Raw genomic sequence first — 144,179 nt, forward strand, 5'->3', positions numbered from 1 at the left:
CCCATAAATAGAACAATACTGACACACACACAAGCTGCTATCTTTGAGGACATCCAAAGATGCCACACACTCTTGTGACTCTCTAATGTCTTGAGTAGGCACATAGCAGCCAATCAAGATATGAAGACTGGGTCTCTAACAATAACGTTACAGTGTTATGGGAACAATGCCTTGAATTGATTATGTCTGGTTGCCAAGTGCAAGACAGAAATAAAGTTATTAGCATCTGAGTACAATTACTAAGCTTTTATGGTGTAATTTAATTTTGAAGCCTAATATGGAGAGACCACTATACAGTATATACCAATTTATTGTCAAGGTCCTTTCTAGAGTTTTTCATAAATCAATCAATGTTACAGTAATATGAAATAAAATAAACTTCTGTCACCAACATGGTAGAGAATGATGTTTACCAATAATAACAACAATAACAATAAGCAGCATCTACCTACTCACCCATCCATCTGTCCATCTTCTAACCACTTTGCAGAGACATACAGAGCAGTTTGAATTTAGAATTTTTACAGTACACGAATGAAACATGCTTATTTTCATGTTTTTCAGCCTTCATATTGTTATAGATAGTGAATGACCCAGTAGCCTACTCCAAGCTATTTTCCCTGCCAACTCCACACCTGGCAAAGACATTAGGACATTATTTAAATCCTCATTAAATATTTGGGCAGATTCTCCCTCCCTGTATAAATACAGTGAGGAACTGATAGGCAGATATTTTAAGCACCTTAGTGCTGTCTCCCAGTTTCCTCCTTAGAGCCACGTTCAGTGGGCCAAATATATATATATATATATATATATATATAACCATATATATGGAGGTATATATATAACCATTGTTTTTACTCACCCATGCATTGCTCAGCACAGTGTGTCAGAACACTCATTTAAGTCAGAACACTAATTTGAGTCAGAACACTCATTTAAGTCAGAACACTCATTTTGCTGTCTCCCGAATCACAGTTAATGCATCAACAGCATAAGTCAGTTACATAAATGCAACATATGTGATTCATAAGATGGGAACTTGTCATCATGATAGACCAAGTATCTGACATATGACAGATGCTTCTGTTGATCATTTACACTGGGAAAAAAAATGTCTTTAGTACTAAAATGGGATTCAGTGTCAGTCCAAGCAATTTGATTATTAAAATATTGTAATGTCCTGATTTATCTCATCAGTTTCTCCTAATAGTGGATATAAAGTGTTTTATATAATGCCTTCTGGCCATAATTAAGCTATTATTACCAGATATGTAGGAGAACAAAACAAATGACTGGTCTTAGGAGACATTTAAGTAGCCATTCAAGAAATGCCTCAAGACCCAACTGAATTTCTCCACTAACCTGATGCCTTTCATGGTTCCTGAGCTCCTAGGCAAACATGTGCTTAGTCGACTCTTTGACAGCATGTATGATTGCAATGTGCGATTTGCCTGACTTGTGTGTCACTTTGGACAAAAGTGTCTGATAAATGTGAAAAATGTAAATGTTAGTGAGTTGTAGCTTTTTGAACATTAAAATAAGAAACGAAAGTAGTAACATAAATACACAACATAAGCAACACCCCTGTCTGTATTTTATCATATTTTGTATTTTTATGACTACACTGAAACACAACAATATGCGAAAGCTCAGTTCTAAACACAAATGCAAAAACCAGACTAGGTGTATTTAAAAAGTCTGTATTCCTAAAAATAATTTGCAATGATGGCATTCCCTCCCAGAGTAAGCAATAGAGTCATTCTTAGCTGCTGGTGGAAGCCTGATAGTCATGTGGCAGTATACTCAGATGTAGGAAGTACAATGGTGCCATTATTCCTGCAAGCTGCTCGGTGTTCACCGCAGTTGCTTCCTAAGGTCAGCTTACAATATTAAAGATTTATTGCACAGTACTGCTAAAGGTCATTAAATACAGTGTTAACCCAGAAATTCCTTGACTTTTGTATTCATCCTTCTAACAGCCCCATCTCATTCCTCCCTTGATGAAGTTGTTTTCTTGGGACAAATTTATCTTATGTTGACTTGTGTAAAACTGAGGTGAGAGGCAGGCAGGCAATCTAGAGGGAATGTATGCTGATTTTATGCTGATATATACTGATTTTTAAACAAAGTCATTCTATTCAACAGGGCTCTGGCTAGTCAGAGCTGGGGAAAATACTGGGTAACATGCTGAGGTACGAGCTGGGGTATATACTGGGGAACACGCTGGGGTACGAGCTGCGGTACACACATTGGGGGATATGCTGGGGTACACACTGGGGTACACCATGGGGTACATGCTGGGGTACACGCAGGGGTATGAGCTGGAGTACACACTGGGATATGAGCTGGGGTACATGCTGGGGTACACACTGGGTTATACGCAGGGGTACACATTGGGATATACGCTGGGGTATGCGCTGGGGTACACCCTGGAGTATATGCTGGGGTACACCCTGGGGTACACGCGGCGGTATAAGCTGGAGTACACACAAGAGTACATGTTGGGGTATGAGCTGGGGTACACACTGGAGTACATGTTAGGGTACACGCTGGGGTACACCCTGGGGTACATGCTGGGGTACACACGGCGGTATAAGCTGGAGTACACACAGGAGTACATGCTGGGGTATGAGCTGGGGTACATGCTGGGGTACACGCAGCGGTATATGTAATTTTGGATCATTTTAAAGTATCTTTGTTGTACTAAATGTGGCATTGCCATCATTTAATCAGTTTACTTTCTATTTCAAGTTTTTTTTATAAGAGCTCCCATGAAAAACTGACCGTAATTTAATATATTACCTCCAGATTGTTCTTCACTGATTGTTCACAAAATTCATAACCAACTTAATGCCAGTCAAATTACTTCATAAATCAGTAAATTGAATATTATAAAACGCGTATTTTTGTGTCAAGACATCAAGCATGACTTAGAACTTAAATTTGCAATAACATATAACTATATTTTAAAAGGGCAAATATGTTGTAATGATCCCTTACATGGCCAGACACAGTACTAATTGTACTAATTGCACAAAGTAAAAACAGAATATTTTTCTTAAGTACTACATCTACAATGGTTACAATGTCTCATTGTTTTGAGTGGTTATGTCACAATCGAACACAAGGAATGAGTGACAATCCATATACTGCTTTGTTGGAGTAAACAGGACTTAATTACAGGACAGAACTCACAAAGGACCAAGAGGGGTCAATACAGGAGGCAGGGAGGTTAAGGCAGGAGGAAGAAATGGAGGTCTAAGCCCTGGGAAAGCTAAGGAAAACTACAAAACTGAATACAGACATAGACCATGGGGATCATTACTGAACAATCACAATGACCACCTGGGGAACTTGATATGGGCAGGCACTTATGTACAAGTATATATACACAGGGATATGACGAGGGTAAACAGGTGTAGGTCATTGACAATACACCAAACACTAGGAATCACATGGAACAGAAAACAGGTGATGGTAGATGAGGGGGAAGCTAACAGGATGGCAAGCAGAGACCTCTGCTGGGCAAACACGAACATGACAGCATGAACGGGAGAGACGGATCATGACAAGTTATAGGAAAATATCATGCTAATTTCTTCCAATCTTTGACTAAAACAAATCAGACACTTAGGATGTCTTAATTTTGTCTTTTTTCCAATGTATACTTTTGTTAATATTCTTGCACAATGGTCAACTTCAAACACAAGGCTTCACTACAAATGTATTCAGCTATTATACAGCCTAATGAACTCCTCCATATCTAAAGTACTCTGCCTCATTTTTTAATTCAAATTTTTTCTCTCATCAATCTGCACAAGGCCATTTCAAATCCATGTGGCACCCTTGGTAAGCATCACTGTAAATAGCAAAAACTTTCCATGAATCTGCTTTGTTCATGACAGAGAAAAAAATCCATATAGGCTATGGTTTTTAAATACCATGCCCACGGTAATTACTGCATCATCAAAATGTCCATTATAATTTATCAGTGTTGACTGCTGAGCTAGACAGACTTCATCTACAAGACCTAGGTTTACAAGGGTGCCTAAGAGTGCATAGTACCCTTAAATCAGGGGTCTCTATCTCTGGTTCCGGAGAGCTACCGTCCAGTAGGTTTTCTATCATACCTGGCTTCTGATCAGCCACACCTGCTCTCAGGTAAATACCAGGAACAGGTGTGGCTCATCAGAAGCCGGGTAGGATAGAAAACCTACTGGGTAGTAGCTCTCCAGGAGTGGAGTTGGAGACCCCTGCCTTAAATTAATAGTGTACACCCTCAGGTGGAAGTAAACTACACTGACTATACTGTCAAAAAAAAAAGGTACAGCCATGGTACAGTTTTGTTTCCCATGGTACAAACAACATTGATATATCCTCAATGGTACAGAAATGTTCCTCAGAGTCCATTTCTGGACCTTAAAAGGTCCATTTACCTGCAACTAGGGTACAACTGACAGACCCTTAAGGGTACAGCCCCAGTGACAGATAATTGTACCCTCAAAGGTACAAATTGGCTTTTTTCCTGACAGCATGTCAGATGCACCCTGAATGATTTTATTCTGGGCCCAGCACTGCTACCTACCTGTTGAACTTACTTGATATGCATGCAATTCTGGGAACTATTAAAGTAATAGGTATTAGGAAAACTGTACAGTATTCTGAACTAATCGCAGGCAACAAGATCGGGGTCTACCCCAGATGGGATGTCAGCCCATTATAGAGGCTATAGACCCGCACAATCATACAATTCTTTGCATTTTAAAGACACCAATTTTCCCAGGGGTTTCCAAAGTGGAAACCATACCCACAATCGGTCTATTGTGATAAATCTAGGGGGACCACCCCCTGCATCAGCGAAATGGGGGCCATGAGTCTTTAGTACTCTTATTTTGGTGGTTGTCGGCTGAAAAGTTTGGGAACCCATGAATTAGTTTTAACAGCATGGTTTTGGTATAGGAATGAAAACCACAACACATGGGAAAACTAGGATTAGAAACCCCAGGCGGGAGAAGGGAGGGAGACACAAGGCTAACCACTAAGCCAGTCAAATCAAGATATCAGACTATGCCCCCTTGCTGCTTGTAAGCAATTGTATCGTCATTAAACATAATTTAACCTTGCTGTCATGTTAGGGTCGGCACCGACCCGTTTGTAGGTTTAAAATGCATAAAAGCACCACATCGATTTTTGTACTGCATCAAGACTTTTTGACTTTGTCAGGAACCTCTATTTATACAAAACAATAATAATAAAAAATCACTAAATTATAAATGCTCTGGTCAAGATTATAACAGCTTATAACAGACTTTGTCAGGAACCTCTATTAATCAAAATAAAATAAAATAAAGTAATTTTTCACTAGGCAAGGCATGCCCAGACATGTAAGGCAAGATAAGACCAATTCAGTTTATTTATATAATTTTCTTGAGGTTTATTTTACCATTATTTTTTTAATGAAAATGAGAGGTACTGTATGCTGTCAAAAGAAAGGTCCAGAAAGCCACACCAAAAATATTAAAACCAATGTTTTCATGGTTAAGGAAGCCTAACAAGGTAACCAAGAGGTAAGAAACAAATTGGATAATAAATAATTGTTTTGAGGGTATTTTATGGCTGATTTAAGACACGGGTCGGCACCGACCTATTTAACATAAGAGATAGGAACAGAAAACTAACACAGGACAAAGGATAAACATTATGAATATAAACATTTTGTATTTTAAAGAAATGACTAAAAGTAACTGCAATTTCAGGTTAAACAGCAAGAATTTGTTACATAAATGCTTTACCAGAAGTACATCAGCAGTAGGAGTATTCTCAGAATTATGAAAAACATGCAGATGAACAGAAGGAGAACACAAGGCCAATTCAGTTTCAGTGTCATTTTGAGTATTAGTGCTACTTCATCACAGCCAGAGCCCAAACCATTACATTAAGTATAGATAATGGTGCCACGGTAGAACTGGTTTGCATCTTATATTTATGCACCATTTCTGAGGTATTATCTGACTCTCTAGCAAGTTGCTTTTGAATAAAAATGTGGGTTTCTGTATCATTAGAGATGATTCTTGCAATTTAATGGCAGCTATGCAAATATCATAAAAGAAATGAAAGGGATAAGATGGACACAGGGCATCTAAATATTCCATATCACAATACTGTGGAATTCTCGAATCTGATTGATTAATTTTTTATAACCACGCATGCAGTGCTGGCCAGACAAATCACAGTAGTAAATCAATGCAGAATTATAATCTTTAATTTTAAGTAACGTTACGTAATAAAATCAATAAAAGCAAAGAAATTGCTACAAGTCACTCAGACAACAGCAGTGCTTCAGGCTGAGGAACAAAAGCTGTAGTTGGTGATTAAATACCAAAATGATTTACTGATGTAATGCAGGACTGCCAGCTCTCAGACATCTGGCGTGACACTCACGCTTTCAGACTCTAACACCCACGCAAGAAATGTTACGGCAAATATATATTATTCCATTATGGACCTAAAATTAGCCACATGAAAAGCACCGGGGCCATTTGCAAACCCTACATATTATTTATAAGGTAATAAAACTCTCACATACATGTAAATGCGTGTGCATGTGTGTGCAGAATTGAAAATCTCGCTCCAGCTGACAACCCTGTGCAATGCACTTGTGTCCAGTCATACTTTACAGTTCTGTGTAACCTGCCTAATCTAGATAGTACGCAAATCGGGTTTAATAATGACACAGCTGACTAGCAGGAGGTACATAAAGCTAAATTAATGGAGCAAGGGTTGAATTATATATTATTATATACAATATATATAAATTATAGTTCTTTGTCTTCGCAGCCATTCATTTAAGAAGCGAACGATGCACTTCTTGGATTCCATTTACCTGCTTATACCATGGTTACTACACACTTGGATTACTCCTCTCACTCCTTTATATATAAATATTCATATATTTATGTCCTCAGCTGAAACACTTCTCCACATCTGCTTCTATTCTGCACTAGAAATGAACACAATTTAGTGTCTGTCACGATCAGTGCCGGACGGAACGGAGATCGTGTGGGCAGGCGTGCAGGGAGCAGGCAGTAATCGGGGTAAACTGGGGTTTATTACGGAACGGGGAGCAGGAGACACTAAACCATACAAGATCCACAATGATCACAACAAACTACAATGACGCACAGGGGAAACGAGTCAGACCAGGACTTAAATACACAGGACTGATTGAAAGTAAACGGACACAGCTGGGTACGATCAGGGAAGCACACGTGGGTAAGCAGGGGTCGTGGCACACATGAGGAACGGACGAGCCGGGCATGACAGTGTCATTTCTTGATCTAACTATGAATGGTTAGGGTGCAGACCACCAACAGACCACCAACAGCACACCTTTAAAAGTTGTTGGGGTGGGAGGTCTGCTGTTACATAACAGAATGTCTACACTGTGCTTCTGCACTTTCTGGAGCTTATACCTACTTTACAGAAACATATATATATATATATATATATATATATATATATATATATACACACACACACACACACATACGCATGCACACACACACACACACACACACACACACGCACACACACACACACACACACACACTCACCGGGCACTTTATTAGGTACACCTTGCTAGTACTGGGTTGGATGCCCTTTTGCCTTCAGAACTGCCTTAATCCTTCGTGGCATAGATTCAAAAAAGTACTGGAAACAATCCTCAGAGATATTGGTCCATATTGCATCACGCAGTTGCTGCAGATTTGTCGGCTGCACATCTATGATGCGAATCTCCCATTCCACCACATCCCAAAGGTGCTCTATTGGATTGAGAACTGGTGACTGTGAAGGCCATTTTAGTACAGTGAACTCATTGCCATGTTCAAGAAACCAGACTGTGATGATTCGAGCTGTATGACATGGTGCATTATCCTGCTGGAAATAGCCATCAGAAGATGGGTACACTGTGGTCATAAAGGGATGGACATGGTCAGCAACAATACTCAGGTAGGCTGTGGCGTTGCAACGATGATCAATTAGTACCAAGGGGCCCAAAGTGTGCCAAGAAAATGTCCCCCACACCATTACACCACCACCACCAGCCTGAACCATTGATACTGTACAAGGCAGGATGGATCCATGCTTTCATGTTGTTGACGCCAAATTCTGCCCCTACCATCCGAATGTCACAGCAGAAATCAAGACTCATCAGACCAGGCAACATTTTTCCAATCTTCTATTGTCCAATTTCGGTGAACCTGTGAGAATTGTAGCCTCAGTTTCCTGTTTTTTGCTGACAGGAGTGGCACCCGGTGTGGTCTTCTGCTGCTGTAGCCCATCTACCTCAAGGTTCGACGTGTTGTGCGTTCGGAGATGCTCTTCTGCATACCTGGGTTGTAACGAGTGGTTATTTGAGTTACTGTTGCCTTTCTATCAGCTCGAACCACTCTGGACATTCTCCTCTGACCTCTGGCATCAACAAGGCATTTTTGCCCACAGAACTGCCGCTCACTGGATGTTTTCCCTTTTTCGGACCATTCTCTGTAAACCCTAGAGATGGTTGTGCGTGACAATCCCAGAAGATCAGCAGTTTCTGCAATACTCAGACCAGCCCGTCTGGCACCAACAACCATGCCACGTTCAAAGTCACTTAAATCACCTTTCTTCCCCATTCTGAAGCTCGGTTTGAACTGCAGCGGTTCATCTTGACCATGTCAACATGCCTAAATGCATTGAGTTGCCACCATGTGATTGGCTGATCAGTAGTTTGCGTCAACGAGCAGTTGGACCGGTGTGCCTAATAAAGTGGCCGGTGAGTGTATATATATATATATATATATATATAGATGTATCAGCCACAGAGACCACAGGACATATTCTTTTGTTTAACCCAATTCTCAATTTATGGGTGTGCATCTGTGAATAGCAAACTGCAGCCTGATTCTTTCCCGTTTGAAGGAGTTCATCCTTTTTTTATGGCACTTCAGTCCTGCTTGTGGGAGCCCTAGCAGTGCACTTCACACCTGCACTTAATGTTTCCCATTCCTTTTGAAGATCACTTGATATTATCGTATGATTCATGAGAAACTGCTGCAAAAGTTTACAGTCATCTCTGGCATTAGAAAGTCGCTTCCACCCATTTCCTGGCTGGTTTTCTGGTCGTTCCCAGTGTCTCTTGTGTTCTACTCTTTGAAATTTTGAGCCTGGGAAGCAACCTGCTGCTGAGCATAGCATTCTGCCAGCAGAACCACGATTAAACCAGGACTTAAAAATGCAGGTTTCTTTAAAAATATAGAATGGTTTCTTAATTTATTCCACGGCTATATATCTAACAAATATCCTGGAGCAGAACCATATTATGGAACACACAATTTGTTATTAATAATGACAGGGCACACGATACTGCTTTGAAAACTTTAAATAAAGAATAAAATTCACACTTCAAAAACCAAAAAATAAGAATTTCAAATACTACAGTATGAATTGGTACAGTGTAACACTGTAATTACAATATATAGTATATGTCTTATATGCCATATCTTTACACCTTTTTAATTCTTTACCATTTCTTCATATGTTAATGTTAAGAGTTTGAAAATAATGTAATGCACAAAGTTTCTGACATTAGTCCGTTTTACTCAAAAATGAATCATGGAAGCATTATGCTCTCATTACATATTAGGACATCATCTTCACCTTTATTCACACACAATTCAAGCCTTGCTTATGTGATAAATATGCAAAAACTTCCAGCAGGACATCCAGTAAAATGATAGCTTCTGTTGGTTTGCAATGACAGCTCAGTTTGCATATAATAAGATGTAAAATAAAATCAATAAAACCATGACTCCTTTCCACAGTGAGAATGTTAAACACTTGCTCAGACATCTTCTTGTGTACAATGGTACTTACTTACTTCAGTGTCCCAACAAGAGTAGCCACTATATTTAAAAAGCATTCAAAACTAAGGTTCAATAAATGCGAAATAGGTCTGACAATAAGACTGCTTTTGGGCTCATTTGCATCTGCCGATCCAGAATAATTTCTCTTTTGTTTATCGTACCCCGCCATTAAACACAGGTCAAGATGCCGTTTCCTGTAAGAATTTCTTCTATTGAGTATATCACCATTCCCTGGTTTTGGCAATGCAGAACTAATATTTGCAATGATAGCAGAGCCAGGGACTACAGCTGAACTGCATGGACAATCTGACAGGGATGTTGTGGCATGTTATGCGTCAAGTTTTTCAGGTATGTCTGGAGTGAACAATGTTTCAAAAGTGAACAGACTCCAACATCATGCTTGTCTTAGCTTGATGCATTACTGAGCTACTGTCAGCATAGCTGTTTACCTGTCCATGTGACGAGGTTACGAGAATTTAAACAACGTATGTCTCATCCCATTCTTAAAGAGCCCATTCAGAATTATATAAATGCGATCTGCCATTCATTCATAGTTTTGTCCATATTCTGGAACTTTTAAACTGCTATATAATTAAAGAAATGTCTGCAGAACATTCCAAAGATCCTGGTTGAAAACCTACTCTCTGCAACGATATCTAAAATTCATAAGAACGATATATTGTGTTAGACTCCTTTTCTTCCTTTGAGCTCATGTTAAATCTGATCTACACGCTGGAGAATGTCACATGCAGACAGCTTTCAGCTGTTCAGGAGAGTGTGACCAGCACAGTGTGACAGAACATTAATTGGCTTCATGGGCACCTCATGTTACCATGATAATAACCTTAAATAATAGGCACAAATTGTGAATATCTGAAAATACCAGGACTCCTATAATCTCTCTGCTTCCCAGACAAAATCACATCCTCTGTTAAACAGATTCTCCCTAGCTTCACATTTAAAAATAGCTTTATTTCACATACATTTTATATCTATTTTGGGTGGGTTGTTAGGTACTTTGTCTGCAGTTTCTGGGTGAAACAACCCAATTTTCCCTTAAACAAAACATGTTCATTGAATCACCATTAAATGTGTCCTAAAACCTGCATTACAGTTTGGCAAAAACCTCGAACAGAGTAGCCCTTTCTGTGGTTGCTGGGAAATAGTGTGAATGTCCACCCACACCTTACATTATTGATTACCTGTGGGTTATTATCAAAATAAAAATACATTAAGTGTAAAACAGTGGATACTTCATATCCTTCCACTAAAGTAGCAATACAACAGTGGCGGGATCCCACTTTACTTCACTTTACTCCAGGTAGGACAGTCACTGACCTGCATGAATCATTTACATCTGACACAGTTCCCTATTTCCACAACTGGAGCAGGGCATATCTAGATTTCATTTTAATGACCACATATCCAAATGAAGTGCTTGCTGTAAAAAAATGATATAGAACCCATACTTTCATTTTTAAATAGCTGGCTACTAATTAACCAGCGAGTCTTCTAACAGCAATAGAATTGAAACCTCCATTTTAAACAGGTTATCAAGTTCTCCAGCGCATCCTTAAAATGCCCCCCCCCCCCCCCCCCCCCCAATTTCTCTAAACTCAAATAAAACATGGCAGGAACCAGCGTACATTCAGTACAGGAGAATCACAAGCTCAAAAATCAAAGAAACTGTCACATGTTTGGTCTTTATCCAAGTGCAAATATGGGTCACCAAGGAAATGCCTGCTAATCTGATGTCATTACAGTTTACTGTATAAAAAAAAAGAAAACCTTCAGAAAAATTGCCCATGACCTTTTATCAGACATCTGATCTGTGGCTTCTAGCATTTTCTTTGTATATCAGCACTTTGATGCAAGAACATGTATGTATGTGTGGATGGGTGTGCATGTGTGTGTGTGGATTATGTTTATATTATGTTGTGGGGACCAAATGTTCCCCACAATGTAATAAAAACCTGCTATTTTGACATTGTGAGGAACATTTTTCAGGTCCCCACAAAGATATGTGAATTCAGTCAAAAAACTAGTCTCGTATTTAGTTTGGTTACTTATGGTTAAGGTTAGGGGCTGGGAAGGGGTTAAGGTTATCTTGTGAAATGAATGGAGAGTCCCCACAAAGATATAATTACAAACCTGTGTGTGTGTGTATATTTATGTATGGATAGACCAATCTATTCCAGATCCACTCAACAGAGGGAAATACTACAACGGTGCTTTGAATGTTGTGCTTGTTCCCTACTGAGATGTTTATAAGAACTGGGCCATGTGTTAATAATGAGCAATGCGCCCAATTTAGCTTTGAATCTAAGAAAATGTTTTGGCCAGAAAGCAGATGCCTCATTCTCTTTTTTAAATGTAGATTTTCATCTTTTGGATTCATCATGCAACAAGTTATGATACACAATGATGTACAAGGCTCTAGAGAGGACCAAGGCAGGCTACTCCAGGTAGATGTCTTCTGTTGGGCACGTGTATTCCACAAACTCCTTGTAGAACTGCTGGAAAGCTCTCCTGCTCAGGGACAAAAAGTGGGACCAGTAATGAAACTGATTTGATGACAATGAAACTAGTATCACTGAGTAAGTACATGTCCAGCTACGATGGCTGAATTTGTTATATTTTAAACACCATTGAGGTCAATGACTCCACAAGTGATGCACATACAAATCAAGATTAATTTATTTCTTTAAGTAAATAACAAACACAATTTAGCATCAAAATATATGCAAATAAATTCTAGTACAGCAAAAAAGAGAGAAGCCGTACTCACCCCACGGATCCTGCCAGAGGCTTAGTGGAGTGCTCAGACACAAACACATGACAGGCAAACCTTTGATCTGCTGGGTGCTTTGTGATGAAGCCGAAATACCTGGAAGTAACACAGGTTTTATCTTTCACTCCCTGCAAAATTCTAAACCACACCCAGTGTCACACAATGCCCCCATGAAAAAACCGTGCTGTTAAAGGGCTGCGCCAGGGAAGATTTGAAAGAATCATGTGTGAATACATTTTTCATATGGGTATGTAACATGACTATTAAGTATAAAATGTTTAAGATTCTTTGAAATTGAAATATTGACTCACTTATTGTTCTTTGGGTGATATCCACAGAAGGAGATGTTCTTAAGCTGAAAGAAGTGACTGCATGTATTCTCCTGCGAAAACACAAAAAATATGGGTCTTGCACACCCAATACAAGGCAGTGTCACGTACAATACATAACTCCACAGATGTTTATCACACTGCAAACAACTTCAAGTTCATTATTTGCTTTCCCAAAGAGAATTTACGTATGTGTGTACAATTTACGTATGTGTGTACATTTCCAAAATAGCTCTCCATTTCATTTTACAGATATTGTGTTTTTTTTCTCACAGTACTCCAATGCTTCTGTAAATTCCACATACACTCATACATTTTTATAACAACCTAAAAACATGGTTTCAACCTGGACTCTGTGACCCCTCTGCACTGAAAAAATATGTAGAGGGAGATGCTGCTCAGTTTCCCCCACCCCCACCCTTATTGTGATATGGTCAGAACAAAAAACACTCTGTGATCAGCACAATGTCTGCCTCTGGTGCTTAGTGCTTAGTTACTGAAGTGGTCACACATTAGTGGTGGGGGCCCAAATCTCTGATTATTTTCACAAGGGGGTCCCTGGTTTCAAAGTGTCTGAAACAAGCCTGCACACAACCACTGACGGAACCTGCCAAGGAAATCTGGAATATAGTGGCGGGTAGTGCTGGCATAACCAGCAGGTACACAGGCCTGTCTCCATGACATAACGTTCTCAGATGCACCACACAACACTCATTCTTCTCTGAAGATGTCTACAGCACACCATTCAGGGTCTGTGACAGGGCAAACTCACCTCACAAACAAGATAAAAGCTCTAAGCTGTTCAGAACATACAGATTGCCACTCGGTGAACATTACGCAACTGAATTATTACATTACAGGCTATATTGTATTTCACTGTCCACATGGGGGCAGTATCCACCTTCCTTGATGTGTCGAGCTTAATATAAGCAACCATATGAGCTGGTCATGCGATTTTAGTCAATTTTGAAGTGAAGCTAATTCAAAGAGTAAGAACTGATCTGTTGCATTAGAATATACTATATCTTAAATCAATTTATATTTAACTATATATTGTCAAGTGCAACACTTTGAGTAAAAATCGGCAGTATAAAAAATTACATGAAACTATTACAGCGTGGTGACATACTCTGTAGTCATTCTGCACCACGATTTTCACTCCTTTTAAGTTGATCTCCAGTATGCAGGATGAGGGTGGATTGAACTGCACTGTCATTCTTCTGTTGGTGGCAATCTGGAACAGATGGCAAGCACGTTAGTCTTAAAAGACCCACACACCTCACATTAATACCAAGAAGTGTGCAGTAAGCCCTCACATCCCCCTAGCTCTCCTGCTCCCCCCGTTTTTCTCCTATGATCCCACAGTACCTTCTGCATTGCAGCACAGAGGATGTCATTCCCTTTGTGGTATGGCACCTGGACGGAGCCCAGAAACTTCACCCTGAACTTGTCCACCCAGTCACTGCTTTGCTCTGTAGGACAAACAGCCGCAGATTAGAAAGCTCAGCTGTGGCAAAATGTTACACATTATTATCGGCATGTATACTAATATTCACAGCAGGTATCCCTGAAAACCTACACAATGGAACTCAAAGTAAATTCGTATTTTTAAATAGAATTTCCCCATAAAGAAAACATTACTTGGCAATGATGACCAGTTGTCATGGCAGCCTCACCTTTCAGGCTCTCAGGTTCCTTGGCAACCTCGATGGCATAGTAGGCCGGGAAGATGCCGCGGGTCCCAGTGCGCATGTTGTAGCCCTCATACCAGTAATCCTCCGCCTGCACTTCCACAAGCAGCGGGTCGTCAACTTCCAGCTCCAGCTCATCACCATGGCGTGGGACGAACCTGAGGCCCACAGTGAGCGGGTCGGGGGGGTCAGGCAGGGGTGGGAAGGTCAGGTCCTCATAGACACCAACCATCATTCCGAAGGAGGATGCTCCGCTGGAGCTGAGCTGGGATTGAACCATTAGCACACAAAGCAGATCTTGTGTATAATCTGCCTGCTGAGTTTTTGGCTTTTAATTGTGTAATTATTAATGGGGTTCTATTAGAAAACAAGTAGAAAACAAAAATGGCTGCCATAATCCTTATGCTATTTGCACTAAATCATATCTGCCATCGTTTTTTTGCCAGGGTCCCCATACATTTTGTTTTCCAAAATTCCATATTTTTCCAGACTGTTTCGGGTGGTTGTCAGGGCTAGGTGGTGGTCTCCCCCACTCCCCTGAAGATGCCACCCTGGCCAATTGCCCATCTTACACTCGCCAAGATCTTCCGCTGACTGTGACTAGATGTTAATGTTTCTGCCTGCTATGTGGTAAGAACTCACTCAAGTTCCAGATGTCGAACTTTACACATCCTCTGCATTTTGCATTCTGTTAACATTTGGAATCCTTAGCCAACCAGTTACAATATTTGGTTAAACAAAAAGGATGAGAACTTGCATTTCCACACAGTAAGCATTGTAAATTACAAAGTAGCTTACATCAGTCTTTCTTGCTGGAAACTATTCAAGCGTGCAGCCCATAGACCGACCCCTAGTGCTTTGCTTGGGATGCTGCCCTTAGATGTGAACTCAGTGCACATTCTGGCACAAACAACCAGCTCACATCAGTGATTTCATCAAAGACATTAAAAAGCACATTCATATGATTTGTTTAGTATACATGTTGTAATAGTCTGGAAATGTTTCTGAAATACTTTATTTCCTTTTTCTATAATAATCCAGACTTGGAAAACACACAAAAAAAATATCTAAATCAATACTTCTCCATACTGTGTAGGAACCCTGTAGTCTTCTTGTGACAGAGTGCACAGGGACATGGCCTGAACACGTTGGCCAAATCAGCCTTGGTGAGCTAAATACTGTCTACTCAATAAAGTTTCAATCATTAAACTTTTGCATTTTAAAAACAATATGGAGTTCTGAACTGGAATTGATGTGTTGACGTTTTATAATGTAATGCCAAGATCCTTTGATTATCACCGTAACTTATGACTGACAACTTAGTCCTGTTTTTACCTCATCCATTGTTCACGGCACAAAAGCGGAGTGTGCAGCTCTGTTCTTACAGCCTGCAGTGAGGAATCTTACTCCCTCACCTGAGCCTCACCCACTGCTGCCATCGCAGATAGAGATTTATTGGCTCCACTTCCTGGAAATGCGAAGGCCAAGAGCCAGTGAAGCATATTAGATTGGGCTCAAGCTAAATCTCTTGTGTTTTTTTTTCCATGTTTGACAGAAAGTACTTATGGGAAAGGAAATACAAGCCTATTACGAAGCAGTTTTTGCTGGATTTTGGCATCGGAGAGCACAGTGTATGATACTTGATATGTGTTGCGCTGAACAAAGTGCTGACGAGACCCGTCGATATTCCCCCGATTCCCCCCGATCTGGGGTCTTTGGAATGGACTCACCTGAATACTGCCCTATGACTCTGGTCCCTCTCCTCCCCATTGATGAAACAAGAGAACAGCCCAAAGGACTCTGCACCTGGGGGAAGGGTGTATAGAGACTGTGTGCACATTACAGACACATCATCGTCACAGGCAAAACCAAGACAGAGCAGTGACAGTATCACATCCTCGGTCCACATCTGCCTTCACAGTCAAAGAAACTGCATTTCTAAAATCCATGCGAAACTATTCTGCAACAAAATCAGGACCTACACTGAGGAAGTGAGAGCACCGACCAGTTTGAAGCATCACAGGCTGGTTTAAAATAGTGAGTTAAATAATGAACGTGATCAAATAATGAAATAATTTGCAAATATATTTTAAAAGCATTCTACTCTGAATTATTAACATTAGGAACCTGGCACAGTTTGAAAAGTGTATTTTTATGCATTTCTTTATAATAAATGGTTTGCCTTCTTCGTGCTGTGTACTCCCCCCCCCCCCCCCCACACACACACACAAAAAGAAGAAAACATGCACGCATCCATGTCAGAGTAATTCACACATAATTAAAGCCCATCTCTGCACCCCCTAGGCAGGACATGTGCCGCAGTGGAGGGGGTGAAAAAGCATGTTAAGCAGCACAGGCTCTGGGAAGGTGGGGGCTTTCCAAGGTGACTCAGGCTCACAGGGAGATTTACGCACACACCCCGTGTTGTGGTAACCTGCTCATCATCCTCCTGGAGTTCCCTCCCCCTCCCACCAGCAAAGCTCCTAATTTAAAACCTCGTGCAGACATTTGTCACTCCAAGTGTTGGAAATCTGCTGCAGCTAGATGCCTTATCAGGCATTTAAGGTATAGATCTTGAGAATAGCTGGGGGTTAGGGCCTTACTCTGCTGGTCCCAAACCTATGACCTTCTGGACATGGACATAGAACCTTCACCCACTGGGGTATACTCCACTGTGATACATGATATGTAATATCTAGCGCATCTTTAACATGATATTTAATACTTAATCTTCCCATAATAAAACTATATGCAAACAAAGGTATCAGGGTGTGTGGCTCAGTGGTTTACGACTCTGATCGGAAGGTAACTGGCTCAAATCCTTGCTGGCAGAGTGATTTTACTATTGGGCCCTTGAACAAGGCCCTTAAATCCAGTTGATCAATGAACATAAACCATTATCCCAGCATTGGCATTTAATGCTCGTCTGCATTGAACTATGTATCTTAACATAGAGGTGAAAAAATTAAATGGGCATCCTCTCCAACTGCTAGCAAGTTCAAAACAAAGTGCTTGAAGTCCAGCACACACAGGGAGGGCCACTCTCTAACTTTGTCTTTTGTACATGCTGCCCATGATCAATATTTAATACAGGAACTATGAATTAACTAGAAAGTGGGATTATTAGCATGATATTAGCATTACTCCGCCCATCTAATCCATACTCTTCCCACAATCACCATCCTGCACAATTTCTAGAAGTACTGGATGGATCAACTGGAAATGTGAAAGCCAGCAAATGTATATTTACTCAAATGTTCTGAGTCCTTGTTGGGACATGTAATTCTTCAAACTACACCTATTCATTTATTGCACATTCCACTTAGATGTCACTTTGCAGAATCTTTCCCCACCAATTGGGGGTTACTTGTATTTCTTTGTCTTAGACATTCATATTATTCATATTTTTTATATGTCTAAATTTTCCATTTTCCATGACATAACTATATGAACTGTGACAGACACACTAATGAAAAGGCCATGGACAGTTATATTTGGGCATGATGTACCAAACTGTGCACCAAATTTAGTTTGAGATTCCCCTGAAGTGTTAAAATCAAACTCATATAATCCATAAAATGTGTACGATTTACTTTTTTGTGCTCTTAATTTGCTATTTCAAGCTCTTGAATTAATGTTCAAACTAATTAAATTTAATATTTTAGTTATTTGTTTTCTTGTCTAAGGAAAACGTGACCACAAAGCCAGAAGCTGGAGGGAAGTGAGCGAATACCACAGATATTATGGACAACCAATTTTATGGCAGAAATTAGGCTTATGGTTATCTAATTCTGAATACTGTGCATGGTAATAGCCAACATATGCATAGATCTCTGAGTGTGTATCTTTACAGTAATGCATGTCATATATATATTATGTGGTACCTTGGGCGGAGCTTAATTCTCCACTTCTGACGTCATAAGAGGAAGTAGCGTATCCTTGATTCTGATTGGTCGAGAGTTTATGCCCATATATGGTATTAATACATGCTTATGCCACGTTTTGCCGACAGGGGGCGATATGGTTTTGGGAGATTGCCGTTATGTCCGTATATGGTATCAATACATGCTTATGCCACGTGTTGCCGATAGGGGGGTTTGGGAAGCTTTAATAGAATAAAAATACATTACATGTATTTTATCAATGTGCTTTTTAATTACGTTTTTAAGGAATAATAAAACATAGAGCAGGATAATGGCAAGCTAGCGCATACACGTTCAGCGGGGGCGTCCGTCCGGCCCTGTGTTGTTAGTAAGCACCGCGGCGTATTTTAAACGAAAGCACCCAAATGTTTTAAAAGAAGAAAGCACCAAGTGTGTTAAAGAAGAAAACCCTTAGGGTTATTTTAAAAGAAAAAGCAGGGGTGAATTTAAACAAACATGCCCGAAAGAAGCAGCAGAAGAGCAAATGTAAACAAGCGAAACCAACAAACATACACCCCGCCGTTTTAAAAGAAGAGTACACTCATTACATTTAACCAACACGAAAGACTTTAGTTATATTTACCAGGTTGAAGAAAGCATGCAAGCGGCAAACTTTTAGAAGAAATAAGACGAAACGATCCCGGAGCACTGCCACATGCGACTACTCTGTTTGAACAACGCGGGGCGGAATGGCCGATCGCTAGTCCGGCGCTTGGCGCATGCGCACCCACGCCGCCTCCCCTTTCAAAATGGCGGCGCCGGCGGAGCGCCTGTTTTAGCAAATTAAACCCCCTATAACCGTAATGTTTTTAAGTAATGAAGCACTTTTCTGTCAATGTGAATAATAAAGTAAAGCGCTCTGAGCATTTTCGATAGCAATAATCAGGAAATAACGCGGTTAATTCTTGTTTAAACGAATGCATGCTCTCACTCTTGTGTGGCGCACGCGCGTAGATCCACACAGCATTTCCTTTATTGAGCCAGCTCGTTGCGTGAAGCAGCTGTCAAATGGCTACCAGCGGAAGTTGTTGTCGTGATGCGAACCGTTGGCCTGGAGTGTGAGAAGCATGCCGCCATTCGGGCAGAATGCACACTAATTCTATATTTCATATGCTTATTTGTAAATAGTGTAAAATAATCTATTTCTAATTTAAATAAAAGTCGATCTCTAACACAACACCCCCCGGATTGCTTAGCTACATTTAGCTAAATTTATCTACGTATGGTTAATCAAAAGGTATAAACAGAACTTGAAAAGATGTATGACAACACATGCTGATCTTTTATTTCAAATAAGCCTCTTTAACCTCATCGTTTTTAAGCAATGAAACTCTTTTCGGCTAATGTGTTATTTAAAATAAAACATCTTAAGCATTTCGACAACAAGAATCAAGGAATAACGCTGGCGATCCTTGTTAAAATAACTCTCCATGTCGCGCTTGTGCGTGCAGCCACGACACCCACACACCACTGTCTTTTATTGAAAACAGCTGAGGCAAGTCGCTTTCGGAACTGTAAAGTGTGTATACAATAAGTAAACGTGTGTAAAAGAAGTATAAAATGTGTTATAAAGCACATAGCCAACATTAATTAATAAAGAATTTAAGCATAATACCCCAGACGTACCACGGCCTATAGCCGGTAGAAAGAGAGCTATCCTACGGCCTACAAGATAAAAGCATATGGCACCAAATTGGAATCAGTAGTCTTTAAAAGAATAAAATACATTATATGAATTTATCAATGCGACATTTTAAATACGTATTAAGGCATAATAATTTTAAGGGGTCACCGGACGCGTCGAGCTTTTCTAGCTAGAGAGGAAAGAGAGTCGGGCAGTTTTGAATGGTAAAAGCAGTAGTTGTGTATTGTTAACGGTTTATTTTTTAACAAAATGTACTATTTTATAACGGTAAAAACACAACAATCCTGTTTTTAGGGGAGATTCATGCGCATTGCATGTCTAGACATGTCGATCAGCTAATGGCCGCGGCAGTGAGCGATAAGCCTATGAGAAGGAAGCGTCAATTGACAAATTGACAAATTGTTGCAGAGTGCGTGTAACATCTCGTTTAACCGCTGGTCCTGAGTGTGACAAGCAGACAGACAGCATTCACGCACCGGCAGAAAGCACATTACGTCTATTTGTTAATCTGTTTTATTCGTAAATAGTATAAAATAATATATGTCTAATTGAAATAAAAGTCGATGTCTAACACCACAGCTCTGGGACTCTAGCATAGCCCCGGGCGCCCCGCTGAGGGCCTGTGGGGCTGGATGAAGTATCTAACTTCAATGGCTTAATCAGTAGGGTAAAGTGCCGTAACTTAAACGGGGGTATGACAAATTATTATAAAGTTTAAGCCAATAAGATTTAATTAATAAAATAATTTAGTTGTATTTTGTTAGTTTTATTTTCAATAAAACACACCCAGCGCATTATTAATTTAACAGATGCAGGAACTTGTGAGCGGTATTTAGCTACGTACTTCAAAAACATTTTAAAAACTTTGTTAGACTAATACCTTAGTTATTTTAATAATTTAAGGGATAAAAACATTTGTCGTGTTTGTCAATGTGTTATTGTAAGTAAATGCGTTATTTTCCAACGCCAAAAGCCCTGTCATGTTTTAAGTGAGAAATGATATGGACCAGCAACTCTCTCTGGGGGGAGCAACCCCGGTTAGGTACTATTAAGCAGCATTTAGTGACATGCATCAAAACACATTTGTAAAAACTTTGAAAGAATAAAGTCTTAGTTATTTTAATAAATACGTTTTTCAGTAAATGTTTATTCACGCGCATGCACACAAACACACACACACCCCGGAGGTCGGGGGGCTATAGAGTTTAACTTTAGGTTGCTGATCGCAATGTGTGACCAAACCCCAAAGCACCCTAACTTAGTCGTTTACTAACTTATCGTGAAAAACAGACAGAAATAGACTTGTAAATTCTAAAGAAAAGACATTAACTGTATTTGTTAATGTTTAAAGGTATACAAACTACAGTTGTATCGGACACGCACACAAAAACACTAAAAGAGTTTTGCTCAGTCAAAAAAAACACCAAACATATATTGTTCACGCTTTTTATTAAAATGTATAAGGATTGGTTTGTTATAGGGAAATTTTAAATTAATATGAGTGGGATATAAGTCATTTAGGCAACAAGATTTGAGGAAGAACCTAAATAGTGGCTGGAAATTAACAAACAAGGCAGGCAGAAGTGTGCTTTCCTTATCTCACAAGTCATGGAAGGGTGGGGTGGGGGGACACATAAGTGGGGGGTAGGAACTGTGGAATCAGGCAAGAGTGTAAGAATTTAGGATATAGTCTTGTTATTTTAAAGAAGGTGTACATGATTATTTAATTACTTTTAATAGGAACCAGTAAGATGCATTTAGCACCATGTTGCAAATACACATTAAAAACTTTAAAGAATAAGGTCATAGTTATTTTAATAAAGACATCCTACAAGGTACCCCACGGCCCTAACTTATATAATCTACAAGCTTGATCCGAGATGCTTGCTGAAGTACAATGCTAAGTTGACATCGGTAACGGAGCTGCAGCCTGTTTGATAGTTAATGAAACATAGTTCAAATTCAACAGTGTCAGCAGTCATCCACGATGCAGGGAGACTACAGATTGACTATAACGACCCCGTTTATCAGCTGGCATTATTTAAATTTTTTTTGACAGAATAAAGCCTTAGTTATTTTAATAAATATGTTTTTCAGCAAATGTATACTCATGCGCATGCACACAAACACACACACACACCGGAGGTCGGGGGGCTTTAGAGTTTAACTTTAGGTTGCTGATCGCAATGTGTGACCAAACCCCAAAGCACCCTAACTTAGTCGTTTACTAACTTATCGCGAAAAACAGACAGAAATAGACTTGTAAATTCTAAAGAAAAGACATTAACTGTTTTTGTTAATGTTTAAAGGTATACAAACTACAGTTGTATCGGACACGCACACAAAAACACTAAAAGAGTTTGCTCAGTCAAAAAAAAAAAAAAACACCAAACATATATTGTTCACGTTTTTTTATTAAAATGTATGAGGATTGTTTTGTTATAGCGAAATTTTAAATTAATATGAGTGTGATATAAGTCATTTAGGCAACAAGATTTGAGGAAGAACCTAAATAGTGGCTGGAAATTACCAACAAGGCAGGCAGAAGTGTGCTTTCCTTATCTCACAAGTCATGGAAGGGTGGGGTGGGGGGACACATAAGTGGGGGGGTAGGAACTGTGGAATCAGGCAAGAGTGTAAGAATTTAGGATATAGTCTTGTTATTTTAAAGAAGGTGTACATGATTATTTTAATTGCATTTAATAGGAACCAGTAAGCTGCATTTAGCACCATGCTGCAAATACACATTAAAAACTTTAAAGAATAAGGTCTTAGTTATTTTAATAAAGACACCCTACAAGGTGCCCACGACCCTAGCTTATATAATCTACAAGCTTGATCTGAGATGCTTGCTGGAGTACAATGCTAAGTTGACAACGGTAACGGTGCTGCAGCCTGTTTGATAGTTAATGAAACACAGTTCAAATTCAACAGTGTCAGTAGTCATCCACTATGCAGGGAGACTACAGATTGACTATAACGACCCGTTTATCTGTTGTCATTATTTAATTTATTTATTTATTTTTATTTTTTTGACAGAATAAAGCCTTAGTTATTTTAATAAATATGTTTTTTTCAGTAAATGTGTATTCATGCTCATGTGCACAAACACACACACACCGATGGTCAGGGGCTTTAGAGTTTAACTTTAGGTCTGTGAAAGTATAGGACCGCGATGTGTATACAGGCCCCAAAACATATTAACTTAGTCGTTCATGAGTCTTATTGTGAAAAACCATGCAAAATAGACATGCAAATTTTAAAGAAAAGACATTAACTGCTTTTGCTAATGTTTAAATGTATAAAAACTTTAGATGTATTTGTTAAACAGTCAAACAAAAATGTGTTATTTTAAAGTAGTATAAAATATAACCTTAACTTTGGACGCAAGATGAACAACCTACAAACACAGACAGACAGACACACACAAACACACAGCAAAGCCCCAAGCATGCGCACAAGCACACAACCAAAGGTGGGCTTTTAGAGTTTGCTCAATCAAAAAAACATCAGACCCATATAGTTTACGTTTTTTATTAAAATGTGTAAGGATCGCTCTGTTAGAGCGCAATTTTAAATTAGTATGATTGTGATATAAGTCATTTAGGCAACAAGATTTGAGGAAGAACCTAAGTAGCGGCTAGAAATGATCGACCAGGCAGACAGAAGTCTGCTTTTCTTATCTCGCAAGTCATGGAAGTGTAGGGGGGTGTAGGAACTGTGGAATCAGGCATAATTATTTTAATAAAGACATCCTACAAGGTATACCACGGCCCAAGCTTATAGCGTCTACTATCATGATTTGAGAGGCTAGATGGAGTACCATGTTAAGTTGACAATGGTAACTGAGATGCAGCCTGCATGCAGGGAGACTAGAGAGTGACTATAGTACCCCATTTAACCGTTGGGTCCTTATTTTTTAAGAATTTTGACAGAATAAAGCCTTAGTTATTTTAATAAATACGTTTTTTCCAGTACATGGTTGTTCATACTCATCTGCACAAACACACACACACACATCGGTGGTCAGGGGCTTTAGAGTTTAACTTTAGGTCAGTGAAAGTATAGGATCGTTATGTGTATTCAGACCCCAAAACATATTAACTTAGTCGTTCATGAGTCTTATTGTGAAAAACCGACAATATAGACTTGTAAATTTTAAAGAAAAGACATTAACAGCTTTTGTTAATGTTGAAATGTATAAAAACTTTAGCTGCTTTTCTTAAATGGCCAGAAAAATTGGCTCAACACTATTAGTTTATATGAGGATGGGGTGTTCGCAACAGTCACAATCCTCGCAGGCAAGCATAACATGCCAAAGAAACATCTCTTTCATTTATTTCAAAGCAGACACTTTGTGCAAAAGTTGTTTCCTCATTGCCCAAACGGCCACCAGAATTGGATGGCCCTTAAAGACCTTTCATAAGACTTGGAGGCCCTGTCCTGAGGTTTATCAAAGACCAGGTTCTTACACTATAGGAGACTGATGCTGTTTAAGTACTCGATGGGATGACCCCTGCAATGAAATTTGTAACATTTCAAGGTGTATATTTTAAAAGAATGAAGTGCCTGGCCAGTAAGAGAGGCATGGTATCGGATGGTGGAATGTCGATCGGGTTTGTTAGAGGGTTAGAGGAGATAGAACTATGTTTTGGCTCTGCTCTCTCGATTATCTGAGTTCTGGACAGACATATTCAAAGCCATTGAGCGGGACATCAACATAGTTCTGCCTCCTCTAATCCTCTAACAAACCCGATCGACATTCCACCATCCGATACCATGCCTCTCTTACTGGCCAGGCACTTCATTCTTTTAAAATATACACCTTGAAATGTTACAAATTTCATTGCAGGGGTCATCCCATCGAGTACTTAAACAGCATCAGTCTCCTATAGTGTAAGAACCTGGTCTTTGATAAACCTCAGGACAGGGCCTCCAAGTCTTATGAAAGGTCTTTAAGGGCCATCCAATTCTGGTGGCCGTTTGGGCAATGAGGAAACAACTTTTGCACAAAGTGTCTGCTTTGAAATAAATGAAAGAGATGTTTCTTTGGCATGTTATGCTTGCCTGCGAGGATTGTGACTGTTGCGAACACCCCATCCTCATATAAACTAATAGTGTTGAGCCAATTTTTCTGGCCATTTAAGAAAAGCAGCTAAAGTTTTTATACATTTCAACATTAACAAAAGCTGTTAATGTCTTTTCTTTAAAATTTACAAGTCTATATTGTCGGTTTTTCACAATAAGACTCATGAACGACTAAGTTAATATGTTTTGGGGTCTGAATACACATAACGATCCTATACTTTCACTGACCTAAAGTTAAACTCTAAAGCCCCTGACCACCGATGTGTGTGTGTGTGTTTGTGCAGATGAGTATGAACAACCATGTACTGGAAAAAACGTATTTATTAAAATAACTAAGGCTTTATTCTGTCAAAATTCTTAAAAAATAAGGACCCAACGGTTAAATGGGGTACTATAGTCACTCTCTAGTCTCCCTGCATGCAGGCTGCATCTCAGTTACCATTGTCAACTTAACATGGTACTCCATCTAGCCTCTCAAATCATGATAGTAGACGCTATAAGCTTGGGCCGTGGTATACCTTGTAGGATGTCTTTATTAAAATAATTATGCCTGATTCCACAGTTCCTACACCCCCCTACACTTCCATGACTTGCGAGATAAGAAAAGCAGACTTCTGTCTGCCTGGTCGATCATTTCTAGCCGCTACTTAGGTTCTTCCTCAAATCTTGTTGCCTAAATGACTTATATCACAATCATACTAATTTAAAATTGCGCTCTAACAGAGCGATCCTTACACATTTTAATAAAAAACGTAAACTATATGGGTCTGATGTTTTTTTGATTGAGCAAACTCTAAAAGCCCACCTTTGGTTGTGTGCTTGTGCGCATGCTTGGGGCTTTGCTGTGTGTTTGTGTGTGTCTGTCTGTCTGTGTTTGTAGGTTGTTCATCTTGCGTCCAAAGTTAAGGTTATATTTTATACTACTTTAAAATAACACATTTTTGTTTGACTGTTTAACAAATACATCTAAAGTTTTTATACATTTAAACATTAGCAAAAGCAGTTAATGTCTTTTCTTTAAAATTTGCATGTCTATTTTGCATGGTTTTTCACAATAAGACTCATGAACGACTAAGTTAATATGTTTTGGGGCCTGTATACACATCGCGGTCCTATACTTTCACAGACCTAAAGTTAAACTCTAAAGCCCCTGACCATCGGTGTGTGTGTGTTTGTGCACATGAGCATGAATACACATTTACTGAAAAAAACATATTTATTAAAATAACTAAGGCTTTATTCTGTCAAAAAAATAAAAATAAATAAATAAATTAAATAATGACAACAGATAAACGGGTCGTTATAGTCAATCTGTAGTCTCCCTGCATAGTGGATGACTACTGACACTGTTGAATTTGAACTGTGTTTCATTAACTATCAAACAGGCTGCAGCACCGTTACCGTTGTCAACTTAGCATTGTACTCCAGCAAGCATCTCAGATCAAGCTTGTAGATTATATAAGCTAGGGTCGTGGGCACCTTGTAGGGTGTCTTTATTAAAATAACTAAGACCTTATTCTTTAAAGTTTTTAATGTGTATTTGCAGCATGGTGCTAAATGCAGCTTACTGGTTCCTATTAAATGCAATTAAAATAATCATGTACACCTTCTTTAAAATAACAAGACTATATCCTAAATTCTTACACTCTTGCCTGATTCCACAGTTCCTACCCCCCCACTTATGTGTCCCCCCACCCCACCCTTCCATGACTTGTGAGATAAGGAAAGCACACTTCTGCCTGCCTTGTTGGTAATTTCCAGCCACTATTTAGGTTCTTCCTCAAATCTTGTTGCCTAAATGACTTATATCACACTCATATTAATTTAAAATTTCGCTATAACAAAACAATCCTCATACATTTTAATAAAAAAACGTGAACAATATATGTTTGGTGTTTTTTTTTTTTTTGACTGAGCAAACTCTTTTAGTGTTTTTGTGTGCGTGTCCGATACAACTGTAGTTTGTATACCTTTAAACATTAACAAAAACAGTTAATGTCTTTTCTTTAGAATTTACAAGTCTATTTCTGTCTGTTTTTCGCGATAAGTTAGTAAACGACTAAGTTAGGGTGCTTTGGGGTTTGGTCACACATTGCGATCAGCAACCTAAAGTTAAACTCTAAAGCCCCCCGACCTCCGGTGTGTGTGTGTGTTTGTGTGCATGCGCATGAGTATACATTTGCTGAAAAACATATTTATTAAAATAACTAAGGCTTTATTCTGTCAAAAAAAATTTAAATAATGCCAGCTGATAAACGGGGTCGTTATAGTCAATCTGTAGTCTCCCTGCATCGTGGATGACTGCTGACACTGTTGAATTTGAACTATGTTTCATTAACTATCAAACAGGCTGCAGCTCCGTTACCGATGTCAACTTAGCATTGTACTTCAGCAAGCATCTCGGATCAAGCTTGTAGATTATATAAGTTAGGGCCGTGGGGTACCTTGTAGGATGTCTTTATTAAAATAACTATGACCTTATTCTTTAAAGTTTTTAATGTGTATTTGCAACATGGTGCTAAATGCATCTTACTGGTTCCTATTAAAAGTAATTAAATAATCATGTACACCTTCTTTAAAATAACAAGACTATATCCTAAATTCTTACACTCTTGCCTGATTCCACAGTTCCTACCCCCCACTTATGTGTCCCCCCACCCCACCCTTCCATGACTTGTGAGATAAGGAAAGCACACTTCTGCCTGCCTTGTTTGTTAATTTCCAGCCACTATTTAGGTTCTTCCTCAAATCTTGTTGCCTAAATGACTTATATCCCACTCATATTAATTTAAAATTTCCCTATAACAAACCAATCCTTATACATTTTAATAAAAAGCGTGAACAATATATGTTTGGTGTTTTTTTTGACTGAGCAAAACTCTTTTAGTGTTTTTGTGTGCGTGTCCGATACAACTGTAGTTTGTATACCTTTAAACATTAACAAATACAGTTAATGTCTTTTCTTTAGAATTTACAAGTCTATTTCTGTCTGTTTTTCACGATAAGTTAGTAAACGACTAAGTTAGGGTGCTTTGGGGTTTGGTCACACATTGCGATCAGCAACCTAAAGTTAAACTCTATAGCCCCCCGACCTCCGGGGTGTGTGTGTGTTTGTGTGCATGCGCGTGAATAAACATTTACTGAAAAACGTATTTATTAAAATAACTAAGACTTTATTCTTTCAAAGTTTTTACAAATGTGTTTTGATGCATGTCACTAAATGCTGCTTAATAGTACCTAACCGGGGTTGCTCCCCCCAGAGAGAGTTGCTGGTCCATATCATTTCTCACTTAAAACATGACAGGGCTTTTGGCGTTGGAAAATAACGCATTTACTTACAATAACACATTGACAAACACGACAAATGTTTTTATCCCTTAAATTATTAAAATAACTAAGGTATTAGTCTAACAAAGTTTTTAAAATGTTTTTGAAGTACGTAGCTAAATACCGCTCACAAGTTCCTGCATCTATTAAATTAATAATGCGCTGGGTGTGTTTTATTGAAAATAAAACTAACAAAATACAACTAAATTATTTTATTAATTAAATCTTATTGGCTTAAACTTTATAATAATTTGTCATACCCCCGTTTAAGTTACGGCACTTTACCCTACTGATTAAGCCATTGAAGTTAGATACTTCATCCAGCCCCACAGGCCCTCAGCGGGGCGCCCGGGGCTATGCTAGAGTCCCAGAGCTGTGGTGTTAGACATCGACTTTTATTTCAATTAGACATATATTATTTTATACTATTTACGAATAAAACAGATTAACAAATAGACGTAATGTGCTTTCTGCCGGTGCGTGAATGCTGTCTGTCTGCTTGTCACACTCAGGACCAGCGGTTAAACGAGATGTTACACGCACTCTGCAACAATTTGTCAATTTGTCAATTGACGCTTCCTTCTCATAGGCTTATCGCTCACTGCCGCGGCCATTAGCTGATCGACATGTCTAGACATGCAATGCGCATGAATCTCCCCTAAAAACAGGATTGTTGTGTTTTTACCGTTATAAAATAGTACATTTTGTTAAAAAATAAACCGTTAACAATACACAACTACTGCTTTTACCATTCAAAACTGCCCGACTCTCTTTCCTCTCTAGCTAGAAAAGCTCGACGCGTCCGGTGACCCCTTAAAATTATTATGCCTTAATACGTATTTAAAATGTCGCATTGATAAATTCATATAATGTATTTTATTCTTTTAAAGACTACTGATTCCAATTTGGTGCCATATGCTTTTATCTTGTAGGCCGTAGGATAGCTCTCTTTCTACCGGCTATAGGCCGTGGTACGTCTGGGGTATTATGCTTAAATTCTTTATTAATTAATGTTGGCTATGTGCTTTATAACACATTTTATACTTCTTTTACACACGTTTACTTATTGTATACACACTTTACAGTTCCGAAAGCGACTTGCCTCAGCTGTTTTCAATAAAAGACAGTGGTGTGTGGGTGTCGTGGCTGCACGCACAAGCGCGACATGGAGAGTTATTTTAACAAGGATCGCCAGCGTTATTCCTTGATTCTTGTTGTCGAAATGCTTAAGATGTTTTATTTTAAATAACACATTAGCCGAAAAGAGTTTCATTGCTTAAAAACGATGAGGTTAAAGAGGCTTATTTGAAATAAAAGATCAGCATGTGTTGTCATACATCTTTTCAAGTTCTGTTTATACCTTTTGATTAACCATACGTAGATAAATTTAGCTAAATGTAGCTAAGCAATCCGGGGGGTGTTGTGTTAGAGATCGACTTTTATTTAAATTAGAAATAGATTATTTTACACTATTTACAAATAAGCATATGAAATATAGAATTAGTGTGCATTCTGCCCGAATGGCGGCATGCTTCTCACACTCCAGGCCAACGGTTCGCATCACGACAACAACTTCCGCTGGTAGCCATTTGACAGCTGCTTCACGCAACGAGCTGGCTCAATAAAGGAAATGCTGTGTGGATCTACGCGCGTGCGCCACACAAGAGTGAGAGCATGCATTCGTTTAAACAAGAATTAACCGCGTTATTTCCTGATTATTGCTATCGAAAATGCTCAGAGCGCTTTACTTTATTATTCACATTGACAGAAAAGTGCTTCATTACTTAAAAACATTACGGTTATAGGGGGTTTAATTTGCTAAAACAGGCGCTCCGCCGGCGCCGCCATTTTGAAAGGGGAGGCGGCGTGGGTGCGCATGCGCCAAGCGCCGGACTAGCGATCGGCCATTCCGCCCCGCGTTGTTCAAACAGAGTAGTCGCATGTGGCAGTGCTCCGGGATCGTTTCGTCTTATTTCTTCTAAAAGTTTGCCGCTTGCATGCTTTCTTCAACCTGGTAAATATAACTAAAGTCTTTCGTGTTGGTTAAATGTAATGAGTGTACTCTTCTTTTAAAACGGCGGGGTGTATGTTTGTTGGTTTCGCTTGTTTACATTTGCTCTTCTGCTGCTTCTTTCGGGCATGTTTGTTTAAATTCACCCCTGCTTTTTCTTTTAAAATAACCCTAAGGGTTTTCTTCTTTAACACACTTGGTGCTTTCTTCTTTTAAAACATTTGGGTGCTTTCGTTTAAAATACGCCGCGGTGCTTACTAACAACACAGGGCCGGACGGACGCCCCCGCTGAACGTGTATGCGCTAGCTTGCCATTATCCTGCTCTATGTTTTATTATTCCTTAAAAACGTAATTAAAAAGCACATTGATAAAATACATGTAATGTATTTTTATTCTATTAAAGCTTCCCAAACCCCCCTATCGGCAACACGTGGCATAAGCATGTATTGATACCATATACGGACATAACGGCAATCTCCCAAAACCATATCGCCCCCTGTCGGCAAAACGTGGCATAAGCATGTATTAATACCATATATGGGCATAAACTCTCGACCAATCAGAATCAAGGATACGCTACTTCCTCTTATGACGTCAGAAGTGGAGAATTAAGCTCCGCCCAAGGTACCACATAATATATATATCATGTCTTCCATTCCAAACTCATTCTCCTGTACACTTTTGTCCTGGACAAAAACTTCACTTTGTACTCATTTGGTTACCATACATATTTACGTATCAGGTAGTATTTATCAGGAATTTACCTTGTATTTTAATGAGTACATTAAACAGCTTTACATTACGGGTTTCCTGTACATTACATTGCAAACCACACAACAAAAGCCAGAATATCATCATAGCAGGAAAGCACATCTGTAGTCTCCTGTACTGTCACCTTCATCATGTTCCTAAACATCAGATCCTAATGACTCAAGAATTTAATTACAATAATCTGCCACTTCAGAATCTCGTTGTTTTTGCTCACTGTGTGTCTGGGTAACTGGAAACATACTGTACACCTTCAGCGATCATACAATCAATCCTCACTAAACCCGCCCTTTTACGATATAAGAGAAATACCGGGGGCCACAAAAGAACAATACAAACTGCATCCCATATTTGTTCAAAATGTTTTTTCTTTTCAATGAAGGGCCGACCGTGCAATATACAGCATGGCTTAGCTTCAACATAGCTGGCTCTAATACTGAGATCCGACTGAAGGGCCAGGCATGTTAAATTAGCGCTGCACCTCAGCTCTGCAGGGTGGTAGGTCTCCAGAGGCAGGGGAGGGCAGGCCTGCTTTAAACCATCAGACTGTGAGAGAATGCTGGTTCCCTAGCTCAGTACTGTAGAGACCAGGACAAAGGGGCTTCTGTATTAGTGTAAACAAGAAATCTAAACACCCTATTGGATACTGTTCAGGGAACTGTCTACATCCCATTTCTGATGAAAATCTTTAACATTTTTAATTTATTTGGTTTGTTTGGCTGCTAAAAACACTGAACAGTCAAATTTTATGTAAATAAAAGGTACCATATGCAAATGAGAATCTTGTTTGAAATCTTTGTGTCCCCAATTAATTTAATAAACTAATAATATGATCTTATTAATATGAACACTAAAGTGGACTTTACTTTCAAAATGCAAAATAAAGTTGTCACTGATTAAAAAAAACCCCCCAAAACTTATTAAGTGCTGTAGCAATACGGCACCACAGATGGGAACCACTGACACTACAGTATCTATCAGTGAGGTCTGTGTACTAACAGCCCTATTATTTTTCATGATTAGTTTCTAGCAGAAATGTTTGACACCTAGCAGCCCCAAATCCTCCAGTCTCCAGCCTCATCTCTGGAACCAAGAGGAGCTATGAGGTTGGGAGCTGGGCCATTTTGGGGCACCTAATTATGCCTAGTATTTATGGAAAAGGAGTAGTTCCACATATCTGAGCTGTGGAGGCCCTTCATATAAATCCTGTTCTATTGTGGGAATACTATGGGAAAATTGCTATAAATATAAATACTAAACTACAAATACTATGAATACTATATATTATGGGAATATTACTATAAAGATTTGTCCATTTAGTGTTAAACCATCCATCCATCCATCCATCCATCCATCCTGTAGAACATCTGTTCCAGTGCAGAGTAAAATGACTATTCTGTTATGTTGTTTTTGGCATAATCTGCATCAAACAGTAAAATACTAAATTAATTCCATAACACAAACCATTTCCTTCTTTAAATAAGTACAAATAACTCTTGTGAGACACATAAAAGCTGAATTTAAGTAATCAAACAGATTGCACCTTTTGTCACATCACTCCTTTCTTGATCATCCTTTAGTCAGGGCTGGAGTGGGATTAAAAACCGGCCCTGGACTTTGGGGTCCCCTACAGTACATTCTGCTGAGACAGGGGGGCACACACTCATTGGCCCACCAGGAAAATGCCCGGTATGGCAGGTGGCCACTCCAGCCCTGCCCATATCCCCGTTGATGGTCAGACTTACTGGAAGAGCGCGATCGCCCGTTCATGAAGACATTGAGGAACTTGCGGGAGAACGGCAGGTCAGCCTCAGGAGTGGAATCCTCAGACAAGCAAGTGGCGTCTCGCCGCAGGCTGCTCGTCTCCTCTTCCTCGTACTCCTCACCGACGGCCGACTCATAGGGCGAGGAGACACAGTTGTCGTAGACAGTGGCCGAGTCGCTGTCGTCACTGTAGCTCTGGTAGCACTGCCTTAGGCTGACCAGCTCCAGCTGCGCATGCTCATCCACCACCAGCGTGTACTTCACCGAGTCGTAAGAGAGCCCACTGGCCTCCGAGCTGATGGAAGTCCGTGCTGCACCTGCCTCGGCCCCTAGAAAGGTGTCATCCTGAGCCTCACTGGCCCTCCTGGGCCCCGGCCGCCGTGCGGAAACGTCCAGGGCAGCTACGGTGGAGGTGGCCAGCTGGTTTACTTCATCCTCCTCACTAATTGAGGGGTTGGTTCGGTCAGGGAGGGGCTGGTAGGGTGGGGGGCCTTCGGCATCTGAGCTGACAGACATGCGGTTACTCTCACTGGGCTGAGACAGGAAGGGCCTGTCCTGCTCAATGGGGTCAGAGTTCTTCTGCACTGGGGTTAGGTAGATCTCCTCAGTGGGCTCCAGGCACACATCCGTGTGGTAGCGGATACGCTCGCGGTGAGCCTCCCCCACCCCACTGACCTTGCCGCCTTGCACGGGGGGCTGCGGGGGGGGCCTGTCTGGTACCTTGGAATAGGTGCCCCCACTGCTCTGGGTGGACAAGCTCCTCTGGCATGGGCCGTCCGTGGAGGTGCCTTTGTCTTTGGTGTGGCCGCTGCTGTGCTGAACCTTCTCCTTCTCGCTCAGGCATATATGGTCATGTGGGGGTGTCAGATCTCCTGTGAAACACAAATGCAGCATCAGTAACAGCTATGGCCTGGAAGTGAGGGAAGGGTTTGGAAGAATAATATCCATCACATGCAGCACTGAGGATTGCAGCCTAACAGGTATAATAAACATGGTGTTTATCCATCCATCCATCCATTTATCCATCTACTTCTACAGTCCAGTGGTCCAGTGAGTCTTACTAATACTAATTGTTTTACTAATACGTAATACTCCATGATTTCCTTAGTATTTTTAGAGGATAGCTTCAGCAATTACAGAGAGAAAACAAAATTACAAAAGCCTTACAGTGTCTGAGAATTTACTGAATCATCAGCAAAACACACCCATAAAGGTATTTCTTTGCTTTCATGTTATTTATTATATATACACTAGCATTAATACCTCTTTATATATAAACTGAACATAAAAAAAACACTATATACCTTGCAGAATTTAACAGCACTAATCTTTTTAAATCTGTTACCTGGTTTCTGCTACACATCCTGTTTTGGTCTGGCTTATATTAATTGCAACAACAAAAACCCATTTTAGCAGTGACAGCTAACTCTAACCTCAGACGTGGGATAAAGAATAGGAATACCTGGTTCAACACGTCATAATTACCGGCAATGCTCACTTTCACAAGACGTGGGCAAATTATATTCTCCACAAACTCACCACCTGACACTCAGCTACCCAGGCTAGCTGCCTGGGTTTTCACAGAGCTAAGAGTCAGTACTGACACAGCAGTTTTTCCTCCTCATGAGCATTCCTCCCAAGCAACATCAGCTCAAGGATTTTCATACAAACAGTGCTGGCTTTTCCACTGAGTATATGAGTTATGCAAATGTGTCCCATCCTGTCAGAGTCAGAATGGGGAGAGGAGCTCCAATTCCTACGCAAACACAGGCTAGCGCACAGAGAACTCCCAAACCAAAGATGGTGTGAGTATCCCACACTCACCTGTCTTGAGTGGGGATGATGAGTGTGAGACCTTCTCTTGCCAGCTATACTTCTTCCCAAGCGAGTTGTTGTTCAGCGTGTCCTGGGATTCGATTATGGGGGAAAGAGATGGTGAGTGAGCAGAATGAGAACACACACACACACACACACACACACACACACACACACACACACACACAAAAGGGGGGCCTTTTACAGACTTACGCAACCAGGTCCCTTTGTGTCCTGTGCAGACATGCAAATTTAAAGGGGACTGACGATTTTCCCCTCTGTCAAAGCTTTTAACCCCAATCACACACACATTAATTTGTCTTTTCATAGTTATGCTCAGCCTTATAACTTGAGGAAACATATTCCTTCCAGTTTTCATTTTCATTGCAACATTTGCGTGACTAAAAAGTTAATTTGAATACGTTAAAATAAAATTCTGATATCTCAGACATCATGATTTCTGAATCCATTTCTTTTACAGATATAACACCTGCCTATGAATGAAAAATAACTTCACTGGATTCTGTCATGATTTGCGGGACAAAGGACTCAAGGAATGGTGTTCTAGTGAAACAAAGGGGGTTTATTGAATTAAATGACCAAAATCTGGAAACAAACGGGACCGATAGGGAACCAAAACAAGTGGAAACAAGGAAGGACACAGAAAACAAGAAGGTTTGACATTAATAACCAGACTGGGGCTGACAAGACAAACAGGTACTTAAATACAGAGACTAACAAGGGGTAACAAGCAGTGACTCATCAGGGCCACATTAGGGAGGAGACAAAAGGGTCAGGCAGGCAGGATGTGACAGATTTTATGATTATTCTAATCTCTTGAGAATAAATGTCAATCTGCCAGCTTTTTATTTGCCGGATGGTTTTCTTAACTAGGTTCAATTTTCTTTAAGTAGAAATACCACAAAACTATTCTAAGAGATACATTTGGAGATAAGATAACACTGGCTGCCAAATTTCCACCCCACCCCATATCTATCTCTTTTTGCGTATCTCAAACAGACAAATAGAGAAGCACGGCAGCACACAGACAAATATAGTAGAATGGGTTTCCAAGAAGAGTAATATTGCTTGTACAAGCTGGCAGCTGTGTACAAACAGCAGAGGTGTTTGTTTTGGGTCCACATATAAGCTTAGCCCTTCTCCAATCGCTGACGCACCTCCGTGATGTAGCAGGCAGAGAAGGTGGGCTGTTGCCATAGTAATGTCACTGACAATGCTGTGGTGGAATTGATGAAGAAGGGAAAGGCGTGGGAATGACGAAGGCCCACAAAGACTGCTTTTTGGGAAGTGATGTCATTGGGTGAGTCATGGGAATGCACGACCACTTTTGACTGTCTGGAAGATCATGCGCTTGGTACCCTGTTTGGTTATGCCAATGGCTGATTGACTGTGAGAGATCTAAAGAAAAAGTGATGTGATTTCTATTATATTTTTAATTATAGATATCATAAATCATTAACCTAGGTCTATGTAGGTCTAGGTCTTATCAGCTATAAAAGTATAATACATACTGAAAGGAAACAATGACAGAATGTGATTATTTACACAAGAAAAACACGATGGCAGCCATTTTGAAGAACTAGGAAAAACAAGGTTTCTCAATGATCCTAACGAGATATCCGTAGACAGCTGTATTTTTATGCGAATATAAAAAGAATACAGCATCATTCTATTTAATAATGTACATGAAATAATTTTGCGACTACAAAGACTAGGGGCAAGCCTACAGTCAGGGTTGCACACAGGCTTGGCAGGCAGCCAATCCCACTAATACTTTGTCCACCATGAAGACAAACAAGGACCCTTGTATGTGGATGAAAACTGAGCGTCAAATTTAATGTATCCTTAACCAGCATCAATTAAAAATAATAATTTTATGGAAAGTATTGAGATATGCAATTATGCAGACTTTCATAAGCATGCAATTATGCAAAATGCCGTAGCACCTGCAGTACTATCTACAGTATGTGCAGTCCCTGACACCAATGTGCCATTCATCACAAGGTCAACAGTGATCCCCATAGCAGGGTGTAAATACAGACAGAGCCTGGCAGAGCCCAGCTCCGCCTCCTTATGTCCAGATCACACCCAAGCCTCATTCAACCCTCATCTTTTTTCTTAATGTGCCAAAACGTAGTAAAAGATCCAAAGTGAATGGTTTAATAAAACATTAAAAATAATGTTTTATTCTCTCAGCTTGAATGTTCTTTTTCATTAGCAGCTCTAACCACACATTCATTTCTCGAGTGGATGAGATTCTCTGACATGAAGCCTACATTTCTGTCACGTGCTTTTGAATTTTATCTTGTTTCACTTACTACAGCCAAAACTTCACCTACTAGCTAGATAAGACGTATGTGAGAAGCAGTGCGTGAATAACTTAAAATTTTCCTGTTCATAGGAACGATATGAATAGATAAGCAAGAATATTATTTGTAGTGATAAGCCATTTTGGTGAATTTTTCATTTACATATTATGTTTAAAAAAATTCAAGTAATATTTAACCATGTGATATGTACAATACCAGTGCCAAATAAGAATAACTTTTTGAGCAGATTTTTTTGCTGATTTTGTTGCTTTCAACTGGTAACACAGCATGCACTTTTCACTTTATCAGCTTTCACTTTCAACATCATTATATTAGAAACCAACTTATTCTAGATGACAAGAATCAGAGTGGGCCAAGAATATTTCATAAAAGTCGTTTCTTGGCCCCATAGGAAATGAGCTGGCTTGGACGTCCCTAGTCAGCTCTCAATTATTCATTACATTAATACATGTGGCTGGGCTGGCACTGCCCCAGTTATAACCTCTGAACTGAAGACTACATAGAAGTCATGGATCTGTGCTGGACGTCTATCTGCAGAAATGAGTCACAGTGTCTCAGAAAGGGGCTGTGGCTGAACACAGGGAGGAAACCAGGCAAAAGACAAGAAATAAATATCATGGTGGCAACTAACTAAAGTAATGGGGGTGGGGGATCACGGGGCATAGTGCCCTCATGCAGGAGATATTCCCGTACAGTTCCTACGCTAACGGGGCTCCCTTTTGCTTTCATTCCTCTTTACTACTTCTAATCCCATCTCCATTCCCATCCCCAAGCAAAACACTCATTCCTGCCTCCCATCTCATTGCCATCTGGTTCTGTTTGACAACCTCCCTTTGGTAATAATAGTCACATAAGAACAGACATTTTGAAAGAACCATTTGCTGACAAAACCTCGGTAACAAAAAATGAGAATTAAAACACTTGTTATTTGATCTCATCTGCTTCAGTAATCAATAAGGCTGAAACAGAATTCAAGCATGTTCCGTGGGATATTGTGATATTATAAAATATCAACATAAATTTTAAACTGTGTAGCTAGACAACATACAGATACATTATAACAGTGTTTATGACTAGTTTCTACTTCAGGGCTGCAAGAAAAAATCACAGAGCACTGGTGCTTGTATCAGAATATTAAAGGATAATTACTGCCCAAATAATGTGCTGTATGAGTGCCCATAGGACAAAGCTTTAAGATTTTCACACGAATGTTGCTCCATTTACTATTATAACACTCTTAAGGACAAGAAAAGCCCCATTAATCAGGAATTCAGAGAAGTATGCAAGCCTAACTGGAAAATTAATTTAACGATTTGACTTTCTTGGGCTTGACAGCTCTGTCTATTCACTTTCACTTGCTAGTGGATCTACAGATCTTCCCACATGAAAGCTCTTTGCCCTCAAACAATCCTTTTGCATTAAACTCGCATACAAAAATAGCTCTGCACACACGCACAGACTCTGACAGCGACCGAAGAGATGACAGCATGGGAGATATGTAGCTCTGGACACCTTGTTCTCGCTTAACAGAACCAAAAGCCCAACCTGCTCCAGCCCAAACCACAGCTGTGCCCCCTGTCCGCTGTTTATTGTCACAGCCAAGAAGCATCATACACGACTGCAAATCTGTGGCTGTATTCATTCTCCCGTCACTCAGGGAGCTCATTGAGATTCGAGCTGAAGTGATGCTATTGTCAGAAAGGAGAGGTCCCAGGGTGGCAAGGCAAAGGCAGGTCACACAGATACATTATTCCCCACTGAGGCCATCAGACCCCCTTTTTGTCGTAAAACACAAAATAATCTCCTCCTATAAAAGGATGACATTCTCTGCAATGATGTTTCATACACAGCCCCACAGAATGTTAAACACATACATTGAGATATAAAGGAGCATTTCATTAACATCCGTCTATCTAGGCACTCCGTAAATGGTCCGCAATGCTGCTTGACAGTATACCCATCAAGCTGCCCAACCCACCTACAATCTAAATTTAATCTCATCCCTTAAAAAAAGAACAGATTTCGGATAAATAAGAAGCAATGGCGGATGTCACGGTACCTGTGTCCGAGGCACCTGTGGAAAAAGGTTAAGGGTGGTGGGTCTCTTGGGCCGATAAGTATCCATGGTAACGGGAGCTATTTCTTTTGCTGTGGGCTCCGTGGTGGGTAGTGCAGCTTCTTCGCCCTGAATCTCACCCACAGCATCGATCAGGTCCAAGTGAAGCATCTCCGCCTGCAGCTTGCTGGCCACGTTCCCATCGGCCTTCCCTGCGCCGCTATTGGACTCCCGTGTCATGTGACCCTGGTAAGATTGGATAGTGGTATTTCAGTCAGAGGACTAGCTGCAGTACCAACGATAGGGAGGAGGTGGGGAGGTGGGGGGCTGGCAGGCCAGCCAATTATAGCCGAGCTTCAGAACAGGCTGTAACCCTTTAAGTGCTGGTATTTCCTGCTGTGCTCAGCGTGGGTAGAGTATGACTATGCACGACATCATGGGAGAAAAAGAAAAACGCGATTAGACCTAAATTGTACTGTTATTTGCACACTACTGCCTGTTCCTTGTATCCAGATATTTGCAACAGTAACGTAATTTCCATAATATTAACTACTGTGGGGTGGGAATGAGTGATTGTTTATATTAACATTAGATCTTTTTAAACAGAGAATAACTAAATAAAATAGGAATGTTCTCTGAAACATATGAGAATAGGATGTAAAGACTTTAAAGGTCATAAAATTTCTCTTCACGCAAAGAAAATATCCCACATCTACTGTAGCTATATCCATTGCATGTAAACTTAAATGCAAACGAAATTAAAATCCAAGCATAATGCATGCAAACCTTCAAAACGTTATACAGGCGCTGCACCAAAATATTGATGCACTACTTATTAATAAGTACATTAAAAGGATCAACCTGGTTTAAAGCTGGGTAACCTTTTTAAAACCAGCATCACCCAGCAAACTCCTGGCACAGCCTGCTTCATGTAGATGTAGACAACTTTGCAGAAAGAATCAACCTGCGGGTTGAGTTTTCAGATACTCGAACTCCCCTAACACTCCCATTCATGTTGATGTGGCCTGTGCAAATGCAAAGGATAGTCTGGTTATGTTGAACATCCATGCTTTTTAAAATGAAGATTACTAAGGCGCAGTCCACAAATAAAATGAGCAGCTACACTCTATATTGTTCTGTAGTCTGTGTGTACGTGGCAGTTTGTGTGCAGTGACACAAAATAAAATGATAATTGACTGGCTTGTTTCAAGCCATAACACTTCATTATTTGTCACTTCCTCCACAGCTCAGTCCAGGTACTGGTACAGGAATACAAATGAGCAAATGAGTAACTAAGTGAGCTGATGTTTACTGGGGAGGTGATATAAACAATACCAATGCCGATTAATGACAAAGAATCTAATCAGGAACTTCACAAAGCCTGGTGACCTTTCCAGGCAACACTGAACCTCGGCATCTGAAGGTCTGACCGCTCACTTACTGTGCCTTGCTCTCCGTGACATCCAACAGCAACAAAAAAGGAGTTATCTGCAAGCAGGCCGATTAGTGCATCTGATTAGTGCAGATTAAGCAGGCTAAATGCATTTTCAGTCAGCATGCTAAATTCTAATCCTATAAAACCACTACATGTAAGAATGAACACAACTAATCATAAATTCACAACTAAACAAAATTTTTATTCACCCCTTTATTTATTACTTATAGTACCTTATGAATAAATTATGCTTGACAACTTGACCCTTAAGTACTCTTACCCTCTTAAATACTGTGTACCATTAAGTGTAAAGTTTTGGAGATAAAGTTTATTAATCTCCAGTGGAAAATATTGATAATTAATGAGGGGAAATGAATGCAAAAATGAAACAAATCTTGGAATCTTAAAGTAACTGAATCAGAAATATACAGTACAATTTATATATTACAAGCGCTAAATTAATGTCTTGGACAAAACCTAATAAGCAAGCTAATGTGAATGTCCTTTTGGGAGGAGGCCATGTGGCGTGTTCCTCGTGTGTTCCAGTGCACAAGGCTCCTTTAAGAACTTCTCCGTTGTTGCTTGGCGACCGCTCAGAAATGACATGGTTCTGAGACATTGCCAGAGGATTTCTAAGCCGGCATTGGTGTACATCCTGTTTCATTTTCCCTGCTGTGTCATATGTTGTACATCTCAAAATTTTAGGAAAAAGGCATCGACATCAAACATAAAGCAATAATGAATATTAATTCCATTCTTGCAAATATACTAAATAATTAAAATACACTTGTACAATTCTTACAGGAATTACAGGAGTATTTGGACCCAGACAACTGCCAAATACTGCTACTGCCAAATCCCTTTGTTCAACATGCACAGATTACAGTTCATGTACAGTAATTTTTTGTCATTTTCGCACATCTAGGATAAACCCAGTAGATCACTTCCAAGACTTAAAGGCAAACACTGTAGATTTATTGATGAATTCACAGCTATACGTAACAGCTTAACAGCTTGCTTGTAATGCTTCATTCCCAAGATCAAAACAAATAACCTTCTAAATTCTCCTTTCCATTTGCCATTAACCCTCACTGATCACCAGAAACCAGGGGGAGATTTGATATGGGACACGTGTGTCACAAATGGGGAATACCGACATTCTCCTTTCATACATCCTCATCCTACACTGAAAAGGAGGGTAGCATCTATGTCTCTGTACATGCCCAGGAAGGGATTACCTCATCTCTGAGCTCACCACTGGGAAAAAGCACTGCCTAACCTCATAAATTATGGGCTCATTCAGGACAGTAAATTCTGGGCACTAGTCCGGTGTTCATTTAGCTGGAGAATGAGGTGGGCTTCCGTGGAGTGGGCTGAGGTATACCTACCACTCTTATGGAAGCCATGGAAAGTCTCCATGGTGCATTATAATGTATCTGACATGCATTATAGTGATGGGAATTGAAACAAATATGCTATGGGAAATCAATAAGATGGCCATACAAAGAAAAGACACATAAGATGAACTAGGAACATGGATGCAGATAAAAGGTAGTTATGGGTCAACATGTGTATTTGAAAATGCTAACCAAGTGGTTCAATTATCAATAATGGAGACGACTGAAATATCTAGTTCATGTAATGAGCAAATTAAATAAACTTTCTATTTTGGAAAACACCGCTTGCATTACAGAGAATGTCTGGGAAGCTAAAGCCTTTGTTAGAGGTTCAGGGATACTAATGAACCAACCAGGGGCCAAGGAATCCCATTTCCATGGTAACTGGATCTTTCCTGAAAGTGCAGGATATGAGTGAATCACAGAGCATGCTTCTGACACTGATGCATACAGACAGAAGTCATTGTAACTGTGTGGTTAGAACTTAATCCCCCAGCAGCTGGTGCTGACTGGATTATCTCATTACAAATAGAATTTAGTACACTTTTAAGGCAAATTAAGCACAAAAGCCAATTTCAATTTGCAGTTAGTCAAAATGACGTCAACACAATGTCTTGAGACCAGCACAGATTTGGGTATGGACAGTAGGAATAATATTGTGGTAGTTCCCCGTGCCTTTAGGGGGCATGGGGGTTGGGGCTGATTTTGTCCCTGAAAACAAACCTACAAGACTTGAAACTGCTTGTCCTGTCAGCTTCTAGATTAAATTCTGATTAAAGAACTCTTGAATTTCTGATTAACAAAGTGCTGTCCATTTGATATTTGATCTATGATAAATTATGATATGTTGAATTGATACACAGCAGGAAATTAAACAGGAAATTAATATACATGAATTGATACACAGCGTAAGAACTTCACAGTTAAATTAAATTTGAGGATTCTGTCAACAATCATTTACTTAACTCATGTGCTTTTAGTTCAAAAATCAATTTACAGAATCAATTCTTCCAAAATCAATGCAACTAATATGTCCTTTTTCATTCCATGGAAAGGTGAAAGATGAACACAGATTTGCTGATTTTGAAAGAATAGAGAACAGCAATGATTTATTTTTTTCATAAATTATTTATAGAACCTAACCATTGTTCTTTGGAGTTATATTTGACCTGATTGATGATGTATTAATTCACTATTGCACAGCAGCCATATGGATGAGAAAAGCCCTACCCTTTAAATAACAACATTAATCCCGTAATTTTCATTTGCCACAATACATAGGAATTTGCTTTTAAGGTGTTTGCTACTTCTGTCTTAACTGTAACAAACTTCACCTGTTAAACCAAAGCAAAAAGGGCTCCCAGTCATTCCAGCATTATGACAGTGAGTCCTAGGAGTGGGACGTGATGTATTTTTAGGAAAAGTCTTTAACTTGAATTAATCCAGTAAATATCATCAGAATATGCAAGTTCTGCCTACACTATACACACTGGCCAAGAGTACCTACACCTTAAGAGAACGGGGTATAAATATACAAATTCAGTATCAAGCGTGTTTTATATTCATTAATTATTAAGAGCATAGTGGAAAACAACCAGCAGAAAACAAACATGCAGTAAAAACATTTTCAAGGTGTTGACACATGCATCTGTGCCAAAGCAATTTTCCTATAATTCACAGCATGTCTCATGAATGCTGGAGTAGTAATAGTTGTTTCTTATAGTCATCTCTTTCACACATGTAAACATAATGGAGTATTGTATTCCTTGGAGTACTATTTATCATAAGAAGACTGTTCTTTGCCATTACTCATTAATGTAATAAAGATAATCACAGATGGCACTGGATGTACACAACTTGCTAACTGTGTGTTATTAACTATTTATTCTCTAAAAAATGATCCTGAGGCGATGCAGTACTAGATTACAGATAAAGGCGCAGCAGCTAAGAAAAACATGAAGTCTACTTTAGACCATTGTTTGATATCTTTTATATAAACCCACCTCTGCCTGATCCATCCATCCATTTTCCAAACCACTTATCCTACTGGGTCGCGGGGGGTCCGGAGCCAATCCCGGAAGCAATGGGGATGAGGCAGGGAACAACCCAGGATGGGGGCCAGCCCATCGCAGGGCACACTCACACACCATTCACTCACATATGCACAACTATGGGCAATTTAGCAACTCCAATTAGCCTCAGCATGTTTTTGGACTGCGTGGGGAAACCAGAGAACCCAGAGGAAACCCCACGACGACATGGGGAGAACATGCAAACTCCACACACATGTAACCCAGGCGGAGACTCGAACCCGGGTCCCATAGGTGTGAAGCAACAGTGCTAACCACTGAACCGCCATGCCGCCCCGTCTTGTTTTAATCATAATAGAAAAAGCAGGGGAAATATTCGGGTGAATGTCAGGGTAAATTTGAAATATAAAACTTGGAGCAGGGAGAATTATTTAAAATATTTTCTGAAAGGAATCACCCCTTACCTTTATGTCCAGACTATTGCAGTTAAGGCTCATGCCACACTCATCAGCAATCTCAGTGATTTCAGATAGGTCTTCATCCTCAAACTCATCCAGACTGATGTCATGGGTCAGCCTGGAAGAGAGTAAAATCAGTGGTCATGTTTCCAAGACAGTGTGTAAAGGCTCAGGAGCACGTCAGACTGTTTTACTTTTATACAGTGGATATACTGTAAAATAAGCTCACACGTCTGTTAAAATGGCAGGTTTTTGTGAAGAAAAATAAATGAGACCATGATAAATTGTTTCAAAACTTTTCCCACGTTTACTTGACCTATGACCTATACAATTCAATTGCTCAACAAACAAATCTGTTAGAGGGGAAACATTAAAAAAATAAATAAACATACAATGAGCTTTGCATAAGTGTGCATATCCTTAAAATAATACTTTGTTCAAGCACCTTTTAATTTAATTATAGCATTCAGGCTTTTGGGGGGCAAACTGGCATCAATTAAAGTGACTCTGATTAACTCCAAATACTCGGCTGCCCCAGGAGGATTTTACTGACATTTACTCCGTTGCATCCTACAGCAAAAGCCACAGAGCTTACAAAGCATCCAAAGGGATCTGAATGGTATCAGTCAGAAGAAGGGTGCAAAAAATTTCCACAGCATTAGATATACCATGGAACACTGAAGACAGTCATTGAGAAGTGGAGAAAACATGGGACAACAGGGATGTTACCAAGAACTGGACGTCCATCCAAAATTGATGAAAAGACAAGATGGAAAACTGGTCAGAGAGGCTGCCAAGAGGCCTACAGCAACACTGAAGGAGCTGCAGGAATTTCTGGCAAGTGATGGTTGTGTACTGCATGTGACAACAATCTCCCGTATTCTCCATATGTCTGCACTATTGGGTAGGGAAACCGTTTGTGACAAAGAAAAACATTCAGGCCCAGCTAAATTTTGTAAAATAAAAAAAAAATACAATTCTTCCAAAATAAGATACTGTCCTAAGTCTCAGATACTGCAGCAAAATTCAAGTCTCCCAAAAACATGTGGCAAAATGTGTTATGGTCTGATGAAAACAAGGTTGAACTTTCTGGACACAATTCCAAAAGGTATGTTTGGTGCAAAAACAACACTGTGGGCAGTAGACTATACCCATGGTGAAGCATGGCAGCGGTAGCATCACGCTTTGGGGTTGTTCTCTTTTGAACTGGGGCTTTAGTCAGGAGACCCCAAGCGTTCATCCAAATCAACAAAAGAATGGCTTCATCAGAAGAAAATTAAAGTTTTCCAATGGTCCAGCCAGAGCCCAGACCTAAATCCAATTGAAAATCTGTGGCATGACCTGAATAGGGCTCTGCACAAGAGATGCTCACAATCTGACAGATTTGGAGCGCTTTTGCAAGGAAGAGTGGGCAAATATTGCAAAATCAAGATCAGGCATGCTGATAATCTCTTATCCAAAAAATTTGAATGCTTCAACAAAGTATTAATTTAAGGGTGTGCACACTTATACAACCAGATTATTGTACGTTTTTTATTTTTTATTTTCCCCCTAACAGATTTGTTTGGTTTTCAATTGAATTGTACAGATTATACTGTAAGTCAAATAAAGGTGCCAAAATTTTTTAAATGATTTACAGTATTGTGGCCTCATTTTTTACATCACAAAAACCCGTCATTTTAACAGGGGTGTGTAGTCATTTTATATTTACAGTAAATATAGAGGAGAAGTGCCTAACACAGGAGAACAGATTCTGTCTCTCAAAGCAGTATTTATACCGATATTGGAGTTATGTTGCAATTTCATTCTTAAGCACATTCTCAGAGATGTGCTGCTTAAAGCTGTAACTATTGTCCTGCTGAAGTGGAACCAATACAGAGTAAAGTATTTCTGTACATCAACATGATTTATAAATCTATTGTTTCTGGCTGCATGATCACATTTACGATTGTGCCAATTATAACACAAAAGCTGCAAATATGTGTCATATGTGGAGAAAAGTATCAATCATAGACAAACCTGGAAGAGTATTTGTGTACAGAGCAGGGCAAAACTCCACCCACATTTAATATTTACTCAAGCACATTATGTTTCTTTATGTTCTATTCTCAAGGATACGAATGAACCTGTAACTAGCAGCAAATAGCATAGACTAATTTCATTCTTACCTAACCCCTGGATACTAATTACTCCAATTTGTACTTGCAGATTTTCCATCACAGAAGCATTCCTAATCAAAGTTACCATTGATCAGGGCTGCCATTTACTCCTGCCTCATCAGATCGAAAGAACATGTAAAACACAGTACAGAGCAATTTTCAAGCGCGCATATCAGATAAACATTAATTGTGTTCATTTTCATTATAATCACTGTCAATACACATGAACTGCCAAATGGAAAGAGAGCTACGTACAAAATAGTGTCTTTCTACATTTAAATGGCCTTAGAAAAAAAAAATACTGTGAAAAAAGAAAAACAATTTGAGGCTTGAGCATAGAAAAGCCAGAGAGTGTATAACATAATACACCTTCCATGCCGATTTATAATGTTGGGTGTTACAACTCTAACACTGAAACATTATGACACACATATAGTAATGAACCTGAAATTACGATACTCAGCTTTGTCAGGTACTGCTGACAAAGCTGAGCATCCACTGATGAGTAAAAATTCCTGAGAGCTATGCAAAATTCCTCTCAGTTTATTCACAAAAAAAAATACAGAGGCAATCTTAACATTTTTCTTATAGATGCTTATTATCAGCTTAGATTGCTCCATGAACTGATATCGTTTTAGCAAAAATATCTTCTTCCTGGCTGTAATGTTAGACAAAAGTCACTATTCGGGGGTTTGGCTGAGCTGCCACATCCCTTGCGTTAGTGAAAAAGTGAAAGGAAATGGCTTTTTAGGTCACTAGAGCTGGGAGCACTGGGTAGAACGGCCAGGACCTGCAAGGGGTAACCAGACACATTAGGAAAGCTTTGAGGGGACCAGAACATTCTGACTTCCTGGGTTAGTGACCAAGAAACCTTTAATATCATCATACTTCCATATTATGAAATTTTGTTGACATCTCTTCCTAGTGCATACATAAGAGGCGAATTTCCCGAATGCCAAGGAGAAGCCTGACACGTCCTTCGACCGTGTGCCGTAATGAACTAAACTCGTGACCAGGGGACACTGGGCAGGGCTTATAAAAAGATGAAAACTGGACAGCAGCCAATATCCAAGGAATCCTTTAGCTATGACCCCACAACAGGGGCTGTACTCCATGTGAGCTGAAACCCATTCAATAAACCCATTAATTAATCTATTAATTAATGAACTAAATCGGTTAATCAATCAATAAATTCCTGTGGTTGTTAACGCTCCTGAAAAGTCAGAGAGACTGAGAAAGCCAGCGGTACCCTTCCACAGAAGCAGAAGTGACATTCCATCCATCTACGACGGTAGATGGCAGGGGGACCCCCTGGATGCCAATCCATTGCAGGGCAGATAGGCGCACATACAGTACTCACACTATCATACAATATAGTGAATATGGAGAGACCATTTAGCCTTTAACTGCATGTTTATGGACTATGGGAGTAAAGTGGAGTACTCAGAAGAAGCCTATGCTCCATGGGGAGCATCACTTAGTGGAAGCCAAAGGAAAGGTGAAAGCAGACGACATTTGACCCTGTTAATGTGATAAGTGTCTACTGTTATGTCCTGGGAAATGATGGTTATAGTGCAGAAGAAAATAAATAAAATACATATACAAAGGAATACAAGTAACCACCTAATTGATGGGGAAAGATTCTGCAAACTGGCATATACTGTAGGTGGAATGTGCATTAAATCAGTAAGTATAATTTCACAACTAGAACTCAGAGCATTCAGGTAAAAACACATTTATTAACTTTCACATTTGCAGTTAATCTATCCAATACCTCTAGAAATTGTATAGGTTGGTGAGAGGGCGGAGCAGGTGACTGAATTGTCCAGGGAATTCAATGCTGTCGTTCCGACAGCCCCCCTTTCTAGTAAAAAAAAAAAAAATGTTTGCAAACATGTATCACAGAACATTCTTATGTGACAATTTTCCACAATACTGAAGTTATAGCTAATTAGAACTTTTTAATATTGGTGGTCTTTTCCTTTTTTTTTAGATTGTGTTAGATTATGTTTAGATTGTGTACATTAAACAAAAGTCACCACAATAAGTTGAACAGATCTGTACCCTGGTTTCCCCCGTATAACCGGTCAGTGCATACTGAGTTATCTTAATAGCTCTCCTGAGGATCTTGAAAGCAATATTCTGTGAGGTCATTACGGGAATTCGATCCCATGGAGAAGAATTATAAGTCAGTGTGGAACACTGACCAAGAGAAGAGCTTTGGGCAATAACAGAAGGGCAGAGGTCACTCTTCCACCAGTTGGCTGGTTGACAGTGAGGCTTGAAACCTAGTTGCCGCCTTTAAGTTCTGGGCCCTTTTCAGCAAAGACAGATTAGAGGTTCAAATTAAAATTTCTTTCATACAACAAAAGGCAATGAGTTGTTCTGTCCATGTCAGGTGTTTCCCCAAAAAGAGCATCAATGTAGCCATCAATAGTACAAAGATTCTGAAAGATGCAGAAATGCAACCCCACTACATGCATGAGAATCTCTCAAATGACTCAGCAATTTAAGTCAAAATGCCATTTTAAAATCCCTAAACAAGGAAGACACGTTTCCTGTAATTACTGAAACAGAAAAAAACCTTGATTCCAGTTACTGTACATGTCACATAGGAACAGAACTAGGAACTGGAATTAAATAAAAGACCCAAGAGTGCAACACGATGTCCTGACAATTTTGACGAGGTGCAGGATAGGAATATTAGGTATTAATAATTTAGTACGTCCAGATGCAATGACACTGAACTCCACCATGGAAACAAGCAATGTTTCTCTCTATTACCATGAAACAGGAACAGCGTGTATGGATATATCTTAGAGCACATGTGAATGCCTTTTTTATGGAGTTTCTTTTAAAAACACATTCGGAAAACACTTTTGTCTGATTAGCTGTGACTGCAATGCACAACTTACATAAAACAAGATTTGAAAGGCACTGATATCACTCACAGTCCCCCCCAATGAGATTTAATAATAGGCTACACTGGAGCACATTATTTTTTAGCATGATAAACATGTTACCAAAACCATAAACTTCTAAACAGATTACTTTGATGCCTAATTATTGAAATATCATAATTACACCACCATGGTGGAACTTTACTTATATAAGCAATCTGTTGTTCTGTAGTGGCCAAAACACTCATATATAGTATTCACATATGCTTCCCGTGTCAGCTTAATATACTAGCTAACTTCTAGTTTTCAAATGCAGCCTTCCACTTGTAGATAAACTGAAAAGCTGGTGTTTTTCTCCCCAATCTGTTTACATTTAGCGGCATAATTGAGTTGCATAGCCTGCATAAACCACTGCTCACACCTATAAAACTTCCAACACAACAGTACAGTATTTTGCTAACATTTACAACTCTTGCATTCATCCCCAGTGCACTGAAATACATACCCGTGACGAGAGAGGTAATCATGATTCAGTAACTTTTAGTATAAACCTCGTATTTTTTTCTCATTTTCAAGGGCATTGCTCCCTAGCAGAGCTGTAGTGAGCTGCAAGCCATCAGCAATCCCGACACATGCACACAAACTCACGCGTGCTCACTCATACACACACACACACACACACACACACACACACACACAAGTCACAACAGCACAACACTGCTCTAAACAAAAAACCACAAACTTGGCTGATGTGTTTCCTACCATTTCTCCCACTGATCCTCCATCCAGCTCTCTCCTTCCTTGTCTGACTCCATGATGACACTAAGCGGCATACGCTCGGCGGCTCGTGAAGGAGACTGGATAAATTTATCAGGCTATTATGGAGCTAGCCTGCATCCTGAGTGCCATTCGCGTTTCCTGGATCTCCCGGTCCACAAAGCAGCAGTGAGCAGACTGCAGACTAAATTTGTTATTATATAACGTATCTCACTCTACTCCACTGTCTACTCTGTCTTTTTTATTTACGTTGTCCCAGGACCATCAGAATTACCACCCACTGAAGGGGAAAATGCTACCCTGTACAGAAAAAAATGCTAAATGCACAGCTTGAACGTTAGCTGAAGACACTTCACTAAAAAGCTTGCCTCCTCAATTATTAATGGTGGATTGATCCAGCTCAGGTTGCCCTCTTGGTCTGTCAGTGCCCTCCTGGAAAAACAGAACCCAGGATCCGCTTGATCAATGACAACCGCAGAGGGATGAGTCTCCTCATCGTCACTGAGGAAGCCTGCGAGGTCAGCACCATGTGCAGTCATATGCCTTCTCCATCTTCCACATACGCCGCCGTTCTGATGGGGATCCTCCTAACCACTCCCTGCACTTATCCAAGGTTAGTACGTGGACAAAGGGGACAGAAGAATCGCATACCTATTTTTAGTGCTCTGCCTTTGAGTTATAAAGTCGAGCATGAGAGTGGAAGGACATGCAGGACAGACGGGTTATTTCAGCAAGACACAGCACTTGAGTGGAGATGCTCCTTGATTTAACAGAATGGTGCCTGTCAACATGCAAGGACAGGAAAACCATGACAAATTATTCTGCAATGACATTCACGGGTTCATACGTAATACAATGAAACAATAAAACAATAGAGACAAACCTAAAAGATCAATGACAGAATGTCTACTCAATATAATTTCATACAGTACATTTCCATTCATCAAAGAATGCTCAAATATTTAAACCAATTTAGATTTCACCACTAACTCTCTGTGGTCCGTATTTGCTACTCGAAGATGAACCCACAATACAGCACAAAATATACTTGCCCCTATGTAGCCTGTGACATATATAAAATAGAGAATTACCCAAAAATATGTCACCTGAATGTCTCCAAAGGTGAATCCAACGAACATTCAGATATTAAAATGCTTCTAAAGTCATTGAATTCTAGAACATCAGTAAAAGGTACATTACCTATATAAATGTTTTACTTTCTTTGAGTTATTTTTATATAAAAAGTTCATGTCATTTTGTAGTTTCACAAAACCAGCTGCCTTACAGAGGGTCTGATTAATTTCACAGAGCATTTTACTGGGTAAATCTGGGAACAGCACAGCCACTTGCTCTCTGCTCTCAGCCTTACTGGGCGAGAAGCCTGCAGGTGCGTGGTAGCCACTAAAGCCTGGCCATAAGGCTTCCCTTGAAATACCAAATAATCCTCTCTGACACTCATTCCAAGGACAGAAAGAGAAAGCAGGTTTCCGAGACAGAATGTGGTCACCATGGGGTCATGACTTTACAGAAAAAACTGTAGAGAAAACAACTTTAAAATGCCTCATCTCTGTAGTGCAGAACAAATAATAGTGAGAATGCTAAAATGCTCTCTCCAAGTGTAGCCAATTAAAAGCTGCAAGTATACGATCACATAACCGGGACAGGGTCACTGCATGGGTCCAGAGTCTGTCTCATGCAGTACAGGGTCCAAAAGCACGGGGACATCCTGGATCTAATGCCAGTTTTTCTAAATAAAAACATTTTCGAAATAAACCAATGGACATCTGATATTTTTCCATAAAATTCCTTTATAATTATACATAAAATTATACAAAAAGTGTTATATCACACAAAAAGGACTGTAGCATATCCATATAGCTTGCAAGCAAATATAAAAACAGCGGCTCAGTGACACAGTGATAAAGGTAAGTTAGCTGAGTGTATGTTTGTGTGCTCTGCAATGCACTGGCAACCCTTGTGCCCTCTGCTAAATGGGATAGACTTGGTCCCCTCCCTGTAGGGTGACCAGATAATCCATGTCAACGAGGGCACTTTGAGCTACTTCAGGTTTTACAAACTACTTAAAACTGAACGGCTCCTGTGCTTGTTCAGGAGCATATAGTTCTGTTTTTCTTGTGTTTTTTTCCTTGATTGAAAGATTCATCCAGCTGTTTCACATTACCCCCCGCGACCCAGTAGGATAAGTGGTTTGGAAAATGGATGGATGGATGTTTCACATTAACATTAATGACACATGTATGATTATAGGAGACTGACCAATCAGCACACAGCAAGAACTCAGCGCTTAAGTGAAATACAGGTCCTTTTATTGAAATAGTAGTTTACAAATCCTGTTTTAGGTCAAAGTGTCCTGCCTGACATGGATTATCCAGTCCCCCATACCTCCCTGCGGTCCTGATCAGGATGAATGGTTGGAAAATAGACCGAACAAGGACGACCCCTGGTGATAAGAAGTAAAACTGCAGCTGAAATCTATGATTTAAGACCTCGCATAGACAACACAGCCCGCATTCTGGAAGAAGCTCCCTGTACTGTATGACGGACAATGCTACAATGTCACTGCCAGGCACTGCGGCGCATATGCTGACACCCAAACAAGTCCTGAAGCCTTTTCCTGCCTTATTTCTGCCTTTAAAGAGTGAATGAGAAATAAGGCCAAGAGCAGGATGGCAGCATGTCTGCAAAATAACTGGAGTACATAGTGAGCTAAGCTAACAGCATATTACAGTAATATATTGTTTAAGCGAAAATGCCGACACTTGTTTCAGATAAGAACAGTGACTGGATGTGACTGGAAAGACAAACTTCAGTAACAAATAATGTCCAATAATACATGTCCCATACTCACTATGACCTCACTGTGAAACGATCTGCTCTCCTCTCTGCCAGCTGTGCTGCCTGTACCACATGCAGACGCGAGGAGATGGCAGGTCCGACTCCAGGTCAATCTGCACCCAACGCCTTTGTTCAGGAGGTCTATCATAATGCCAGCTGAGAGCTATAGCAACTGCTGCTAAAAGTGAATGAACGTTGAACAACCAACACTGAACACACACACCAAAGACAGTAACAGTGGAGTGTATTTCTGTAAATACAGAAAGAGAGCAGAAAATGAGAGGGTCTTATTATCTACAGTAGTCTGTTGTCCTGATATTCTGAACCCCTCTGGGTGTGGATCGGCCATTAGGTGCCACCCCACTGGTCGGATGAAAATTAAGGCCAAAAAGCTCTTGTTCCAGTAAACCCCCCCCTCTCCCCGCCCTGTGGCACAGAAGGACGGAAGCAGCAGAGCAATGCAGGACACATGGCAACAGCGTGAGCTGCTGCCTGCCCCCACTACGTCTCAGTGAGACTTGGATGGAACCTGTCCCAGCAGAGCGAGTCTGCCATCGCCATGGAGACCAGTGTTGGGACACGCCCTTCACCATGCACTCCGGAGAACACCTCACCATGAAGACAGCAGAGACTAGCTGCTGTTGCCCCATGGGAGGAGTGATCTGACTGTATGAAACACGGTGAGTGAACAATGGGAAGGCAAACTGCAAAGGAAACAATGGATAGAAACAGAGCCATAGCCTTAAGACGGGCAAGGACAAAGGGCTAGGCTTGAAACTGTGTTCTTGCATCTTTTTGACTGCTACTTTATTACTACAGCAAATCAACACTCTCCAGACAGTCCCATCATCTACTCTGCCCATCTAATCCGCATTCCTCACACACTCACCACCTTGTAGTTGATGAAGTCAGCAGCTTTCAGAAAGGCTATGATATTCATACAGGACAATGCCCCTTCCCATGCATCAAAGTATTCCATAGACTGGCCAAGAAAGACTTTAAAGGTGATTGAATTATGACCTTGCAGCCCCTTCATCGCCTGACTAAACAGTCATAGAGAACTACTGGGCCTTACTGAAGTGTGAGATTTACCAAGATGGCAAGCAGCACACTTGGCATTAGGTACCTCAGCTGATACATGATGCAATCATACAGGCTCCTGATGGTTATAGAGAAGAAAGGTGGCTATACAGAACATTAATCTAGGTAAATTGTTTGTTATTCCTTATATGGATTGAATACCTAAATCTGTTTTAATTATTTCTGCTAATGGTGAAGAGAGAAAAATCCACTTAGTTTCTGACTGCCTAATAATTGTGCATACTGATAATAATTTTTTTTTTTTGTTTGTGACCAACTAATGTAACATTTTGTCTTTAAGTACATTTTTGGGCAAAAGAAATCTTCGACTCAGGTGAGTCAGAGAGAGATGATGGCCACGACGACAGTTGAGGGGCAGCTTCCAGCAAATTCGGTGAGATCGTTATTGAATAACCTTTTGCGAAAAGGACGATGGTGGAAAAAATCCACATTAAGGAGCTGGGACCCGACAAGCCCGAAATAAATATCACCCAGCCAACTAAGGAGATTAAATTATTAGTTTTTGCCTTTCAGTTCTGAATTTGCTGCCCAACTGTCATTGCATTTAATTTTGGATCTGAATAAGTGTACTTTTTATGCAGACTTTTATTTCATATTTTTGTGAAGTGGGTAAATACAGTAATAATAAGAAATAGGTTGATCCTGTTCATAAAAATAAGCCATTAAGCATCTCATCCTTCTCTTTGCACTGTTGCTTACATTCTGGTATGATTTGTCTCAGAATATGCAGATCTTCTGCATATTATCATGCTGACAAGATCAAGTGTCTGAGCCTGCTCTTCTCTTTGCTATCACTAGATGGTGTTGCTTCAGTTTTGGTGCAATTTCTCTCAAAATTCAATCAGATCCAATGCTTCACCCTTACAACATGTCTGCAAACACTGAAAAAGATCTGTCAAATACTTTATGACTTATCAGATTCACAGTGTCAAATGTCTGCTTTCCCCACTTCCATTTGCAGCCACTAACCGGTGTTGCTTCAGTTTTCAGGTAATCTGTCTCAAAATGCAATTAATTCCACTTTAGCACCTATACAAATCTTCTGCAAAGTTTGAAAAAGATCCATCAAACGATTTTTGAGTTATCACCTTACACACAGAAGATGTGCTGACCATATGTATTCCCCAAAGTCCAAGGAACACAGTTATCTGTGAGTTCATAGACACAACACCAGAAAACCATGTTCAGGCTAGGCATCATTCAGAGAAAAAAAACTGTTCTTTTACTATATAAATGGCATTTTCTTCTGAGAGACTGAATAAGGTAATTAAAAATGTCTGGCAAGATAAGCTGTAATAGCTGTGTCATGCCTGCTTACTGGAAAACAGCCTGGCTGTCTGTGCACTGCCTATGTATGACTGCATTTAAGCTCGCCTGCCCAAGCCTCGGGCAGTGAAGCTGGCGCATTTGTGAGGTTGCATGTAATTTGTTATGATGCTCTGACAGCCTTTTGGTGCCTTTAGTGGCTGCTCTTCAGTGTGCTTACACTGCATTATCCCAGGATTCTGGCCATGCACAATCCAGATAAAAAACTAGCCAGCATGCTTTTTTCTCCCTCACTAATCATTTACTCCACATTCCCAAACAAAATACATTAGGAGCTATGATGTACAGTCATGTGTCGCATAACGTTTTGGTCGGACGGAAGACATATACAATAGTGAGATTATAATACTTGATAATGATAATGTTACTGGTTTGAGTATTTACTATACTCTACTTTCTATTGTTATTTTACAGCGTACCCTTATTATATAAAATGTTTAACGTAAAGCAGTGTGCTGTGTTACGCATAGTGTGTAAGTCGATATTTGCACAATGACAAAATCGCGTAACGATGCATTTCTCAGATTCCTGTCGTTAAGTGATGTTGGATTGTACTATATTATATAATATTATATTATAATTGCAGCTGTTTTGAAATGAAAAATGTAGTCAGCATGGGATAAGAAAAGGGCTGTAGATGGCTGTCTGTAGTGTGAGTGTCCTGCGATGGTCTGGCATCCCACCTAACATGCTTCCCGTCGTGTGCCATGTGCTGCCTGAAATAAGTTCCAGTGGTTAGAAGATGGATGGAAAAAAAACAAATTAGAATTAAGCATTAAGTATAATTCTGTAAAATCCTTTCATATCCTTGTGTGAGAATAAATAAAAGCATCAAGTGATGAAGTATGGGATATTTACAAATATACATCAGCAATGTGCTTGCCAGCAGTTTTGTGGGATTTGACCTCGCATGATAACACAATGGCTAGGAAACCCCTTTAACACCAGAAAAGAGGTAAGGTTACAGGCCTGACCTAAGTGGCCATTAGCAGGCCCAGCTGAGGTTTCCATCAGTTAAGCCCCTGACCCACCAAGCTCAATCGCCTGCATTACCTCATGACATTACAACCACTTTTGTTTTGATAATTGCCCAGCGACCCACAAGTCCCTCACAACCAGAGACATGACAGCCCTACTGTTCTAAATCCCGTTTCCAAAAAAGTTGGGACTCTGTAAAATTTACATAAAAACAGAATTCAATGACCTACAAATCACATAAATCCATATCTAACTGAAAAAAGAACACAGACAAAATATCAAATGTTGCAACTGAGAAATGTTATAGTTTTATGACAAATATATGCTCAATTTGAATTTGCAGCAACACATTTTATAAAGGGTGGGACAGGGGCATGTATACCATTGTGCTGCATCACCTCTTCTTCTTAAAAACACTCTGCAAGTGTTTTGGAACTGAGGAGAGCAGTTGCTGGAGTTTTGAAAGTGAAATGTTGTCCCATTCTTGCCTGATATAGGATTTAAGCTGCTCAACAGTTCAGGCTCTCCTTTGTTGTATTTTTCTTTCATGATGCGGCAAATGTTTTCAGTGGGTGACAGATCTGCTGTGTAGGCAGGCCAGTCCAGCACCCAAACTCTTATACTGTGGAGCCATGCTATTGTCATACACACAGAATGCGGTATGACATTGTGTTACTGAAATATACAAGGTCTATTCTGAAAAAGATGTTATCTGGATGGCCAGCTGAGCGTAAAGATTCAGTCACTCAACTGGTTGGTTGAAACAAAATCTTTGTCTGGATTTTTACTTTCTGAACCTGAAATCTCCACCTCTGAGAAAAACTCTCAATAAAAGAAAAAAGATTTAGGTGAATTTATTACATTTGACAATAAATACACATTTCATCATTGTCAAGGGTGTGAGACACAAAGTCACTTCAGTATACACACATACCGGTACATTTCTCATAGGCATCTAAAACACAAACACACAAACATGAACATAGGTTTGTAGTTATATCTTTGTGGGGACTCTCCATTCATATCTATGGGGAAAACTCTAACCCCAACATGAAGAGGTTAACCCCAACCCAGCCCTAACCATAACCATAAGTAAACAAACAAAATACGAGACTTTTTGCATTTTAACTTTTTTGACTGCATTCACAGATCTTAGTGAGTTCCTGAAAAATGGTCCCCACAATGTAAAAAAGCGGGCTTTTATCACATTGTGGGGGACATTTGGTCCTCATAATGTAATATAAACTTAATCCACAGAGAGAGCGAGAGAGAGAGAAAGAGAGAGAGACTGAAATGCTCTGATTATTAAGCTACTGAGGCTGGATTTCGCAAATGTACAGTATTGTCTTCCTGAACATGTTCCTGAACACGTACATCTGCGTGGTCACCCTAATATTTAAAACCTGCTTCAGTGGGAAGTGGGTTCGGATATATTGAGGGAACATTCACCTCTGACATTCACAAGCCTAATTATTTTCACATCAGCGCACAGATAACGGCATTCCAAGCCCTCCAAGAGCTGCACTCTCTGAAAATGACAATAATGTGATTTTCATGATGGCTGTGGTACAGATGGACTGTAACATAATCCACGATTCTCCTTGCACTGTTGGAATGGATTCCAGAACCCATCCATTAGCTATAACTGACCAATCAACAATTATTTACTGCAACATTCAAGCAATAAAAATTTAACTAATTATATGCTTTTATCAAAGTGATCTTAATTGCATTGTTTACCTGAATTTCTAAAAAACCAAGGAGCAGATATTTTATGCTATCTGCTCATAGGAGATTGAGCACTTGTAGTTTCCTTATAGAATGTACACGGATGAAGGATTGGAGGAATATTTAACATTGCCTCTAAACATCATTCATTAAACACCTAAAGAATAGAATCCACTGTAAACATTGTACATTAATACCACAGTGTGTATTGTTCCAGTGTAAAAGGAGAATGATACTAGACTGGGGCTGAAAACTACAGCTACAACAGCTACTGCAGGCATCTGGTTATGGGGAATATGTGACATATTGTGACATATCTTTAACTATATGTGTCAATTATGTGTCAATCTATTGTCAAATAAATACATCATTCAATTTATTATTGCAAAACTTTTTTAACTGTATATTTCATGCTTTACTGAAGACAGATTGAAAATAGAGATGCACTGATCCCATATTCAGATCAACATCGGCACCACCCTTATGAAAATTCACCATGGTTTCCTTTGGTTTTCATGCAGTTACCATAGTTTTACTATAGTACCTCATGGTACTTTGGTACTACCCATAGTACTACCATGGTTTATCTATAGCACTTCATGGTAGCTGTGGTACTACTATGGTCTTAAAATGGACCCAGCAAAAGCCCATCCTGGGCTTTTGTCTGGAAGTGTGGACTAGGGGCAGCCCACACCAAACCTAAATGGGCCCATTGCGGGCTGTGATGAAAGTAATGATATTGCAAAACACTGTATTACAAGCACTTTTTTTTATTGTAGAATCTTCCGATAGATTGTACATTGGCTGTAGAATTTATAACTTTAAAATTATTTCATTCAACATTTCTTTCAACAGTGAACACACACACACACAAAACACACTTTCACTTACCATGCAACATCATGTTATTTATTTTAGCAAGCAATCTTTAATCCTGAATATCTGTCTCTCCTTCTGTTCCTCTCTCTTATACACACAGAGTTGGACCCAGTGATTCCATCCCAGACAACTGAGAATGAGACCTGAATGCCTTGCATGTGATTTAATAAAAATATACACAGACTGAATGATTCTCCCGTTTTTATGGCTTTTCGTAGCTAGATGGAAGCATGAAGTAGGATTTTTAAGTACATTTGCTGTTACATTACAAATGGCCTACTATTTCTTTGATGTATGCATTATTGCACTACAGTTTTGTGAAACCACATTAATGGAGCTAGAGATTTAAATAAGAAAACCATGGTTTGTAAAAAGCATGGTTTGGAAAGACCATGGTAAAACAAAGACCATGGTAAAACAAAAACCATGGTTTATGACCAAGATTATACTAAGGTTTAACTGTAGCATGATAAAACCATAGTCATGGTTTCCATAGTTACCCAAAAAAACCATGAAAAATGGCAAAGCATCGTGAACCATGGTGATTTACTCATAGTAAAACCATGGTTAATTTTCGTAAGGGGACTCCAGACCATATGAGACCGATCCACGTCCGATACTTACTTTTTAGTTCGATACTTAAACTATTTAGCTTTAGTTTTTAAAAATATAGTTTCTACTTCTCGTTAAATCAATTTGAACGATCAATCGCATGACAGCTTTTTCTCATTTTAGACATGTTTTTGCCGCATTCAAGCTGAACACTCACGCCGCTCCTCTTTTTGCCACTCAGTGTGATGTCATGCGCTTACCCTTTACAGCAGGAGGAGATGAGATGATGACAATTTGGAAGTAATTTACGTTTTTAATAACTAGTACTACAGCGATTTGCAGTTTTGTAAAAACAAAGTTTTGAGAGGAGAAAGCAGCGCTTAATGGAAAATCCCTCTAAACAAAGCGCATGCAATTGTGCGAGACAACACAAGTAATATGAAAAAAAGCAATGGATGATTTTGGAGTCGCTAGCTTGGGCTGCTTTGCGCACGCCCTGAAGCTTGTGATTTCAGATATTGGGGTAGTTTCAGCTTCTGTTCGGCGGATTTTAAGCAGACCTTGGGCTGCTTAGCAACACTGGTCTCATTCCTTTTGTGTACACAGAAGAAAGTGAGGTCTTTATGATTTCGTGGACAAAATGTAACTGGAGATTGTCTTTCTGTGGACAAAATAATGCTTTTTGTAGCACAGAATGTATTTTGTGCACGAAAATGAGCATTAGACACTTGGCGCCCATTTATTTCTGCTGCTAAATAACCAGCCCAGTTTTATGTCTGTGAGCTGTTGTGGAGTGTCTGGGTGATTCCATTGTATGGAAAAAAATAATTGCTATTTTCTTAAACATGAAAGCAGCTCAAATCCAAATTTTTGAGGCACAAAACAGCACAAATGTAGTGCTAATCAAACACGCTAGCACGCTGCTGGCTGACTGTAAATAAAAAACACGACAATAAAACATTCTTATATACAGTATATATATGGGATTATAATCAACAAAAACAGCATTTACCTATAAAAGTGTTTTAAACTCTTAGCTATTTGACTCATGGTACTTTTCCACAGATCCAAGAACGCAAACGGAGACTAGTAACAGTGTTGGTTTCACCTGGCATCGGTATTGCACTGCAGAAGGATTGGCTCAGTAAAGGTGCTGCTGGGTTTGGAAAGCGACAGCCTGCAGTTCACATCCTAGAGATGGTGGCAGTGGGAATTATCAAGCTTTCTGACTATGGAGCATGCCAGCAGTCCTGATAAAGAAGAAGGATAGGTCAAGGCGATTTTGTGTAGACTTCCAGCATCTGAAGACTATGACCTGGAAGGACTCACACCAGCTTCCTCGATGATGCGCTGGATCATATCACTGTGATTGACGTGGTTCAGCTCCTTAGGCCTCTGAAGTAGCTACTGGCAGGTCATACCTTTCGGGGTCTGGAAAGCCCCAGCCAGGCTGATGGAACAAGTACTGGCTCAAATCCCACACATCCAGTGTGTCATTTACCTGGACGATCAGTTCACCCACACTACTGATTTTGATGGAATACTCAACCTGCACATGGTCTTCAATGTCATCTGCAAAACTCGCTTGAGCCTTAACCACTGGAAATGCTCCCTCCTGCACTAAAAGATGGAGCTCCTGGGTCATGTAGTAAATGGTGAGGACATGGTGGTGCACCCAGGAAAGACTGCCAGGGTAAAGGTCTGGCTGACCCCGCAAAGTATTGTGGAGCTCTATAGTTTACTAGGTCTCACCTCGTACTGTTAGGGGTACGAGGCTTCATCAGCACCACTATGCTGTTCCACCAGCTCACCGAAAAGGGGTGGCCCTTTGAGTGGTATAAAGACTGTGCCACTGCCTTTAACCACCTAAGATCTGCACTCAAAGAGGCCCCAGTGCAGGTTCTTCCAGCTTCATACCAAACACCCATTCCCTCACCTGGTTCCTATGCTTACACACTCCCACTCCTATTAGCTTTGTTGCAGCCAGGACACCAAGCTGTTTGTCTGGAAATGCACCACTCAGAGGGACCAAGCTGCCAGCTCAGAAAGCCGCTGCAGACGTATCTGTTGCTAATGGAGAGGGTTGGGATGGACGTGCTGGGACCCATTTCCTGTAGTGACCCCAAGAACCACAACGTACTCATAGTTATGGATTACGCGGCTCCTATCCACAGTGCAGTGACCACAGCTCATGGAGGAGTTTTTCCTGATGTTTCAGCGTGCAGGAGGAGCTGCACAATGACTAGGGGTGAAACTGCATGGGTGAGGTGCAGATATTTGGCGAGGTCTGCAGTTATGCAAGAGGTTGGGTATTGTGAAGAACTGCACCACTCCCCTTCATCTGCAAAGTACCTGTGGTGCCTCAGGTAGCATCTAAGAGATGTACACAAGCCAACTCTGCAGCAGGATGCTCACTGCACACACTGACACAGGCAGCACTTTGGCAACAGGGACCCAGTTTAAGTGTACTAACTTATCCGCAAGAAGGGGCGGTCGCCCAAGGACAATCACTGGACACTGGAGGGGGAGATCCTCCAGTGCCTCTCCGTTGTCGTTTATTACTTGTGGCTGCCTGAGCGACTTAAGGCTGAGGTGCTGCATGGGAACCGTCTGGCACTGTACTGCCCCTGGCCTGACCCCCCTGCAATGAGGACTGCAGCGTGCCAACCATAGTGGCAACACCAACCTCTGCAGCATTTGTCGGACTTTGTGGTCACTGGGGACGACTGACCCCTTAGGTGGGGCCAATTTGACGCCATGGGCTGGGCAGCAGAGACATAATCATTTACATACTGGCATGCCTTGTGCAACACTTAGGTTGTAATACCATCAATAAATTAATGTATGTATTTGAGTATGTTGCAAATAGTAAGTGCTGCAACATTGGGCTGTAATGTAGTGTTTTTGGTTTGGTGTGGCTGTGTAGTGATTATGCTGAGTGCCCGTGTTGTGTCAGCTGTTAGCTGTCTCTAGCAGTGTTAATAAAGGCAAACGAAGGCAAACAAAGAGAGCGTGTCTGTTTTCCTTAAAGCATGACCCACAATGCAGACCTGGTTATGACAGTTTTGATGCAATAAGCTATGAGATGAATGCAGATATTTTCTGTAAGTTGACCAGTGCCACGCAGCATTTGATTTCTTTTTAGATGTATTAATATGAAAGTTTTCTAACCACTATTCCGTAAACCGTATTTCGGTACCCCCTATTGCAAGGCATTTAAAACCACAGTAAACGTTTGCTTCACATATGTTGTCCCAACGTCTTTTTAAACTCAAAGGTACAATTATAGTAAAAGATTCAGGTACCTTAATATGCAGCATGCGTATCAAATTTCACTTTAAATCAAAACACAATATATAATTTCAGTAACCTTGTATTGAATCTTATTCTTACGTTTAGTTAATATTTATTTCAACATGCGGCTATTAATGAAAGGATATTGTTTCAGTGGGCTAATACGCTATTCAGCGTCTCCACCTAAGCGATCGGGCCAGGCTACGCCCTTCAATTTACATATGACAGAAAAGATGTCAACAAACAATGTTTCTCAATGGATTCGTTGCACCACTTAGGGTATTATTGTGTTTTCTTAATTAATCTCGTTTGCAATGAAGGGGCTGAATAAAAGCCGTAGGCTGCTGATCTCAGTGATATCAACAAGCATTTAGCATCGCAGCGCACGCTTACTACCTGAGCGCTTGATCCCTTTCCAGCTGTAATCTTTCCGCACCCGGCGACAGTGAATAAACGCTTCAGAGAAAGCCGCTTACTTGAAATGGGGAGGAGATACAATGTGCAAGCCACTGAAGGGAGATCCAGGTGATGCCGGTGTGCGTTTGTCTCTATCCGCCATTTGCACCCTTATTCATCCATGCATGCGTTACCTCTGAGACAGCAGTAAGCTGATACGGGCTGGGAGCCTGTGTGTGACTGGGGCGGGCGGCTGGATGGATGGATCACGAAACGACAAGCAAGCGGGAGCGCGTCCCTGATTTCCCCTAGTAATAGAAAAGCGGTTCTGCGTTTGAGTTCATTCATTTCACTTCAGCACCGATATTATTTTCATATTTAAACATATACACTTGTATAGATCATATAAACGTTCGTATGAAATTCATGAGCTTAGTCTGCAGTGAACCTCGGTGTTCTTCAAATTAACTACTCTTATTTAACGTGTAAATGACATCATTGGACGCTTGTATTTATTTGGATGTACGGATAAAATTAATGTTTAATATTTCTAAATATTGACAACTTCGATAATTAAATGCTCATTTGCAGGGTTAGCATGTACCTACACGTTCATATTGCACGGCCGCATCATTATTAATTCACATTCCACTGACATGTGCTATGGAACTATCTCCAACCTGCGCAAGTCATCCAGCAAAGGGCTCCGTTGCAGCACCTTAGAGGATATAATGTTATGGTGTCTTCAGCATGACACTATTTACTGTGTTATAAGGTTATGAAACTTGACAGAATGGGATGTATACTAGAGCATAACTACTTCACTTTGTAGCCGGAGCAGACAGCATCATTTTCATAACCATATTTGACATCTGCACTACCGGACCAACATGGTAGTCTCACACCTCTAGGGTAGTAGGGTTGAACCCAGTCTCCAACTGTGTGCGTGGAGTTTGCATGCTGTTTCTGTGTGTGTCTCATACTATCTCAAAACATGGTTAGATGAACCAGTGTCTCTAAATTGACTGTAAATATAGTGTATGCTGTGGTGGACCAGCATCCTGTCCAGGGTCTTCCTCAGCCTGGTGCATTATGGGATAGACTCCAACTTAAAATTGGAACTCTTTATTTCATAAGTCTTTATGGACACACACAGTTGGGGACTAAGTTCAACCCCACAACCCTGGAGGTGTGGTGCTGTACACTCACCGTTAGCAGTAGTATCATGGCTGTCATTTAAAACATCTCAACGTACAGTGAAGGAGACATACTGATGTAGATCCTGCAGCTTCGAGGTATTCATATGTGTGAATGTAGCACTCCGGCTAACATACATCTTTTATATTTACAAAACCCTGACAAGAGGTTTGTGAAAATTCTGGTTGAAACTAAGATTACATCACATTTTAAGTATGGTTAAAATGTGATTACCAGCACAGAGATCATTAACATTATCATTGCAGTGCATGTTGAACTGAGAGCTTGACCCATTTTCAGGTGTAACCTTTTACAGACTGTGAAAATTGTGTTTTTTTACTTTATTACACACAACTCATTTCCAAACAATCTATTGAACCTCTCTGTGGTTTTGCTTGAAAATTTCAGCTACTGGAACCTGACAAATATTGTTCTACTAGCTCACCTGACGTTTAATTTGAACAAGGATAAGGGAAGCATATGATAGTTACAGAAGCTTAATTTAAGAAAAAGAAAATTATACTTTACAAATAATGTAAAACACAGATGTACAATACATTTCACAAGAGCATAAAAGCCCTCATGGATTAAAAATCATATTTTTAGAAATATAATTTTGCAGATATAGCATTCTTAAAGATTTCATGAAGCATTACTTGTTAGGGATGTCTGTTCATAATTGCTGCTCATGACGTTTCTAGGCCTGTGTTTTGAGTTTTGTAGGGACAGAGAGCCTTCACACATTATAGTTAGCAGCACCTCAATAAAGTTAATATATTTTGTGAAAATGCAATGCAGTACTTCAGCAGAAGAAGCATGTCTGCCTCTTGTGGATGATTCACATTCTGCATCCCAAAACACACAGGATCATTGATTAAGAGCATGGTGCAACCCCCACCACCCCATAAATGTTCTCAAACATCTAGGCAAATATGCTTGTTAAAATAATGTAAATAATGTAATGTAATAAAATGATGTAAATTTAACCCAGTTGTGCCGGATCCAGAAGAACAGGGTTCAGTTAATACTGGTGTACATGCCCAAGCAGGAATTCTTGTACAGTTTACTAAACATATAGTAATTTTAAGCTTGGTTTGGAAGTTAAAGGAAAAAATACTGGAGATATATTTATCAGGTATTCATAGGATGGTATTTCCACGTGCAGCTTCCCACGTCGACAGGAGACCTGATGGGATGCTTAGGTTGTCGATTTGCCAAGAGCTGCACTGAACTATTTGTGAGGCAGCTGGCCTTATGTGCTGTCGTTCTGTCTTTTGAACACCCTTAAACAAGATGGAACCCACATGAAGATGTAGTGGTCCGCTCTTGTTTTTGGGATCACAGATGTAATATACAGCCCCTCACAGACTACAGCAATATGACACCTACAGTACAGAGCTGAAAAATGACTTCTTGTTAAAAACCTCTTTACTTTTCACATGTTCAAATAATACTATATTACTAAATTTGTTTTTTAGTCACAAATCTCAAATGCAAACAAGATAAACGCACATGTATGTTTATGCATCTATTGCCTTTCATCGCCTTTCTACCACAGCATTTTTACACATAATAACCCTCGCTGCTACCATATAGTACCTCAAATACTGTATCCAGACTATTACCATGGTTAATTTGCACTGTATGTTGTCTTGTCAAATTGTTTTTATTGCACTTGTGTCCTGTCTGCACTTATGATGTCGCTCTGTTTTGTTCTGGTCTGTGTTGCACCATGGTCCTGGAGGAACGTTATCTCATTTCACTGTATATTGTGTGTATGGTTGAAATGAATATAAAACCTACTTGACTTGACTAACACAATTAAATTTTTCATTAAAAAATGCAGATCAATGTGTGTTTTCTCATACTTCTAGTATGCCATAAGTACAGATTATACAGAGAATAATTCTTGTGCCTAAACTATTATGTGATGGCAGCACAGTCAGTACAAACAGCAGAGACTGAATTTTGATTTAGGAAACCGGAGTGTTCTGGATTTATTGCTTAATGGAATGCCATGCTATGTTAAAAGACAATCCAAAACCACATGGTTAACAGAAAAAGGAAAAACTCACAAATTAGTACCGCTGCACTGCTCAAAAATTTAGTAAATGCAGGAGACGTTCAGAAATGGCAGGCATGAGCATCTTCTGTAACCTTGTAGTGAGATTCTCGCATATTACTTTTCTGCTGACTGCTGCTGTCAAGAAGCATTTTCACACCTCAGGGAGCACAGGAGGGCAGCACAGGGTAGAACATCAGGAAAACCCTTCGTGCCTCACGTCAGAAGGCTGCACTCCAGGTCCGGCCAGCGCCATCTGGGACACATAGCACATACGTCACACCACAGACTGCCACTAGCCGCAGGGAAGCCGAAGTTGTAAGTTGCAAAATATTCCTGAGAAGAAAGATCAGAAATAGTAAAATATGTTTCAATTACTCATAGTTACTCAAAGTATTTAGGGACTCAGCCAGACACAGAGAGTCCTTATCTGCAGTGTTGGGAAGCACCAATGCAGTTTGAGAGGCTGGGTAGTTCATGTAAGGCATAAGCCAGTGCCAGCGGTACATACTGCTACTGCTGATCATCTGCACTCCCGTCTGGCGTGCTGATGCGCTGCACCTTGGGTGGTGTGCATGCAGCTGCTCTCTCCGTCTTTGCTGGTCTCTCCCTCTTCCTCAACAAAGCCTTTCTGCTAGCCTGAGTGGGGCACATGTCTGTAGCGGAAAACGCATTAGAACCAGCTCTGTTAAATCCAATCAACCAAATGTGTTTGCCATCAGCATTTCCAATGATGACCGCAAATAATTCAGTATTTATCCATTTGGACAGCATTTTGTCCCCTGTGCTGATGGAGTACGTAATAGAAACTAATATTGTACTCAAAGGTGCACTATAATCATCATCATCATCACTATTAAAACTTATTTAAAAATACTGTTCTGAATTTAACTGAATACATCATTAATAATGAAGAACTTCTAGTTAATTTACATGCCCTCCATTCAAATCCATTTACCTTTCCTGTATTTAATTTTACAACGGAATAGGAATAAGTTGTACTAGCTAAAGGGACCAGTTGTACCAGTGCTGCTGTGGGCACCCGAGCCCTCCATCGCTGGTGGTTCTACCTCCTCTTGAATAGTGGGAACAGTGGCCAGTAAGCCTGGAAGAATGAACGGACTTCAGAACAAGAAATGTTCATAAGGCAACAAAGCTAAAGGCTCCTGCCCCCTGCAGTACAATAATTAAAAAGCATTGCGATAAAACTTCCATCCATCCATCCATTTTCCAAACCGCTTATCCTGCTGGGTTGCGGGGGGTCCGGAGTCTATCCCGGAAGCAATGGGCACGAGGCTGGGAACAACCCAGGATGGGGGGCCAGCCCATCACAGGGCACACTCACACACCATTCACTCTCACAGGCACTCCTACGGGCAATTTAGCAAGTCCAGTTAGCCTCAGCATGTTTTTGGACTGTGGGGGGAAACCGGAGTACCCGGAGGAAACCCCACGACGACATGGGGAGAACATGCAAACTCCACACACATGTGACCCAGGCGGAGATTCGAACCCAGGTCCCAGAGGTGTGAGGCAACAGTGCTAACCACTGCACCACCATGCCGCCCCTGCGATAAAACTTCATTTATGGATATAAAGCACATTATTAGAAAGATAAGGGAATGATACAGTATTTTATACTGTCATCTTGAAAACACAGATAAGTTATATTTTAACAGAATCCCTGCCTTGTGCCCATAGCTGCTAGGATCGGCTCTTGGCTCCAGCAACCCTGCACAAGACAAGCGGGCACCGAAAATGGATGGATGAAAAACAAACTTAAAACATCATTTTATCACTTACTGCCTACAATTCCATCTAGCCCTGATTGAATGATCTTCAACACTAACGAGGTTCATACATCACCGGCCAAATCTGACATGGTCTGCCTGGGTGAACTAAGCTTTCATAACTGTGGGCCACAGCTCATTGAACATAATCACATTTTCAATGGATGAACATGTCCACTACTTCACTACATGTTATGCAAGTCTTTGCCATGGAAAGGCTGGGTAATAAGCAAGCTTGAAGTTCAGTCAGCTTCGAAGCACAATACTGTATGAATCTAACAAGCTACTCTCCCAAAATTACAAATTCTACTGTTCACAGAAGGATGGGGGTCACATTCATTTTTCTCTAATCTAGGGCACACTGTTCCTGATTAGCTACTGAAACACTTCAGTTTGACTGCTGCCATAATGGAGCCAAGCTGTTCTGCTAATCAAACACCTACATCTTTAGCTTTCTATCTTAATAAAGACCTGTTTCTACATAATGGCATTATGCAAGTCAATCACGTCGTATTAGAATCAGCATTATATAAAGGTTAGACACATGGGACAGTGCCAGAAAACATTATGTGCTGCACGCACGCTCTAAAATGCTATGTAAGGTCGCAGATGTACAAGGCACCACGTGGGCAAGTGGTGTCACTACAGCATCTGAGTCAACTGTGGATGTGAGTAGTGCATGTGCGAGTGGTGCAAGCCAAATATATCCATCCAACCATCCATCCATCCATTTTCCAAACCGCTTATCCTACTGGGTCGCAGGGAACAACCCAGGATGGGGGGCCAGCCCATCGCTGGACACACACGCACACACCATTCACTCACACATGCACACCTATGGGCAATTTAGCAACTCCAATTAGCCTCAGCATGTTTTTGGACTGTGGGGGGAAACCGGAGTAGGTAATCAACCATTTTATGAAAATTCACGCAAGTACATGAGATGGGCCTTAACTTTCTAGAATTGGTAAGGGTGCAACTTTGGCAGATGGTCTAAAGTCGTTTATAGATTAATACTCGAAAAGATTAACTACCATGGTTGGCTCAGATGGTGCAGTGCATGCATGACTCACATACAGAGTTGATTAAGATCCTGCATTGACAGGTGGTACACATCGGGTAGTTACACTTTGGATATGTGCTATGTTCACAAAAATACTGACTTCCTAATAGATTGCTGTGCTGATTCACCAAATTATATCATGAGTCTCTACCACAGGGTCTCTTTCCTGCATGACGCATTTGAAAAACAATTCAAGGTGAGCTATAGGCATGGCTGATGAAGAGGTGTTGTACAGATCGGCTAGTGACACCTTGTCACTTGTTCACATCAAAAATGATGTAAAATGACTTGTTAGAGGGATACTCAAAAGGGTGACCACAAAACTATTTGATTAGAATGGCAGGTTGTTGGAATGACAGGATTGCATTCCCTGGACAACTGCATCACGCATGCTGTCCATCTTTGGATCCATACTTGCCCCACACTTGCCAACCTGTACAATTTATGGAATGTACTGGGTGAATCAACTGGAAATGTGTAAATCAGAATCAAGTGTCAAAACTACTCATTTCTCAATTTTGGGGAGATTTCAAAATTTCACCAGCTTTAGTTCCTCACCAATACAATGACTATGAAAAGTCAATCTAATGGTTTTTAGGAGTTATCATCCTAACAAGCAAAGTATCTGCAGCAGCTGAGGTTAATTATTTAAAATAATTAAGTGGAATACTAATCATCACACCAAAGAATTGAAAGCAAAGATCTGATGCCCCCCCCCATCCTGGGTTGTTCCCTGCCTCGTGCCCATTGCTTCCAGGATAGGCTCCGAACCCCCCGCGACCCAGTAGGATAAGCAGTTTGGAAAATGGATGGATGTATCTGATGGCCTTCATTTTTAGTAGGAGGGAATGAGCACTAGATTCCCACACCCATTTAACAATGAAGTCAATTTTATTTACTAACTGCTAGAGGACCTTGATGTAACATCTCATATGAAGAACACAGCCTTCGGCAGTTATAAGCTGGACCTTCGTTTGGTCTAGAGGGAACAGTGTTCTCTACTCACTGGACACAACTTCCGGTAGCAACTTTGATATTCCCAGATGTGTCCTACTAAAAAAGTAGCTAAATCCTACAGATATTTTAAGGTAGTAAATGTCAGAGGATAATATGGCTTCTGTTACCACTTACTGAGTCCCTTGTAGTGTGACAGCTGCTGGTAGACCTGCTTCATCCGTTCTATGTTGAGGCGGCTGCTCTCAGCGTGGTTTATCATAGGCTTGGGGTAGTCCTTGCCCACCACGCAGTTAGCTGCTTTCTGCACTGTCTCTGGGGCATTCCAGGGCTCATAGATGTACCTATTCGGATAGTTCTTCAGCTTTGGTATGTACCTCCTGCAAAGAAGCACATGAGAAATGAGCATGAGGATCCTGGCACTATCGTCTGCGCAATGATACGATTGGTTGGTGGAATTCGGTAGAAGAGTATAGAATAGTTCCTACATTAACCTGCTCACAACAAAGTCTGTTGATTATCTTATCGTGTCATGATGTTTGGTAAGAGACATTGCTGTTGAATTTTTCCTAATGTATTTTTTTAGCACTATACTATACTACTATATCCATCTGATCTGTATTTGTCCTACACTCACCAACTTGTATAAATTCTTGAAGTATTAGATGGATAACCTGTAGTAAAAGTGAAAGTTAATAAATGTGTTTTTCCTGAATACTGAAAGTATACCTACTAATTTGTTGCACATTCTACTGATGTGACAACTTGCAGAATCCTTCCCCACCAATTAGGTGGATACTTGTATTCCTCTGTGTCTTTTAAATGTGTTTTAGTGTGTTTGAAAATGTCACATATTTTTTGCTTAAATATTTATAGTTGATTTTTGTATTTTGCACTATAACCATTTTTTTCTGCGACATAACAGTAAGAATTGTAATAGATACACTAATGGTATATTCCAGAGTTTTCTGAACTGTAAACTTCAGTACGTGACTGGTCATACTACACACATACTTAATCGTATGTATGAATTACATGGCATTGATGAAAAATTAACTTTAAGAATGAACTTTTAGAAGGAAACTGCTTGGACTGTTAGTCACTTCTAAAAATTCTGATTAGGGCTGCCAAGATTAGTCGACGTAATCGATGACGTGGATTCTGTACTCGTAATTACTTTTATGATTTCTAAAATGCTTCAGCTCATTATAATAAATATAACTGCATAATTATGGGAATAGTTCAAATTATTACAAAACAAAAAGATGATTTGCACACCGTGCAAAGTTCGATGGCATACCATAGCAGCACTAGCGCTATGAAGAGAAAACGCACAGGTGCTTTGCAGATGATGGACTGCCAGAGTAGGCAAAAATCACTGTTGATTATTGTTGATGAAAGCGTTGATTATTAATGTGTATTACATTTCTATTAGTACAGAGAGCATTTTAATATCTTTTATCCTTGTATTTACCAAAAAAAAAAAGAAGTGTCAGACTTTATGTGCTGCAAAAAGTACCGCCACACCACCAATGTCGTTATATCTAGTCAATCCACAATATCTCCTCTTTTAACGCTTCCATGACTTACCAAAACAATAGCACATGGCATGCTCCACTAATCAAATTTAATAAGAAGGATGTGTCAAATTTAAACATTTCAACTTTTGGGCATCACAATACGCATATCATTAATATTTTGGGCATACTACCAATCTGCTAGTTGAATTGTGGGCAAAATAATGCCCATATAGCGCCAAAAAGCCGGCGTCCGTTATCAAAGCCCTGCAATAACATACAAGTTGTTGTTGTCAAAATAAAATGAACTTAAATTAAACTGCCAATTTGATTTTCTGGAAGAAAATTAATCAGATTAAAATCAACCATTCAGTAAAATAGTGGATAAATTAATTCATAGGAAAAGTCATTAGTGGCAGCCCTACTTGCAATACTGTAATCTGCAGTTATACTACTTGTAAATACAATAATATACAGTATACAATAAATGTACTTGGTATGTTTTACAGGGTTCAAACTCACAATTGTGGCACCTGATTCATTCATATGTAGAATTTGTATTAACAGCGTAATGCGATAACAGAGGTAATTATGAATGAAGGACTGCCTATAACACAAGCCTGCTTCAAATAAATGCTGTTATTTCTGTGGTTTAGGTGCATAAATGCCCTGGCCACTATGAGGAAATGCGGCGCACACACACACACAGTTGAGCCAGCGACCTTGAAGCACTTTGCGTGATACGTTTACACCAAAGTCTAAACTTTTTTATAGAATATTCAAAAATCATCTTGCGCCCCACAGTTTTAGAATCACTGACCTGTACAATGTTCCTGGGAAACTCGCAAAAAGATCCACGGAATAAGTTTAGATGGCAGATGGCTGTGTTTTGAATCTGATCAAGAGTACATTTTTAGGTGTAATTTGACAGTTTTATGAAAAGTTAAAAAGGCCCATCAAAATAGGGTAAATTGCACATAAAATAAATGGACCAATCCTATTCACAAAGATAATCCTCCAGTAATCTCATCCTTTTCTTCCCTGTTACTAAGTGCCATTTCTTCAATGTTGGTGTGATTTGTCTCAGAATTTGATCAAGTCCAGATCATCAACCTTACAACAAAAGATCTGTCAAATTCTTTTGGAGTTACCACGCTAATGGGATCAAACATTTGTAACTACCTCCCATTATTTTTTTAGCCATTACTGACTCAAAATTTAATCAATTCTTCTTCATCATGAGTATAATCTGTCTGAAAAGTTTGAAAAAGATCCATACAATACTTTTAGAGTTACTGTGTTCACGCAACCAAGTATCTTCTATAGCTGTTATTTCCTTCCTTGCACACAGCTGCATTTTTGGGGCAATTTGTCTGAAAATGAAACTAGGTGTAGATCTTCATCCACAATTTTTTTTTTGCATTTTATATTGTTTTGCTTCCACCAAGTCAGTGGTTCTCAAAGTCGATCCTCGGGTCCCACTGCCCTGCTCGTTTTCCAGCTATCCCTGCCCTACACACTGCTGCTTACCTGGTGTGTTCAGTCAATTAGAAGCTGAAAGACAGCTGGGATTCGTGTGTGGGGCAGGGATAGCTGGAAAACAAGCAGGACAGTGGGTCCTGAGGACCGAGTTTGCGATCCATTGCACTAAGTGATGCTACTTCAATTTGTAATCAGTTCCATTTCAGTACTCGTACAATGCCTCTGCAAAGTTTGAAAAAGATCTTCAAATGCTTTTTGAGTTATCGCCTTATATACCAAAGCAACTGTGGCAGCATTGGCGTCTGTGCGGAGATGGTGGCTTGGTGCTTAAACCATATGTAGTACCCAGAGTCTGGGGAATGCAATTATTAAGGAACTACTGTAGTATAAATAAATTACTATTGAACTCTTATTAATTAATCTGACACACCTCAATATACGGGCACACATAACTAGTATAAAGCAGCGTACTTTTTTCAATCTTAAGTGTTTTGTTGTAGGGATAATGCGCTGTATGGAGAGGGTGGTCTGTGAGATCATCAAGCAAGGACCATTTTTAAATAATCTAGAATTGATCAAACACTTATTTAATGTGAAAGAAGAATAATTCTGTTAATACCTGATGTACTCTCCATTGGGATCTGTTCTTCTTCCAAAGCCTACAGGGCAGTAACAGTGGAAAAACTGCTGGAAGAAGCCACTGCAGGACAGCCACATCCAGCTTCCCGCATTCACACTCCAGTCCGCATCCAGAAGCAGCTCCTCGAATACCTGGGGCAGAAAAAAGCTTCTAGCTCAAGTGCCTGCACATACCGTGTGGAGAAAATGTAAATGGCACTGACGTTACTACTGATGGACAATGCAACTTACGCTAAACTCTAGCAATGATAACCAGGTAACATTTTGAAAACATCAACATTTTCATTAATTTTATTTTGTACTGAGATCAACAAATCAACAAGCAAGTTACTTCTCCAACACTCGAAGTTTCAGAATGTTTGATACCTATATAAGAAATACTTTTATACTCAAATATAGAGAGGTCTCATGTCCAGACAAACAATAGAATCACACAACTAGTGAAAAAAAACTATTCTCTTAAAGAAAAATAAAATCCAGGAGCTGGGTTTCCCATAAACATTTTTTTTTAATTATAAAACACTGCGTTGACAAGTAATGCAATTCAGAATTCACCACTGGTATCATACTAATTGTACCTTTTTGTGGAAAATGAGAGGTGGAACTCATAGCTATAAATAACCTTGCTTTCCTGTGATATGGCACATGCACTGAGTGGCCTGATCCTTTAAACAGCAAAGCATCTGGCTACAACTGAATGTATAAATGTAAAGCATGCAGCTAAGCATAAGAACTGCTAAGGCATTTGATCTAAGAGATACATTAAAGACTGAACCTTCAGTCTGTTTCTGGATTATAGCCTTTATATTTATCCTTAAAATAATGACCACATGCCGAACTACCTCAGAAGCACCATCAAACAGGTGAAAATAACAGTTTCCTTCTGAAAACACCACCTTGTACTAAACACATTCCGGTGAAATTCTATAGGTGCATCATCATGCTCTTCTCTGGTCCTGGCACTGCACCCCAAGAGCAAAACTACGGCATTTTGCCAAAGCCTCAGAGAAGGTCATCAGCTACAGCGTCTTCTCATTTATGATTCTGCACACCTCCAGAACAAATGAACATCAAACCCTCTGTTCCACAGAGTGACCTTGGGAAATACTACAGGCCTTGTAGGCCATAGTCAGCTTATATTTAACAGATTTCTTTCTGGTCAACAAGCAACCTTGGAGAACTTTCTGTGAGCCATTATCCTAAGCCTCACCTCCAATTACAGATGAGTTGCACTTACAGACTATATGGTCAGAGAGATGTTTTCCTGCTCATTATCTGCCAACAGACACCCATCAGTGCATATCAGTTTCCCCTGTACCCAATAAAGTAAAGAAGTTCCAAGATACTAAACCCCAACACTGATAAACATCCTCAAATAGCTAGCTGAGAGGGATCTCCTTGCATAGTCAGCAGCTACTACTGTTTGCATTATATAATCATGAATCTAATCATCTGAACTTTAGGACAAGCCCCATTCTCAAAAGGCACAGCACAGCATTCCTAGGACTTGATCCAGTAACCTTTAGTGTGGGAGACCATACAATTAACCAACAGTACATCAGTGAGAATCTCTCATGGCCATACTCTCATTCCGCTCTCCCAGCTGAGCCACAGGTCTCCCCGTGTGAGGAAGCAGGCAACAGCATGCCGAGCCAGCGGGTGAATCCAGCCCTCCTGCCGCAGCTGCGTCATGATGGCGTCGATCCAGGGGAAGCCCGTGCTGCCCTCGGCCCACTTAGCCAGGGACTCGGGGTTATGGTCCCACGGTATCTGCACGCAGATGGGGTTTCCCTCCATCCGGTCAAAGTTTTGGTTGTTCGTAGCTGCCGTATAGAAGAATTCCCTCCAAAGCAGCTGGCCATAGAGCGAGAGTGGTGGGCTGGTGTGCTTGCGAACCTTGAGCGGAGGGAAAGGAATATTCTGTTAGCATCCCTCTCTGAAGCCATTACATATAGCAACATTCATTATGTAGATCACATTTTCAAAAGTCTTTATTACCTTGAAATAGAGGTCTCGTAGTTCGTAATAGAACAGCCGAGATGACAAGCAGCCAAACCGCAGGTAAGGACTCAAACCAGTAGGACTGGCGATGAGGGAACAAACATTGATCTGGGGCCTTTCGAAATTTGCCACCCAAGCCTGGGAAATCAAAAGGGGGAAAAACAGATTTAATCCATGGATTCAATCAGGTTAAGTGGTGGAATTTAAGTGGGTTTTATTTTGATAAGTTACACTGGTCCGTGTATAAGGTGGTAAGTAGCGTATTATGACAATATTGATTTAAAAAAAAATAAATCAGTTGAAGCTTAATGTGGTTAAAGTAAATAAATGATTTCTGGTTTATACCCAAAATGCACGCACACACAGAGACACACATGGCTATGCACCTTTCTGTCCAAATGCTTTTTAAGTCTATCCAAGGCTTCCATCTCACCACCCTTCCACACTGCAGGGCTCAGTCCCTCTGTATTAAACCCTGAAAAACAACAAAGGCAAGTGAATTCTCCAGAGGTTCCTGTTATGGGGTCAAAGGTACCAGCGGCGGTGCTTGTAGGTTTATGGTCAGGGTTCTTTTTCATGAAAAGTGATACTAGAAAGGGGGGAGGGCTGTTGGAATGACAGTATTGAATTCCCCGGACAGGCCTGTCACCCACTCCGCACGTCTGATCTGTACTCCTCACACACTCACCATCCTGTACAATTTCTAGAAATACCAGAACTGGAAATGTGAATAGTTTTTACCAGAATGCTCCAAGTCCTAATTGTAGCATGTGACTCCGAAACTACATCTATTCATATATTGCACGTTCCACCTATATGCCAATTTGCAGAATCTTTCCCCACCAATTAGGTGGCTACTTGTATTTCTGTGTGAATGACTTGATGTCCATGTCTTAAAGTATCAAATTATTCTTTTTTAAATATGTCTATGTATATTCTATTTATTTCTCATTTGCACCAAGACCAATATTTTCTGTGACAATAAGAACTATTGCAGATTCACAAATAGATATTTTTTTTTTTAAAGCAATCTGTTAAATCATGCAGCTGAAATTTTGCTCATGTGATCCCTAAAATGTGCACATGAATTACTTCTTTTGTTTTTGCTTTTAATTCACTATTTTGAGCTCTCAAATTAATCTACCATGTAATTAAATGGAATCTTTCGGTTATTTTTTTCGTTAGCTAAAATAAGAAAGCAAGTAGGTGGAGTGAAGTATGCAAATACTATGGATTTTACGGTAGTAAATTTATTCACTCTTTGTAATAAAGCAAAAAGATATTGCTACTATGAAGATTAAACCTACATAAACAATTTATCGGATCATCAAGAACTGCAAGGAGAGAGGTTCAATTGTCATGAAGAAGGCATCAGGGCACCCAAGAAGGTCTAGCCGGCGCCAGAACCATCTCCTAAAGATAATTAAGCTGTGGGGTCGGGGCACCACCAGTGCAGGGTTTGCTCAGGAATAGCAGCAGGCAGGTGTGAGTGCATCTGCACACACAGTGAGGTGAAGACTTTTGGAGGATGGCCTGGTGTCAAGAAGGGCAGCAAAGAAGCCACTTCAGGGACAGACTGATATTCTGCAAAAGGTGCAGGGATTGGACTGCTGAGGACTGGGGGAAAGTCATTTTCTCTGATCAATCCCCGTTTTCATTGTTTGGGGCATCTGGAAAAAAGATTGTCCAGAGAAAAGGTGAGCACTACCATCAGTCCTGTGTCATGCCAACAGTAAAGCATCCTGAGACCATTCATGTGTGGGGTTGCTTCTCAGCCAAGGGAGTGGCTCCCTCACAATTGTACCTAAGAGCACAGCCATGAATAAAGAATGGTACCAAATCACCCTCCGAGAGCAACTTCCCCCAACCATCCAAGAACAATTTGGTGACCAACAATGCCTTGTTGACCCATGATGGGTCACCATGCAAAAGTGATAACTAAGTGGCTCAGGGAACAAAACATCTAAATTTTGGGTCCATGGACAGGAAACTCCCCTGACCTTAATCCCATTAAGAACTTGTGTTCAATCATCAAGAGGCGAGTGGACAAACAAAAACCCCACAAACTCCAAGCATTGATTATGTAAGACTTGGCTGCCATCAGTGAGGATTTGGCCCAGAATTTGATTGACAGCATGTAAGGGCGAATTACAGAGGTTTTGAAAAAGAAGGGCAGTCGATATTGACTCTTTTGCAAAAACTTAATATAATTAAGTTTCACTAATGAAATGCTTGTAATTATACTTCAGTATACCATGAAACATCCGACAAAAAGATCTACAATCACTGAAGCAGCAAACTTTTAAAAGCAATTCTCAAAACATTTGGCCACGACTGTAGACTTGTTGAAATACTTCTGTTTGCTACATAACAAAATGGTAATATAACACTGATTCACTAAGCCAGAAGAAATAAATGGCCATTAAAATCAGGGGTCCAAACCACAAGCTCATCTGGACCCAGCTGGTAATGTACCTTATGAATCAAAATGGTTAAGCGTAAAAAGGTTCAATGTGGCTTGAAATACAAGAATACAATATAGAACCACCAACATTTCTACATACACATTACTCATCACAATTACTGCACCCCATGACAGAAAGCCGAAACAATCAAGTGTTAAACCAGTCTTTACGTTAAGTTCCCATAATTGACAAATATTGATTTCCACATTGAAAGTCTAATTCATTAAATTTCATGAAATGTTGTTCTGATACAGAAATTGTTCCGGACCTACAGTATGACAAAAATCTGATGTGGACCTAAAAACAAAGTTTGAGAGCCCCTGGTTTACACAACAAAGGCTGTATAATTAAGGAAAAAGAAAGATAATGATCCAGTTATGACCCATTATACCCCCCTTTGTCTTAATTCTACATTTACGGATTGATTATCCATAGATAAATATCCATGGTTTTGATGTAAATTGCGATTATATCATGATTAATAACTAAAAACTGTGTGATGAGTTATTTATACATACAATTCATGTACTTGCACACAGACACACACAAAGCTTCTCTGTGCCTGCTGCAGAGTGTCTAAACACACGTGTTTGTCTCTCCCGGCTGCACGTTTTGTCGCGTGATGGGCTCCCACAGACTACCACTAGATGGCAGCACTTTGTGTAGCACATGCAAACACACGCAGTTGACAGAGAAGCTTGGCATCAGGGTGCGGGGTCAGGAAATTTGCTTGGTGCCTCAAGAGCACTTTGTGTGACTCATCTTAAAGTAATTAGGTTCATCAGATCTGTGCCTGTTCTTTCATGTGTCCCCACTGAGTTAGTGCATCCCTGCAGTGATACACTTAAATTGCCCCATGATAAATTTGACTAGAGGGAGAGAGACCCCATTCGTAATTAACTGAGCAAGCGATACAACTGCAGAATAACGATATCATTTCAAGCCTATCTTACACACTATACACAAAAAACGCAAGTGAAGAGACCGGCAACCAAAAACACATCAAAGTTTATTACACAATATTCAGAAAACCACCTTCTACTGCACAGTTTGAGAATACTTGACCTGTACAGTATGTGAAAGGAGTCAGGACTCAGACCCTAACCTCTGTGCCTTTCCGCTAACGATCACAGTGAACAGGACATTAAACACTAATTTAAATTTAGCCACAGATATTCACTTCTTATATTAATATATGATCTGAATAGTAGTAGCTCAGCTGGTACCTCAGGTACAAAAAAAATGGTATTGTTAGGTGTGGTAATTAAGAGTTTCTATTTATTTCTTTTAAGAGTGCCAAAAATAAATCAAGGACTAAAAGTGGCACTGCGTGCTATAGATAACCCACATGGAGGACAGAGAGATTGACGCTGATCCCTCACCTAACTCCTCCAGGGAGGGAACCCCAAACTGCTCGTCATGGTTGACCAACACATCTGTCCAACAGCTGTCCATCTGCTGCCGAGTTACTGTCGCCAGGGGCTTTTTGGGCGGCTCCAGACGGTTAACGATCGCCTGGAACCGTTTGAAGGTGAGGGGAGGGCTGTTGTTGTTCAGTTCAATAATTCTGCACAACAATAAACAAGCAAACCTCATTTTAATATTTTAATTGGAAGCAGCCTGTGAAAAGGAGGAGAATTTTTTAATACAGGTGTTAAGGAAAGTAATAACACAAGGAACATGACAGCTTTTTAAAATCGGCCTAAAATCATTTGGAAATGGACTCGTGCAACATCGTACTTTGATGTACATTTGGAGATGGCAAATACAATTATTGTATGAATTGTAATACTCAATCCAGCTGACAGACAATACCAGTCTCAGGCTATTACTCTACTTTTACCGCAAGTTAGAGGAATGCAGATAAACAAGAAAGTATTTGGAAATTCAGTAGTACATTCTAGAGAATGTAAGGACATGCCTTAAGGACTTCTCCTAATCCTGCCCACAACACGGAGATCAACGGCTGAAGCTTACACAACAACATCTATAATCAGGGACTGATTTACTCCACCGGTTAGATCATTTCCTGCCAGTACTCGTCATGTCATGAGGCCGCCATGTGCCTGCTGCAGAATGTCTAAGCACACGTGTCTGCAGTGGTGACTGAGACCATATCTCCTCCCACCTGGCTGCACATGTTTTGTAGTGTGATTGGCTCCCCCAGACTACCACTAGATGGCAGCACTTTGTGTGCCGCACATTTTCCAGTACAAGCAAGATTCTGTCCCAGCAGCTTGTAACAGAGCTATTTACTTTGGGTCAAACCTAGGGATGCATAATAGCAGCTCTCACCATATTTATGCAACCCAGACTGTGCACATTCCAGACACAGCATGAAAAGTTTGCAAGACACTAAATCCCAAACAATAATTCAAAGCATGACATGGTAAATAATACCTTATTCTTCCACATAATTTCAAATGTCACGTGAAAAAAAATCCAAAATAGCTTATTCAAACTGGATTCCACTTCAGTGTTTTTTTACCACTTTTGATTTCAAGATAATAAACAATTAAATACAACTAGCATCCATTGTCTTAGTAAGCAAAACAACCTCCTGGCTTCACTGTATTCTTATTAGCTCTAGTCTTTAGCTGTATTTTATTGGAATGACATTTTACTTCTAATATTACTGAATGCAAACATGTTTGCTAGTCATTACAATGATATTTGATGAACAGTACGAATTACTGAGAACATTAATCATTTCAGCATTTCCTAATGTTATCTAAACACAACAAGCAAGCTAAATATTATTCAACTGTAAAAGATCAAGATTTGACACAGGCAATGCATATTTAATCCACAGGGTTGGGATATACTGAATGCATTTCTTAGCTGGAAATACTGTGAAACCTTCTTACCTGTCCAGGTTATACAGTGTGTGTGAGTTCCGCACAACAGTCTCTATTCCGAACTCTTTTGCCATTTTAATAATTGTAGCATCCCGCTCTTTTCCATACGGTTCAGAGTCATATTCAAAGGTCAGACGGGTGACATTCCACTCCTAAAGATGGATGAGAGAGAAACATGACACCTTAGAGAGTTTACCATGGAACAAAGGGAAAAATGAGGGCACAGCATTGGCTCAATGACCAAGGTAAAGGAGCGAAAGCATGTAAAAAATTAGAAAATACCATTTTTTTCCAGGCCACAATTAAGACTGAAACTGGGATGCAAGCTCTTGCTAATATACCTAGTGTTTTACCATGTACTTACCAACAAAAAAAAAAGATGAACAAGAATCCAAGTGTCTTTTAATTAGATTAATGATTAAAACTTTAAATGCTCTTTAAATAGATTTTTTTACATAGCAGATATAACACTGTACTTTAATGAATCTTCATTTATATTTTATATATATATGTGACAATATTTCTACAGTGAGTCAATCTAAACCAAATTCATTACAGTAATATGCTACAAGTGTAGGAGTGGCATCCTCTACACCACTTGTAGATGTGCATATACCTTCAGCAGCACGGTAAGGAAGATTGACATGTATGCATTAGACATGCTCCAACATCCAAGAGGACCGTTACAGCTACCAAAACTGAGTCCTGATTTACAGCACTGAATAAACAAACCTCTTGGTAACTAGTAGTCCAGGAATTCAGTGGCTTTATTTTACTGTATATGTTTGCTATATCAATGGCACAGAGAAATGGTTCAACTGGAAGACATAAAGAACAACACACCTATGAGAAGTTAAACAATTGTACAACTGAAGCTATATATTTAGCAGATTCTTACTGACCTTGAACAAACGTGGAAATACATCTGCAGGTTGCCCACGAACCACAAAGAGCCTTGAATTCAACTTTCGCAGGCTTGTATCTAAGTCCTCCAGAGATTCAAGTAAAAACCTGCAAGGTGAAAATAGTTTATGCACGTTAATCTGACATTTGCTCATATGGGTGCAGTTAATTTAACAAATGTGGAAAACTCTCACCCAGTGCTTTAGGTTAACGTCTAAAGAATTAGCCTCATCCAAACCATCTGATTACATCAGATATTAATTAGCCCCTATATTATTTTTATTTGGTGAAAATACGAGCTTTTTGTCAACAATTGCCTGGACACCTAAACAAGTTGCTCGGTTGAATATTGACGGCTCCAACAACAACAACAACAACAATAATAATAATAATAATAATAATAATAACGTAAAAAATATGTAAATAATTGTAAACATTTCAAAAACGTAATACAACAGCTAAAGGTCAGGTGCAACTAAATGGATAGTAGAATCATGTGAGTGATAAACTGAATATTGAAGTTTGATGTAGTTGCATAAAATGCAAGTCACCGGGTGGGAGTGTTCGCTAGGACGAACTAGGTAATGAGGTACATAACTGATACAGAAGAGAATGAAAACGAATAATAAAATAATAATAAAATAATAATAATAATGATGATTAAATACAACGAAATAAGACGTTCAACTCCTTCAAAAACGAATCTCAGTATTTCATTCAGTGTTACAAATTACGATGCAAATTGTCATGAACATCATCAAAATTGCTTAGTTATTAGGTCAATGTTCAGCTAAAAACCTTTCAATTAAAGCATGGGGCATTATTGAAGATTGGGACACTGAGACGGGACATGTTAGCCAGCCATCGAGCCGATGGAATTTGTAGCAAGAAAGGTGATGGTGGGTAATGCACAGAAGCAAGCACCATGCATGTGAGACGTGATTCACATCACTGACCTGCATCTGTTGATACCCACGTTAGCAGAACCCGCAAACCAAGGATCCAGTATATAAACACACCGCACAGTATCTGCTCCGTTCAAAGCTTCCTGTAAAGCCGGATTATCGTGAAGCCTCAGCCCTTTCCGGAACCAATGCAAAGAATTGACGACCATGATGCCAGTTCTTTTGGACGGGAATGACGCCTTTTCTCTTGCGGTGGTTACACCCGTGTCACTTCACATACTCGCAGATACATAAGCTCCTCCGTACCTGCTTAGATTTTAAGCCTGACCAGTAAAGGGTGAAAATGATTCCTGGACCCTCTCCTGCAGTTTCTATTGGCCAATCTGCAACACGTGAGTAATATTACAATAAGCGCTGCTCTCAGTCGCTCTTTATTGGCTACATGGCACGTGTTGGCCAGTCCCCCAACGTTTCTCTGGTGCGTAGCTAGAATAATAATTAGGGGCGGAAAATACCTCTTCGAGTCATCTTCGAGTAATCTTCACAATAACATCGTCACTTTTAAAGCAAATCGATTATTTTTCATTGTAGTACTTCAGAAATGTATGAATTAATGTGAATGTTCAAAATTCACCATGCAACCCAGTAAAACAATTGGAAACAATTAAATTTGTATTTTTTATTACATACAAACTAACCGTCACCCAAGGCATTTAAAGAGTTTATTTTTAAAAGAATCTCTACATTATGTTTATAAACCGTATAATTAGTTATTTGTCAATTTAGATTTGTGTAGTACACTTTGTGTCCTGTTTGTTAATCGACAATAACAGAAATGTTCACAGGTTTCGACAATATACGGATCAAACAGAAAAACAAATTTTAAAACACATTTACAGAAATATTTGAACCATCTCGGTCAAATGGAATAAGAAACAGGATCAATAAATACAACTTACTGGAAATTTGACAAGCTTTCAATACTATACAGCATATTGATTGTCATTATTAAACTAACTGAATACTATTCATAATTTAAACAATAGAGTATATATATATATATATATATATATAATCTTAAAACAATCTTTAAAAAAGGAACGGAATGAAAGACCACAGCTTTTTGTGAGAACCAGCAAGGACATAAAAATCCTAATAAATGTGAAACTGCTCCATCTAGTGGTGTTTTCAATATAATTTTCACATCCTGCAGTTAAAGATATATCTATTAATGTATACGTTATATTAACAGGTAATGTTATACACGGGAAGCCAATCAACATATGAAACTAAATAAAAATGAAATGGATTTAAATGAAAGCAAGTTAAACATACGACAGAAAAAATCTATTGTGTAACAGGCTTGGTGAAGGTTCTTCAACAAAATCAGTAAGGCTACTCAGATCACAGAAGTTGTTCAAATAGCAAACCTGAAAGGGTGCAGAATGTAAACTTCAACTGCATTGGAAATTACTGATTCAACCAACAGTTCAACTAATTTTAATTTCTCACAAGTTATATTACTGGAATCAAACAAATCAAAATTTCAATATACATACTATTCAGCCAGTATTGAAACCATTTTAATTCAAAGGTATTATGATTTTATCAAACATATAACAAAATCTGATAATTCAAATACATTTTACATCTTTATTCTGACAACCACATTTAACAACACTGCCCATTACATTCCAACTCAAGAGATCAATGATGTGTTAGTTATTCACCACACAGAACACCAGAGAATCTGTCTTTAACCAATTTTCTTTCAGCTTCCCACTCCAACTCTTGCAGGTATTTATCCTTGTCAGGCCGAGTCTGGAGCCTATTCCAGGCAGCACAAGGCACAAGGCTGGGGTATACCCTGGATGACATGCCATTGCAGGGTACACTCACACTTAATAGAATTGAATTGAGCTGAATTAATCACATGATCAATTTAGAGGTGCCTGTCAGCCTAACTGTATAAACTGCAGGAGGAAACCAAAGTGCCCAGTGGAAACTCACACAACACAGTAAGAACATGTAAACTGCGCATGCGAGTGCACACACACACACACACACACACACACACACACACAATGGAGGTGGGATTTAAACCCCAAGCCTGAAGGTGTCAGGCATGAGTGCTAATCAATGAACCACCATGCCACTCAGTTTACCACTCAAGCCAAAAAATAAAACACAATCTGATACAAAAGCACCCTGAGTGCTCTTAATTAGAAATCCCAAAACTCCTTTAATTAATCTTATAACATTGATTATTCTTTGGTTTCTACTTTTAATGAACCAGATACAATTTGTCATAATTAATGTTGATTTTTTTCCCCTTGTTGATATCGAAACGCTCCAAAAGTCAACCGCAAAATTTGAATACGCCATACTTAGACACAAAAGCAGACAAAAGTTTTTTTAGTAGAATGACATAAGTATTTCTAGTTTGAAACCGTACTTGCTTTGTGATCTCAGACTGCAGTGTCTAATACCAAAATACATGGAATGAGTAATGCAAATAAATAATCTGACAATAACCCTTTGTTAAAGAAGAGAAAAATACATCACATAAAAATAACACAAAACACTGTATGTGCTACATGAACAAAATAAAAAAAAAAAAGCAGGCCAAATAGAGGCAACGAAATATATGTTGCATTGCTCATTGCCAGCATTAGGATATTATCTTGTCCACTTTCTTACACATAAAGGGTCTTTGCCCTAAACAAAGACCATCCCAGATTCCTTACACACCAGAGTCATTCTTTTGTACCTTAGCTTTTGACTGAGGCTCATCCTGAACCTTTTTCATTTCCATCCCTTTAACCCAGGTGTAAGCAAAGGAGCCACCCAGCACCATCAAGTTACTTGTCCACCACAACAAGCTCTTGATACTGGAGTGGTACACGACAGCCAGCACAGTCTGTGCACAGGCTTTGGCCGTGCCCGACACATTGTGCGTCAGCGGACTTGTGTATTTAATCTGAAGGCCAGTGACGTAGCCAATGGCAAAACCAAAGATTCCCCCAGTGATCATCATGCCCCAGAAGTTCCAGTCGTCCATCCCGTTAAAACTGTAGACTTTTGGTGCCTCACCGAAGAGAAAGATGAGTGGAACAAATAGGACACATGCGTTGATGTTGTTGTAAAATGACAGCTTCCATATGCTTCCATCCACAACTGGCATCACCTTTTTTGTGTAAATGGCATTTAGGGACACGCACATACTGGCAAGGACTCCATAGACAACTCCTAACCAGGACAGTGATCCTTCTGCCCCCTCCTGGTCGACACCCAGCCAGAACCCTCCTGTGTCAAATTAATAAAAGTTATTTAATCACTTCCATGCCATTTCAGGCCTTATGCTCTACAAATGTCAGTAATCAGAACTTAAAAAAAAACACCAATCCCAAAATTCAACGATAACCTTCCCTTACCTCTCTGCAAGATAATGTATCATTTATTATTAAATTCATAATAAACTTGCAGCTAGAATAAAATAAACCCAACAGCCGTCATGTTATAAAGATTCTATATATAATTATATATAAAAGCGGCTGAGTGACAAAAAGTAAAGTAAAAGGAAATATACTTACCTAAAATCACTCCGCAGCACAGAAGCGCATATAAAGAAGTGGTTTGCTTGAGTATGACATAAGACAGGATTACATTAAAAACTGTACTGAGCGACCTTCCTACAGTGTAAAACGCAACCCCCAAATGTTTCAGGCACAGGTTATTGAAAGTAATCATGCCGATGAAGACGAATGACAGTGGCAAGACTTCTCTTGAGACCTTATGGTCAAACTTAAGGGAGGGGAAGTCCACGACACCGGGGCACAGCTTCGACGTGAGGTGCAAGAACCAGCAAAGACCCACGGTTACAAGGCACTGGAAAAATGTCACGAACAAGGGGGCGTTCAGTTCACGGATATCTAGCAAATGGTTGTTTAAAAAGACCATAGTAATAGATATAAACCAATAGAGAGCCACAACAAAAGTTATTTTGATGGCTCTCATTAAAAAAGTCTCCGTCTCTCCATCTTGATCCACGGAATCCAAGCCTGCGAGAGCCATGCCGAGAATTTTCGACCGCTTCAGTTGCGTCCTGTTCATCGTGTTTTCAACAAAAACAAAGAAAATGAAGCAGTTAGCATATAAAACCCATTTATATGCTATAAACAGGTAGGTAACTGAGCTAGCTAGCTTCTCCACACGCACTGACGCCCGCCTCATAGAGGGTGCAGTTCCGGGATCATAGACACGCCCCCAAACAGCAGCCTGCATTTTCTTAAAGGGACCTTGACCAACGAAACCAACTGGAATTCATTTGCCAAAATCGCTTTAGTATTACTATGATCGTAATTTGGACTGATGCCGATTAAATTTACATATTACTATCATGGTGGGCTTACGGAACGCAACCCTGAACACCGGCTCCTGAAATCATATATTTTTTATAATGTTACGCGCAAACAATACAAACACTTGCTATCATACAAATTAATTCCATCCGTAGTTAAAATACAAGCGATTGTGAAAAAAGTAGGAAAAACACAACCAATCACCCGGCTTCTCAATATTTCGCATAAATCTATTTATTAAACATATAAATTGCATATAATTATTTAAACTTCTTACTTTATGGTAGTGTTCCAACGTCTGTCGTTAGATCAGGGAAGTAGGAAGCAAAATAATATGATCTTCTGCTCCTCCTCCATATAAAAATTCAACCAATGAAATCCTCTCCTTTGACCGTAATTATTAAAAGAATCTGCGGGAATTTTTGAAAGGTACTGCTCATATACAGTCCATCCATTGTCCAGCTACTTATCCTGCAGGGTAATGGAGGGTCCTATACAGACTGTGTACACACACACACACACACACACACACACACACACACACACAGGTTTGTAATTATATCTTTGTGGGGGCTCTCCATTCACTTCTATGGGGAAAACTCCAATCACAACATGACAACCTAAACCCCTACCCAGCCCTAACCTTAGTCATAAGTAACCAAACAAAATAAGAGACTTGGCATTTTTAGTTTTTTTTTATTATATTCACAGATCTATGTGGGGACCTGAAATATGATTCCCACAATGTAAAAAAAAAAAAAACATGCACACACACAGACAGGTTTGTATTCATATCTTTGTGAGGACCATCCATTCATTTCTATGGGCAAAACCCTAATTCCAAGAATGATAACTTTAAGCAAGTTATTATGGGAGGGAAGATACTTCAGATGAGAAGTCAGTAATCATTAAGAACATAGGTGATGTCAATTTTTGAAATTGTTAAGATGACTGGCAGGCACGATTTTGCTATGTATGTGGGAGAATTGATTGCAATTAAGAAAAGGTCAGATAAGCAATTGCTGATGAAAAAGCCTTTAGCCAACAGCAAAGAGATGTTGGACGAAGTTGGTGCCACCAATCTATCAACATGAAGATGATGTAGAATTCTCTGCCACTGAAAATATGTAAAGCAAGATTTTTGACCTGTTTGAAGGACAGCATGTGGAATGGCCAGGAAATACTAGAAAGCTATACTGTTCATTGACTGACTCTTGATGACCATAATGGATGGAGCAAAAGTTGAGTCAGAGATGACAGACCTTGTGCTTTCAGACTGAGACTCCAGCAAGGAGGTAGTGGTGTGATGGCCAGCAACCGCTAGTGGTGAGCTGATTGGTCATTGGCGAGTTCCTGAAGGTATAAATTTGCCTGGAGATGCTTATATTGTGTTTTTGAAAAACAATTTTTTGCTATGATAAAGCCTCCAGCCTTAAGACAAAGGGTGATATTTATGCACATACTGGCAAGAAGACAGAAGAGTACTTGATGAAATTGGACTTCAAAAATCGCTATTTGATGGAGCAGCCAGCATCTTCTCCCAATCTGAATCCCAGTGAGACCTTATAGAGAATCATCAAGCAGCAATTGTATGCCTCTGGACATTAGCTTTCCTCAAATGATGAACTGTGGGGTGCTTATAGAAGAACTCTACTAACAGAAATTGCAGATCATCTTGGGAAAATCTATCCATGAGAAAATAAGCTCTTTATCTAGGGGCATTGCTATATAGGAATCAATGCAACATCCCTGCTATCTGTTCTGATACAACAGAATTACTCTGTTTCTGCAACAACCACCTTCATGAAACTGTTGTTGTCACACATTTCATTGATATTACACAGGTTTGCATAATAGGGTGACACAGTGAAAAGTGAATTTTTTGGTAAATCATAAATAGATCTCCAAATATTTCATAACATGTCCCATGATTTCAACTATTTATGTATTCATAAATAATGCAAATTTAGTGCAATTTTCATTAGAATCTACTCATAATTTTTTTAGATATAAGATAATAAATGTTTTGCGTTTGTTAGCATAACACAGAGTGCATATCACTATGGTGTATGGGCAATTTAAAGGTAGCAAAAACTACAAATTAGTAGAATGGAACGCTCTTAGTTTGCTGTAGCTTTAAATAGCCTACATAAATCTCTCCACTAGGTGGTAATATTACAAAGGACACAAGACCGGCAGTGAACTCCCCCCCACCAGCCCCATCCCTCACCCCACCCTCCCAGAGCTCAAATCAGATCAGAGTTTAAGTAGCACAAGATATCTGGGTGCTAACCAGCTAGCTCCTGTCTATTTCACAATAAAAGTACTGAAATATTAAAATGAATGTAAATAACTGTAATGTCACAGAATGCACTTCAATGTGCCCCCTAATGAAATGATACCTTAGGCGAACGCTTATGCTGAGTACAGGGTGGGCCAGCCATGCCCTGGATCACAGGGCACACACTACTTGCATGTTTTTGAACTGCAAATCCCATCAACACAGTACCTGCGTAGAGATCCAAGCTATTAGTAAGTAGGAATGAAGCATCAGACATGCAAGGATGGGTAGAAAGCAGATATTAAAAAATAACATCTATTTGTAACAAAGCAAATAGCTCAGCAGTTAAAATGCAGTGTTCTTATTCTTGCTTAAAACTGTGTGTGTGAAAAGAAGCAGAACTACCAGATATGAAGAATTATGGCAATCGATAATACTGTATATATGTCTGATATCTCATTTATGAAATATATTCTCATAGTCACAGTTTTTAGACCAGAGAATTATCTGGCTCATGTGCCAGAAAATAAGGGTCAGAGAGTAAGAAAAGAAGCAGCTATCTCACCACTCTGGCCTTGGACGTGGAGACTGCCTTCTCACAATTTATTGATAATATTTGATAGTGAGAAATGAGGCGTCTGTAGAGCAAGCAGCGCCCAATTATTGGATGTTGCTGTGCAGAAGTTTGGATGTGACCAATGAACTTACGCTTTCTGTAACCTTTGAAAAGCTGCGTAAGCTATGTATTCTTAAAGACATGACCAAAGTATGCCCTCAAAAAAGAGGCAATTTCTCCCTTTTATGCCTTTTTAATCACCTAGATACCTACTGCAATGCTCTCAGTTTGCCTTATTTTTCAAAACTCTAAAATTAGAAGGAAAAAAGGAACACCATTTGCCACCAAAGTGGCAAATCACAGAAAGTGGTCTAGTGATTTTTGGTATATATTGCTGTGAAAAAACAGTGGCAGAGAATGAAAATGACTATGCACCAAATGTTCAAACTATTGACTAAAATCACTTATCTTCATCTTCTACCATTCAAAGACATCTCATTCTTTTTTGCATCAGCACAAACAGCATGCTTTAGCCAGACTAGCTTTTCATAGTTTCCAAAACCTGTGCCAGTGTGCGACTCACTTAAGGCTTCTCGGCTAGTACGCTAAAGCGTCAGTGTTGTGCTGGCAGGTTATGGAACCTGATGGGATTCCCCATCAGCCATCTCCACACTCTACACTTCTGACCAGTAGCATGAAATATGAATATATCATGTTTTTTGCTAAGGAAAGTAAGATTCAATAGCAGTCGAGTTGTCAGTAAACCTAACCCTAAAGCACATATGTCATACTCACGGCCAGCAGGGTACATCTTTACAGCCCACAATTTTGACATTCTGATTAAATTGGCCAGGGAATAGGGGTGTAACAGTACATTAAATTCATAGTTCTGTAGAAACCTCAGTTTTGGGTTAATGGCAATTTTGGTACAGCAAGACAAACACAATCAGAAGCAACTATAAACTAAAGGCAATGTGTCTCAAATCAACATTTCTATATAACAAAAACTAAGGGATGAATTCAGAAAACACAACCATTCAGAAAACGCTACAACATTATCTAAAACAGATAGATACAGTACTTATTAAATCACATGGCTTTGTCACTTATTGGATGCTAAGTATATCTATCATAACAAACTCTGAAATTGTAACCTAATGGTAAGTGCATACCTTTTCCAGTTTCAGCTAATGTTGCTGTGTGTTCTGAATTGTCATTATGTTTTCTGATTTTTTCATTTGTTTTGCATTTCAGGGCTTGTGTAAGCAACATGTCTGAGTCTGGTATATCAGGAGCCAGCAGACATACTTGGTCTTATCAGCTACTCTGTCTTCAGGGTTGGTGTAATTTATTGGGAAAGCAAAATGTTCCCAAACTGCTGATTATGACTAACTTTAACCAGCAATGGGGTGATCAGATAATCCATGTCAGGCAGGACACAGATCTAAGACAAGATTTATAAGCAATCTGGTTGTTTTTACTTATTGAGACTAAACTCAGTCCATTTCTCATTTAAAAGAAGGATCCAGAGGAGAATGTCAGGAAAAAATTGATGAATAATAGTTCATGAAGTCAGTGGATGCATTTGGTTTAATTCACTATGTTCGGAGAGGTTTTTGTATATCACTGTTTAGTTTTATTTACAAAAAGAATTTCAGGAATAATGCTTCCTGTAAAGTTAACATTTGTAAATGTTACTTCGATATACAGAAGCAATGATTTCAACCGAATAACTGCAAAATTTGGGTCATACTGCAATAAATGAGCCTTGGTTGGCCCACAAATTCATTGGTGGTTTTTCATATGGTCCATTCAGTGACTGAGTTTGACCCCCCTGCCGTCATGTTTTCCCTTTCTTAACATGAGTTAAAATGCTAAAAAAGCACGTTCCTACATTTAATTGCATTTAATACATTTATTAGTTAATCTTGTAGTTAAGGTTAGTTGTAGTTAAGGGGTAGAGTGAGGCTCAGAGGGCTAAGTCTCTGTGCCAGTGATAGGAAGGTTTCTGGTTTGAGCCTTGACCTCATCCAAATAGTCACGCATGTATAAGCCCTGAAGCAAGGCCTTTAACCCACAGCTCCAAGGGTGCTGCATGCTGGCTGAACCTCTGCTATGACCGCCAAGCTTCTCACCTCTCTGTGAGTGTCTCATGGAGAGTAAGTTGGGGCAGGCTAAAAGAGAATTTCCCCATGAGGATTAATAAAGTATCTCTATTCTTTCAGAAGCAAACACTATTATTTCATTGAACCTGTTAAGTATTATCAGTTGTGTGACCTGCTTAATATATTTTTCTCTTTGTGTAGCTGTAGACAATGAATTATTTACCTTTGTTAACGGTATTTAAAACATCTCTGCGTCTCATAGCATTTAGCTTTGTTGAAACATCTGACAGCGTCAGCATCTGTATCCTGACATTCTGTACTTGTGCCACACTCCCCTATATTCATTGCATAATACATTGATGGTCAATAGGTACAAAATTAACAGCCAGTGTTGTAACCATGAATGTCTGGGCTGACGTTAATGTGTAAGTGCTCCGTACTGTTTTGTCTGCAACAGACAAAATGAAGCATGATTGAAAAAGGAAATTTGATCCTCCTTTCTATTTTAATAAAAGGTCCGAGTACAAAATAATTTATGTGTCATGTAGTACATAATATGGCACATAATAATTTGTAAATGGCCTGTATTATATTGATGAAGGATAATTGGACAATTTCAGATAAAGGGATCATACTCCAGCACTACTTCAGCACAATTTTGTTAAAATATTTATTAATGCTGGGAGGCAACTAGCTGAACCTGACATGATATATGTAAAATACAGCTTCACTGATATTACTGCTGCTACTAATGTCAGAAGGCAATTGTAGACTTTCTGAAAGAAGGCCCATAGAGTTTAACTTAGATGAGTTGTGCACATACATGTGTTTGTTTACTTTCTGTAGTTTTTTATATGTTTTTTTGTAATGTTTCAACTCCATCTATGATGATTCCCCATGAATAATACTAGTCTGTAAAACCCGAGTTCCCATTTCAGCTTCTGAAAATGAACACTGTGAGGCACTATAGCAATATAGCTGTTTCTTGTTCAGTGATCATTATGAATATATGCATCGTAAACCATTCATACAATAAAAATGTAGCACATTCTTTAGAGATATAACCTCACATTACTATTTTTAAATGAAATAATTCTATTTATAAATAATACAGTTCTTAAAAGTATTTATATTTTATAATCATGGTTTTGTAAGAACGTTTAGTGTTGTTCTAGTTATGTTTAGTTTTAGTCATGCTGATTGGCCCCACGAGGTCATAGTATATTCAATAATTAATATATTAAGATTCTGTAGATACATGTTTTTGTACATGAACTAGTTTCATTCTTTCTCTTTAGTCACTGAATTCAACTGACAAAACAAAATAAGTTAACTGGCTTAACCTGACAACACAGAATGTGTAGATATCAGTATGACAAATCAGAATGTATCGTAATCCATCACAGTAATGCACATACAGTAAGAAGCAAAATGTTAAACAGGTCACTTTAAAATGGAATTGTGCTGGGGGGGGGGGGGGTGACTCAATCTGTTTTAATGCAATTAACTTTGAACAAATTGCCCAGGATGAATACACAATAATAAAATGCTCTACAATCCTTGTGGAAGATATACTGCAATAAATTACAGTTAAATATAGCTAAAATCAATTTGCGGAATCCAAAAATGACCAATAAAACCAGCATGCATTATCCACCGATCCATCCATTTTCTGTTATCGGCAATATAATCTACACAGGGTCAAGGGGGGTCCGGAGCCCATCCCAGAAGCTACGGGTGTAAGGCAGGGAAAAACTCAGGACGGGGCTCCAACACATCGCAGGGCACACTCGCACATCAATCACTCACTCATCATTCATTCACTCATCATTCACTCGCACATCATTCACTCACTCATCATTCACTCACTCATCAGTCACTCACACACCATCACTTACACATCATTCACTCACTCATCATTCACTCACATATCATTCACTCACTCATCATTCACTCACTCATCAGTCACTCACACATCATTCATTCACTCATCATTCACTCACACATTATTCACTCACTCATCATTCACTCACACATCATTCACTCACACATCATTCACTCACTCAACATTCACTCACACATCATTCACTCACTCATCATTTACTCATACTGTACATGCACACCTATGGCTATAGGCAATTTGGTAACTCTAATTAACCGCAGCATGTTTTTGAACTGTGGGGGGAAACAAGAGTACCCAGAGGAAACCTTACAACAACACGAGGAGAACATGCAAACTCCACACACATGGAGCTATGGTGGAAACTTAAACCCTGGTCCCAGAAGTGTGAGGAAACAGCAATAACCACTGCACCACCGCACTGCCCCCAGCATGCATTATACACAGTTTAATTAAAACATTGTAATTTGGTCAAGTGGCAAAGCTAAACTGCTTGGGCTTTGTTTCAGAAAACATGCAGCTGCATTCTGACATTTGTATTAGCAGCAAGACTTTTAGTAGTGACACTATATTTTACATATAACATCTGTGTTTAAACAGTGTCAATTGATATGTGTATTTATGCAAATATGTTGTCAATAGTTAGTGTCTCAACCATGTAATGTTTGCAGTTGAATGTGTGTGTTTTTGTTAGCCTGCAACTGTGAGTGTGATTCTCCTGTAAACTGTATGTGCCACTGCTGCACTACAGACAGGTCTTATTTAACAGCCTACCTGTTCAAAATCCGCCCAGACGTACAACCAGCTCTCTGACCAGTCGATATTGTACACTGTACGAGAACATTGGTTGTGTAAACAGCAGTGTGGTGTATCAACATCAAACGTTTCATCTTGCATCATCCTTTCTTGTCTCAGTCTCCTTCTCGCAGTTACTCAGTTATTCATTACACTGGCGTTTGCAATCTCCAACGCTACATACACTGAAAAAATTAAGACACTCCATTAAATATTTAGTTCTTTATTAAGAAATATCAAGATATCAATATTAAAACTTCTTTAAAATTATATCTGTAGATAAAGGTAATTGCATCACTAATGTAAAAACAAGAAATAAATTCACTTATTTAACAAAAGAAATTAACTAAGATGCAAATTTCCATAAGGATACCTTATGTCCTAATAGCCAATATTTCCCTCATTGGCTGAAATAACCTCAATGAGACTTTTTCTATAACCATTTATCAATCTCTGGCTGCCAGAGTTTCCCCACTTTTCAATGCCAAATTCCTTAAGCTGTGTCATGTTTGAAGGGTGTCTTGCATGCACAGGTTTATCCTGTGTTTTGCTGTCAGGAATAAAGATCATCCCTCTTGTACAGATCTGCGTCAGTGTCTATTTTTGGTACTCCTTGCCACATAGGATGGAACCAGCGGATCAGGGAAGTACCCAGCATCTTGTGGACGCCCTGGGAAAGCAGGGAATTCCTCCTCGGACATCTGCAAAACAAGCTGGCTGCTATCGGAGAATCCCTGGAGTCTTTCCATGCCAGCCTGACGGTTTACTACCAAGCTGCTGTGCTGCCTGCTCTTCTCATCCGGTCAGTGAACCTCGGCTGTCGTCTCCAGGGCAGTACAACAGGCATCCTGGGTTATTTCATGCGATTTGTGTTTGATCACTCCAAGTTCGATAGGGAAGACGCATGTGAATTACTACTACTACGGTAAGGCAATCATTCGGTCTCCAAGTACTCTGTTCAATTCCAGACATTAACAATGTCCTGTGGCTGGGGGCAAATGGCTCAATTCAACACGTTTTATTAGGGGCTCTCAGAGCAAATTATGGATGAGCTGGCAACCCAAGAGCTACCAGACGCATTGGAGGATTTGAGCGACCTTGCAATCTGAATGGATAATCGCATCTGCATGTGGATGTCCTCCTGGGCATACTTGGGAGTATGGGGCATTTTATTGCTGCCTGCCTGTTAACAGGGGGTGCCCGCCAGTGATGAGGAGGGCACCGGTGGATGTGGCAACGGTTTCACCCTCATCCCCCAGCAGAACCTTCTTCCTGGCAGTGGTACCCTGGGGGTCACATCATCAGTCCCTGGCTGCGCTGAAGACAACTTTTTTGATGCCACCCCTGTGAAACAGTGGGGAATTTTCACTTCTCCAGCAGATATGCCCTTAGTGGTTTAAGCAGAGACAGAATGGCTACAATGACCCACACCACTGTTCCGGTACGCCTTTGACTTTTGGGTAATCACGTTGAGATCATCTTACCATTTGTTATTGACTCTCCCTAGGCATCTTTGGTCCTGGGGCATTCATGGTTCCTGAAGCATAACCCGCATACCGACTGGGAGAAGGGACAGATCAATGCTTGGGGGCACAGTGTACCTCGCAGTGTCTCCCACTCCAGGGGAGATACCCGACTTGTCCTACAGAATATTGGGATCTGGAAAAAGTGTTCACTAAGTCCTGGACCTCTTCTCTCCCACCAAATCATCCTTTTGATTGTTCAATAGACTTCACTCAAACCTCCACTCGACCCTGGTATCAATTATAGGGCTCTAAATGAGATCACGATTAAGAACCATTATTCCCTGCCTTTGTTATCATGTTAACTTGACTACGATCTTCACCATGCTGGATCTTCAAAACACCTACCATTTGGTCCAGATCTGGGAGGATGACGAATGGAAGACCAGCTTGAACACACCCATAGGACACTTCGAGTATCTTGTGATGTCCTTTAGCCTTACAAACCCTCCAACGTGTGTTCCAGAATTTGCTTAACAATATTCTATGAGACATGATCAATAAATTCGTTTTTGTTTATTTCGAAAACATCTTGATTTTCTCACAAAATTAACAGGGCTACGTGCAACATGTTTGCGAGGTACTCCAGAATAAGATGTATGTTAAGGCAGAGAAGTGTGATCTCCTTTTTGGGATTCGTCCTTTCTGAGGGACCAGTTCAAACGGATTCTGCCAAGGTAAGGCCTGTCATTGACTAGCCAGTACTGAGATCATGGAAGGACCCGCAATGCTTCTTGGGGCTTGCAAACTTCTATTGGCGTTTTGTACAAGGGTCCAGCATGGTCACTGCCCCATTAACTGCCCTCACCTCTTCTAAGGTTGCATTTTGGAGCTATGGAAGCACTTCACTATTGCACCCATTTCATAACTCCCTGACCCCTTGATACAGTTCCTCGTTGAAGTTGATGCCTCCTGGATGGAGGTAGGAGCCATCCGGTCTCAATGTTAGAAGATGGATGACAAGATCCACCAATGTGCCTTCTTTTCCAGAGTGTTAAGTCGAGTGGAAAAAACGATGACATTGGGAAACCATTTTTGGTTTGAAGCTCCTGGCACACAGGTTTTTGTGCTGCGTATAGGAGCTGCATTTATGTTGGCAGACTCTGGCAGAGCCAAGCAGTGTTGTGATGGAACCCTCACCCACTAACAAGTTCATGACCTCTACATGTACAGTACTGTGCGGTGGAGGGCACCCAATGCCGATCTCTGGTGGATATATGGTCCACCATCACACTCACATGCCCAGGTGTCCTCCCACACACTGGCCAGCCAGAACCGGTGGGGTGGAAAGCGATGGATGTCCAGTTCATTTCATCACCAGCATATGTGTGGCAATGAAAGGAATGCGATGGCTCAGCATCACGCTAGTGGGATGAACCATGGAGTAGGAAGTGAGACTGGCTGGCATCTGTGACCCTTGCATCATCTGGCTGGAGTTGATGCCACCTTGGTGCTCACACAAATGTGTCTAGAACCACAGTCTACTTTGGTGCAGATCCAATGACCCTCCAGAAAGATACCAACCACAAGCAGAGCCAATGAACATGGCAGTGAACAGTGACAACAGGGACTATCTTGACCCCAACTGCTTTAGGATTTCCCGACATGCAATCAACCCCCCCAATGTAACACAAAAGTTTTGACAAGGTGGCACAGCCCTCATGTGATATGGTGCAAGCAGTTAGCGAAATGTGGCAGTGGACCAGCATGGGTCTGAGGCCAGAGCAGTGGCACCGGTTAAGGACACTGCTAGATGGATGCATGGATATCTTCACGGCCTCAGACAAGGAGTGGATTACTGTGGTTCAGCTCCTTAGACTTCCAAAGTGGTTATTAGCAGGTCAGATTGGCTCTGGATGCCTGACTGAAGACTGCATTAACTGTAGGTCAGGGTCTATGGCACTTCTGAGTCATGCTTTTCGGGGTGTGTAAAGCCCCTGCTGCCTTAATGGAGAGAGCCTTGGCCATGGACCCAATGTGTCAATTATCTGGACGATCTGCCCACCTACATCATCAATAATAACACAGGAGAATAAAAACTACGTACTAAAAAACGTACTAAAACAAAAACACTGTAGTATAAGGTAAAATATCTTTAGAGCAAAATCAAATAAACAGACAGTGGGCATAAACAAATTGAAAAGTGTTTGTTGACTACCATTGTTTCTTCAAAAACGCTTTCAGTTTGATTTTCTTGTGTACACCATGTCTGGATTGTCATGGTACAGCATCCAGCAGTAGTCGGCCATCATGCTTTCATTCCAAAAACCTTGGTATCGATGCTCCATTGACTGAATGTCTTTATGAAAACATTCGCCTTGCTCATCACTCACCATACCAAGATTCTCTGGAAAGAACTCTAAATGGGAGTGCAAGAAGTGTATCTTCAATGACACTCGACAGCCCAGTTTCTGGTATGAATCAAGCAGATTCTGAACTCCTTCCTGCTGGAGACTTGTGGTTTCCCAGAAAGTTTTTGCACAGCCACTTGAATGCATCCCAAGCTTCTAGCTCAGATGCTGAGAGCGATTTCCTAAAACCTTCATGCTGCAAAACAGACTTGATATGTGGACCTATAAATATCCCTTCCTTAAGTTTTGCAGCACCTCAGCCAGGCATTGACAACCTTGTCACTTCTCCTCGCCGCCCAGCTGCCCCCCAGATCGCTGTCCCGGAGTGGTATTACGGCAACCCGGAGTATTGCAAGGGGTTCCTCATGCAGTGTGGAATGTACGTGGAGGAACATCCCAAGATTTTTGGGGATCCCGCAGCAGAGGTTCAGTTTGTGATCTCTCTCTTGACAGGGAGAGCCTGGGATTGGGCTACCGCCCTTTGGGCAGACCAAAGCCCCTTATTACACCTGGGGGATCGGTTATTGGATTGCTGACAGGGAGCCTGGTCCGCAGCGGAGTTCTCGCTAGAATTCCGGACCATCGCTGCTGGGCTTCGATGGACAGAGGATTGCCTGTGCACAATCTTTCACCAGGCACTAAACCAAGAGCTGCAGGAGGAGCTTGCATCTCGTGGGGAGTCAGGCACCTTTGACGAGTTCGTCCGGCTTGCTGTCTGCCTGGACAACACAATCCAGCAGCCGCCATTCGCCCGCTGCACCCAGAGCACTATCTTCACCTGCCCATGCAGCTAGGAAGATCCCTGTCGTCCATCAGCGAGAGACGCAGACGAGCCCAGGGAGGGCTGTGCCTGTACTGCGGGGAGTCCAGCCACGCCCTGTGCAGTTGTCCCGTCCGACCGGAGCAAGAGGCTCCCAGTCTGCTGGTAGGTGTATCTGCTTTCTGTGCTGCCACGCACACCCAACTAACCATACTGGTGGTGATGAGAAGTGGGGGTCACTCCACTGATCGATAGTATCTGGTCGATTGGGTGGATGGTAGTCCTGAAGAGTGCTCCTGGATCCCGGCCTGGGACGTTGAGGACTCTTCCCTCAAAGCTGAGTTCCACCAGGCTCACCCCTCCAAACCAGGGCCCCGGCCGTGGGGTCAACCCCGCCGGCGGCACCAGTCTCCTGGAGGCGGCTGTTGGGGTGGGGGGGGTACTGTCACGCCCTCTGGGCATGGATCGGTGGAAGCAACCAATTTTGGTTCCATACAGAGTACTATAAAGAAGGGACGCACGCAATACCAGTCGCATTAGTTTGCTAATGTTCCATTGCAGTACCAAGCGTTTTCTTGTCTCGTGTTAATCCCTCATTCCTAACCTTATCCGTCTGCCTTTTGTGTGCTCCTCACCCTGCCTGCCTTCCTTCCTTCCCCAGACTAACCCTCGTTCCTGAACCTCCCGTCCTGCCCTTCCTTCCAGCCCCTGGACCTCTCCTCTTCCCTTCCCCTCGTATCAGTGTCCCGTGCTTGTCCGTAGGACTGACCACCCCGGCTACCGACCCCAGCGATTGTCCACCCGTCTCCTCGCCTTGCCCCGTGAAAGCCTCTTACTTGCCCGATCTAATAAAGATCATTCTGTCCTGCATCTCTGGGTCCATGCTTCCCTCCAGGGTTTCACCTGACAATGGGCTGGTGGAGCAGTTAAATCACACTCTTGCCATGAAGATTGCCATCCAGTTCCCCCACCACCCGTGTCACCGGGACCAGCACCTGTCTCTGGTCCTGTGGATATACTGAGTGGCAGTGCAGGAGAGCACTCGGTACATGCCAGTTGTGCTGATGTTTTGGAGGAAGCAGCACATGCCAGTAGACTTGGTGTTCAGGCTACCCCTGGAGCCAGAGGTACCACAGAAGTCAGGTATGAAGTACCTGTGGTATCTCCGGGAGCATCTGAGTATCAGGGCTGATGTCTGACCCTGCTGTTTGTGTCTCTTCCCCTGTTGGCCTGCAGGTATTGCTGGTCATTCTGCCTTTCCACTCTATGTCTCATAGCCCTTTAGCCCTTGTGTGTTTTTCCTTGCTCCCCCAGACTGCTGCATAGCTCATGGGTTGAGTGAGTGGCTTAGAAGCTGACACTCCTCCAGTTGTGGTTTTGAGGCTGGCCTTTAGCCTGCCTCACCGTTTGTTTATTTTTGGGTTTTATTTTATCCTTAGCTATTGGTGTTTCCTTGTATCTTATGGTTTATCCTGCCTGTGTCTTGTTTTATTATGTTTGCGTTTTCTTTGGTTCTTAGTTATTCCCAGTGTTGTTAGCTGTTAGTGTTTTATAGTGTTCAGTGTTTGTTGGAGTTCCCTTGTTCCAGTGATTAGTTAATTGTAATCCACTCTGTTTCTAGTTAATCTTGTTCTCTTTAATTGGTTGAGTTGATTGCAAGTTACTCCTGTCCTTTGTTTGCCCTGATGCCTTGTGTGTATTTAACTGCATGCTCTCACTCAGTTTATCAGTTAGTTGTTATTATCATTGTTATGTTGCTGTGTGCTTCTGCTATGTCCAATGCTGTTCTGATCCTGCTCCCTGATAGTGTTCCCTTAATGTTTCTTTGTAGCTTGTTTTCCTGACCCCTCGTGGTCTTTTATTTTGTATCATTCTCAGTGTTGTAGTTGTAAAATAAACCATTGTTTTTTTGTTGCAGAGCCAGCAGTGGATCATCACCTTATTTCCCTCCTGTACACTGCTCTGTGCCAATACATGACACTGAGGGGCATCCAGGCGCAGGTCCAGCAGCTTTAAGATGCTCGCCTACACACTGTAACTCCCCCACCACCTTAGAGAGGTTAATGGAGGGAGTCTTAGCTAGTGCTGAGAGGTATGGCCAAAAAATTGTATCGTGTTGTTAGCCGGTCTTTGCAGCCCCTGTTTCCCACCATCTTTCTTTAATATTCTGGAGGTTTTATGGTATCTTTCTTGTTTCTAATCCACCTTTACTGGAGCCGCACGTGTTCACATAAAAAAAATCACATTTTTGAAAAGGTTTATTTAATTTATTAGGCCTATAAAAACATTTGGACTATAATCTTAATACTATTATTAGCATTTATTAGACAATGTAGGCATATATTTATCAAATGTAAATAGTGACATATTTTGATTACTACTGTATATTTAGCTTGGTAACAATACAGTATGTTTGTCATGATTTTAGTAATTATCATGAAAAATCGATAATATTAGGGAGTTTGCTTTGCCAGACTTCATTTATTTTCAGTCCTAATTATCCATCCATCTTCTGTAACTGCTTATGCTGTTCATGGGGGGCCATGGGGGGTCCAGAGCTTTTCCTGGAGGCTACAGGTGCAAAATAGGAAACAACCCATTCTGGGGTTAACTGGTATTGTGTCCAGCACTAGTGTGGGCTGATGTGCCCTGGAGCCAGTGTGTCATCCATCTGGATGATCTGCCTTCCTACAGTGCCAATTACAATGTTTCTCTGAGCAACCTGCGCATCATCTTCACTGCCATCCATAACACTGGCCAGCACCTCAACCCACCTGTTGCAGAAGATGGAGCTGTTGAGCCATGTTGTGAGCAGTGAGGGCATGCAGGCAGACCCACGGAAGATTGCTGCAGTGAAAAGCTTGGGAGTCACCATGGATGGCTGAGCCATCAGGTCGGGGCCATGTGACACCATGGGACCTGTCAGCACAACTAATTAGCCAGTTGCTGGCATGTTTTGCACTTTGGGTATGTGTAAATATGTAAATTAATATGTGTATTTGTGCATGTTAATGTTGACCATGGAATGTGTATGCTTTTGTTATTGAGTAAAAGTTAGTGTGACTGTTGGGTGAATCGTCAACTTCCATTTTGAGTAAAGACTAGCAGGGTTTTCATGTCCCAGCTTGCCCTTTGCTTAACTGTAAATAGCCCTGTGTATGCCCTGATGTTCTGCTTGTGGTTATACTGTAAATAGCCCTGTGTATGCCCTGATGTTCTGCTTGTGGTTATACTGTAAATAGCCCTGTGTATGCCCTGATGTTCTGCTTGTGGTTATACTGTATTTCCCCATTTTCATGTGTGTGTTTGCCCGTGTCTTATGTGCATCCTATATGATCCTCGCGTGTCTCTAGTGTTGTATAAGATACCCACCTTTTGTGTACCTGATGGTCCAGCATCTGACCATGTTTTTGTTAGCATGGAGGAGGATTGGGTGCCTGTTACAGTTCTGTTCAGGATAGAAGGAAGAGTGTGTTCTGTCTTAGCAAGCAAGTCTCCTCATCCTTTGCCATGCTCGCAATGCCTCAGTCCGTCTGGGGCTATATTGGTGTCAGAACTGGAATTCCGGAAGTGATCCCAATGGCGTGGCTGGGAGCAAGTCTGCTCCAGCTTGGCGGCCCTCCAAGGCAGCTAAGAAGCAGCGGCAAGTGTGGGTGATGATGGGGGATGTGAAGCTCGTCTGGTGCTGCCAGAGAGAAGGGCACTGGGCATGCTATTGCCTAGTAGCCAGCAGACGAGCAAGGGACGCCGGACCGAGGAAGGCCCTTACTCCTCCATCCAAGGTGCACCGAACCTACACAGAGTGCTCTGAAGGGTATGCCTGCCAGGGTCGCGTCAGACAGCGATGCCGTTGAGCAAGGAAGGCAGGCTCTCCTGTGGACTCTGTGTGGAGGCTTCATTACGAGGCCATGAGATGACGCTGCTCGGCTAGGAGGAGGCATGTCACAGCTTAGAAGCCCAGGTAACCCAGATGAGCCGCGAGCTGCAGGAGCAGGTGTGCCTCACTCGGGAATCCCAGCTGATGGTGGACCTCCATGAGCGGTGGGAGGAGAATGATCATTTGGCACTTCTGCCATAGGATACCTGTGTCACAATGCAGGAGTGGCTGTGTATTGCCACCCAACCAGGCGAGCAAGAGGCCTCACAGCAGCACCAGTCTGCCGCACAACATCAGGGCCGCACCCAGCGGGGGAGGAAAAATGGCTGGGGCCAGTAGTTGGTCATTCCACTGGCAGTCTCCAGCAGTCCCATGCCCTGGTTGTCCCCAGAGAAGGGGGCCTGGCTGTGGGAGTCGCTAGGTGTGGGGTGCCCCGACCAGACCCCCTGGAAGGAGTATTAGGTCTCCTTAAGGCGTGCAAGAAGAAGGGCCATCATGCCCCTCGGGTAACTGTAAATAACTCCGTGTATGTCCTGATGTTCTAGTTAGGGTTATAGGCATTTCCCTATTGCCGTGTGGGTGTTTTCCCATGTCTTATTTGCAACCTGTGTGATCCTCGTGTGTCTCTAGTGTTGTGTATATTACCCACCATGTGTTTACCTGATGGTCCAGCGTCTGACCACCTGGTGATTCTGTTAGTGTGAAGGACGGTTCGGTGCTTGTTGGGTGCCTGTTACAGTACTGATCAGGACTAGAATAAAGAGCATGATCTATCCCAGCAACAAGTATCCTCATCCTCCTATATCTATGCTGACAATGCCTCGGTCTACCCAGCACTGCAATATTATTACTTAGGCTGACAAAAATAATCGTATTGCTGCATCAATATTGCAGTTTTACACAAGTACTTGACAATGAATAGTATCTGATTCACATTCAGAACATTTCAGCGATGGCTGCAAGTACATTTTTGATCTCCCACTCATCACATGTAGATTATTTGAGAGTAATAATCACAATCAATAATTCTATTGTTCCTGTCATGGGTCCCTCACCCTTTCTCCCAGAAATTTCTGGCCCAGAATATAGATCACTTTGGTGCTGAGTGATGCAGAATTGTGAATGCGGGGCTACTGCGGGGTCAGTGATATCACCAGTCTCTGTGCTCCCTGCAATTTTGATCTGGAAGATTACACCTTGAGCTCCACATGGGCAGGATTCAGGATTTTTTTTTCCTTAATTCGACCCGGGATCATTGTAAGTGAGGTATTCTCTTCGCTGTTTCCTCAAGAACGGAAGAACATCCAATTTTATTTCACTCAAATCGGCAACCTTGAAATCCTGACCTGAAAGTTGAAAGTGCTCTCCAACTTTATTCTGACCCAGCACCTTACTGCTGAAAAACAGGTACTGGCATCCCACACTGTTCTACCTTTAATTCAGCACTAGCCTGGGTAGAGCATCTTGGAAGTTGAGCACATTGATGATTTATTGGGCTGCCCTTCATGGCTGACTGCCCATCAGTGAAGAGGCACAGTGTTTCCCATGTGCCCCAGGTTTGTATGGAGCCAGGCAGTTAATCTCCCAACTATTGACCAAGAGATGGCCTTTCCTTGCTGGGTGGAGGGAAAATCTGCTGGAGGAGCTTCCTTGCTTCCTATATATTTTACCTTAGGTCACTCAAGGCACAAATTCAGTTGTTCCAAACTGTAATGCACCATGTTAGCATTAAGAATAACCTGTGAAAACAGAATTACTTACAATCCCCAACCAAGACCCAAGTGAATTTTGGGTTTTAAGATTCTAGTTTCTATTCAATTTTACCAAGAATAGAACCTAATGACCTAGAAAAGCAACATATATTTATGATCCCTGAAAAAATATGTCCTACAATTCTTAATGCATCTTAAAAGAGAACTGCTGCTCAGAATGTTTCATAACTATGGCTGATAGAAGAGCATATCTGCTGTACAAAGGCAAAACAGTGTAACTGCATAACTGTGTATTTCATCAAAATTGAATTGTGACCAAAATCAGGTCACTTAGGATCAGGTTTTATCACATGACAAAATATTTTAGTTGGGCTATGCTTGAATCTGAAGACTATTATTTAACTATCTGCTACATATACAGTATGAGTGGCTAATCAAAACATTTTGAAGGCCTTTTTCTTATTTTCATTATCAGTGTAGTTTCTGTATTTTGCTATTGTAGGACAGATATGTTATACAGTGGCAGATAATAATCTTTCTTGACCAAACCTTCTTTATTGACTAGTTTTTAGTTTCATTTTGAAGCATCCTACTAGTTGCTTGATGTTTTATGAAATAAAAAGTCAGTATGCACGTTTGTGGATGGGTGTCCAAAAGAATTTTTCTCCTACTACGTACATTAATTCATCCCGATGCCCAGTACCCCAGCTCTGTCTCCTCCATTTCCTCTTTTCTTTTTGAGTATTCTTATATTCCACTTGCTATCGCTACAATTTGGGCAAAGGTCTACACATGTATAACTTGCTGTCCCAAACAATATGGAATCGTAATGTCTTCAAGAAACAACAAGCATCAGATGATTCATTGGAAGCTGGTGCACAGCACATACTTGACACCACTGAAATGTTTCCATATGAAACTGACTCCCTCTTCGATCTGCACTTTGTGCATTCATGAGGTGGTATGGACTTTTATGCATTTCTTTTGGAAATGTCCATCCCTTTATACCTTTTGGAGACAGCTGACAATCAATACCTCTTCATTAGTTGAAAAAAAAACTCAGGCTTACACCAGACATTTCTTTTTGAATAACTTCTCTGCACTCTTTCTGTCATTTCAGCAATTCAGGATTCTGCTGTTGTCTGGTCTCACAGCTGCCAAAAAAACTACTGATAGACCAGTGGAGTCCTCCACACACCAAGTGCAGATTTGTATGGGGCCTCACACTCCTAGACATAGTTTCAATGGAGTTCTCGAAAAAGTACAATCTTGTCTGTATGTTGCCTACCTGTTGTGTCTCGTGTAATTTAAAAATAAATAAAATTTGTTGACAAGAAATTAATTTTTGTCCTTGTTCACACAGCAGAGAAAAGAAATATCAGCATATAAGGTTCTCTTGTTAAAGATACACCTGTAGAAGGCTCTGGTTACCTCAGGCTTTTGTACTTGGTAGATGCCAATGTGCATGATGCACAAATCATTTGATTACACCTTTATATATTACGATATAGTCTACGTTGTATAACATCAATTCGGTATAGTGTCATGCTGGGAATAAACAGTAAGAAGTCTTAATCTGCTTAGCTTGGAAATGCAGTTTATGGGCCCCATACAGATTTACATAATGACCTAAATGCTGTGAAATACGACAAATTACAATGTACGCAGATCTGTATATTTACCACTACTGTGTGCAGCATTCATGGCAGATTGTCTCTTCAGCTAATCAGCCAGGTTGCCGAGGAGATGTAGAACAATATTAACAAAGGACAATTTATGCTGAGGGCCTGGGGTGTAGGAATTAATTCTGATATTCTGCCTTTGTAATTTTTAATTATGTGGAAACTAAATGAAAAATTTGTACAGTCGCTTCCCATCTTGGGTGTTGCACTTTGCGTCTGATGTCCTTTGATTCCTAGTGTAGCTTCCATGCTCACTGCAATCCCTTGTTGGATAAACAGTTATGAAATATTGATCGATGGATTTGAAAAGTTACTTGTGCTGTGATAGCTCATTTATTAAGGCTGATGCTGCGATGAAGCGAAATTCCTGCACTAAAGTCACGGATGCACGGTTGGCATTGTCTTGGTAAGAGGGACCTGCCTGAGTGAAGAGAGGAGTGTGAGAAACAGGAGGTGTGAAAATAGCAGCAGAACAGATGGTGCAAACTCAGGCTCCTGAAAATGTGTGGATATGATGGGAAATGTGGGATGTTTCGGTGCAAAAAAATAATTAATGCAATTAATACTTGTTTTGTTTTGTTCTTCAAGGTTCCCAACTGACAAGGAATTTGCAGCATTTGGAAATAATTTTTGATGTGTGAGGTACATCCAGCAGGGCTCCTGTTTCTCACTATCATGCTTTAAGCTCTCGGAGTTTATCTAAGAACATGAGACCTCTTTTATCCATTCTTCTCACTAATGGGTGTCCTCCAGGCTTTTCCCCACATATGCTTCATCAAGCCAGGAAAAGGGCCTGTTCCAGGCCTCTGGGCCTGTTGTGTCCTACCTTTCTACTGCGGGCACATGAGGATGATGATGGAGCAGACACAGTTTCAGGTCTGCTTTACAATTACTGACCTCATGACACCAATCTCTGTACTCATTGGTGAAGACATACCCATCCCTCGTATCTTGGTACTGCATAAGCCCTTCCCCTATACCTGACTATATGCACCTACCATGAACTTGGCTATATGGCTCCTGGCGGCAGTGTCACTCCAAGGAAAAAAAAGACTATGTTCCTGCTGTGCTGAGTTTTTTTTTAAATTTTATTTTTAACTGACACTGATGAATTGGTAAGAACACAGTGGCAAGCTAATTCCTCTGTGTATGAATTGGTGCTTTAAGTGGAAGTTCAACTGCAGAAAGCAGTATATTGCACGTTAATACACTCATCAGATGCGTGCTCAACCTTTTGCAATACAGCTCCAGTGAGGTGGAGAACAAGGCTGACCAAAGGAGTTATGCATTTCTGCAGAGTTCTCACATTAACCGGAGCACTGCACTAATACATTTTCAGGACAATGGGCTAGAGATTAAGAAACATGAAAAAAACCTTCAATAATGACAACATGGAATTTTTAGAATTGTATGTGTTGCCTCATTGGAAAGCATGTTTTGGATGACATTAAGATTCTGTAGTGATTCTTGTAATGAAAGTGCATGCTTTGTGATTTTTCTCTGCAACATTAGTCTAAGAAACCTTCCTGGAAGAACATTTGAAATCATGGGGCTTGTTTTTCTGTTATTATATCACCCTTTTTTCATTTATTGCCATCAAATAACAGTTATTTATTTAATAACTGGATTAACATGATTTACTTGCAAAATTAAGGATTAGCAGTGAAGGTTCCTTTCAAGTGCCTTGTGAAAAAACCTGTTTTTTTTGCTAGTCGTTGTCAATCCATCTTACAAGCACTTATCGAGTAAATGTTCAGGGCAAGGTGGGATGGAGACTACCCCAATTAACAGGGTACACTCTGGATGGGCACACACACACACACACACACACACACACACACATTTGTATTCATATAATAATGGGAACTCTCCATTAATTTCTATGCACATAACCCTACTGCCAATTATGCCAACCCAGCCCTAACCTTAACCAAAAGTAACCAAACAAAACAAGACTTTTGACATTGTTGTTTTTTGATTGCATTCACAGGTTTGTATAAAATTGTGTTTCTCCTTGTGGGGACCAAAAAATGAACTCACAGGGTCAGAATAACAGGTTTTTATCACATTGTGGGAGGCAAATGCAATATATACTTATATATGCTCCCCACCCCACACATATACACACACACACACACACACACACACACACACACACACGCACACACACACACACACACACAGAGCTATGGACAATACAGAGATGACTGCTCACCTAACTGCAAATCACTGGACTGCAGAAGGAGACTGGAGTACAAGATGGAAGCCCATGAAAAGTTGAGAATATGCACACTGCACAAACAGAGAACAACAGAACGCAGCGTTCAGTCTTCCAGTCCTGTAATTTGTAATGTCGCTCCTGACAGTGATTCAACATCACGCTACAGCTGAAGACTGGCCGGAGCGTACCTAAGACTAGATAAAATATTCTTACATCCTCTCTAGCATTACAGTGATTTCTACAGAATAAGTATAATGGTAAATATTTCAGAACCGATACCAGTACTGGCTGCGTAGGCACTGGCCATTGTGGCTTTAGAGCATCTCTGAACAAAGATTTCCTTCTCCTTCAGACAGAATACTCATGAAGATCATCTGTGCATTACATACTATTTTAAGTCACCAAGTTATATCAGATTGGAGTGGCTGGTAGCTAGACGATAGCCTCTCTGTTTCCCTTATCAGGCATATCTTCTGCCATTTTAAGCTTTGAATGAATGAGGGTATTTATTTCTTTTTGTGCATACTCCACTACTAACTTAACACTGACCCTCATTGTACTAATCATTGTATCAAATGTCCCCACAATGTAATAATGGCCTTTTGAAAGGGGATGGGATTCCCCAGTAAAAGTACTGTTTTTGTGCACCTTAATCTTACTCTATGGTGGAAATGTTTTGCGGTCTGCGATGTCATGGTAAGGCTCTCTTTGCTTCTGTCATCAGTAATGCAGAGCTGGTATGTCAGATACACCTGAACCCGTCTCTGAACTCAGCTGAAAATTCAGCAGGGATGGAGGACAAAGTAATACTCTGGCAGCACAGTGGTGCCGGGTTATGTTGCTGTGGTCACATTAATGCTTTAAATAGGAACTGGGAGGGACTGGCTGCCACAGCCTACAAGCTGTTTCCAGGCAGCCTGGCCTCCCATTTCATTGCACTTTGTGCAGTCACAGCAGGTCTGCATGGCACGAAAAGTACAGCTGCATGCTCAGACACAGGGCGGAGGTGGTGTCCTCTCAGTGTCGAGTTATTTTTAACAGTTGACCCTTATATTTTTTAAAAATCGCAGAACAATGAATAAAATGAGCCAGAATTGTTTAAGTTGTATCAGCACAGGACACCACACCACTGTTATTAATCCCTGACGCCTAATCTTTGTTTACCCTGATATACTCTCAATATGTGACTGGAAAAATAATTTTTAAGTCCTAGACACCAGTTTATTAGTTAGAAATCTATTAAATAAATAACAGAGTTTTGTAATGGGTAACATTGAACTGAATTCAGACAGAAGCACAAAATGCAAAGTTCATCTGTCCTAATATTGTTTTTTAAACATATCTGAAAAAAATTACTTGTGCTTTGGATTACACATATAATTCCCAGTTTAGGTTTCTGCTAGGTAGTAAAGAATCATCTTGAAAATTGAAATACTTTCTTGCAAATACTGTTATCTGGTGTGCTTTTAAAGAATGCCCTGTGCTGTTCATGAACCTCCATATGAATCAGGTTGCAGATTTGATCCTATTTCAGAAGCTACCTGGCATTGTTGGAGCAGCTGACTTCACACCTCCCCGAAACATACAACCTTTGCAATCAAAACGCGTCCTCATCCCAGGCTCCAGTTCTGGCACCTGATGCCTGTCCTTGTGACAAGCTGAGATAGGACAATAAAAAAGTTCAGCTTTTTCCCCTCAGGCATAATCCAATATTTATGATATTAGCTTATTTGATGAGATAAATCATTCCTCATGACCCCTCGGCCATCTCCAAACTCCCTATTTTTCATAGTGAAAGATCATTTTCCATTATTGCTGTATTTATACCACATTCAAAAAGTAATTTGCTTCGTTTACTCCCAGGTGTAATTGGCCCTGGACATTCAGCTTTAGGACTGGCTAGATTTATTGCATTTCACATAGTTAAATTACTATCATCAATAGATCCCGATAAATGAATAAACTAATCCTTTCCAAGTGTAGCAATTTTCACTAATTATACTACAAACTGGAATCTAATTTGCTAAATGGTGAAGATGAAGTTAATCTCTTTTTTTTATTTAGTTATTTAAGAAAGGTCATCTTTCTGACAGGATAGAGAATAGCTGTCAAATGTTATGTACTTTTTTTTATACCTCAAACAAACAATCAAGAAGCTTTTCCACTGTTCATTTGCTGAAATAATTATGTTTGGACACATGCCTCAGGTCTTCTCTCCATGCGGTTTGGAGTAATGGAATCTTTTTGATGGATGGCATCAAACAGGCAGGGAGCACACAGTGGCCCAAGGCCATCTGTACCACATCCTATATGCATTTTCCTGTGTAGGTGAGGGCACAGATTTGTCATTGCAAATTTCATGGCACCGTATTTATGAATGCAGGAGGGACAGCCACTGTGAGATGTAGCTAACGACTTAAGGCCCAGCACAGACTCCAGGCTGGTAACTGAAGAGTTCCTGCTGTCAGTCAGGGTGGAAGGTTTGCAACGCATGCATACAGACGTGTCCACATTTGCGCCCAGTTGTCTGAAATGAAGCCTTTGAGAGAGATGTCCAGTGCTATGTTAAGCTTTTAAATGAACACATTCTGCATAGTTGTTTACTTTGTATATTTCTATTTGTCAGTAAAAATGCTTTGGAATAACTCCTGAACCAAGACTAAGAAGTCTCCAGTGTCCTACCTCACGTTTGGTGTGTGGATATCTACGTCGGTCCGTGACCAGTGGGACCTCACAGCTTATGCTACCCACTACTTCTGCTTACTGCTTGCTCTGCTTTGCCACTGAGCCTGTTAGACCTCCACTTCAATTACTGCTTCCACAATGAATGTTGACATGAAATCTACTTGCAATCTAAAGCCCCTGCTTCAGCTATGAAGTGCACCTTGGGGCGGCGGACTGGGAATCCTCCTGAAATCACTTTCGGACACCCACATCAATGCTGTCATGTCATGCACAAACTGTAGCGTTGGGTTCATTCCCTTCATTTTACCCCAGTTTAAAGCTCAGGCCCATTGAAAATATGCTGGTCTGCCTGCAACAGCAAAACGTAATTTGATTAAAAGTATTGATAGGAATAACACCAAAGACATACAGTAGAATAGACTTAAATGCACTTGTCAAAGACTGCGTGCCTTTGACTCGGCTGTCCATTTTATGTATCTCTCCAATGCCCAGAATATGACAATGATACTGAAATGAAAAACCAACTGGTTGGTGGTATCTGATTATTTCATAATCATGATTCAATACTCTTCTATAAATCACAGGTATTATTACATAACTTAATCCATTCAGTTTTTTTTTTTTAATTCATCATGACCAATTCAGATTTATGTTAAGCTGCATTAAATGAAGGTAGCGTTTGGTACAGTAGAACCGGGAAGCATGCTGAGCAGCTGCTTTCACCTTACTGCTGCTATTTCTTTGCGTCAATTTAATGCTTTCATGTAATATTTTCAGGTAATCTAGATCTGATTATGATGTTATAATCTGTGGTAAATTCACTTTTGTACCTTTGACGGAGGCCCAATGAATTGCATAAGTATATTAGCATAATATTCTAAGTATATTTGAATGTTGCTTTGGATAAGTTTTATCTATGTAATTAAATTGTAATAATGATCGTAAAGATCAGTCTTTCAGCCCCTGTCCATAAATTCCTTTCATAGCTTACTGCTTACAGCTATACAACCAGCACAGAGTAAACAGTATAACTTGTACAGAATAAACGACATCAAAAATTAATTGCAGTATGACAGAATCTCTTATTTCTTTTTTTTTCATTATTTTGAAATATACAGTACGAGTCAAAAAGGTTTATTTGTACTATTCCTTACTTTTTAGAATAATTATAAACACATCAAATCCTATATGAAAAAACATAGGATAAGGGAATACTGCACTAACCAGGGCTCTTGAGGCTGAGCGAGGACTCTGTGCCTGGGCTTGCGAGTGTCTGGGCTTAAGAGCCTCTTGGATAAAAACCAAGATCCAGGCCTTTAATGACCTCTTGGGCACAGCCATCAGCAGTGTGTCTGTCAGTGGAGAGAATGTCGACCATATTGAGAGGCTCACTTACCTTGGCTGTGGAATTTAAGTCTCTTGTGACTCTTTCTATGAAGTCAGTAGATGGATTTGGAGAGCATGAGGTCGCTGGAAAGGGTGTGAGGCACTCCCGATATTTTTGTAAGAGGCCAAAGGTCCAAGTCTTTAGAGTCCTGGTGCTCCATGTTTTGCTGTATGGCTGTGAGACATGGACGCTATCCAATGACCTGAGACCAAGGCTGGATTCCTTTGGTGAGTAAGTGGTTGCTCAGGGATTCCTGAATGAGGCACGACCACATAACACCTGGCTGCAGCAGATAGATGGTCATTTCTTGAAGGACTGGACCGCGTGTCAGTCTGGGGCGCTGTCAACTGGGATCCCTAGAACTTTCATCGTGTGGTGAGTGTTGCAACGTACTGTACCAGTGCATGCTCCCCAACTTGACCTGACCTGGGGTTGGAACTCAGAAGATTGTCGATTCAAATCCCGTGGTCTGCAGAGTGATCCCCCCATTGGGCTCTTGAGCGTAGCCCTTAACCAAAATTGCTGCAGGGACTGGCTGACCCTAGATCCCCCTCTACATCACTCGCTTCCAAAACCATTTCTACTGTATTTAGGTCAGGTCATGTGATGCCTCACTCTATCACTCTCCTTTGTTGGCAACTTAATGTATCCAGACTTTTGATTGGTATTCTATGTATATTCATGATAATAATGATTAACCATATTTCATTCCCGGTTCATTATGTAGAAAAGTATCATATTATAATTTATATTGACATACGTGATCGACGCGGAAGCAAAGAAAGACCATGAAATATAATTTTTAAAAGTTTCTTATGATAATAAAGTAATTTTCTCAAGATCTTGAGAAAACAGATGTTGTTTTCTCATGATCATGAATATCGTTCTTTTGAAATGACAAACTTGTTTAGCGGGATGACATGGTGGTTATTAGCACTCTTACTGTACCTCCCCTCTCTGGGACATATTGTAGCTCCATATTAAACTTCCAACTTTATGTGTGCGGAATTTTCACTTTCCGATCTGACCACCATGCTGTACCTTTGGAAAAAAATCATACCCTTTCCTTTATTTAAGGTAAGCAAGTGGTAATTCTGATCAGATGATTTGGGTACAGCATGTATCACCAAGCTTCCTCAACACACATCACAGGACAGTTTCCCCAAAATCTGTGAAACAATCCCTGATGTGTACGCAATAAGGCCACTAAAGCGGGATGGTAGATAGCTATGATCTGACACAAGTGAAATGATGTGAGTAAAGTTGTTCCCTGTATACTATTACTAGAACTGAGGACATTATGAGAGCAGCTAAGGACAATGTCTCTTCCTGTGCTGCCACATTACCTGAAGTACTGAAGAGATACCACACTGAATCATTAGATGATGGAAAACACTCTGCAACTGTATTGCAGTCGGGTTGGTATTCCAGCCATGTAACCCACACACACAGGTTTGTAATTATATCTTTGTGGGGTCTTTCTAATCATTTCTACGGGGAAAACTGTAATCACAACATGACGACCTTAACCCCTAAACTTAACTATAAGTAACCAAACAAAATATGAGACTTTTGGCATTTTTACTTTTTTATTGCATTCACATAGCTTTGTGGGGACCTGAAAAATGGTCCCCACAACATAAAAAACAGGCTTTTATTACATTGTAGGGGTCATTTGGTCCCCACAGTGTAATATAAACCTAAGCCACACACAGACACACACACATATACACACGCACACATAGACATTAACACTACATGGAAAGTAGACCCAGGTGCAGAATGAACATGAACCCAAAACAATAGACTAGAATCAGTCAGAAACAAATGCAAGCGTCGATAATCCAGGAAGTCTGTCCTGGGAAGTGCAGGGAAATGCATTCACTGACCGGGGAGAGAGGTATCAGGGTACGCACAGTCAGAGGGTAATGGGTCTGGGAGGACAGTCATACTAAGGCACACAAGAGGGAACTCAAAGCTGGCAGGAGAAAGCAGAGCAATAGAATACACAAAGACATAGTCTCAATTCCTCGTAAAGTCTCAAACCAGTTTTACTGGTTAAGAACCTCAGCAATACCAGAACACAGCTATCAATATTCAGGCGATTACTGGTGGGCAAGGGGGCGTGGCTGCAGAGAGAGATCGGGATCTGTCCTCACAATTCTAAGCTTATTTATTGTTCTGTTTATCTTATGTATTTTATTTAAGTTTATTTGTGTTGTGTCCCCTTTAAAACAATTATGTATATATATGTAGATGGAAATAAACCTTTTTTTTTTTTTGCTTTTATTAATTCCTTAAAATTATTTTCCATCCTATAAGCAATTCAGTATATAGAATATTGACACAATCCTTTGAGAGACAAGTAGCATGTCTTGATTATAAGTAAAACTGGTGACTATTTTTCAAATGTAAACACTTGAATATAAAATAAATTTCATTGAGAAATAAGAAGGGTTTCTCTCCAGAAGAAAATGCTGTAAACCATTGACTTGTACTTGTCTAAAGGCTATAAAATGTTACAAGAGAAGAATAGCATCAGGCTCACTTAGATTGCATTGCCTATAAAGCTTAAGCCTCGCTAACCTTCTTATACGACAAACACTAATGTTAACACTTCCTAAAGTGAGGCATAAAGCTATTGCAACCTGTGCCAATCCCCAATTCATCAAAAATGAGACACGCTGATCAAAATATCCCTTCTCTGTTTTGAATGGTAGCATGTAATTGTGTATAGTGCTCCTGTGATGTGCATGTGTTTCTTTAATGTTTTACTCTGTGTGTGCATGTCGATGCTTAAAGTCCTGCTGATTTATTTGACAAAAATGATTATTGTTTCTATTGTTTGTATACCCTCAAATTGTGGGAAATTAATTGTGTCCTCGTAGTTTAATTTAGACTGCATCATTTCACCAACCTACAGCTGTATATACTGTATGGTCCTGACCTCGCGTTTTTATTTAATTTTCTTGTGGTAACGGAATAATTTTCACAATATCTTGAGAACATTAACTGTGGCGAGCTCGTAGGTCATGTTGCAAAATAAGGAGATTCACACTCTTTTCAACCTGAAGTTCCACCTTTAGCCATTAGGCAGACCAGTGCCCACACACTTTCCTACACAACAGCACAGACAAAGTAAGTCAACTATGCAGTATAATTTAAACTAGGAGTATAAAATAAAATAAAATCCCCACACTATTAAGTAAAAACTATTGGTAAATAAATCAGCAGAACTTCAGGCACCTGTGGTCAATTGTCAGGATTGGTGTCTGTCTGGTCCTGTCCTATGTGTCTTGTTCCCATTTGGCCAGCAGGTGTTGCTGGCCTTCCTCTTCCCTCCTCTGTTTTGTAGCTCTTTGTCCCTAGTGTATTTGCCTCTTCACTGTGTAGCTTAACTGGCTAAGTGAATAGCCACTGTTCGCCACTCCTCATTTGTGGTTGTGGGTTCAAAGTTGGCCGGAGGTCATTCTCAACTAATTAATATTTCTTGGTTTTTTTTTTTAGTTCTCCTGGCTTAACATCTGTATAGGTATTTCAGTTACAGTTCGTTGTCTTGCTCCTTGTTTCCTGTTCATGTGGTTGTCTTAGTTTTGTTTCACTATGTGTTTGGTCCTTTTTCCCTTATTTGTTAATTGACCTTTTGGTGCCTTAATTGTAATCCATCCCACCTGTTTCTAATTAATCGTGTTCTGATCAAGTTGATTGCAAGTTTGACCTGTCCTATGTTTGCCCTGGTGCCTTGTGTGTACAGTATTAAGTGCCTGTGCTAATGTTGCTCTGCTTGGTTTCCCTACTCCTCCTCCCTAGTTGTGTTTAGTTATGGTTCTTTTAGTTTGTTTGACCCCACGTGTTCCTCTTAGTTTTGGGTTTTGTACTCAGTTTTCATTTTGGTTTCCCTAATAAACACCTGGTGTCTCTTGGAGCCGCAAGTGGATCGTCACCTTTTCCCTGCCTGTGCCACGCCTCGCTGTAACAGTCAATGAGCACAACTGAGTAGAATACCTTTTTGATTAATATGAGAATTTATATGTGATTGCATTCATTAATGAACAGGTTTTGATATCCTACTTCCCATCTCATTAACTCACTGTTTGATCAGTTATCTTCTGTATCCCTTGTCCTATTCAGGGTTGTGGGGGTCCAGGCCTATCCTGCAAGCTATGGATGCAAGGAAGGGAATAACTCAGGATAAGGTGCCAACCCATCACAGGGCTTGATCAGTTATTACATTTACATAATTTTCTTTTTAAATTGGCAAGATATATTAATATATATATATTAAAAAGACTTTAATGATAAGCTTATATATGAAGCTTCCCTTTGTTCATGGGCAGTTCTTCCTCTTCTCTCTGCTTTCAGACTTTTAGATTTTCATAAGATTTCAGTGGATACAATCAGTATTGCACTTTACCTTCAGATTCAGGCCGATTCCCTTTCATTTGATTTGAACAAGTAATATGGAACATTCTAAGGGTGATACACAAGACAATTTTCTGAGCAATGTTGCCAGGCAGTGTTGTTGTGCAGTGTTGCTTAGGCACTTTCCCACTGATATTGGGCAAAAAAATTTTATTTGAAAACCTTTGATTGGTAACTTTTCACAATCATCCAGATGATTTGCCCTTTGTCTTACCTGGTTGGCAGTTGCTGGCAACATTGCTCAAAAAGCCCTGTGTATCCACATACATAATTATATGAATAAATTGTCAGGATCAGTCTGTCTTTCCCTGTTTGGTCCATCATTTCCTTGTTTGGCCAGTGGCTGCCGCTGACCATCCCATTTTCCTGATGATTTGAAGTTCTGCTCCTGGTCCATTTCCCTGCTCCCTGGGCCACTGCGTGTCTGAATGGGTTAAGCAGGAAACTAGCATTTCCATCCATCCATCCATTTTCCAAACCGCTTATCCTACTGGGTCACGGGGGGTCCGGAGCCTATCCCGGAAGCAATGGGCACGAGGCAGGGAACAACCCAGGATGGGGGGCCAGCCCATCGCAGGGCACACTCACACACCATTCACTCACACACGCACTCCTATGGGCAATTTAGCAACTCCAATTAGCCTCAGCATGTCTTTGGACTGTGGGGGGAAACCGGAGTACCTGGAGGAAACCCCACGATGACATGGGGAGAACATGCAAACTCCGCACACATGTGACCCAGGCGGAGACTCGAACCCGGGTCCCAGAGGTGTGAGGCAAAACTGCTAACCACTGTACCAGCATGCCACAGCTATTATTATTATTATTATTATTATTATTATTATTATTATTATTATTATTATTATTATTATTGTGTGGCCGGTGAGCACAAAAATTAATGCTGCAACCTTCAGTTTACCTAAATATAAATACTAATACTAATATACAAAGAAAAGACAGGAATGGAAAAAATTTTAATAACAGCAAAGTTGCAGCTTCATAAGTAAATATACCAATTAGGAGTTCAACATATAAGTATCAAACAAACAATTCCAAAATAATGATGATGATAATAATAAGGGGGATAACTTAACCACAAAAGACAAAAAGACCAATAAAGAATTATAAAAAAAACACAAAAAAACAATAAAAAGGAGCGGTGGTAAAATAAACTGAAGTAATAGTAACTAGGTAATAAAACTAGATTGGTGATACTGAAATGATGTATTTAAGTTCTACCCAATGCAAATATATATGCTGTTATGTATTTCACCTACATTCTTAGTACCTCCTAGTGTTTGATTCCTGAGTCTTTACCGTCCCTCACCTATTCCCTGTAGTTTGTTGTATGTAACTGGTAATAGCCCACACATGTATTTGTTGAAACCTTGTCGTGTGAATATGCCTGCTCATGCCCTGTTCCATTGTCGGTCAGTAGGTCAGTGCTGTACATTAGTTCCTGCTGGTGGTTTAGTGGTGTTCCCTGATAATGTTCTCGGTTACAGTCCTCCCAAGCATTGCCCTGTGTTTAGCTTAGACCATGCAGCATCTCATTTATCTTCGTTTCCTCTTGTCTTGACCCCCTGTTTGTTCCTTTGTTTTTGGTTATGCGTATGCATGGGTGCCTTCGGTGCTCAAAAGCTGCATCATGGATCATCACACCTTCCCATCATCCTATTGTGCTATAAATTTCCGTGCAAGGCTTTTCCATGTTCCCCTCAAAAAACAGACTGAAATATAATACATCAATTAGTAAATAAATATTAGTCATTTTGGACACCTGTGAAATTCATTATGTAATCTGGGTGCTATAAGAGGGGCAGTTTGCTATAGGACTTTTCTCCATAAAGTTGCATAGTACTTATTGTATAGATATATGCTTTGATTGCAACAGGCAGTTATTAAACAGATACATTTTGTGTCTTTCTTTTAATGGAATGAAAGTTAAAGGCAGCCAAGGAATCTTGGCAGCTTACAATGGGGCTTATAGAGAGCAGGTCATACCATCCATGGAGGTTTTCAAGCTGCATTTCATCTGACTCTTGGTATGATTGCATGAGGCTATTAAACCACTCTCCTGCTGGTCCCCTTCTTTTATGCATTTCTAGATTTCCAGATATTCTGAAATATCATCCTTACTCCTCCCAAGTGACATGAAAGCATCAATAAAACATCCAAAGTCTAAGCAAAGAACACATTTGCCCCCTTTTCTGGCCTTCATATCTGTAGCTCTGTGTAGAAGATAATATAATGCATGTAAGCCACTTGATAAGTTGTGAGAATGCAATCCTGGTGTAATATTAAAATTCTCACCCCTTCCACAAATGAGGGAGGAGGCAAATCTGCACTCTGCCATCTTGGCATCTTCAAAGCAGAATGCATTAAATAATCATGGGAGCAAACTTTGATGTGGAAACATATTGCCTGACCAGAAACCATGCAGCTGTGCAATGTGGCACAGGGCCTCTGCTATCTGAGGCCCCAGCTCAGGTGAGGCACTCTGGTGCGACACTGTAAATGGGCAGCGGCAGTCACGTGCCTGAGGCTGAGCGGGGGCTGCTCGTATTGACACTGTAAATGGGCAGCGGCAGTCAGGTGCCTGAGACTGCGGGAGGCTGCTCGTATTGACACTGTAAATGGGCAGCGGCAGTCACGTGCCTGAGGCTGAGCGGGGCCTGCTCGTATTGACACTGTAAATGGGCAGCGGCAGTCACGTGCCTGAGGCTGAGCGGGGCCTGCTCGTATTGACACTGTAAATGGGCAAGCGGCAGTCACGTGCCTGAGGCTGAGCGGGGGCTGCTCGAATTGACACTGTAAATGGGCAGCGGCAGTCAGGTGCCTGAGGCTGCGGGAGGCTGCTCGTATTGACACTGTAAATGTGCAGCGGCAGTCACAGCCTGAGGCTGAGCGGAGGCTGCTGGTATTGACACTGTAAATGGGCAGCGGCAGTCACGTGCCTGAGGCTGAGCGGGGACTGCTCGTATTGACACTGTAAATGGGCAGCGGCAGTCACGTACCTGAGGCTGAGCGGGGGCTGCTCGTATTGACACTGTAAATGGGCAGCGGCAGTCACGTACCTGAGGCTGAGCGGGGGCTGCTCGTATTGACACTGTAAATGGGCAGCGGCAGTCACGTGCCTGAGGCTGAGCGGGGGCTGCTCGTATTGACACTGTAAATGGCCAGAGGAAGTCACGTGCCTGAGGCTGAGCGGGGCCTGCTCGTATTGACACTGTAAATGGGCAGCGGCAGTCACGTGCCTGAGGCTGAGCGGGGGCTGCTCGTATTGACACTGTAAATGGGCAGCGGCAGTCACGTACCTGAGGCTGAGCGGGGGCTGCTCGTATTGACACTGTAAATGGGCAGCGGCAGTCACGTGCCTGAGGCTGAGCGGGGGCTGCTTGTATTGACACTGTAAATGGCCAGAGGAAGTCACGTGCCTGAGGCTGAGCGGGGCCTGCTCGTATTGACACTGTAAATGGGCAGCGGCAGTCACGTGCCTGAGGCTGAGCGGGGGCTGCTCGTATTGACACTGTAAATGGGCAGCGGCAGTCACGTGCCTGAGGCTGAGCGGAGGCTGCTCGTATTGACACTGTAAATGGGCAGCGGCAGTCACGTGCCTGAGGCTGAGCGGGGGCTGCTCGTATTGACACTGTAAATGGGCAGCGGCAGTCAGGTGCCTGAGGCTGCGGGAGGCTGCTCGTATTGACACTGTAAATGTGCAGCGGCAGTCACAGCCTGAGGCTGAGCGGAGGCTGCTCGTATTGACACTGTAAATGGGCAGCGGCTGTCACGTGCCTGAGGCTGAGCGGGGGCTGCTCGTATTGACACTGTAAATGGGCAGCGGCAGTCACGTGCCTGAGGCTGAGCGGGGGCTGCTGGTATTGACACTGTATATGGGCAGCGGCAGTCACGTGCCTGAGGCTGAGCGGGGGCTGCTCGTATTGACACTGTAAATGGGCAGCGGCTGTCACGTGCCTGAGGCTGAGCGGGGGCTGCTCGTATTGACACTGTAAATGGGCAGCGGCAGTCACGTGCCTGAGGCTGAGCGGGGGCTGCTGGTATTGACACTGTAAATGGGCAGCGGCAGTCACGTGCCTGAGGCTGAGCAGGGGCTGCTCGTATTGACACTGTAAATGGGCAGCGGCAGTCACGTGCCTGAGGCTGAGCGGGGGCTGCTGGTATTGACACTGTAAATGGGTAGAGGCAGTCACGTGCCTGAGGCTGAGCGGGGGCTGCTCGTATTGACACTGTAAATGGGCAGCGGCAGTCACGTGCCTGAGGCTGAGCGGGGGCTGCTCGTATTGACACTGTAAATGGGCAGCGGCAGTCACGTGCCTGAGGCTGAGCGGGGGCTGCTCGTATTGACACTGTAAATGGCCAGAGGAAGTCACGTGCCTGAGGCTGAGCGGGGGCTGCTCGTATTGACACTATAAATGGGCAGCGGCAGTCACGTGCCTGAGGCTGAGCGGGGGCTGCTCGTATTGACACTGTAAATGGGCAGCGGCAGTCACGTGCCTGAGGCTGAGCGGGGGCTGCTCGTATTGACACTGAAAATGGGCAGCGGCAGTCACGTGCCTGAGGCTGAGCGGGGGCTGCTCGTATTGACACTGTAAATGGCCAGAGGAAGTCACGTGCCTGAGGCTGAGCGGGGCCTGCTCGTATTGACACTGTAAATGGGCAGCGGCAGTCACGTGCCTGAGGCTGAGCGGGGGCTGCTCGTATTGACACTGTAAATGGGCAGCGGCAGTCACGTGCCTGAGGCTGAGCGGGGGCTGCTCGTATTGACACTGTAAATGGGTAGAGGCAGTCACGTGCCTGAGGCTGAGCGGGGGCTGCTCGTATTGACACTGTAAATGGGCAGCGGCAGTCACGTGCCTGAGGCTGAGCGGGGGCTGCTCGTATTGACACTGTAAATGGGCAGCGGCAGTCACGTGCCTGAGGCTGAGCGGGGGCTGCTCGTATTGACACTGTAAATGGGCAGCGGCAGTCAGGTGCCTGAGGCTGCGGGAGGCTGCTCGTATTGACACTGTAAATGTGCAGCGGCAGTCACAGCCTGAGGCTGAGCGGGGGCTGCTCGTATTGACACTGTAAATGGGCAGCGGCTGTCACGTGCCTGAGGCTGAGCGGGGGCTGCTCGTTTTGACACTGTAAATGGGCAGAGGAAGTTACGTGCCTGAGGCTGAGCGGGGGCTGCTCGTATTGACACTGTAAATGGGCAGAGGCAGTCACGTGCCTGAGGCTGAGTGGGGGCTGCTCGTATTGACACTGTAAATGGGCAGAGGCAGTCACGTGCCTGAGGCTGCGGGAGGCTGCTCATATTGACACTGTAAATGGGCAGGGTACTGACACTGTAATTGATGGCAAGAAGCTAGTGGAGTTGTAGTGGGGGAACAAGCTCTGTCTCTTTGACGCATTTCTCAGTATTTGCAGTTACTGTAACAGGCACGACTGGGCTAAAGTTTGCCCTACTTTTGCTTCAGGGCAGGGACAAAATACAAAAAGAAAAACTTCTTTCATGTTGTTTTCTGCAGTTTTGAGTTGCTTTTTCACTGAGATCTGGATTTATACTCTGATAGTATATTCTCTTTTTTCCTTAATTATTTAGTTTATTAACATTGAGTATAGATACATGGTTGTTAACAGACATATATAAAAATACAGCAAGCCAAATATTAACAAAAACAGGGTTCCACAGGTGCTCAGGTGGGGGGGGGGTTATAATTGCAAAGATTCATCCTTATAAGGGGACTAGATGTGAAACACTGACCTACTTGAACAATTTGCAGTTAATTTATGAGACACTCTCTCACTGGGATGTTCTGCTGCAAGCCTGTTTATTACTTAGCATACTGAGTGGGAATATGGGAACTGCAAGCCTGTGTGGGGACATCAATGTAATGTCGACAGATTTTTCAACGCCCTATTTTACAGCTATGCAATCTGCCTCTTGTGATCTTTCGAGAGGTAAGCATCACACGAGGATGATAAACATTTTCAGGTAAACATCTTTCAGAGCTTTCAAAATAGCTGTGTGTGTTTTATGCATGCAGTACATGAAGACCACTTTTATTTTCTACGGCTGCTATTTCGGTTGGGTGGCTCTGTTGCTTCACACCTCCTGCACTGAACGTTTGAATCTCGCCTCCGCTCAGTGTACGGCTTTCTAAAGACATGCATTTCGGCTAATTGTTGTCTCCAAGTTGGTCTACAGTATATGACTGTCCACAGTCAACTTCAATTTTTAGAATCTAAGAGTCCATAGTCGGTCTGCATTTGTTTCTCTATGTGTCTTTGTAGAGTCATGTTCCTGTTTGTAATCTTGTGTAAAAAATGTGTTTAAGGTACAAGAGAGGATAAAACCAAGACAGGCTGGGTACAAGAAGACCATCCCCAGTGAAAAACTCCACTCACTGGGGCTGACTCCAGAGAAAAGCCAGGTTATGGCTTTATGGCGCGTGAAGGTGAAAAGAGCCATAGTTGCCTGTAGGACAAGTAGTTAGACCTGTCCACTTCCAAGTAGCCTGGGATTAAAAATGACCCTCTGATGGACCATAGGAGTGGCCGAATATGCTAATCGGGCAGTCACTGCTCTCAAGGCCATGCTTAATCAACTGCTTTATCATTTAATATCATCCTTCTATTAGACTGCATGATGGAGTTGCACAACTGACAGCACCGCCTGTGAAATACCTGAAGGAAGAAAAGGAGAGAAGGAGCCTCTGAATATGGGATTGGTTGATGTCTACTGGATAGGGAGTCAAAGGGTGACACAGAATACTGGGCTTAGCATGCAAGTCAATCAAGAAGCAGAGGAGGACACCTAGCGGCATGTGATGGACTGTTTAATAATATATGTGAAGTTCAGCACTCAATGGAACGGGTGGCCAAACATAACTGGCCTTGGATGACAATGGACAAGAATGTGGGGAAAAGTTAATGTAGCATGTTTGTAGAAACAGCCAGCAAGGCCTCTGATTCAAAGGAATACAAATCCAACTGTACACAAGGTCAATGGAGCAGCAAAAGCTCACTGGCATGAAATAGGAACAGCTATGCCGGGACTCGCCCCATAAAGTTTTACTTTCTATGTGCGCTTCACTTTTAAATTTCAATTTTGCTTTCTTTTTTTCAGACTACATCTTTCTGCTGTTGGGGAGGGAAGAAAGGTCACAGGGACTTTCTAGATGCAGTCAAGATATCTTATAGATATGGACCTATAAGATCTGATGATTCCCAGATGTTTTGTAATGAAAAAGAATATGTCTTTTCCTTGACCTTCAATAGGGACGCACCACTCCACCACTGGAATTATTCCTATTTCTATTCCTGCCAATTTATACTTTCGATTATGAGGAATAACTCACGACATGCAGAAAGGTCTTCATAACCCTCTTCTCCCTCTAAACATTAAATGTATAGTGTAGGTATTCCATTAGATTTTCAATTGTGCTTTTAAATGTTCAATATGGAAACCAAAAAGTTCTCTTTTTTGGTAAAAAGACACATTAAAGCAGTATGACTCCTGCCTGGCTCTCCTTTCCATGTAAGTTTGAAAGAGGGCCATATAAGTAAAGTAAAGAGCTTCAATGAGCATTCAGAAATGCTCTCACATGTCCTCCTCCTTTCTCTGAGCTTCCCGTGGAGTGTGAAGTACTGATAACCGCACTGTAACAGTATTTCAAAGAAAAGATAGCAGAACATGGATATTTGCCGCTCTCTTGTCATTGAGCACTGAAATGCTTCCCACATTTCTGTACTCTCTCTGACACTATACCTTATGAATCTGTGTGACAAGCGTGAAGATTTCTAATGGTGTGTATTGCCATTTCCGAATTTGTGACTACAAACCTGACCTTCAAGACAACGTGTGCTTCATTGATACCACCCAAACCATGCCTCTTCTTTATGCAATACAGGTTACATACAGTAGTATCCTGTAAGCAACTCTGGGGTGTTGTGTGATTGGTTAATGAAGCTAGTTACAAGTACAACAGTAGCCAGTACATTTATTTTTGTCAGCACCATTTCTAATATGTGTAGCGTAACACAAATTGTCACTTCTCAGGAAAACGATAGCTGAAGAATATGTTTCATATCAGGCACTATAATTAAGTGCATACTGCAGCCATTACATCTATAACCTTTCTTATTTAGGCAGCAATGCACCATTCAAAGATTTGTGGCAAGGCAGCACTTATCTGCGTCCATCTTACAATGGTTATAGAAAGTGTCCACATCCCTGTTTAAAATGCCAGGTTTTTGTGATGTAAAAAATGAGACACGAAGAAAATTAAAGTTTTGGAATGGTTCAGCCAGAGCCCAGACCTAAATCCAGTGAAAATCTGTAGGGTGACCTGAACAGGGTTGTGCACAAGAGATGCTCACAATCTGACAGATTTGCAAGGAAGAGTGGGCAAATTTTGCCAAGTCACAATGTGGCATGCTGATAGACTCCTATTCAAAACGTTTGAATGCTTCATCAACAAAGTATTAGTTTAAGGGTGTGCACACTTATACAACCAGCTTATTGTACGTTTTTTTATTTTTTATATTTTCCCTCTAACAGATTTGCTTGTTTTTCAATTGAATTGTACAGGTTATACGTCACATTAAAATTGGGAAATGTTTTGAAATGATTCATCTTGGTCACAAAAACCTGGCATTTTAACAGGAGTGTGTACATTTTTTATATCCCACTGTACCTTTTTTTGAGTTATATTAGTTTTATTGGTGTCATTTAAATTGTTTATCTTTACAGTTAGCGATTGGGAAAACAAACTTTATTTGCAAGGAGATACAGTAAAGATGAAGTTATTGTATTCTCTGGACTTGGGGAAATACATATGATTTTAGTACCGCTGTCACCACAGACAAGATTAATTTACTTTACTCTGATGGAATTTATCATCACTACACAAAACAATATATGGATTACAATCTACACCTAAAAATGTACAATTGATGAGATCCAAAATTGCAGCTACAACAACACAGGACAGCAAAACTGGAACCCAGGATGAGATGATTAGAGCTGCATCCTAAACAAGACAACTATTTCTTTTTATGATTCTGCTTAATCTATACGATCTTCGTTGGATTTTACAGTATTACCACTTCACGAAAACATTATATAGATGACAATCGACACTTGAAAACCTTCCCCATGATAGATTCCAAATCACCCCACAGCTGGAACTGCAGTGACAGAAGGCAGCAAAAAGGCGAAAATAGAAGCTGCAGCTGCCATTGGAATGGAACCTCACTGGAACCAAGAACCAGAACGCAAATCCAAAGTCATAGTTGAAACCAGAAGCAGGGGTCAAATACCCCAGAAAATCTATCAAGGCAGTGTAGGGTTAGGCAGACGCATGTGCAAACAAGGGGGCAGCACAGTGGCAACTGCTCTAAGACTACAAGGGGAGCTTCTCCTACTCTAAAATGTCATCGTCAAGTATGTACCGGTATATTTACATTTCAATTAAAAAAGGCATGCTAAAACACATTCGACTTCATGGCTAGTTTGTTCAGAATCCGCAATACTTTTTGTGCAGGGCGTCTGACATGATTTTTTCGCATACATTACATTCCTGTGGCAGCACGATCTAATAAAACCCATTAAAGTGCAGCTTTACTGGACTTGACAATGCTGAACAACTGGACAAAGACACTTCTGTTTTCAGTGCAGCAAAACTAAACAAATGCCAGGGAAGCTCAGCATCTATAGGAGTAAATGGGAATTCAGAATATGCTTTGATCTCAGTGCAACAAAGTTAGATGTTTATTGGACTAATGCTTCAAAACGTCATATGTAGGGAAGCTCGGTGTCTCTGTGAGTGAATGGGACCGTGGGCGGGGCAGGACGCTGGGCTGCTGCATGATGATTGGAGGATGCTCTGGAGGATGCTCCATGATGATTGGAGGAACGGTCAAAGTGGCTGCACCTCTTTTTGATTTACAGCATTTTGAAATTAAACTTCGGCATTTGAGCATTTCAAGTTAAGTCCCATGTGGATTTTCGGCACATGGAGTTATTAAATTTTTTGGATTTTTATTTGTTAATATCCTACTGTAAATAAATATAAGTAAATAAATAGAAATATAGTGTTTCTTGAGTCTTGATACTTCAGTAAGGATCATACGTTAGTAGGTTAGGAAAGTTCGTTTGTCCTTCCCCTGTGTGAAAGACTACCAGCCGCTACTGGGGAAGCAAAGGTCACACGTATTCCAAAAGAGTGGAGGCATTCATACTCTCGGGATCGGGTATCATGACCATCAGGCAAGCAAAACCGCGCAGAAGAAAGCAGGAGAGAGAAATGCTCTGAATTGTCACAAAGACTGTACCTTGCATAGACTAAACTGGCTAGACCGGTTAAATGAGACCGGTGATGAACTACGAATAGAATTCATGTAAGAGAGACCAGGTGTGGGTCATGGCACCGTTGTGGAGTTTGGAGCCAGTCTCACAGACCCTCACATCTATACCCAGGAAACGTGCTGGAAGAAGACTTACGTGAGTTTAGGGGCAAATGGCAACTTGAGTAAGTGGATGAGGCGACACATCTTGCGAAAATCGTCAATAAATACAATTGTGATTAGGCTGCTACGCCATAAAGTCCATGGCTATGTGAGAACAATGCCACTGGGGCACTGGAAGAGGCTACAATGGCCCAGGAGAAGGGTCTGTGAGGTGTTGGCTTGGGCACACACAGGACATGAAAAAATATTGTCCAGGTTATCATCCTCCGGGGAGGCTCTCCAGAAGCAATTGCTCACCAACGAAGATTTCCTGCACGCCCCTGGGTGGCCAGACCTTAAGGAAGTGTGTGCCCACTGGATGAGTGGACCCCAAACCGAGGCGAGCATATGCTGCTTATTGGAGAATATGTTCGGGGGAGTGGGATCCTCCAGCAGGGCCCTGTCAATATCATCATCTATCTCTCACCTAACAGGAGCTACAAAACATTGTGTTCCCTTTGACCTGGATATTGGGGTTTGAGTTGAGCTACTGGGACAGAGCATCAGCCTTGGTATTCTTGGCCTCTTGCAGGTGTGTCACCGTGAATTTTAAGCACATCAAATAAAATTGTTGATCCCAAAGTGCTGAACAAAAAGTAACACAGAGTCAACATAAAACTAAAAGAAAATAAAGCAAACCAATAAAAACAGTCAGTAAACAATGACACTATAAGAGAAAGTAAAATCTGGAGTAATCACATCGAGCTAAAAGCCGGTGAATAAAAATGCATTTTAAGACGAGATTTGAAAACAAGTGAAGATTTGAAGACTTGAAGGAGCCATTCTGACAGATAGAGGTAAGCATTGCACAGTGTAGGGGCTAGGATAGAGAAGGCACGATCACCTCTCTGCTTCAGCCTAGACTTCCGGACACACAATAAAGACAGATCAGCTGACCTAAGTGATCTCGGTGGTGTGTAAGGGGTTATGAGCTCGGTGATGTATGAAGGGGCCAGTCCGTTTAAGGCTTTGAAAGTAATGCATTTACTTTATATGTTACTTTATTAAATAGGTTATCTTAAATAGGTTATTATGGTAGCTTACATGGCAGGAATGCACAAGAACCGGAGTCCAGAGAGTCTGGATAGTTGATTATGCTCTTTGAAGTTGTTTGCAAGTTGTTCTATTGTTAAAGTGACTTGAAGTTTGTCATTTCCTGGTGGATATCTTTAAATCCATTACATGGGGTCTGAAGTGGTGCACACTGCATCAAAGCAATGAGAGACATGCTGAAGTTTTACCCACCTGCTAACTTTGCATTTGACAAATCGACCAAACAACTGGACTGGGTACAGTGGTTCCTGAGAGCCACTGACAATTGGAAACAAATTCCCCATATGTGCAAACATACTTAGCTAAACTAACCTGATTCTGATTCTTTTGGAATTCCGAGTGTCCCAGAGACTTCTAATGGAAAATGTCAGAGAGTGCAGCATAGACATAAATATGTAGACGTCTCATTGACTGCCACTGTATGCAGGAGCCGACGTATCAGCATGGCCGCCATGTTTGGTGGGTACCCACTTCGCCTCTAGAGCCTTAATTTCTGTTGAGGAAGGAGGTGTATGCACATTGAAAATATTCATAACTTACTGAATGAATATATATGTGTGTGTGTATATATATATATATATATATATATATATATATATATATATATGTTCATGTGTATATACACACACACATACAATATACACAATACATAATATACTCTAGTATTGCATATCAATAAATATATTAATATATTTTAATAAACAGCTTGATTGTTGATTGAGTTATTTCTCTTACTTTCACACTCTCTCTCTCTCTTTCACACTCACTCACAATATGCACAACAACTGCATAACTTATCTCACCTTCAAAATCATGACATTATAATCGAAAGTCAATGGACCAAAAATTAATTATATACAATTATATACAAATTATACAAAAAGACCTGGGAAGAAGACCCATCCAATATGGCGGCGACGCTGACCTATGCTCCAGTACGCAATGAGGCGTCTATGTATTTATGTCCATGGAATGCAGTGCCTGGAGGGCATGGTAGTGTTTATGCATGATATCCTTGTGTGTGGGACAATCATGGAGCAGCATAATGCACATTTGGTGAAGGACAAAATGGGAAGGATATACTGTACGGGCAGTCCAAAGAACATTCGACTAGCAGACTTGTATATACGAACAAACTGCCATAAAGCCTATTATATTACAAATTTGGGTTAAATACATCCAACCCAGGAGGGGGGGCCAGCCCATTGCAGGGCACACTCACACATCATTCACTCACACATGCACTCCTATGGGCAATTTAGTAACTCCAATTAGCCTCCGCATGTTTTTGGACTGTAGGGGGAAACCGGAGTACCCGGAGGAAACCCCATGGCAACATGGGGAGAACATGCAAACTCCACACACATGTAACCCAGGCAGAGAATCAAACCCAGGTCCCAGAGGTGTGAGGCAACAGTGCTAACCATTGCACCACCATGCCACCCCCGCGTTAAATACAATGGTTCATAATATGAAACGCACATACATTTGGAAAATTTTACGGTTACACGATGTTTCCATCGCCCACTTTTTAGTGTTAAAGTGTATTTGCTCATAAAATCTCTTGGATGGAAACCTGCCAACTATCTTAGATGATGGGATAGTTGGTATTCACCCAGTACCTAAACAGGGACTAGAATTTGTCAGATCTGGCAGGGTTAAAAATGGATGTGGAAATGTGGAGGAAGTGTGGTTATGTTCGAAATTTCTATATATTTCTATATGATTTCTATAATTATACATAATGATACATTTGCCTAACTTGCCTCCGAAGAATGAATTTGGGCTGCAATGAATCATGGAATTGTTCTTGTTAGCAAGGATGCAACCTATGCATCCTTGATATTTGGAGTAGGGGCAAGAAGGACATCCATGGATTTCTGCCCTCTTCCATACTGTTTTTCTTTAGCATTGGAACTCTATTTCAGCAATGGAAGATGATGTCAAACAGGTATGTGAGAATGCAAGAATAGTCAAGTACACACACACACCCTTGGAGTCTGGAGAGTTAACTACGGTTTGTGAAGTTGTCTGAGAGCTGTTTTATTGTTACTAAAAGTAACTTGTACTTTGCTGTTTGATAGTGGATATCCCTAAATTCATCACAACTGTAACACATAATTTCATAGAATTAGTTGAAGCTTTGTTTTTTACAAGTTCCAGGTCTAACTGAATATGAATAAGTTAGGGTTAGGGTTAGGGTTAGCCTGATGACGTTTTATGTATGATTACAAAGCTTTGGGTGAATACATTTCTGACTGCAAAATCCATAATATTTATGCAAATCATCTATCTTCTGGCTTTGCAGTCATGTTTTTTAGCCATGAACAAAAATAACCAAAATATTAAATTAAAAATAAATTTGAGGGCTTGAAATAGCAAATTAAAAACTCATAGAAACGTCATTGCCAGACGCAAAAAAATAACCTACCAAATAATAGTAAATAACACATAAAACTTGAAATAACACTAATACATAGTAAAAGCAGGAATGAAAAGATATTCTGCATTGTACCGAACTTGGATACTAATATATCCACCGCATTAGAACAGATTCACGGTGTGATATCAAACATTGTAGCAGGACTGACTGTTTGTGGTCTGTCATTGACTGAAACATTATTATGCGACACATGACTGTATATCCATAATTCGCTTGCTGATGAACAAATGTTAGTGTTTTTGCTTTTCACCTGTTTTGTAAAAGCAAAAATTCTCATTCAGATTTCTTTCCATTATGGAAAACAGGTGCTAATGAAGGTCTATAAGGTAAGGGCTGTAAAGCGAACATTCGTAGAGTGTTCAATTCTTATTGTTATATCACGGAAAATGTTGATCATAGTGCTAATGAGAAATGGAATATAAATATTGACACATAAAAATATAAATTATATTAATTATATTAAATTATGGGGAAATATACTGAAAATTAGCTTCTAAGTGCAATAAATGAATTGGTGATCTAATGAATAGAACTAAGACTTGGAGCATTCAGGTAAAAACACATTTATTGGCTATTAGATTTCCAGTTGATCCATCCAGTACATCTACAAGTTGTATGGGGTGGTGAATGTGAGGAGTAGTGATCAGATAGGTCATGGAGCTGTCCGGGGAATACAAAGCTGTTCTTTCCTACAGTCCAGTCACCTTTCTAGTTTCTGCTGAATTATACACACGTAAAATGTCTCCAACACATTTGCTTCTTTATTTATTTCCGCAGTGCAGACCATTGCAATTGCCTACCCCGATTTCCTTACTAGCTACTTGCCGTGAATTTAAACTAATAAATTCATGCTGGATTCTTGCTGTAGGTAAATTGTGTGGCCTCTTGAAGAATAGACAAGGGAGCTTGATTTCTGTGACTAGCTGCTGGCACCAGCCTGGCAGGTGCAGCCTTATCTCTCTGATATGCTTTGCTTCATTGTATGCGTAATATGGGTGTCCGAGCAGCATTCTTCTTCAGACTGACATCATTCAATAGAGAGTTATGAATGTTCTCTCAGCATTCCACAGAACTCGCTATCAGGAAGGGGAAATTTTTTTATTAAGGGCTTGTCTCATGCGTCGCTTATCTATTATTAAAAGATACAGAAGCTGGGTGTTCTGAAACGTCTGAAATATTTTGAATGGCTTTATGGGAAAAAAGAGAAAATTGTTGTAACATATTCTGTCACATTTTGTAAGAAAAGGGACATTGAGGTGAGAAATAGAATTTCCCTCATAATTCTCTTGCATAATACCTTTTTGTTAAAGTAGTACAGTATTATAGCTTAATGCCCAAATGTAACCTTGGAAACTTGCGCAAGATATAAATACTGAGCATTAAATATTAAAAAGGGGCCCTTGCCAAATACAGGGCAACTCATTCAAAACGCAGGAGGGAAATTGGTTTATATTCAAATTAAAATTTGCCAGAGCAAAAGGAGATTAGACCACAATACATATTCAAATGCTAATGCTGAACATTTGTCTGAGGAGCACTGGCCCATATTATTCGACTTTGTGTGATTGTCCCAAGCGCTAACTCATGCAGGAGATTAGTAAGTGCAGTGTTTGTTAGGAGCTGTGACAGCAATACATTTAGATACGCCGCTCAAGTCTGCAGCAGGATCAAAGCCAAAACAATCCAAAAACATTTGCATTAATTCTGCTATCGCAGCTTGCCAAGGAGAAAGGCTCTGGAAGGTTATACTTCTAATTACAGACTAGAACAGGTGTTCCTGTTTTGAACAATAGGTTTAGCAGTATGTGTTGTGTTTATGTGTGAATTTCTGATTAAGTATATGCATGTTCACATGCAAATGTAAATAATTTTATAAGAAAATTATTTGTAATAACTACAGTATAAAATGAAAATGTATTTAATAATGCCATATAAAGTGGGATGACCTGTCATAAGGCTTATATGCTATTTGGACAAAAGTATTGGGGTATATCTCAATTGAAAACATCATTGAATTCAGGTGTTTCATTCAGACCTATTGCCACCTAGCTATGCAGTCAGGTTTATGAATATTTGTGAAAGAAAGTGTAGGAATTATTAGCTCAGGTAAATTTTAATATCTCCATCAATATGTTTTGAAATTAATTAACTTTTAAATAATTATTATTTAATGCTGATTATTAACCAATTGTTATGCCGAATGGTCGGCTCCTCCAAACTCAATTGCGAATCCCCGATATCTGTTAATGTGAGACTTAAATGGGATTCATTAATAACCAGTATCGCTTAATAACCTGGGTTAGAAGGCCCGTCCAGCAAGCTGCGTCACCAGGTAATGTAAACAATCGGTAGCGAAGCTCCCCTCACGGCCGATGAGAGAGAGTCTCGCGATATTTCAGGCGAGTTTAGAGGTTCCAGAGCGTAGTAGCCAGATCGCACAGAGGCAGGGACTATTGTGAGCACTCAATGACGGAGGCTGAAGTTGTGTAAAAAGACATGCATTTATTCCTAAAACTAACATAAGACAGACATTACACCTAACAAACAATAAACATGAAATAACGGAAAAGACACAAACGATGTAATCATGAAAATGCAGTGACCAGATTTAAAATGATTAACCTGAAAAGGGAAAAACTGTTCTGCAAAGCAAGCAGTTTGTAGGAATATAAACCTAAAGGAATATAGCAGGTGAATAGGACAGTTTAGGTTGTTAGAAAGGAAAGGAAGTTGGTTTACTTGGATGCAGGAAAGAGGGAGGTCTTTGCAGTTGGTTGCAGTGGCTGATGAGCTGATGGGTGATGGCTCTCAGGGAGGCGCGGTGTTTGCAGCGGTTGTTGGAGTGGAGTCCCTCCGGTTCTTTCTTCTGGTGAAGCTTGGGCTGAGTTGCAGTTCTTTGGGTCTTCACCAACGGGCTTCAAGAACGCTGCTTGTTTCTCCTTTTTCTTCCCTTTTTCTCCCCTTTTCTCCGCTGCTTTGATCTGAGATTCCAGGTTTTATAGCATAAGGTTCGTGATTAGGAGTGACCAGGAATTCGAGTCCTGGACCAATGGCTGACCATCCATTTGGCGGGCTTTCGGAAGGGGGTCGGTATCAGTCCTTTTGGGATTTATGACCAGACTGACTTCTCTGGTAATGGTGATTTTCATTAGGCTGGTGTAACTTTTGATATGTCCACTTTTGTGGTAACCATTGACCAGATTTGGAAACTGGAGTGATTTTCCTTCGGTTTGATACCAAACATGCCGTACCAGCCTAGCGGTTCACACCAAATACCATCTGTGATGATTAATTAATGATTGCTTATATTATGCTATTATGTTATGTTCTATTACTCACACCAGTATGTGGTATATATGGTAGACAGTATAGGTTACACCTCAACAGATGTATACCCTTTATACAGACATTATATGACATTCTCTTGTCATCAGCACATCTTACCCTTGGATAGGTATGGTGAAATACAAAGATCAGATAAGGGCTGCTGAGGAATGTGGCAAAGAAAAGGGGGGGAAGGTTTGTCAGACAAAGGAAAAGAATCTTCGAAAGTTAAGACACATTCGAACATAACCTGTACATATCTGTATATTAAGACTAGTAGTCAAGAGTAAATACATATACAGATATACAAAAGCCAAACTTAAAAGAAACTTTCTTTGGGGTGTTGGTCTGTTCGGTGAGTGGTATGTAAGGCAGGATGTCTGGGGAGGGGGTTGTGTGCCAAGTCGAGGGACCCCTGTCCTTGGGGTCCACTCTGCTGTCTGTAGGTCGTTAAAACTTTGAGCGATAAAAGTTGGAGTGCTGGCCTCCCTTGTTATTTGTGTGTGTGGGGTCACAAACCCCCCTTTGGGGCCTAGGTCGATGTGTGCCTTCTCGTACCAGGGTAGGCCTTGTCTCAGGCCACCTGGAATTTAAGCTTTGTGATATGTGCATGTGTGATCCTACAAAAGGGTTGTTCTAAAGAGCTCAGTGAATTCAAGTGTTGTACTGTCATAAGATGTCACCTTTGCAATAAGACAGTTCATGAAATTTCTTCCCTGCAAGATATTCCATGGTCAACTGTAAGTGGGATTATTGCAAAGTGAAAGGATTTAGGAACAACAGAAACTCAGCCATGAAGTGGCAGATCACGTGAAGTAACAGAGCAGGGTTGCCGATTGCTGAGACACATAGTGTGTAAAAGTCACCGATTCCCTGTTGTCTGAATAACTCCAGAGGTCCATACTCCCTTTGGCATTAACCCCAGGACAAAAACTGCACAAGGAGCTTCATAAAATGGGCTTCCAAGGCTAAGCAGTGGTATGCAAGCCTCACATCACCAAGTGCAATGTCTATCATCAGATGGACTGGTGTAAAGAACGCTGTCATTGAACTCTGAAGCAGTGGAAATGTGTTCTGTGGAGTGACAAATCAGGCTTCTTTGTCTGGCAGTCCGATGAAGGAGTCTGGGTTTGGCAGATGCCAGGAGAACATTTCTGTACCTGCGTGACTGTCACAGTGCGCAAAGCAAGGTCCATAAAGGCATGTTTCAGTGAGTTTGGTGTAGAAGAATTTGACTGGCTCTCACAGAGCCCTGACCTCAACCCCACTGAACACAGATGAACTAGAATGGAGATGAGGAGCCAGGCGTTCATGTCCTACATCAGTGCCTAACCTCACAAATGTTCTTCTGGATGAATGGGAATAAATTCCCACAGACACACAACAAAATCTTGTGGGATACCTATGGATTTAGAATGCGATCTCATAAAAGTTCCTGTAGGTGAAATTGCCAGGTGTCCCAATACTTTTGTCCATATAGTATAATACATGAGATTTTTTTTGCAACATTTCCCTTTTTACATCTAATATGGATGGATTTTAATATAAACAGCTAAACCTTGATCTTGGGGTAAACCAACCCAGAATAATAATGTTATGCTTGGCAAATTATATACCCATCAGTTGGTGTTGATTGTTTCCATGTTTGATTTTCTGAGTTTCTGACTCGTAGAGGCTTGCCAGCGAGCCACAGATGTGCCTATATTAACATGTGCTAAAGAGGTATTCTCTGTCTTTTTTAACATTGAAACTTGAAAGACCCATAGCGTAACACAAAAATGTGTTCTAATCTTAAGCCCTGTTTATCTTGATTGCAATTTCACTGACTTCAGGGTATTTATTAGTTATGCTCTCACTCTTCAATGATGACGTTCAATGGGTGTTTTAAATTTCATCACGATATAAAGATCTTGATAGATAGTATTAATCGGTAATGTTTTCTTGTACAGCTCTGCAAGCCTATTGATGCTTCTACCAAGATAAAGCAATGCTTTTATTACATTAAACAAGAATACAAAGGTCACCATGGAAACAGAAAACAGCATGATTCAATATGTATAATACTTATGTTTATTTGTAGGGCTATACCGCTACCATTAGTAATTCATTTGCTTATTTCTTTGTATTTTTGTTCAGGGCACTGAACATTCTCCCCCCTAAGAGCTAAGAAGAGGTTTGATTGATTTTGAAACACAGTAAGATAGCTTGTTAATCTCCATGCAGGCACACTGGGACTGTAGGCCAGTCCAATGCAGAACATGACCCACGGGAATGATGCTGCTCTAGAGGGAAACACACTGTAGCCAAATCAAATGGAAATCAGTTCTGCAACATGGTAATTCGATCAGGTCCTGCATTAATAAACTCACTCTATAAAAAATCCATCCCCTTATCCTTGTGGAAGGAAGTAATGAGTGAGTTTAAGTGGATATCAGCCAGATGGAGGATAAACAAGGTAATGTAGTTGGAGAAAAATAATTTCAGATTGGTTACTGCAACTTGTAAAATGAATGAACTTTAAGAATCTGCTATAGATACTAGCATGATGCATTATTTTATTAAACTTTATAAATGATTTACTGTATATATAAAGCATTCAGATATACTGTTTTATATCCCGTGCTTCTCTCCCTGGTGTGTTTGTGGCACATGGAAGTGTGGGCTTATCTACAGTGATGACCTGCGCTCATCCATTTGGGATAATAAGCAGCCCTGCACAGGTGATGTTGGCTGTTGGTATGCAAACCAGGACATCTTTATAAATATGATTACAGATGCGTATTAAGCACCCACATTGTCCCCCCCTCTCCTCCATCACCGCAAAGTTGCTTTGACAGTTCCAGTGACACTGCTTCTGGCTGAATCCCCCCCCCAATATATATTTGGACAGTCCGCGTATAATTAGAATTAATGTTGAGTGTGGACTAAGGAAATGAGGCATTATAGAGGGAATCAGCTATTCATTTTAATTTTATGCATCAGTTGTTGAATTTCACAGGCCATAATGGATGGACTGCATTTCTGTTTCACCGCTGCCTGTATGGCAGGACAATCTTGCTTCTCTATATGCATATAAGAAGAGAAATGGTCCTTGGATCAGAATTAACAAGGGGAGAGAAAGAAGAGCTGGTGGCTAACAGTGTGCAAGAAATGTTGCAAAAATATTAGTGCTACAATGTTACCACGATTTTATTACTAGATTTTCATAATAGCACGACATATGCACCAAATAATATTAGCTATATTGTTAAGTATAAAAAATATTCCATGCATTTATACTTACTTACACTATTATTTTGAAAATATAGAATCTTCAGTGTCAAGTAAAATTGTGTGGCTTTGAGGAACTCATAAAATCAGTATCTGACAAGACAATTAATATGTTATAATTTTTTGTATTACTAAGCTTTGTCTATAAGGAAGTGTAGCTTTGCTACAAATGTGAAACATGAGGGTTAATACTTTGCTAATTAATAATTGAAATTACTTAGCATTATTATGGATCCAGTGGAACTGGAGGCTTGACTGAATCATCAGTGCAGCTACAACATCTAACTGGCAAACCTAAAGGGTTCCTTCTGGGTGAACATCATTCCATATATGTCACCGTCCTATTGGGTCCTGCTGCTAAGGCTGATACTACTCTCAATGTGCCACCTTCCCCCATATTCATTGCTACCCCTGAGAGGTATGATGGTAATTCTAATGGATGCACGTCTTTCATTATACATTTCTCAACTTAATAGTTCACCATTCTGAGATATACAGAGCCAAGTTGAACACTTTATAATCAGAGGTGGACATTTCAGGTCCACCTCTAAAGAGTCACAGTCACTTAATATTGAATTGGTTAGTTGAAGCAAAATCTAGGTCTGGATTTTTACTTTCTGGACTTGAAATGTCCATCTTTATTAATAATTTTACTATTAACAGGAAACGCACTGGAGTGGATTACAGCACTATGGTATTAAAATAGCCCCACACTTTTTTCTGTGACCCAAACTTCAGTCAACACCAGAATCCTCTCTTCCTACACCATCTTTCTCCTCAAGCCATGTTCCCCTGCAGCTCGGGCAAGACTCCATTCTCCATTGGTAGTTTTGGACATTTCAGACTTCACTGCCCAGAGAGGGTGACAACATGATGATGTTGTGTTGATCTGTGTTGTTCAAGTGTATCATAAGCAATTTTCAGATCCAGTGGTGATTTCATGCAGTAACTGCATGATCACTGTCAATTACAGCACTAGTCAACTTAGGGGCAACTGGTAATCTTTTTGATGGAAGGTAAACCCAGAAACTACAGGACATCTCTCTTCCTCTCTATGTACATGTTTTTGATTAACAACCCCAGGACACTTGTTGTGTAATACATGTGATGGAACTTCTTCATTTACTGCTTGGTTTGTTTCATCAGTAAGAGACACAGCTATTAGTTCTTTTCTCCTCAAGGGACCCCTGCTGCTAGGGGCACCCCTGGCTCGGTCAGCATGAGCCAGTATCTGAACCCTTGGCAGGTCAGGTGGGCTGTTTCTCACTTGGTTCACTTTCACAGTTACATAACTAGAAACAAAGAACACATCATCTTTCCATCCATGCTGTGTTGTGGCACTCATTAGATAGGACCTTATGTGTGGCCTTCAAGAAGCCCTCCACAAGTTCACCAGAAACTTACTTATGTTCCAGTCAGCAATCATCCCTTAGTACAGGAACCTCAAAATAACATAAACCACAGAACTAGAAACCCATTGGTTCTGGTATCCCTGACGGTGTAAGGGATTTTGATCTCTCCCTTCCCGTTATATTTGAATCATTGAATAGTTTACTAATTGAAGAATTCCAGTGCATTCACCCTGATTATCCTGCTCCTAACTCCATGGCTACCTGCCTGGTATGCAGTGTAGGGCTTCTGCAGCCATCTATGAAGTGGAGGAGATAGTGTCTTGCAGAGTTTCTACCCATTTCCCACATGCCATGGTCGTATATTGTCATGGACTTTATTACAGATCTATTCCTTTCAAATGGATTTAGTACTATCGGTGTTCCTGTAGATCGATTTCCTAAAATGTGTTGGTTGTTGGTTATGTGGAGGTAGAGGGTTTATATCTTTTTTTTTTCTTTCTCTTGCAGATGGGACATCATAAATTAGTTGGCTAACAGGCATTTAAGGAGCCAGCTGGGATCCTAGGAGCAAGCAGATATATAGACACCTAGGGTCCTGAAATCAGATGGAGTGTTCAAGTTTGGTGCTGGTTTTGATAGTATTTTCAGCATTGCAGTATAGTGCTGGTATTGATAGTATTTTCAGCATTGCAGTATCGTGCTGGTATTGATAGTATTTTCAGCCTTGTGGTATAGTGTTGGTATTGATAGTATTTTCAGCATTGCAGAATAGTGCTGGTATTCATAGTATTTTCAGCATTGCAGTATAGTGCCTGTATTGATAGTATTTTCAGCCTTGCAGTATAGTGCTTAATTTGTGGGTCATGCGAGGTGTGGTTTGGATTCTATTCACATTAATTTGTGTTTTATTAGTAATGCAGTATTTTGTCTCATTACCCATTGGCTGGGCGACATGCATGCGTTGCTCGTATCAACCAGGCATGTTTATTGTTTTTTGGGATGGGAATGTACTTTTGGGGATTCTTTTGCAGAATTCTAAGTTTGTATTATATGTATCTAATGTTTGTTTGTTTCTTTGACCCAGCTAGATTGCTGGCTGCTGATCTCTCCCTTTATATGTATCAGAGGGGTGTGAGAGGGTTTTATCCCTTGTGTTGGTGCTGTTCTTTATTAGGTGGTTTTGCTTGTTTTGTTTTCCATTGGCCTGGTGGCATTAGGTTGTATATAATGTAGTATTGAAGGAAATGTGAGCCATAGGCTAGAAGGTTTTTTTCATTTCTTTCACCTTTCTTCCCTTTTGTTTTTTCTGGGGTTGGCCTGGGATGGTTGGGAGACTGATGAGTAGTGAGGTTTTGAAAAGCATGTTCGCTAGCATAATACAGTATGAGGTAAGTGGTGTATTTTTACTTTTAATGTGTAGTGTTTTAAGTGCTTGAATTGATCCACACGTGGCCTTAGACCTCAGCAGCTTGTCAGTGCTCTATCTTTGGTAGCTCGAGTAGCTTAAAATGCCGATGGCTTTGTTAGCCCCCATTTTTATCTATGTATCTACTGGCCAGCTGAAATGGCACGTCCCCCAACATTTAATAAAGATTGAATCTTTATATTCTTATCCAAAACCTGCTGATATATTTTTTTTTACCGAATTTCCACTAGCTCGGTTAATCTACCTTAGGGTTGGCATAGTTGGCCCGCACCCAGGGAAGAAGGCGTGCTACAGTTAATCTCCCTTGCTGAATGTGTGTTTAATCAGGTTTTTATGTTCTTCATGGTAACAGAGGACATTATCTTAGACTTAGGGCCACATTCCACACCTTGCATCTAAAGGTCATTCTATGCCTAACTCGAGGTTAACATTAACCTTCTTATGGGTATGAACCTCAAACTAATGGCCAGATGGAAAGACTGAATCACGAGAGTGGTGGTATCCTGAGACAGTACTACTCCTGAAAGTACATGCAGAATTTTGCCACTAGTCACTGGTTCACATGTCAGTTTCTACTTCACATGTGTTTTAGGCTGCAGTATCAGCCCCCCTCCCTCCCCCCAATATATTAGTCCTTTCAAGATGATGAAAGATATTTAGACTATGTTTGCCCTCGCCAATCATTTTCACTTACCACCCAGTCACTGGACTCATTTTATATTCTGTGTCACCTTGTTGAAGCTGCTTTCATGCAGTGCCACAAACTCACCATTCACTTCTGTGGCATCTCTGCCCGCCAGCTGAGGTTGGTAGTGGACTTTGTTGGAGTCCAGGCACTAAAAAGCTTAATATCACTTTTGGTAGACTGTAAAACCTATAGCCCAGTGAGGCAATGATGGGTCTCTGGCCCATGCTGTCCTGGATAGTTTACTCATTGAAGAATTCCTCTGCATTCACCCTGATTTTCCTGCACCTACCCCCATTGCCAACCACCTGGTATGTAGTCTAGGGCTTCTAGAGACATCTATGAAGGGGAGGGGATAGTGTCACACCTGCACCTATCCGCATTCAGCCAGCCATACCCAGGATTCCCTGCATACTGAAACTCATCCGCATCAATAGTCACAGATTAAAAGCACCTATTCTTAGTTCACCCTTTGCAAGGTGTTGCGTGTTCTGCCATACTAAGCATTTATTTCAAGATCTGCTGTCTGACTGCTACTTCTTCAGCATTGTTTTAACGAATTTTTTTGCGTTGTTTGGATTTTGTTCATTTTTTTAAGTTCCTTGTATATGATTTTGAAAAAAAGATTTGGATTTGCATGCCTTTATTTGCATCTGTTATGTTTTTGACCATGAACTGGTCCTTGAACTGCGAGTCTGGAATTAATCTTGTTGTACCAGCACTTGGGTCCTCCCTCTGTCCACTCATTACACGAATATCTCATTTCATATTATATATAATAATAATTTGGAAGAAGTTTACAACAGATGCAAACTTTGAGTTTCATGATCCTTCAGAAAGCAGAACATGAGAGGGGAAAAGGAAAAAGCTGCTGAAGTGATGCTAGATTTATGTGAGGAAAGCATAGCGCTTTGCAGATGGGGAGAGACAGGAGAGCTTGGCACTTAATTTAGGGAACATAAATGAGAGTGAGAAATAAACAGACTCCTGCAAGCAGACTGGAGATGGCGTGAGCAGGCTGATGGCAAAGAATTTACATCCAAGCAGGACAGTATCTCAGCTAATCAGACTTTTTAAATGACTCTCATCAAAAGCTTTCCACTGAAAATCGTGTCCAGATTCGCCACCAACTGTTAATACCTGTGGTGATATAGCAGCAAGGGTGCTTTTGGCCTTGATAAAGCATTTTATGGGATGGAAGTTCACTTTACTTTGATGGTAGAAGTACTCCATCTACCATCAAAGCTATTTCCATCAGCATATCTGCCCTGCCAATTCGGAGAGGAGTGCAGAGGTGTTTCCTGGAGGCACAAGAATCAGACAGTATAGCACAGCTTAAGGCCACCTTGCCTCATGCCCAGATCACCCCATGTGCATAAATTCAGTTGCACAATCCAAGGCACCGTCTGAGCCAGTTAGAATATACTATTCAATGTCAGAACTTGTATTAAAACTACATGCAAAGAGAAGCAGGCTGATTGCGTTCCACTTAATGATCATAGCAGTTTGTACTTCCAGTTGTGTGCTTATTGTTACTGATGATTTTCTGTATACCTGCTGTAGCTTAACACACTGACCTTATAGGAGAGCACATGCATTATTCCAAAAATGAGTAATAGTTTTAATATATTCTAAAATGCAAAGGAACAGCTAAACAATAAGTTATATGATGGATTACTTATTTAGAGGTAAATTGCTTTTGAATACAGTACTACACCATAAGTTTTATATAATATATCATTCCACGCATAGCTGTGTCAATTAATAATGACATTCTGTAATGTAAGGAAAAATGTCAATGCAGGTCCATGGAAATGAGATGGAACTTGTTCAAGTTGGAGAGCTTGATGACTTCATTACGTAGCTTCAGTGTATGAAGACAAATGTAGCTTGTATGGAAATGCTACTCAGTTTCACACAAAG

The 144,179-nt window shown here is 40.7% G+C and overlaps 3 protein-coding genes across 4 annotated transcripts; all 3 read right to left on the bottom strand.

The window, feature by feature from the left end:
- Positions 1-11,505: 11,505 nt before the first annotated feature.
- Positions 11,506-63,953, bottom strand: LOC125704249 (C-Jun-amino-terminal kinase-interacting protein 1-like). Its single transcript, XM_048969674.1, has 12 exons — positions 63,815-63,953; positions 44,795-44,906; positions 39,472-39,714; positions 35,071-35,152; positions 33,228-34,118; positions 16,450-16,525; positions 14,705-14,877; positions 14,397-14,500; positions 14,158-14,262; positions 13,011-13,081; positions 12,697-12,795; positions 11,506-12,437 (listed from the first exon to the last, which is right to left on the bottom strand). The coding sequence occupies exons 1-12, from the start codon at positions 63,895-63,897 to the stop codon at positions 12,365-12,367; spliced, it is 2,112 nt and encodes a 703-aa protein (XP_048825631.1). The 5' UTR covers positions 63,898-63,953; the 3' UTR covers positions 11,506-12,364.
- Positions 63,954-66,341: 2,388 nt separating this feature from the next.
- On the bottom strand, positions 66,342-84,205 carry LOC125704252 (cryptochrome-2-like). Its single transcript, XM_048969677.1, has 13 exons — positions 84,086-84,205; positions 83,622-83,953; positions 82,665-82,773; positions 81,772-81,914; positions 80,287-80,471; positions 76,826-76,914; positions 76,437-76,577; positions 76,023-76,334; positions 74,419-74,570; positions 70,978-71,180; positions 68,018-68,098; positions 67,505-67,649; positions 66,342-67,249 (listed from the first exon to the last, which is right to left on the bottom strand). Exons 2-12 carry the CDS (start codon positions 83,777-83,779, stop codon positions 67,507-67,509), a joined length of 1,716 nt encoding a protein of 571 aa, XP_048825634.1. The 5' UTR covers positions 83,780-83,953; positions 84,086-84,205; the 3' UTR covers positions 66,342-67,249; positions 67,505-67,506.
- Positions 84,206-84,229: 24 nt separating this feature from the next.
- LOC125704256 (GDP-fucose transporter 1-like) lies at positions 84,230-88,275 on the bottom strand. 2 transcript variants are annotated; one of them, XM_048969685.1, is made up of 3 exons: positions 88,209-88,275; positions 87,164-87,675; positions 84,230-86,876 (listed from the first exon to the last, which is right to left on the bottom strand). In XM_048969685.1, exons 2-3 carry the CDS (start codon positions 87,642-87,644, stop codon positions 86,314-86,316), a joined length of 1,044 nt encoding a protein of 347 aa, XP_048825642.1. In that variant the 5' UTR covers positions 87,645-87,675; positions 88,209-88,275; the 3' UTR covers positions 84,230-86,313. The 2 variants fall into 2 exon arrangements, with proteins under 2 accessions (XP_048825642.1, XP_048825641.1); XM_048969684.1 differs by lacking the exon at positions 88,209-88,275 and having other exon boundaries at positions 87,164-87,815.
- Between the last annotated feature and the right edge of the window lie 55,904 nt (positions 88,276-144,179).

Source organism: Brienomyrus brachyistius, chromosome 11, assembly GCF_023856365.1.
Source record: "Brienomyrus brachyistius isolate T26 chromosome 11, BBRACH_0.4, whole genome shotgun sequence".
Lineage (NCBI taxonomy): Eukaryota > Metazoa > Chordata > Actinopteri > Osteoglossiformes > Mormyridae > Brienomyrus > Brienomyrus brachyistius.

Coding starts and splice junctions, on each gene's coding strand:
- LOC125704249 (XM_048969674.1), bottom strand. CDS start 63,897: ATGGCGGATAGAGACAAACGCACACCGGCATCACCTGGATCTCCCTTC. Junction 34,119..35,070: donor ATCATCCCCACTCAAGACAG/GTGAGTGTGGGA, acceptor TGTGTTTCACAG/GAGATCTGACACCCCCACAT. Junction 14,501..14,704: donor GGAACCTGAGAGCCTGAAAG/GTGAGGCTGCCA, acceptor TTTGTCCTACAG/AGCAAAGCAGTGACTGGGTG.
- LOC125704252 (XM_048969677.1), bottom strand. CDS start 83,779: ATGGTCGTCAATTCTTTGCATTGGTTCCGGAAAGGGCTGAGGCTTCAC. Junction 76,578..76,825: donor AAAAGCATTTGGACAGAAAG/GTGCATAGCCAT, acceptor TTGATTTCCCAG/GCTTGGGTGGCAAATTTCGA. Junction 67,650..68,017: donor GGGTGCCCACAGCAGCACTG/GTACAACTGGTC, acceptor TTTCCGCTACAG/ACATGTGCCCCACTCAGGCT.
- LOC125704256 (XM_048969684.1), bottom strand. CDS start 87,803: ATGAGGCGGGCGTCAGTGCGTGTGGAGAAGCTAGCTAGCTCAGTTACC. Junction 86,877..87,163: donor GTGCTGCGGAGTGATTTTAG/GTAAGTATATTT, acceptor AATTTGACACAG/GAGGGTTCTGGCTGGGTGTC.